Below are 118,167 nucleotides of genomic sequence, written 5' to 3' on the forward strand. Positions count from 1 at the left end.
ATTGCCAGGACTGTGGTAGTGGGCATCCCCACAATTTAGACTGTTAATGAAGGTCTCCATTATTGCAGAAGAATTCCTTCGGGGGAGGACAGTAAGGGATTCTAAAGGGCATATTTTCTTTAGCTCATTGGTTCTTCACTGCCAAAGTCACAGACTCCATTGCTCAGATCCCATCAGTCTAGCTCCAAAAACCTGTTTGGTTTCTTTCTAGCAACCTACATTACCTAAAGGCCTTAGTTTTCTCATCTCTGAAATGGAGCTGACAGTAATAGCTTCCATTCATTGACTACTAACTATGTACTCTGAAATTTATGTAAATTATTTCTTACCTCGAGAAGTGTAGTTTTTATGTTTCATGGATGAGAAAACTGAGGCTTAGAGAGTTCAAGTACTCAAGGTAGAAGCAGTAGCTTAGACTATTCATGTTCCCCAACCGGATTATACATCCTGGCCTTTGACATGAAATTTTGCAGGACCTCTCACTGTCCGTAGAGTTTATTCCCTGCTCCATTGATGGGGTGCTTGTTCATGTGACCTTCTTAGACCCATAGAATGTTAGATGAAGGATGTGACAGGAGCAGAGTATTTATTTATTTATTTATTGAGACAGTTTTGCTCTTGTTGCTCAGGTTTGAGTGCAGTGGTGCGATCTTGGCTCGTTGCAGCCTCTGCCTCCCAGGGTCAAGCGATTCTCCTACCCAGTAGCTGAGATTACAGGTGCATGATACCACACCCAGTTAATTTTTTGTATTTTTAGTAGAGATGGGGTTTCACCAATGTTGGTTTCACCCTTTCACCAAAGGTGGTCTTGAACTCCTGGCCTCAAGTGATCTGCCCACCTTGGTCTCCCAAAGTGCTGGGATTACAGGCATGAGCCAGCGCGCCCAGCCAAGCAGAGGCTTTAAATGTGCTGTATGGTTTGGCCAAGACTTCGGTGCCCCAGTGGCCATCATGAGAAGAACATGCCCCATGTAGTTGCTGCCCTTTTAAGTCTGGACACCAGAATGAAACAAGTGGAACAGCAGAGCCAAGCTTGTGGCCTGGAGCCAAGCGCAGCCGACAGGCAGCCTGATGCAGAACTCACCAGCTGAAGACAGCCCATACCAGCAGAGCTGCAATTGATCTGTGAGCATTTGTAAGCCCATGAATTTGAGGGTGGCTTGTTACAAAGCATTACTGTAACCCAGTTATTAAAATTAGCTGGGCATGGTGGCGCACACCTGTAATCACAATGGGTTCACCTTACCCACCACCTAGACAAAGCTGATTTATCAAGACAGAGGAATTAAATTGAGAAAGAGTAATTCATGCACAGCCAGCTGTGCAGGAGACCGAAGTTTTGTTATTACTCAAATCAGTCTCTCAAGCTCAAATCAGTCTCTCCAAGCATCCAGGGATCAAAGTTTTAAAAAATAATTTGGAACGAGTGCAGTGACTCACACCTGTAATCCCAGCACTTCAGGAGGCCGAGGTGGGCAGATCCCCAGCTCAGAAGACTGAGACCATCTTGACCAACATGGTGAAACCTGGTCTCTACTAAAATTACAAAAATTAGCTGGGTATGGTGGCATGTGCCTGTAGTCCCAGTTACTTGTGAGGCTAAAAGCAGGAGAATCGCTTGAACCTGGGAGGTGGAGGTTGCAGTGAGCCGAGACTGCACCACTGTACTCCAGCCTGGTGACAGAGGGAGACCCCATCTCAAAAATAATAATGATAATAATAATTGGCTTGCCAGGCACGGTGGCTCACACCTGTAATCCTAGCCCTTTGGGAAGCCGAGGCGGATGGATCACCTGAGATCAGGAGTTCGAGACCAGCCTGGCCAACATAGTGAAACCCCAACACTGCTAAAAATACAAAAAACTGGCCGGGCGCGGTGGCTCACATGGGAGGCCAAGGCGGGCGGATCACAAAGTCGGGAGTTTGAGACCAGCCTGGACAACATAGTGAAACCCTATCTCTATTTAAAAAAAAAAAAAAAAAAAAAAAAAAAAAAAAAATCAGCTGCATGTGGTGGCATATGCCTGTTCCCAGCTCCGTGGGAGGCTGAGACAGGAGAATCGCTTGAACCCAGGAGGCAGAGGTTGCAGTGGGTGACAGAGCAAGACTTCATCTCAAAAAAATAAAATAAAAAATAAATAAGAAAAATAAAAATAACTTGGCAGGCAGGGGCTTGGGAGGTAGGGAGTGCTGATTGTCTTGGGTTAGAGATGGAATCATAGGGGACTGAAGTAAGGTTTTCTTGCTATCTTCTGTTCCTGGGTGGGATAGCACTAGTTGGACCAGATTACCTGTCTGGGGGGTGTCAGCTGATCCACTGAGTACAGAATGTCTCAAGCACTGGTCTTAGGTTTTACAACAGTGTTGTTGTCGCCAGCAGGAATTTGGGGAGGCTCAGACCCTTGGAGACAAAGGCTGCATGACCCCTAAACTGTAATTTCTAATCTTGTAGTGAATTTGTTAAGTCCTGCAAAGGCAGACTGGTCCCCAGGCAAGAAGATGGTCTTTTCGGGAAAGGGCTATTATCAATTTTGTTTCAGAATCAAACCATGAACTAAATTCCTTCCCAAAGTTTGGCCTATGCCCAAGAATGAACAAGGACAGCTTAAAGGTTAAAAGCAAGATGGAGTCAGTTAGGTCTCATTTCTTTCACTGTCATAATTTCCTGTTATAATTTTGCAAAGGCCGTTTTATTATTACAGCAATCTCTGACTCATACAATGGCAGAGCTAGGATATGAAGCATCAGATGTGTTAGGAGCCAAAGGCTTTGCTATTTTCTCTATGGCCTAGGTTGTTGGTAACTACAGGTGAGAAAATATAGTAAAAATGTCAGACACTAAATTAAAAAATCTAGAACAAATGCTAGTTATTAAAATTATTCATTGTTGCTTTCTTTATTATTATGTTAATGATACTAAGTCATTTCAGGGTTGTTGGGGGATATTTAGGAGCTATAGCACCCAGGCTTCTGAGAGAGACATCCTTACACAAAACTATGATATTATGTAGCCCCCATTGGTGCTTACATTTTCCAACCCATGACTTCATTAAGACAACTGAAGACTAGTGCAGCAGAAAGTATTATCCTCACTTCGTAGTTGAGTAACCAGCTCAGAAAAATGAAGTGATTGGCCCAAGATCACACCTGAGGAGCTGATTGGCAGGACTGGAACACAGTCGGCCTGGCTCCAGGTCAAGTGCTTCTAATAACTCCAGGTGAGAGTCCACTTTGTCCCCATGCATTCACCCACAGCACTCCCCAGCAGCTCAGGGGGGTTGTGATCAGGAAATGCAGGCAGAAGGCAGGAAGGGGTGAGAGGAGTGGAGGGTGGGAAATTAGCTACAGCAGCTTCTTAGGGCAGGGCCCCAATAACTTTTTTTTTTGAGATGAGGTCTCACTCTATCACCCAGGCTACACTGCAGTGGGGCCATCTTGGCTCACGGCAACCTCCACCTCCTGGGTTCAAGCAATTCTCCTGCCTCAGCCTCCCAACTAGCTGGGATTACAGGTGCACACCACCACAATTGGCTACTTACTGTATTTTCAGTAGACAGGGTTGCGCCATATTGGCCAGGCTGGTCTCAAACTCCTGACCTCAACTGATCCACCCACCTTGGCCTCCCAAAATACTGGGATTACAGGTGTGAGCCACCGCGCCTGGCCTGCTACTAGGTCACCATCTAAACAGATGGTACCAACTTACCTCCCTTTCCCCTAAGGTATGAGAACACCTGTCTTCTGTCCTGTGTGTTCAACTTTAAAACTCCCCAGAGACTATATTCAAGGTTTCTGGGACAGTTTCTAAAGGTGATTAAACTGTAAAGGGTTTCTCCTAACAGAACCTACCTTCTTGACAGCTATCAAAAATGTTTTAATTTTAGAGATTTTGAGAGGCTAAGGTGGGTGGATCACCTGAGGTCAGGAGTTTGAGACCAGCCTGGCCAACATGGTGAAACCCCGTCTCTACAAAAAATACAAAAGTTAGCCAGGCGTGGTGGCATGCACCTGTAATCCCAGCTACTCGGGAGGCTGAGGCACGAGAATCACTTGAACAAGGAAGTGGAGGTTGCAGTGAGCTGAGATTGTGCCACTGTGCTCCAGCCTAAGTGACAGAGCAAGACTCTGTCTCAAAAAATTAAATAAATAAATATTAAAAATAAATACATACATACATACATAAAAGACCTCTGCAGTTTATTCCTCTGGGAATTAGGTGCAGCTCCTCATGTCCAGTAAACCCATGTGAATGTGTGCAACCAGGCCTGGCCTACATTTGTGTGTTGATGTAGAGAAAAAGGAGGCAGAGCTGCAACAAAGTACACCCAGAGGTCTGCTCCCCCCTCACTCACCAGGAAACCAGCTGCCACCTCAGCTCTGAGTGGGAGTTTCTTTTCATGTTGTTTCCAAAAATAAAAGCTACAGTCAGCTTGGGAAGAACTTTTCATCAAGCAGAACAGAGAAATCAAGTAGAAAAGATTCAAAGAGTTGGTGAGATTATCCAGTCCACCCCCATCATTTATTACAGGAGGAAACTGAAACCCAGAGACATTGAGTAACTAGTTCAAGGTCACACAGAAGAGTGGAAAAACCAGCAGCAGAACTCAGCTCAAACCCAACTCGAAGCCAGGTGCTCTAACTTCAAGCTGAGTGTCTTAGTCCTCTTCTTTTATAACAGAAGACCACAGACTGAGTAACTTATGAAGAACGTGACTTATTGCTTACAGTTCTGGAGGCTGGAAAGTGCAACATCAAGGGACTGGCATCTGGCAAGGGCCTTCTGGCTACATCATCCTATGGTGGAAGGCAAAAGGGCTAAAGGTTCTGCGCGATAGGGGGACAAACTCACCCTTCATAAGGATGCTCTTCTCAAGGTAACAAACCCACTCCCAAAATAATGGCATTAATCCTGATTAATCCTCATAATGTGATTACCTCTTAATGGTCCCACCTCTCAATGCTGTTGCACTGGGGATTAAGTCTCCAGGACATGAACTTTGGAAAATACATCTAAACCACAGCATTGAGTGTTCTTTATGTTATAGCAGGGAGTATCTATGATTTCCACTCACAGTCCTTTTAGACTGCCTTTCTTCCTATCTCAGTTGCTTTTTAAAATGACAGAAAAGTGAGGCTTCTCGAAAAATGGATATCTGCATAAAAATCATGGTAACATATCTATGTGCCTTTGTGTGTGCTGTCCCCACTGCCTTGGATTCCCTTCTCTGCCTAACTGCTCGAACCCCTCCTTATCCATCAAAACCCCAAAGATTGCTGCCTTCTATGAAAACATTCCCTGGCTCTCCAGGGCCACTGGTTGTTCCCTGCTCTATGTTCTTGGCCCTGACCTTGCCCCAGCACTCAGAACACTTTATGGTGGAACTGGGTCTTCTCCACAAGAGTGAAAACTCTTCAAAGGCAGAGAGGTACCAAATTCAGCAGCACACAGCTTAAGCTACGAAAGGGTGGACTTTGAACCACAGTCTCCATGAGGGAGGGAATTTATCGTTCCACCCCAGCTCCCAGCTCACAGTGTGAGCCCAAGGAGGATTAGTTATTACCAAAGGAATCTGAACAGGGATGTTCTACAACGGGAAGAGATGCTAATCCTGGAGCCATGGAGCTTTCGAAAGACACTTCCTGGGCGTGCCAAGCAGGTCAGGCTGACAAACGACTGGGCACTAAAAGGCACAAGAAGCTCTCACATGTGTGTAGGCCTCCAGGGCTACAAAGCACTGGCAAAGGGGACCTCATCTGAGTCAACTCTGAAAGTGCTCTTCAGTGCTGCTTCCGTGAGGCCTACTTCACCTTCTGCCAAGGGACCACTGCTCCCAAGTCTGGCTGACCCTGACCTCCGGACTGAAAGACACGAAGGGGCACAGAGGGAAGGAGTAAGTCGAGCTAAAAATACATGACTGAACAGGCATTTATATTACACAAGACTTAGGTGGGGAAAATAGGAGCAACGCCAACCGTAAAGTAACCTGTATACGACAAGTTAAATTGAGAAAGAATTACCTACTTTCACAAAGTGGGCTGAGGTTAACTGGGCTCTGCACTTAAGAGCATTAGAAAAGAACACACAAGACACCAAAGTGTGGGATTTCATTATCTCCAGTTTACTTTAATTGCTTGTTTACACACATGATCTGTGTATACATAACAGCAGCAAGAGCCATTGTCTAAATACAATCTGGTGCCCAGACTATGACAGATGCACGTGGAAAATGAGGCGTCGGTGAACTGATCTCAACATAGGCAAAATAAGCATGGCAGTATTCTATGATCACAGATGCTCCCAGAGCCTCTTGTTAAGCAGCTGGGGATGACAGACACTTTTCAACACAATACAGAACGATTTGAACAAAAGACCCAGACTCCAAATGGCACCCAGAATATATTCATTTCTCTGCCTTCTCTAAAGGAGGTGAAAGTTCTAAAGGCTTACTCAAGAGGAAGGAGGCAGGAAGACTATCGCCTGCCAAGCAGATGCTGAGCACCGTACAGGCACCATTTCCCTTCATCATCTCCACTTTACAGGTGATGAAAACGCGGTTCACCATGATCACACAGCCAATAGGAGTGTTGCCAAGATATGAACCCACATCTCACGTTTGCTTGAGCCCAGATCCTTTCTCTTATGTTAATCATGCTGTCTCACATAGGAATAGAGAGCATGCTCCCAAGGAAGAGGGAAGGGTGCGCAGCATGGACAAGTGGCGGAAGCCTCATCAATACAGAAGGCTCTGCAACTGATACTTTCCACAGAGTTAATTTAGTGCTAAGCCTGAATCAGACCCACATGAGATAAATATCTGGAGATTTAAGTGTCACAAATGGACTTTTGGAGTCACCTTTGCCTATTTCCTTTTGTACTGAACATGACACTTAGAAGACCTTTTTGGGTTTTTTGTTGTTGTTGTTTTTGAGATGGGGGTCTCACTCTGTCACTCAGGCTGGAGAGTAGTGGCATGATCTTGATCATCTCGGCTCACTGCAACCTCTGTGCTCCCGGGTTCAAAAGATTTTCCTGCCTCAGCTTCCCAAGTAGCTGGGATTACAGATGTGCACCACCACACCCAGCTAATTTCTGTATCCGTAGTAGAGATGGGGTTTCACCATGTTTGCCAGGCTGGCCAGGCCTCAAGTGATCCTCCCACCTTGGCCTCCCAAAGTGCTGGGATTACAGGTGTGAGCCACCGTGCCTGGCCTAGGAGCGCTTTCAATCCCTTCAACAAGCCCCTGCCATCTACTCCCTGGCCACTCCCACCACTGGCCTCCAAAGCACCATGGTGCCACCTCCCAAAGCTCATCGCCTGTGTTTCTGCCCCTTTTGAGAGCAACGTATCATGACACATTGTGATCAATAAAGTTAACCTGCAACTTGATGGGATATGAAATATTTAAAATATATCTTCATATAAAAAAATTTTACATCGAAGATTCACCCTCAACCACCTAAGCTTCAGTGGAGCCAGTCAGGTGTAGTGTTTCTCAGTTATTGCTACTATCAGGCTTGACTGGAGAGAGGGCAGCAAGGCAGCTTGAAGCCCCCAACAGCAAGGGGCTTGGTTTGAAAGGCTTAAGGAGATAGTCTGGGAGAGAACAGGGGACATCTTATCACAGGGCATGGAACTGTGCTTTTGTGGATGGAGGCAACAGGATTTCGAACCCTTTCCAGCACTGTCACAGCAAAGGCCACAGAATGACAAAGCTGGAAACTGAAAAGTGCTGCAAAGGGGAAAGAAAAAGAACTGATTTCAAGGCCAGTTTAACAGGCCCAGGCATGAATGGGTTTGGTTGGTGACACAAATTAACAGGAGGGAGGGGCTACGGTCATGCCACCTTTTAATAAGGGTGATTTTGCAAACAGGTTGGCTTTTTGCCATCTGAGGGAGGCATTTTACTTCACGTCTGCATTATCATAATCTTGTCTAAAAGGTACAGATGCCCTGGGCCACAGCAGAGTGATGAACACACTCAGCACGTGATCCTATAGCAAACTGTTCAGTCTGTGCCCCTGATACGTGGTCAGGGGAGTTTCAGTGCAAGCATGCATTCTGCAAAGTCACCCCGACTCACCTTAAAATTCAGCAGGCTGTTACTAAAATGCCTGCTTTCTGGTTTTATTATCGTATTTATTTATTTTTATTATAGAAATAGGGGTCTCACTATGTTGCTCGGGCTGGCCTCAAACTCCTGGGCTCCAGTAATCCTCCCACATTGGCCTCCCAAAGTGCTGGGATTACAGGTGTGCGCCACTACACCTGGCCCAGCTTTCACTGTTAAAGGAAACAGCCCATGAGGTGGAATTTATGACTATCAGCCCAGAGCTTGGTTTATAACAAGTAAATTAGTGTTCGAAACCAACCAGCCAACCCTCAAAACAATCTACATGTGCCAGAGAGCAGCACTGGAGTTGTGAGTTATTTTCAGGAGTTTTACCAACAAAAAACAAATGCCATAGTTCTTTTCAAAAACTGTAAAGGATTCACTCGAAATAGAACAGAAAAAAAGGTAATCTTATTGCTCCAAAAAACCAGCATATAGTAATAGAAAACACGGACAGAAAATGATCGTAGTCCTTTACATATGAATCATCCAGTACTCTGTCGGAGAGGCACTGCATGTTAAAGGGCCTGTTTCAGCGGCTAATCACAAGCCAGTTGCAATATTTAAACATTTCATGGATGAAACAAGTACTATAACCAGAGAGTGTCCTTCAGGCATCAGGGTGTTTTATAAAGAACGCTGCCTGAAACAGACACCCATGCAAAATTGACCAGTGGGAAATCTGGGTTTTTTTCCTTGTTGTTTTTGGAGACAGAGCCTTGCTCTGTTGCCCAGGCTGGAGTACAGTGGTGCAATCCTGGCTCACTGCAACCTCCGCCTCCCGGGTTCAAGCAATTCTCCTGCCTCAGCCTTCTGAGTAGCTGGGATTACAGGTGCATACCACTAGGCCCAGCTAATTTTTGTATTCTTAGTAGAGACGAGGTTTCGCCATGTTGGCCAGGCTGGTCTCCAACTCCTGACCTCAGGTGATCCGCTTGCCTCAGCCTCCCAAAGTGCTGGGATTACAGGTGTGAGCCACTGCGCCTGGCCAGAAATACTCCTAAGTAACAGCAGTGAGAGCCATTAAAATCTAAAGATGACCAGAACCTGGGAGAAGGTAGCAAAGGAGCCCCCAGGTTCCGGCCTCCCCTTTGGCCACACCACAGAGGCTTTCCTGATGCTGCGCTTTTGCTGAGCCTTAGCTCCCCACCCTAGGGACAAAAGGAGTGTTCCAGACAAAGGTCAAGCCTTGCCAGGGACAAAAAGTGCCTAACTGGGAATGGTGGTGCCTGCGACACTGGTGATGTGGCCAAGAATAGTCTGAGGACTAAATTCACTCCCCAGACTTCAGCACCACCCACCAAAACTGCCTGGTACCCTTTCCCTCTGAAGTAGGATCAATAATTTAGCCAAATAACTAAGCAAAATATATTTAAAAAAAAACAAACAAACAGATTTGTCATTGTCCTTCTGTCCCCGCTTTTGTGACTCTTACTTCTTGTAACTGTCTTGCTTCAAATTCAAACTACAGCTCTTGGGAGGAAGTCCTGGGGAAAAGGCTTTCAGATACCAACACCCATATGTCCCGTACCAGCCGAGCAAACCGAACAAGGTGCCGAACACCTTCTGGGACAAGTTGTGGAAATAAACAGCTGTGCACAGAAACATCAACACCCAGATGAAAGTCAGAATACCCAGGGCCACCACCAGGGTGGTGATGGCGGCGTGGAGGCAGTGGCTCCGGTCCGTCTTCACCTCATGCATCACTGACATCTCTTCCACAATCATGAGGGCGCAGAAGGTCAGCAGGAAGGAGTGACCTGAGATGTCAAAGCCATGCCAAAAGCCCCCTTCCTGGTGGCACTGCTGCTTGCTCTGGTGCTCCTTCCTGACCCCCTCTAGGGCCGGGGACTGGTAGCAGGTACCCGTGTAGTGTTCGATGTTGGAGAAGATGGAGGTGCAGACATACCAGATGGCCGTGCCCACAAGCAGGGTGCTCAGCCGCCGCAGGACCAGGCCAGCCTTGCCGGTCAGGTGGTAGTTGGTGAGGGCAATGAAAGGCAGGAGGAGACAGAACGTCCAGGCCCAGGCCATTTTGACAAAATACCTGACAGAGGAGGAAAGCGGAAGTGAAGAGAGGGAACATGGCGGAGAGGGCACCATGTCAGGACTCAGATCTCTAGACTGCCAAGGGAGGGAAAATGAGAAAACTGATCAAAGCTACAGATCACAGCAACTATCATGTTTTAAATACTTACCATATTCTTCACTTACTAAGTACTTTTTTTTTTTTTTTTTGAGATGGAGTCTTGCTCTGTCGACCAGGCCAGAGTGCAATGGTGTAATCTCGGCTCACTGCAACCTCTGCCTCCTGGGTTCAAGCAGTTCTCTACCTCAGCCTTCTGCATAGCTGGGATTACAGGCACAGCCACCACATTCAGCTAATTTTTGTATTTTTAGTAGACACAGGGTTTCACTATCTTGGCCAGGCTGGTCTTGAACTCCTGACCTTGTGATACACCTGCCTCAGCCTCCCAAAGTGCTGGGATTACAGGCTTCAGCCACTGCGCCTGGCCTCTAAATACTTTATTTTTAATTTCCTTTTTTTTTTTTTTTTTTTTTTTTGAGATAAGAGTCTCGCTCTGTCACCCATGCTGGAGTGCAGTGATGCAATCTTGGCTCACTGCAACCACTACCTCCTGGGTTCAAGTTCTCCTGCCAAGTAGCTGAGATTACAGATGCACATCACCACACCTGGCTAATTTTTGTATTTTTAGTAGAGACAGGATTTCACCATGTTGGCCAGGCTGGTCTCGAACTCCTGGCCTCAACTGATCTAGCTGCCTCAGTTTCCCAAAGTGCTGGGATTACAGGCGTGAGCCACCACACCCAAACCACCCCACAACCCCTGTGTAAGTACTTTAAATGTATTAACCAGTTAATTTGTAAATGACTCTATGACGTAAGTACTGTTATTATCCGCATTTAACAGAAAAGAAAACTAAGACACAGGGAAGTGCCAAACCCAAAGTAGAGGAGCCGGGATTCAAATCCAGGACCTGTGGTCTTAAGCGCCATGTTATTTACTTAGGAAAATAATAATAACTGAGCATCTACCAAATGCCAGGAGCTTTCACACACATTCACTTTCCCACAGAGCACTCACATTTGCCCTGGGAAGAAGGTACCATTGTTCCATTTTATAGACAAGAAACCTAAGGCTCAGAAAACTTGAGTACCTTGCCAGGGTCACACTCATATAACCAGCAAACACTGATTCAACCACGATTTGGACAGCCCCAAAGTCCACGCTATTTCTCCCATACCTTGTGTTTTTTGTTTTTCCTTTTCTTTCTTTTCTTTTTTGAGACAGGGTCTCACTCTGTCACCCAGGCTTACATGCAGTGGCACAATCATACCTCACTGCAGCCTCAAACTCCTGAGCTCAAGTAATCCTCCCGCCTCAGCCTCACAAATAGATGGGACTACAGGTTTGTGCCAATGTGCCTGGCTAATTGTGTGTGTGTGTGTGTGTGTGTGTGTGTGTGTGTGTGTGCATGCACACGCACACACACAGGCAGAGATGAAGCCTTGCTATGTTGCCCAAGCTGGTCTTGAACCCCAAACCTCAAGCAATTATCCTGCCTCAGCTCCCAAAGTGCTGGGACTACAGGTATGAACCACTACACCCAGCCTGGTTCTTTCCCAATAGCACAGTCTTGCAACAATGAGCTTTACTTTAAGACAAAGACCCGGGTTCAAATCTTGACTCTGACTTATTATACCTCCTACCTCTCCAGCCCTCAGTTTCTTCAGCTATGAAACAGAGCTGGGGACCAAATGATTTTTTTATTTTTGAGACAGAGTTTCACTCTTGTCACCCAGGCTGGAGTACAATGGCACGATCTCGGCTCACTACAACCTCCGCCTCCTAAATTAAAGCGATTCTCCTGCCTCAGCCTCCGAGGTAGCTGGGATTATGGGTACCTACCACCACACCTGACTAAGATTTGTATTTTTATTTATTTATTTTGAGATGGAGTCTCACCTTCTGTCACCCAGGCTGGAGTGCAGTGGCACGATCTTAGCTCACTGCAGCCCCCACCTCCCAAGTTCAAGCAATTCTCCTGCCTCAGCCCTCCGAGTGGCTGGGATTACAGGCATGCACCACCACGCCCAGCTAATTTTTGTATTTTTAGTAGAAATGGGGTTTCTCCATGTTGGCCAGTCTCAAACTCCTGACCTCAGGTGATCCGCCCACCTCGGCCTCCTAAAGTGCTTGGATTACAGGTATGAGTCACTACGCCTGGCATGGCTCTTTCCTAATGGCAGAAACAGTCCTGCAACAAAGTTTTACTTTAAGCCAAAAGACCTGGGTTCAAAGCTTGACTCTGAGTTAACTTACTATACCTCCAACCTCTCCAGACCTCAGTTTCTTCAGCTATTAAACAGACCTGGGAGGATCAAATGATTTTTAAGATCCCTTCTAGATTTAGATTCACTAGTTCCCTCTCATTAATCAGCACAGAGACTTGGAACAAAAGTCCAGGATACATCGCTACCCCCAAAACAGCAGGGGCGTGTTGTCAGCCAGGCCGCTTGGCTCCCAGCTCACCCAGGCCAGAGGAAGCAGCAGCTGCCTTGTGCACCTCCCCTGTGCTCACGAAGGCTGCCGAACTAAACGCAGGACAGGGACTTGGGGCCACTACCAGCCTCATGACCTATTCTTAGCCCAGCCTCTCAGGGTGGGTGAGGAAGGACGGTGGGCCAAGGACAGAAGGACTCTTTTCTAGGTTCCAATGGCTTCTAGGGCACCACCCCAGGGCCTGTCACTAAAATCTTCACTGGGACTGATAAGGAAGACTTCGCCAGAGCCAAGACCGTCAGGCATTTGAGGGAGCTGCCTGTGAGAGAAACCAGGGTTTTAAGCAGATAACCAAAGTTGGGCTGACTTTCAGGACACGCTGGAGACGCTTATTCTGGAAGACACTTAGGCTTACGTCAAGGGAGCAGCTTTATCTTTCAGAATTCCCCTTTATGTCTGCAATAAACTTACTGGCCGGGAGTTTTGAAAAAAGAAGGCAAGCAAGCAAAGGAGTGGATGGGTGGAGCTAAGGCGCTGTCTCAAAGCCCCGGCTGGGATTGCTTTTCTGGGCCACTGCCATGCATTCTGAGTGGTGGAGATAATCCAAGGAGATCCAGGGGAAAGGGCACAGACTAGGGGGTTCCACTGCTCTGTGAGTATCTCGGGGCGGGAGCTCTGTCTGTCACAGGCTAGGGCGAGGCTCTTCCACAGGTGGTGATGGGATTCTGCCACACGCCGCGGGGATCTGATTTGGCGCAGGGTGGGGTCTGTGCCGGGTCTGACACAGGCAGGCAGGACAGTGAGGTGGCATCTCCCAGACAGGTCAGGGGCCAGCTCCTAACTCCAAGGGAAGGCGAGGGAATGGCGACATGGGCTGATTCATCCCCACCCCACTGCACACCCTACACACAGAGACACACACGACCCCGCTCGCCACCGCCTGCCCAACGTGAGTCTGCAAACACGAACTGCTAGTGACACCCACTACCCCGGGCCCCCCAGGAGCGACACGCGTGCAGATGCTGCTGTCACGGCTGGGAGGAGGACCTCCCCTCCAATGACTCGTCCACCAAGGCAGCTAGCCTCGGCTTCGCTGTGCGAGGCGACAACGGGCCGGTTCTGGTTGGGACAGCAGAAGACCGGGGTGCACTCACATGTTGAGGACGTTGCGCTTGTTGCTGAGGTAGCTCTCGGGCAGCGGAGACAACTCCTTGAGAAGGGAGCCCGCCAGCATGGAGGCCACCAGCGCCCAGGGCAGATAGCGCCGCACGGCCGCCCGCACTAGCGTCCCCCGGAGGAACCACGCGCAGCGCTCCAACTGCTCCATGCCGGATCCTGTCGGCCACCGTCCACCTCCTTGTGCCCTCTGGGCCACCGTATTGCCCTTCGCCCGGACCAGCGCCTCCGCCTCCCTTCGAACGCATGCGCGCCGCCCACGAGTCCCACCCCTTGCGATGTGCTAGGGTTCCCGAGCCCGCGCGCTCCCCCTCGTGGCCGCTAGCTGGCTCTGCAGCGTGCCCGTCCCCGAGCGCCTGGCTCCTCTCTGCGCTCTCCTGGCCGCCCCAGCCCCGCCAGGCCACACGCTGGAGTCCTGCAGGTTCCAGTAAGCCTCTGTGTCTTGCCGTAGTCTGGGAAAAAGCGCCTGGGAAAGTACTTGCTGGAGGCTGGAGGAGGATAAATGTAGCCCTGGAGATTTGGAACAGTCGTTAACAGCATCATTAAGTCTTTCCTGGAGCAAAATCTTTGGGCAAATAGTTTTTTTTTTTTTTTTTTTTTTTTTTTGAGACGGAGTTTCGCTCTTGTTACCCAGGCTGGAGTGCAATGGCGCGATGTCGGCTCACCGCAACCTCCGCCTCCTGGGTTCAGGCAATTCTCCTGCCTCAGCCTCCTGAGTAGCTGGGATTACAGGCACGTGCCACCATGCCCAGCTAATTTTTTGTATTTTTAGTAGAGACGGGGTTTCACCATGTTGACCAGGATGGTCTCGATCTCTCGACCTCGTGATCCACCCGCCTTAGTCTCAAAAAAAAAAAAATATATATATATATATATATATATCTCCTTTATAACGTACTTGTTCGTGTGTCTCATTTCTGTCTCCCCTAGAATGTCAGCTGCAGAGGGTGGGTAACTTTATCTGTCTTGCTCATTGATGCATCCCAAGTGTCTAGAACTGTCTGGCAACCACTAAGCACTCCAAACAATGTTATTTTGTCATTGAATAAATTAAAGAATCATTATTAACACAGTGATCTAAAGGAACTCACTTTTAAATTTAAATTGCTTCTTTACAACCAGAAGAGAAACAATGGAAAATAATAAAAACTATGAAATTATTATTTTGGGGTGATGCAAAAAAAGAAGGAAATTATTGAAGAAGAAAAAAATAAAATAAATGATTACGAAGAAGAAAAAAAAATTTTTTTTAAGAAATCATCATTGTTTCAATCTTAAGGTGTTCCCAAGATTATACATCTCCGGGAAGGGGGTTTTCTGGTCTATCAAGTCTGAAAGATGCTGTGATAAAATGTCAATGGGTTAAGTAGAGGGTGCCTGGGGTCAGGGAAGAGTTCTTGGAAGGGATGATTTCTATCTAAGCCGAGATCTGAAGGACTGGCCAGGGGAACAGTGGGAAGCGGTCATTCCAGGAAAAGCAACCAGCAGGTGCCTTTTGTTGGCTGGTGTGCATGAAATAATTCACTCTGGTTTGGGAGTCAGGGGCAGCAGCTCAGGAATTCTCCCAGTGGGAGGCCCTCTTTGTCCACAGCTACTGGCCAATGAACAGGAGGATTCATCTCCAGCACCAACTCCTTCCTTCCCAGCTCTCCTCTGCAATGCTTCCCCCTCTGTTAACCTCTAGCCACCTCTCCTTTTGCCTGGAAGGGAAGACTAGCCACTCCCTGGGGTGAGGCAGCTGAGCAGAGCTGGTGTCTGCCAGAGGCCAGGCTGCCTGACTGCCCCACTGGGAGGGGCTTGTCTCCACTGGCTGTTCCCTGAAACACACACAAGCCCAGGCTACCCATCATCTGGGCCCATCAGGGGCACAGGCTCAGCAGGGCTGGCGGCTTTACTCAGCTGCAGGGTGAATGGCAGGGGGGTTCCTGGGACCCTACACATCCCTGGCAGCCTAAAGACCCTCCTGCTCCCTCTGATCACTGTCTCCTGCAGACTCCAGTACTTCCTATCTTGGGCAGGTCATGGCCTGGGAGGAGAGGAAGCTTTTGTTACCTGAAAGACCAATGGTAGGTGGTGGCTTATGCTTGTAACCCAGCACTTTGGGAGGCTGAGGTGGGAGGATCACTTGGGCCCAGGAGTTCCAGACCAGTCTGGGCAGCAGAGACCCTATCTCTATTAAAAAAGTTTTTGTTTTAATTAGCTGGGCTCGCCGGGCACAGTGGCTCACACCTGTAATCTTAACATTTTGGGAGGTCAAGGAAGGTGGATGTCTTGAAGTCAAGAGTTTGAGGCCAGCTTGGCCAACATAACAATACCCAGTCTCTGCTAAAAATACAAAAATTAACCAGGCGTGGTGGCATAAGCCTGTAATCCCAGCTACTGAGGAGGCTGAGGCACAAGAATTGCTTGAAACTTGGAGGCAGAGTTTGTAGTAAACCGAGATCATGCCACTGCATTCCGGCCTAGGTGACAGAGTGAGATTGTCTCAAAAATAAAATAAAAATCTGGGCATGGTGGTGTATTCCTATAATCCCAGCTACTTGGGAGGCTGAGGAAGGAGGATTTCTTGAGCCCCAGAGCTTGAGGCTGCAGTGAGCCATTATCATGCCACCGCACTGTAGCCCGGGCAACAGAGCAAGGTGGCTCAGGCCTGTAATCCAGCACTTTGAGAGGCCAAGGCAGGCAGATTGCTTGAGTCCAGGAGTTCGAGAACAGCCTGGGCAACATGGCAAAACCTTCTGGATACTGCTGGGAACAGAATGGACAAAGCTCCTTCCTTCACGGAGCTGACAGTTTCGTGGGAATAAGAAAAAACAAACATCAGCAAGATCTTAATATATATAAGATAATGTCAGGAGGCAATAAGGTGTTGAGAGGAGAGGGAATGGGGGCCAGGATGGCATGCAGCGAGAGCACAGGGGAGTCAGTGACTTGTTCATTCATTCCTTAGCACCTAGAATGCCCTCCATTTTTCAAACAAATGGCACATTTATTGAGCACTAGTTGTGTGTGTGTGTGGCACCTGCCCCAAGAGGTGTTTAATGATTGCAGGCGGCATGGAAGGGAGGGAGATAGACGTCTCACCAGGGACACGGTTGTGATGATGGTGGCTGTCTCCCTGGGGAATTTCACTGCCTTTCTTTCCCCAGGTCTGGGATGAGCAGCTGGCCAGGGCTGCCGAGGCCTGGGCCACCCAGTGCATCTGGGCACACGGGCCTTCACAGCTGATGAGATACGTGGGCCAGAACCTCTCCATCCATTCTGGCCGCTGAGTGACCCTCTGCCCTTCCTTCACTCAGTCATTCAACAAACACACATTGAACACTTACTCTGTACCAGGTGCTGCACTTGACACTGGGATAGCATGGTGAACAAGGCAGACAAGCTCTCCGCCTGCAGGGGGCCTGCATTCTAGTTAGGAGGGCGCAAGCAAAAGCCTAACAAAGTTGTGTGCACATTGAATTGAGGCAAGTCTTGTTTTGTTTTGAGAATAAGTGCACAGATTGTCATGAAGAGTGAGGAGGGATTGGGAGGCTTATAATGTAGTATAAGGGGGCCTGGCGTGGTGGCTCATGCCTGTAATCCCAGCACTTTGGGAGGCCTAGGCGGACGGATCACTTGAGATCAGTAGTTGAAGACCAGTTTGGCCAACATGGCGAAACCCCATCTCTACTAAAAATAGAAAAATTAGCCCAGCGTGGTGGTGCATGCCTGTAGTCCCAGCTACTGGGGAGGCTGAGGCAGGAGAATCACTTGTGGATTTCTTAAGCCTGTAAAATTGCAAAAAGACATCTGCGAGACTGCCACGTGATGGTCAGATTTTTATTTTGCCAAATAAGGATGTTAGAAAAACAACTGCCTTCCCAGCCTCGGGGAGAGTGGGAAGGAATTAAGGCCGGTCCTTTCAAGTGAGCTCAGTGGAAAGTCAGGGCCCTGTCTGTGTCTCTTTCATGTCTTTAACTGGTCACCACCAGCACCAGCCTCTGAGAGCCATGAATGGTCCCTCAGAGCCCTACAAAGCAGACATCGGGTGATTCAGTCCGGCCTCCATTTCACGTCCCCTCTCCCCTGCCCCTGAACTCTTCCTGCCAGACTCCACCCCTACCCATGGCCATCACTCAAGGGGCTCACAGATAGAAAGAAATCGGTGTTAGAGGCTGGGCACTGTGGCTCACACCTGTCATCTCAGCACTTTGGGAGGCCAAGGCAGGCGTATCATGAGGTCAAGAGATTGAAGCCATCCTGGACAACATGGTAAAACCTCGTTTCTACTTAAAATGCAAAAAATTAGCTTGGCATGGCGGCATGCACCTGTAGTCGCAGCTACTTGGGAGGCTGAGGCAGAAGAATTGCTTGAACCTGGGAGGTGGAGGTCGCAATGAGCCCAGATTGTGCCACTGCACTCCAGCCTGGTGATAGAGTGAGACTCCGTCTCAAAAAAAAAAAAAAAAAGAAAGCAGTGTTAGAGACAAAGCCGTGCTGCTGTAAATTATGAATGTGCATTTTTCCAGATTTTCTCCCTCATTGGCCCTTTTATGCATATTTTTGTATATTTGTGCCTCTGTCAAATATGTGTGATTGAAAAAGCCCTCAAAGGCAGGGCACGGTGGTTCACACCTGTAATCCCAGCACTTTGAGAGATCAAGGCGAGCGGATCATCTGAGGTCAGGAGTTCAAGACCAGCCTGGCCAACACAGTGAAACCTCATCCGTACTAAAAATACAAAAACTAGCCAGGCGTGGTGGTGCACACCTGTAGTCCCAGCTACTTGGGAGTTTGAGGCACAAGAATTGCTTTAACCCAGAAGGCAGAGGTTTTAGTGAGCCGAGATCGCACCACTGCACTCCAGCCTGGGCAACAGAGTGAGACCTCGTCTCAAAAAAAGAAAGAAAGAAAGAGAAAAAACCCTCGGTCCCCCCAGATGGCTTTTCAGACTGCAGAGGGTGTCTAAGGTTGGCACACCAGTATCTGCCTTCTCACATCTTAGACAGCCCGAGGAGCCCTTCCTTCCCTAAAAATGCAAATGCTTGGGAGGCTGAGGTGGGTGGATCACCTGAGGTCAGGAATTCAAGACCAGCCTGGCCATCATGGTGAAACCCCCATCTTTTTCTTTACATTTTTTAATTTTTACTTTTTTCTAAGATGAGGTTTCACCATGATGGCCAGGCTGGTCTTGAACTCTTGACCTCAGGCGATCCACCCACCTCAGGCTCTCAAAGTGCTAGGATTACAGGCCTGAGCCACCACGCCTGGCTGAAACCCCCATCCTTAAAAAAAAAAAAAAAAAAAAAAAAGGCCGGGCGCGGTGGCTCAAGCCTGTAATCCCAGCACTTTGGGAGGCCGAGGCGGGTGGATCACGAGGTCGAGAGATCGAGACCATCCTGGTCAACATGGGGAAACCCCGTCTCTACTAAAAATACAAAAAATTAGCTGGGCATGGTGGCACGTGCCTGTAATCCCAGCTACTCAGGAGGCTGAGGCAGGAGAATTGCCTGAACCCAGGAGGCGGAGGTTGCGGTGAGCCGAGATCGCGCCATTGCACTCCAGCCTGGGTAACAAGAGCGAAACTCCGTCTCAAAAAAATAAATAAATAAATAAAATAAATAAAAATTAAAAAAAAAAGTTCAAATTTTTTTTTAAAAGAAAAAAAATGCAAACACACTTGTCTGAGATGCCCACCTCCTGCCCGGCCCTCTGCATGAAAGTAACACATATACTTTCTATGAATTATCATGTGCCAAGTACAGGGAGGCACCTCACCTGGGTTCAGAACATCCCTGTGTGGCAAGGGCCACTGCCCTCCTGCTCAGAGATGGGAAACTGAGATGAGGGAAGGGAAGCAAAGTGACTCACCCAAGGTTACCAGCAAGTTGGCTGCCGAGCCACTTTTCCATCCTCTCCCCCGGCTTCGTCTGTGTCCCGCCTCCCCAGGTACCACTCTGTGGTGGATCTCGGGACGTCCTGGTCCGAGGAGAAGCGGCATTACTTGTTTCTGGACCCAAGGGACCATAACCCACACTGCCCCTGGCGCTGCGATGGCCCCGTCTGCTCCCACTATACCCAGGTACTCCTCCGTCAGGGCTGAGGGCCCCTGGGGTACACATGCTGGTGCTTTAGAGGAAAGGAATGTGTGGAGCAAAAATGAGAATGCGAACAGGGACCGTTCTGGGCTTCTTTTAACCAAAGAAGCATATTCCTGGAAAGTTGTGTGCACACTGAATGGGAGTGAATCTTGTTTTTTGTTTGTTCATTTGTGTTTTGAAACAGAGTCTTGCTCTGTTGCCCAGGCTGGAGTGTAGAGGTGAGATCTCGGCTCACTGTAACCTCCCAGGTTCAAGCAATTCTCCTGTCTCAGCCTCCCAAGTATCTGGAATTACAGGTGCACACCATCACGCCTGGCTAATTTTTATATTTTCAGTAGAGACAGGGTTTTGCCATATTGGCCAGGCAGGTCTTGAACTCCTGACCTCACGTGATCCACCCACCTCAGCCTCCCAAAGTGCTAGGATAATAAGGGTGAGCCACCACGCCCTGCTATGAATCTTGTTTTGTTTCGAGTATCTTAGGTATTTTCTGTTTTCTCAGGTTCCCTCTCTAGTGGTTCATGCCTATAACCCCAGCACTTTGGGAGGCTGAGGTGGGAGGATCGCTGGAGGCCAGGAGTTGAAGACTAGCCTGGGCAACTTCGTGAGACTCAAAAAAAAATGCCAGGTGTGGTGGTGGGTGGTGCATATCTGTAGTCCCAGCTACTCAGGAGGCTGAGGCAGGAGGATCACTTGAGCCTGGGAGGTCAAGGCTGCAGTGAGCCTTGATTGGGCCACTGCACTCCAGCCTAGGCAACAGAGTGAGACATTGTCTTAAAAAAATTTAAAAAAAGCTGTAGAGCATTGAGTGCCAATATCAAATGTGTTAACACTTATTATATATAAAAATACAGTGCAACATGCTGTCGCAAGTACTCGGACAGAAACTTCCAATTTTATGACTAATGTCTTCTTTCAACCCGGTCGCTCTGTGACTCACTTGAAGGTAAAGTCAAAAGCCTAAATGTGAGAACTTCTAGGAAACGTGACACAAACCAAACGTCCTTCCTGAGTTCCCGTGATCCATTATTACCTTCATTTTACTAGTGAAGCAAACTGAGGCACAGAGCGGTTGAGTCAAAGTCACACGGGTTGTGTGAAAGTCACAGGGACTTCTGAATCCATGTGAAGTCACAGCATGGTCAAAGTCACACAGCTGGTGATATTGAGATTCTGATCCAAGTCTGTTTGACTCAAAAGTTCGTGTTTTAACAATAATACAACAATGATTTTCAAAGCTTGGTCACTAGGTTAAAGAAAAAAAGATGCCAGGTACAGTGGTTCATGCCTGTAATCCCCGCACTTTGGGAGGCCGAGGCATGTGGATTGCCTGAGCTCAGGAGTTTGAGATCAGACTGGGCAGCTCGGTGAAATCCTGTCTCTACTAAAAATACAATAGAGATCCAAGATGGCTGATCACTAGCAGCTCGGGATTGTAGCTCCCACTGAAAGCGCAAAGAGGGAGAGGACGCCACACCTTCACATGAATTCTTGTTGCGCACGCACCAGGAGATTCCCAGCGGAGGAGCCCCACGGGTCGCCATCGCGACTCTTGTGACCGGAGAGGCGGTTTTGCCGGCGCCTCGGAGCGTTGGTTCTTGGTGCAGAGTCAGAAAAGCACCATCAATCTTAACGCCGCTGATTTGGTCGGCGCAGTGGGTTGCTCAGATTTCGGCGCTGAGAATCAATAAGTTGGACGTCCACTCAGAAACCCAATTACAAAGACGGTAATTATAAAGACCACATGGATAAATCTACAACGAAAGGAAGAAAACAGCCAAAAAAGGCTGAGAATACCCAAGATCAGAATGCCTCTCCCTCAGCGGGGGATCCCAGTTCCTCATCAGCAACGAAACAAGGCTTGATGGAGAACGAGTGTGTTCCAATTACAGAAGCAGGCTTCAAAATGTGGATAATAAGAAACTTCTGTGAATTAAAAGAACTTGTTCTAACACAATCCAGAGAAACTAAGAACTTTGAAAAAAGGTTTGATGAAATGTTAACAAGAATACACAATTTAGAGAGGAATATAAGTGAATCGATGGAGTTGAAAAACAATACAAGAACTACGTCAAGTATGCACAAGTTTTAACAGCCGAATTGATCAAGCAGAAGAAAGGATATCAGAGGTCGAAGACCAAATCAATGAAATAAAACAAGAAGACAAGATTAGAGAAAAAAGGATAAAAAGGAACGAGCAAAGTCTCCAAGAAATATGGGACTATGTGAAAAGACCTAATCTACGCTTGATAGGTGTACCTGAATGTGACGAAGAGAATGAATCCAAGCTGGAAAATACGCTTCAGGATATTATTCAGGAAAATTTTCCCAACCTAGTAAGGCAAGATAATATTCAACTCCAGGCAATACAGAGAACACCACAAAGATATTCCTCAAGAAGAGCAACTCCGGGCCGGGTGCGGTGGCTCAAGCCTGTAATCCCAGCACTTTGGGAGGCCGAGACGGGTGGATCACGAGGTCAAGAGATCGAGACCAGCCTGGTCAACATGGTGAAACCCCGTCTCTACTAAAAATACAAAAAATTAGCTGGGCATGGTGGTGCGTGCCTGTAATCCCAGCTACTCAGGAGGCTGAGGCAGGAGAATTGCCTGAACCCAGGAGGCGGAGGTTGCAGTGAGCCGAGATCGCGCCATTGCACTCCAGCCTGGGCAACAAGAGCGAAACTCCGTCTCAAAAAAAAAAAAGAGCAACTCCAAGGCACATAATCGTCAGATTTACCCGGGTTGAAATGAAGGAGAAAATACTAAGGGCAGCCAAAGAGAAAGATCAGGTTACCCACAAAGGGAAGCCTATCAGACTTGCAGCAGGTCTCTCAGCAGAAACCCTACAAGCCAGAAGAGAGTAGGGACCAATATTCAACATCCTTAAAGAAAAGAACTTTCAACCCAGAATTTCACATCCAGCCAAGCTAAGCTTCATCAGTGAAGGAAAAGTAAAGTTTTTTGTGAACAAGCAAGCACTCAGAGATTTCATCACCACCAGGCCTGCTTTACAAGAGCTTCTGAAAGAACCACTACACATAGAAAGGAACAAACAGTATCAGCCTTTCTAAAAAATACCAAAAAGAGCATCAATATAATGAAGAATTTACATCAACGAATGGACAAAATAGCCAGCTAATATTAAATGGCAGTATTAAACTCACATAAATCATTGTTAATTCTAAATTTAAATTGACTAAATCCCCCAATCCAAAGACAGACAGGCAATTTAGATAAAAAACTAAAACCCATCAGTATGCTGCATCCAGACCCATCTCACATTCAAGGATACACAAAGACTCAAAACAAGGGATGGAGAAAGATTTACCAACCAGAGAGCTAAAATAAATAAATAAAAAGCAGAAGTTACAATTTTTGCCTCTGATAAAATAGTTGTTAAAGCAACAAAGATCAAAAGAAGCAAAGAAGGACATTATATAATGATAAAAGGATCAATGCAACAAGAAGAGCTAAAGATCCTAAATATGTATGCACCCAATACAGGAATACCCAGACATATAAGACTAATAAAGAGACAGACTCCCACACAATAATAGTTGGAGACTTCAACATTAATATTAGACAGATCAATGAGACAGAAAATTAACAACGATATCCAGGACTTGAACTCAGATCTGGAACAAGTAAACGTAATTAACATTTATAGAACTCTCCACTTTAAATATACAAAATATACACTCTTATCAGTACCACATCATATCAACTTAGAAGTTTAAACAAAATGTTGGTTGGCTCCTTGTTTGTTATTCTCTTCCCTCATAAAAAAAAAAAAATACAAAAAATTAGCCGAGTGTGGTGGTGTATGCCTGTAGTCCCAGCTACTTGGGAGGCTGAGGCAGAAGAATTGCTTGATCTTAGAAGGCAGAGGTTGCAGTGAGGCAGGAGAATCACATGAATCTGGGAGGCGGAGGTTACAGTGAGCCGGGATATCGTCACTGCACTCCAGCCTGGGCAACAGTGAGACTCTGTCTCCAAAAATAAATAAATAAATAAATAAATAAATAATGAAACAAACCCTGTCTCAAAAAAAAAAAAAAAAAAAAAAAAAAAAAAAAAAAAAAAAAAGTTAAAAACAAAAAAGGAAAGGAAAAAAAGAGTAACCAAGGCTTGCAGATGTGACTTGCCCCACGTCCCAGGGCTGGCGAATGGCAGCGTTGAGATCTGGACATCTGCGTGAAGGTTGCTCACCTAACGCTCCTCTGTCTCCCTGGGACCTTTTCTCTTTTGGGGGCAACTGGATTGGCAAGGCCCCATACAAAATGGGAAAGCCATGCTCCGCCTGTCCCCCCAGTTACCAAGGCAGCTGCAGTAGCTTGCCTGGGCTGAAATCCAATAAGCTCCTGAGCTTCTGATTTTTCTCTGAGCTTTGGTGTGTCTCCAGCTGGAGCTGCCCCTCCACATCCTGCCTTCAAAATACTGGGTGGAGGAATAATTTTTTCTGTAAAGGATATGAGTTAGAATCATCCCTATTGAACTTTCCCTCCTAGATTCCCTTTCTTAAATGTCCAACATGCGTTAGAAGAAAATGACCTCCCTGCCTGCCTTCTTTTCTACTTGCAAAACCTTTCTTTTCTTGGGCCTCCAGAAAAGAGCCCTGCATGTTTCATTAATCCAGTTCTCAGAGAACCAAGGCTGGAAGGCACAGAACTGGTGCCTTAGGACCGGGGATGATGGCTCACACCTAAAATCCCAGCATGATGGGAGGCCGAGGTGGGAGAATCACTTGAGTCCTGGAGTTGGAGAACAGCCTGGAAAACATGGCAATACCCCATCTCTATTTAAAAACAAACAGAAATCCTGGCACCTTGGTTTTGTGACTGTCTGGCTTTGTCAAACCCAAATGACTTTGTCCATCCAATGAAAGGAATTCTTCCGAGTGTGGCGGCTCACGCCTGTAAACCCAACACTTTGGGAGCTGAGGCAGGTGGATCACATGAGGTCAACAGTTCGAGACCAGCCTGGCCAATATGGTGAAACCTCGTCTCTACTAAAAATTCAAAAATTAGCCGGGGATGGTGGCTCGCTTCTGTAGTCCCAGCTACTTGGGAGGCTGAGGCAGGAGAATCTCTTGAACCTGGGAGGCAGAAGTTACGGTGAGCAGAGATGGAGCCGCTGCACTCCAGCCTAGGCACAGAGACAAGACTATCTCTTTAAAAAGAAAGAAAGAAAGAAAGATAATCTGCTGTCATTCATCCAATAACAGCCAACCAGTTTCTGGGCAGCCTTTGAAGACTTGTGATTCCCTCCCTAAATTGGGCACACTTCAGACCCATGATTTTAAAAAAACAATGAAATTGGCTTGTGGACATCCCACCCAACTCCCACTGCATGGTCTTGAAGCCACCACGGAGTCCAGGTCCCCCCTTTTTACAGATGGGTACACTGAGGCTCAGAGCAGGGTGTAACTTACCCAGAGCTACACAGCTTGTCTTTGATGGCCAAGGTTAGAGCAGAGTCTCTGACAGCCTCTCAGAACTGGGAAGTGAAAGCCGGTGTTGGCCTGAGGGGACTCTCAGTCTCTCTCTTTGATCTACCGCTTGTTCTATCTCTGCCTGGTTTTCTGTTTCAGTCTCTGTGTCTCTCATTCTTTTTCTCCCAGACAATCTTACTCTCATTCCAATAAGCCATTTCCCCTCTCCCCACCCCATCCCACCCAGTGATCGTAGGGCACAAAAGGCCTTTTATCTCCAGAGATAGTAAAATCTCCTCCCTCAGACCTTGCCCTGGGGCCCACTCCTTGCTTGGCTGGAGAGCGCCTCCTTTGAAGACCTGGGATGGAAAACAGGCCCTTTCTCTTGGATTCCCTGCATTGTCCTGGATGGAGTGAGTTTTCTCAACCTGTGTGTGTCACACCCTCCCGTGTCAACCCCAGTAAAGTCCTTTGAGATCCAGTGCAGTGGCTCTTTCTGGTTCCTCCCTCTCTCTGCTCCCAAGAGGGTCAAAAGACGAAGAAGGGGAACTGGCTGGGGGAAGATGGGTGAAGGGAAAACCAGCTCAACTGGAAGACCAGGGAAAGGCACTAACAGCGCGTTGGGCCCTACCAAATATACCACTGCTCCATTTTACAGATGAGATCAACGAGGTGTGGGGTGAGGACCAACTTCTAAATGCTGGAAATAAGTGAAATAAGAGAACTAAGAGCTTGGGCACAGTGGCTCACGCCTGTAATCCCAGCATTTTGGGAGGCCAAGGTGGGCAGATTACTTGAGGCTAGGAGTTCGAGACCAATCTGGGCAACACGGTGAAACCCCGTCTCTACTAAAATTACAAAAATTAGCCAGGCATGGTGGTGCATGTCTGTAATCTAGCCACTCAGGAGGATGAGACATCAGAATTGCTTGAACCCTGGAGGTGGAGGTTGCAGTGAACCAAGACCGCGCCATTGCACTCCAGCCTGGGTGACAAAGCAAGTCTGTGTCTCGAAACAAAAAAAAGAGAGAGAGTTCGTATCTTCTTAGACTATATCTTTCCTACTTTATTTTTTGGAATGGGCTTTTCTTGAAGACTATATCAGAAATGGAAAACCCAAGAGACCACCTGGAATTCCCATCTTACCGTGACAATTTTTGCTTAATTGTCTCTTCCTTCATGCTTCTCCGGAGTTTCTTCCCCCTTCTGAGCTGAGAGGCAGGAGTGAAGGGGTTAAGACATTGAGCTTTTGTGTTATATAGAACAGATTCAGCCTGGTGCGGTGGCTCAGGGTTGTAATCCCAGCACTTTGGGAGGCTGAGGCAGGTCAATCACATGAGGCCAGGAGTTCCAGACCACCCTGACCAACATGGTGAAATTCCATCACTACAAAAAATACTAAATTAGCCGGGTGTGGTGGTGCGTGCCTGTAATCCCAGCTACTCAGGAGGCTGAGGCAGGAGAATTGCTGGAACCCAGGAGGCAGAGGTTGAAGTGAGCTGAGATTGTTCCATTGCACTCCAGCCTGGGCAACACGAGTGAAACTGTCTCAAAAAGAAAGAAAAAAGAACAGATTCAAATGAAGCTTCTTGAGCCTCAGTTTTTACATCTGTAAAATGGGAATACTGACTGTGACAATTCAATGACATTAAGAGCATAGAATGCTGACAAACTAAACAGTTCATAAATGCCAGTGGTTGTCGTTCTCATTATCCTGGTGCTCAGGAAGGCAATGTGGGACCCATTGAAATAGTACGGGCTTTGGGGTCAGATGATGCTGAATTCCAGTTCTGTGTCAGCTCCTTCCTAGTTACGGGACCTCATGATGCCACTTCTTGCAGGGGGTCACATGCCACTTAAAATTCTAGAACATTTTGGGAAATTGGCATAGGGTTAGCAAACTTCTCCTGCCCCATATAAAAATATTAATACTTTTTTTTTTTTTTTTTTTTTGAGACCGAGTCTGGCTCTGTCGCCCAGGCCAGAGTGCAACGGTACCATCTTGGCTCACTTCAACCTCTGCCTCCAGGGTTTAAGCAATTCTCCTGCTTCAGTCTCCTGGGTAGCTAGGGTTACATGCTCACCACCATGCCCAACTAATTTCTGTATTTTTAGTAGAGATGGGGTTTCATCAGGTTAACCAGGCTGGTCTTGAACTGCTGACCTCAAGTGATCCACCCTCCTCTGCCTCCCAAAGTGCTGAGATTACAGGCATGAGCCACTTAACCCAACCAAGAATATTAATACTTTACATTTAAAAACCTAACATTTATTATCACTTGTTTTACAAAATAAAGGACATTTTAATACAATCCATGTCCATCAATAGGGGCCGAAGGTCCCTCTGGGGTGGTTGATCAAGCTCAAAAAAGAGACTATGGGGAGAGAGGAGGAATATATCCATTAGCTATTTTAGAGGTGGGGAAAACTGTGAGCTAGGTATCGCTATAATGAGATGAAATAATTTACCAAAAAACATACAGCAATAAAATAGTGGAGCTGGAGTTACTGATTTTTCTGAGGTCAGTTTGTTTCACTACTTCTCATTTGAGCTCTCTCTAACAGGGTAAATGACCTCGCTTTCAGAATCCTCAAGCAGGTGGTGAGATCCAAAACTGAGACAAAAGAAATGGGGCTGTTAAAAAAAAAAAAAAAAAAAAGCCAGGCAGCAGGTGTCTAACATACTGGGGAGCTAACACAGGGCCTGCAGGTTTCAGGAACAGGTTGAATTTAGAAGGGGGAAGGAGACCAGAGGAGGGGCCAAACAGGATGACTCTGGCCCACTGGCCCGGAGGCAGACCTGCATTTCCCAGCCCGTCAACCACCCGTTTGTAACACTATCTTTTTTTTTTTTTTTTTTTTTTTTTTTTGAGACGGAGTTTCACTCTTGTTGCCCAGGCTGGAGTGCAATGGCGCGATCTCGGCTCACCGCAACCTCCGCCTCCTGGGTTCAGGCAATTCTCCTGCCTCAGCCTCCTGAGTAGCTGGGATTACAGGCACGTGCCACCACGCCCAGCTAATTTTTTTTGTATTTTTAGTAGAGACGGGGTTTCACCATATTGACCAGGATGGTCTCGATCTCTTGACTTCGTGATCCACCCGCCTCGGCCTCCCAAAGTGCTGGGATTACAGGCTTGAGCCACCGCACCCGGCCCAGTGTAACACTAGCTTTAAATGACTATCTGATTAAGGTCTGTCTCCTCCATTAGCCCACAAGTTTTGGGGGTACATCTCTACCTTGCTTATTTCCATATCACCAGAGTCTAGCACAAGGCCTGGCACATAGTAGGTGCTCAATAAGTATGTTAGATGAAAGGAAGATAACACCTCTATGGACTAGCGGTGAGACTCCAGGCCTGCAATTTCTCTCTGTGTTTCAGTCTCTTCATCTCAAGGTTTTAGTTAAATGTGATAACGCCTGTATGCAACTCCCAGCATCCAGTAGGCACTCAATAAACACAGTTCTCCACCCTCCTTTTCTCCTCTGCTCCTCCCTCAGCTTTCCCACTACTTCCTGCATGGTGACACACCCATAGTTTGGAGCCATAAAACCCAACCCAGGTTGGACTCTCACCTCTCCAGCTCCTTCTGCTTGGGCCCTGTCCTCAAACTGGGGGGCTGATGTCCCTGTACATCTGGCTCTCGGTTCCCCTAACCCCTCAGTGCAGAACTGGGGCCTGAGTGGACCTCAGGTCTGGCCAGGTCGCCATTGCCATGGAGACAGCAGCAGTCCCCAGCCACAGGTTCCCTAAGTGACTGGTTACTCTTTAACGTATCCACCCACCTTGGGTGATTAGAAGAATCAATAAGATAACCGGGCGGTGGCAGCTGGCCACACTCCCCGCCTTCCTGGTGGACTGGCTCCTGGTGGCTCTGCTGCTGCTGTGTGCGGGCCCCTGCTCCTCCATGCCCCCGGGTCTCCGGCTGGGTGGACTTGGCCATGGTCAGTGTGAACGCGCCCCTCGGGGCTCCAGTGGAGAGTCCTTATGGTAAGTAGGGCTGGCGGGAGAATGGGCAGGGCGGGGCTGCGGTCAGGTTTGGGAGGCCATGGAACACCTCCCCGTGTGTTTCTGACGGGCCCAAAGCCTCCTCCAAGAGCTCCCCTAGAAGGGCGGGAAGCCCCATGGAGGCATGTGACTTGCTTCCCTAAGCTCTAAAGCTCTGGCATGGCCTGCCTGGAGGAGAAGTGCCGGGAGGGGTCGTAGGAGCCCTGAGGCAGGGGCTTGGCTCATTTTGCCTGTCCGGAGGTCTTCCCGGGAACCCACCGCAGGGGGGGCTTTCCAAAATTCCGCAGAGGGTGGGGCTTGGAAGCACCATCCTGCTTCGCTGTGGGCAAATGGAGGTCTGCAGAGAAAGCCTTGCTGGGCCTAGGTCACGTCGCTGGAGCATTGTCAAGCGGGGCATGGGATCCAGCCTAGGTCCCTCCGCACCTCCGTGGGCTCTGGATAGCGGGGAGGAGACGGAAAGCGCTGCGTAGCGTGGAGCGTTGGAAAAGGAGAATGTCTAGTGCCGATGTGTGACACTTAGATGCGGAGCTAGAAAGAGAGTGTTATTGATGGTGAAAGGCTCGGGCTCCCTGCTTGGGCTGACCCCCACACTGCAAGTAACCCAAGGTCCCTCAGCAGAGGGAAGACGGGTAAATAAGGCGTGATGCGTCTCTACAATGGAATGCTATTCCGTTGTTCAAGGAAGAAACACTTAAATGTGTGTGTGACAGGGAAGACTCTCTCAGTTACATTAAGTTAAAACGGTACGCCGAAGAACCGTATGGTTTCTGATAGCGAAAAGGATTTAGATGTATATATGTACACACGCGTTATAGACGTATTATGTACACACGTGTATGTTTATATGTATATTCCATGTATAGAAAATTCATGGAATGACATGAAGAAATTGGTGACAGGTTTGTTTCTGAAGGGGGAGATTCAAGAGAACGTTTGTTTTACCTTTTGGGGACACATTTTGGATTTTTTTTTAAATTAAAACAATTTTTTTTTAAAAAAAGACGGGGTTTCACCATGTTGGTGAGGCTGGTCTTGAACTCCCGACCTCAGGTGATCCACCCGCCTTGCTTGGATTACAGGCGTGAGCCACCACGCCTGGCCCACATTTTGGATTTTTTTTAAAAAGATGGGTGCATTTATAAACCTGTTCAAATCACACACCTGCACAGAACTTGGCCTCTGGAATCCAGAAAACCTGGGTCTAGTTGTGACTCTGTCACACGACTCAACATTCATGTACCTCTTGCTTTCTTTCTGAAGTGGAGACAGGACGATGATGTGTCTTAGGATCACGGTGAATGCCGTGGGGAGCAGGGGTGTAAAGCGCTGATACCACGCGAATTGCAAAAACGCATCGAACATTTATGTCATCAGTGGCTGAGGATGGGGGGCTAGTGAATGACAGAATTAGGACCTGATCTCCTGACTCTAGTCAGGGAGAATCTTCTTTGCTTTGACCCCCATAAAACAGGAATATGGCAGAGGCTGAAGAAACAAACAGCCTGGGAACCCATCCCACACACCTGCTCGGTGACCTTGAGCAAGACACTTACCCTCTGAACCTATTTCCTCATTTGTAAAATGAAGATAATAACAGGACCTATTCTCCCTGAGGGCAGGGGATTAAAGGAGATAGCACAGCTAAAGGATGAAGCTACCCTTAATCCACAATTTTAAGACCAGGTTTTTTTTTTTTTTTTTTTTTTTTTTGAGACGGAGTTTCGCACTTGTTACCCAGGCTGGAGTGCAATGGCGCGATCTCGGCTCACCGCAACCTCCGCCTCCTGGGTTCAGGCAATTCTCCTGCCTCAGCCTCCTGAGTAGCTGGGATTACAGGCATGTGCCACCATGCCCAGCTAATTTTTTGTATTTTTAGTAGAGACGGGGTTTCACCATGTTGACCAGGATGGTCTCGATCTCTTGACCTCGTGATCCACCCGCCTCGGCCTCCCAAAGTGCTGGGATTACAGGCTTGAGCCACCGCGCCCGGCCAAGACCAGGTTTAAAGATGCCAACGGATGACTTGGTTGAACCTGTGGCCAGAGGAAGACGTTGTCTCTCAAAGGAGCCAGACAGCTTCTGGGGAAGGATAGCCCAGGTCATAAGGCTAAGCAAGGGGTGAACCGAAGGCCCCATAGTTTCTCTTAAAGGATGATAATAATATAACCTGACAGCCCCCTGCTGCCTCCCAAGTCTCTGCATCTTGTAGGATGTCCTCATGTCTCTTCTTCTCTGCCCTGGTGTCATACTCATTATATGAGTATGACATATAAATAAAAGCATTCAGCAGTTATTCTAATGGTTGCATGGATGGATGGATGGGTAGGTGGGTGAATGGATGAATGAATGGGTGATTTGATGTTCTACTATTATCTCTCAGATAGCGCTTTGACTTCCCCAACAGCTGTCTAAGATAAATAATATTGTATCTCCAAGGACAGAAGAGAAAACTAAGGTTCAAGATTTAAAAAAATAATCATCTGACTCCAGACTTGACAGGGCGGTGAGCCACCACGCCCTGCCAGACAGCGGGGCCCTCTGCTCTAGGCCACAGATCTGTCTGGGCAGAGAATAGAACTTCAGTGGCCTTGCAGAGCATCCACAATGAGCACTTGTGTCCCGGGGCAGTGGAAACTTCGCTGCAGTACATGTGTGCCTGTGTGTATGTGTGTGAGAGTGGCCAAAAGAGCCTGATTTGATTTAAAAAAAAAAAAATACATCTGGGTTAGCATCCTAGCATCCTAGATCTACCTGTCTTTTTTTTTCCTTCTTCTTCTTCTTATTTTTGTAGAGTTGGGGTTTCACCATGTTGGCCAGGATGGTCTTGATCTCTTGACCTCATGATCCGCCCACCTCAGTCTCCCAAAGTGCTGGGATGACAGGCGTGAGCCACCGCACCCGGCCAGATCTACCTGTCTTAAAAAAAAAAAAAAAAGCTGTGTGGTCTTATGAGTCAAATCATTATCCCTTTCTGAGCCTCACCTATTTTATTGATAAAATGAGCTATTGAAGTCTGCTGGGAGAGGCTCCAGAAAAAAAAAAAAAAATCGCTTTCTGAGAAAAGAAACAAGCGCTCTGAGGAAACAAAAGCCCTCTCCTTGGCTGGACACAGTGGCTCACGCCTGTAATCCCAGCACTTTGGGAGGCTGAGGCAGGCAGATAACGACGTCAGGAGTTGGAGAGCAGCCTGGCCAACGTGGCAAAACCTCGTCTCTACTAAAAATACAAAAATTAGCTGGGCGTGGTGGCAGGTGCCTGTAATTCCAGCTACTTGGGAGGCTGAGGCATGAGAGTCGCTTGAACCTTGGAGGTGGAGGTTGCAGTAAGCCGAGATCATACCACTGCCACTCTAGCTTGGGCAACAGAGCAAGACTCTATCTCAAAAACAAAAACAAAAAACAAAACAAAACAAAAAAAAACTCTCTTCTGAGGTCCTCTAATGGGGATAACGTTAATCATCTCCTAAGACGACCATATCAGAGCTGCATTGGTGGGTCAGGGACATGGCACATAGAAGAGCCTGTTAGAGGCAGAGGAAGACATGGCTGCTGTGAGGATCAGATGGAAGAATCCAGGAGTGCTTAGAACAGTGCAGGGCCCAGAGTCAGCGGGCAAGAAGTCCTACTTGTGGTTTCATGTTTTTGAGCTTCCGCAGGACTCTAACGAGCTGCCCTTTGGTGCGGTGATGCTGGGTGCCTGACCCGCCTGGACTTCCGGCGCTTCCGTGGCACACTGCATTTGGCTTTGCAGCTCTGATCAGATAGTTGTTGGTGTGAATTGTGGTGTCTGGCTCTCCCACCAGACTGTAAACTCCATGAGCTCTGGGACCTGGTGGTTTGCTCTTCCTTGTTCTCACAATGTCTCACACGGTGACTGGCACAGGAGAAATGCTCAGTAAGCATTTGTTGACAAGTGAATTGACGGGCGTAAGAGACAGCACTACGACGATCTTCGGTGTAGCCGGACCCGCGCCCTTCCCTCCTTCCACTCTGCCCCCCTCCCTGTGTTGGCCTTGGTCCTCGTAGGTGCCCCATCACAACCCAAATTGGCTGTTCTAGCATGAGGTTTGGGGTCTGCACTTACGTGTCTGAAGCGGCAGGCAGGAGTTGAAGGGGTTTTTCTCAATGCCCTCGTTTCTTTTATCCAAAAGCAAAACTTCCCCAGAAACTTCCTGGCACACTCCCCTAGTTCAAGGAAAGTTGGGAAGTCAAGTATGTAGTGGAAAGAGCTAGGAAAGCCAAGATGGGCCTGGGCCAGTGATTCTTCTCTTGGGGTGTGGCACGCCACTGCTCCAAAGAGAACTGAGGTTCTGATATAAGTGAGTTTCTCAACTTAAGCACTACTGACATTTTGGCCTGGAAGAGTATCTGTGGCGGGGGGAGAGGGGATGTCCTGTGGATCGTAGGATGTTAAACAGCATCCCTGGCCTCTATCTACTCCCCAGATGCCAGTAACATCTCTCCCCATCAGTTGTGCCAACCAAAAATGTCTCCAGAAAGCCAAATGTACCCTGGGGCACATATAACCCCAGCGTGTTATAGCAGAACAGGGTATTCTGGGGAGTGTCTACCACAATGGAGTGGACTGTGACTCTTGTGTTTCTGTCTTGAGTGCCAGGATCTTGCTCAGTGCAAATTTGGGACTACCCTGAGCAACTGTGAGGATGAGATGCTAAGTGTGCATATCTGTGCACTAACCTGACTCCTGGCCTTATTCCTTTTCTACGCTTATTTTCCTTTCAACAAGTTTCCCTTGGTTATTTATTTTGCTTTTTTGCTAGTTTCTCATTTCTGTACGTACCTTGAATCTCCTTGAAGAAAAGATCTGTTTCTATCTAATTCTTTTTGTTATACTCCAGCCTTTGACAGGGCCTGGTCCCATGTAGACCTTGATTGAAGGTTAATTGAGTGGATGAATGAAGGGGAAGGTGGATGGATGAATGAACATATGTCTGGGTGGGTGGATAAGTGGATGGACTGATGAATGAACGTGATGTGATGGATGGATGTGATAGATGGGCGGAGGAATGCATACGTGGAACAGATGGAGAAATAGCTGGATGGATGAGACAAACAGATGAATGAGTAACTGGGGAGATGGCTGGGTTGACGGATTAAAAAAAGATGTTATGAGTAGATGGGTATGTGTGGAGGGTGATGAGTGGATGAGTAAGTAGATGAGATGGATGGAAAGATACGTAGGTGCATGTGATAAACGGATGAATAAGTAGCTGAATAGATGGGTAGGTGGTTAGGGGAAGGATGGATGGACAAATGATGTGATGGGTGGGTAGATGAAAAGATGGATGGATGGATGAGAAGGGGTGGGCTGAGGTGGCCTGGAATAGCAGCACCTTCAAGTGCTTTAGACAGGACAAGTGAGGAGACAGGGGATGTCAGCAATCTTCCATCAGGGGAATACTTATATCTGGTTTTTTTTTGTTTGTTTGTTTGTTTTTTGAGACAGAGTTTCGCTTTTGTTACCCAGGCTGGAGTGCAATGGCGCGATCTCGGCTCACCACAACCTCTGCCTCCTGGGTTCAGGCAATTCTCCTGCCTCAGCCTCCTGAGTAGCTGGGATTACAGGCACGCGCCACCATGCCCAGCTAATTTTTTGGATTTTTTTAAGCAGAGACAGGGTTTCACCATGTTGAGCAGGATGGTCTCGATCTCTTGACCTCGTGATCTACCCGCCTCGGCCTCCCAAAGTGCTGGGATTACAGGCGTGAGCCACCACGCCCAGCCCTATATCTGTTTTTAAGTGCCAGTTGAGCCTAATTTTTCCTAGCTCTGTAGGCCTAGTCCCTTTCACCAATAGCATCAGCTTGAGGACAGATCAGAGGCCATTGTCAGAGGCAGTTTGATGACGTGGCTCTCCCCCTTGAAGGTCTGTGATGATGGTGCTTCAGCTATCTGTTCCTCAGTTTCTTGACCCATCAAATGAACCATTGTTGTTATGAAGATTCCACAATCTAATGAAAGAGAAAAGGTAATAGAAGCTATAATGAACATGCTGTGTCCTTATAAAGGGTGAATAGGCCCAAAGTTGAGTAGGACCCTGTTTGTTTTTTTGAGACAGAATTTTGCTCTGTTGCCAGGCTGGAGTGCAGTGGCACGATCTTGGCTCACTGCAACCTCCGTCTCCCAGGTTCAAGCAATTCCCCTGCCTCAGCCTCCTGAGTAGCTGAGACTACAAGCATGCACCACCACGCCCAGCTAATTTTTTGTATTTTAGTAGAGACGGGGTTTCACCATGGCCAGGATGGTCTCGATCTCCTGACCTCATGATCTGCCCACCTTGGCCTCCCAAAGTACTGGGATTACAGGCGTGAGCCACCATGCCTGGCCAGGAAACTTTTTTTTTTTTTTTTTTTTTTTGAGACGGAGTTTCGCTCTTGTTACCCAGGCTGGGGTGCAATGGTGCGATCTCGGCTCACCGCAACCTCCGCCTCCTGGGTTCAGGCAATTCTCCTGCCTCAGCCTCCTGAGTAGCTGGGATTACAGGCACGCACCACCATGCCCAGCTAATTTTTTGTATTTTTAGTAGAGACGGGGTTTCACCATGTTGACCAGGATGGTCTCGATCTCTTGACCTTGTGATCCACCCGCCTCGGCCTCCCAAAGTGCTGGGATTACAGGCTTGAGCCACCGCGCCCGGCCGAGGAAACTTTTTAAAACAAATTTTGGGGCTCCACTCCAGACCCAATGAATCAGAGTCTCCTGGGGCAAGTTCCAAGAATCTGTAACTTTTTATTAGCTTCTTATGCAATTTAGGGTATGCAGTTCAGCTGCAGTATGGAAACCATTACCTTACTTTGTTCCATTTAGTAAAGGGAGGAACTAGATACCCAGAGTGCATCTTGCCTCCACCCAGAATCCTCCTGTATTAATTAATTCATTGTTCATTTGTTCATCTCTTCAACAAACTTCCAGTGGGGCTTATGGTATGCAAGACATTTTGTTAGGCACTGGGGGAACATAGGAGGATGTTTGCTTCACACAATGGCTCACTCCTTTAATCCCAGCCTTCTGGGAGGCCGAGGTGGACGGATCACCTGAGGTCAGGAGTTCGAGACCAGCCTGGCCAACATGATTAAACCCTGGCTCTATTAAAAATACAGGTACTAGCCAGGCATGTTGGTGGGCTGCTGTAATCCCAGCTACTGGGGAGAGGCTGAGGCAAGAGAATCGCTCGAACCCAGGAGGTGGAGGTTGCAGTGAGCCCAGATGCACTCCAGCCTGGGTGATAAGAGTGAGACTCTGTCTCAGAAAACAAACAAAAAGAACAACTTTGCTTCAGATCTTAGGCAGTGCCCAATTTGGTGGGTATATAGACAAGCCAGCAGCAACCAAAGAGAGTGCTATGATAAGGCCAGAGATGGCGCCGTGGGATACAGAGGGACTTAGGAGAAGGGGAAGGGGTCACAGACTTCTTGACCCTGAAGGAGTAGACTGATATATCTAAGCCGGAACCTGAAGGTTAGCAGGGGTCAGCTGGGAGAAGAGATGGTGGGGAAGAGTGTTCCCAGCTGAGGCAACAGCATATGCAAAGGCCTGGAGCATGGCCACACACTGCTCTGATTTTACTTATGTTTTACTGCAATTAATTCCGTCCTTTATTGAAAGTATTTTGAGATTTGTCTGGTTGTTTCATGATTGATTAATCTTATTCCTAAAAGCATGCTGAGGCTGGGTATAGTGGCTCACACGGTAATCCCAATACTTTGGGAGGCTGAGGTGGGCAGATCTTTTGAGGTCAGGAGTTCGAGACCAGCCTGGCCAACATAGTGAAACCCCGTCTCTACTAAAAATATGAAAATTAGCAGGACGTGGTGCCAGGTGCCTGTAATCCCAGCTACTCAGGAGGCTGAGCCAGAAGAATCACTTGAACCCAGGAGGTGGAGGCTGTGGTAAGCCGAGATTACACCACTGCACTCCAACCTGGGCAACAGAGGGAAACGTGTCTAAAAAAAAGAAAGAACAAAAAAGCATGCCGAGATGCTTAAGTGAAGGAATTGTGCCTGCCATTTTTCCTGACTCATATTCCTGGGTCAACGACAAGGAAAGAAGTTTGTTTTCATTTAAGCCCCTTTTATGTAATGGGCAAGATGCTGGCGATTTGTTACATTCTCTCCCTTTGAAGCCTTGTAATAACCCATCCAAGCAGGAACTATTATCTCCATTTTATGGAGAAATTGAGATTCAGAGTTGTTTTCTTTTTCTTTTTTTTTTTTTTCTTTTCTTTTGAGATTCAGAGTTGTTAAGTCAAGTTTCCCTGCATCGCCCAACAAATAGGTGATTAAATCTAGTCTGACACCAAATCTTCATTCCTTCAGCTATCATGTCATAATAGCATCCAAGGGGGCTGGATAGCATAGTGGTTAGCAGCTCAAGTCAGGCTGCCTGGGTTCAAACTACCATCTACTAGCTGTATGACCTCAAGTAAATGACTCAATCTTTTTTTTTTTTGAAACGGAGTCTGGCTCTGTTGCCCAGGCTGGAATGCAATGGCACAATCTTGGCTCACTGCAACCTCCACCTCCTAGGTTCAAGCAATTCTCCTGCCTGAGCCTCCTGAGTAACTGATATTATAAGCGCCCACCACCACGCCTGGCTAATCTTTTGTATTTTTGGTAGAGACAGGGTTTCACCATGTTCGCCAGGCTGGACTTAAACTCCTGACCTCAAGTGATACTCCTGCCTTGGTCTCCCAAAGTGCTGGGATTACAGGCATGAGCCACCGTGGCTGGCTGACTCAATCTTTTTTGCCTCAATTTCTCCATTGTCAAATGGGGCTGATGATAATAGCATTTGCTTCATGGGGTTGTTGTGAGAAATAAATAAAGTCAATATGTGTAAAGTGCTGAGTGTTGAGCACATAGAAAGTGCTATGCGAATTTGAACTATTCTTATTGTACCTATAGAGTGTGCACCTACTACATGCAAAGGACTGGACGCTTACTACGTGCTAGTGTCATTTTGGCTGTTGTAGAAGCAACAGAGATGAATGAGGAATAGGTAACTGCTCCCAGGATGCAACTGTCTGGCTGGAGAGTTAGGACAAGGATTTGCTGCAAGCCTTCTGGGGCCCTGGGATGCCTGAGGTCTCCCCTTGGGGGTCCTGGTTCATAGATGTGAGTCTGTGTAGCACCTTCACAGAGGAGGAGGCAGATGAGAGGCATAGAAAGGGAGGGGACAGGCCTATCCTCATCAGAGACCTGAGAGATGGCTCTAGCTCTGGGCCTGGGTGGCTATTTGTGACTTTACTCAAGTCCTTCTCCTGCTGCCTCTCTAGTTCCTCTTTTTTTTTTTTTTTTTTTTTTTTTTGAGACAGAGTCTCAGTGTTATCCAGGGTCATGATCTCTGCTCACTGCTGCAACCTCCACTTCCTGGGTTCAAGCAGTTCTTGTGCCTCAGCCTCCCAAGTACCTGGTATTACAGGCGCGTGCCACCACACCTGACAAATTTTTGTAGTTTTGGTAGAGATGAGGTTTCACCACGTTGGCCAGGCTGGACTCCTGGCCTCATGTGATCCATCTACCTCAGTCTCCCAAAGTGCTGGGATTACAGGCGTGAGCCATTGCACCTGGCCTCCATTTCCTCTTTTGAGAAATGGAGGTATGATGAGCACCTGGCTCAGTGGTTGTCACACAGTATTCCCTAGGTCCTAAGAGTCAGGAAAGATGCTGCAGTTTCACTTTGAGGATAATGGGGGAGGGGCATGTTCAAACGGCTAGGGCTTAGCCTCCTCCAGCCCTTCAACCTCTGCTTCCATCAGAGACACTTCTTTTTGACTTTTGTAGATTTCTTTTCATTTTATTTTATTTTAGAGACAAGGTCTTGCTATGTTACCAAGGCTAGCCTTAAACTCCTGGGCTCAAGCAATCCTCCCGCCTCAGCCTCCCAGTCCCTGGGATGGTTCAAAAATATTCGGAAAATCAGAAGATCACATCAGTGTGTTTCAAACTGCAATCTTAACCCAGGGATAGATCATGCAATTTGTTGGGGTTGTATTAGTTCAGGCAATCTAGCTTATGTAACAAGCAAATGCAAACTTTAGGTTAGAAGTTTACTAACTTATGTGGCATGGTTATCCAGGGGCCCCTTAAGTCACCCTAGCCCAGAGAGACACTTGCATTTCTACTCACATCCCATTGGTGAGAACTAGTCACATGGCCCTTGCCCAGTGCAAAGGGGTCTGGAAGATGTGGTCCCTAGCTGGGTGGGACTTTCTCTAAGTCTGGAAAGGGGAGCATGGATTTGTTGGTACATAGTTGATCATCTCTGCAATAGGGTCATGCTCACACACACATCAAATATGCATAACAAGTGTAAATATACAATTTACAAAATTATCTTTTTTTTTTTTTTGAGACAGAGTTTCGCTCTTGTTACCCAGGCTGGAGTGCAATGGCGCGATCTCGGCTCACCGCAACCTCCACCTCCTGGATTCAGGCAATTCTCCTGCCTCAGCCTCCTGAGTAGTTGGGATTACAGACACGCGCCACCATGCCCAGCTAATTTTTTGTATTTTAGTAGAGACGGGGTTTCACCATGTTGACCAGGATGGTCTCGATCTCCTGACCTTGTGATCCACCCACCTCAGCCTCCCAAAGTGCTGGGATTACAGGCTTGAGCCACCGCGCCAGGCCCAAAATTATCTTTTTTTTTTTTTTTTTTTTTTTTTTTGAGACGGAGTTTCACTCTTGTTACCCAGGCTGGAGTGCAATGGTGCGATCTCGGCTCACCGCAACCTCCGCCTCCTGGGTTCAGGCAATTCTCCTGCCTCAGCTTCCTGAGTAGCTGGGATTACAGGCAGGCGCCACCATGCCCAGCTAATTTTTTGTATTTTTAGTAGAGACGGGGTTTCACCATGTTAACCAGGTTGGTCTCGATGTCTCGACCTTGTGATCCACCTGCCTTGGCCTCCCAAAGTGCTGGGATTACAGGCTTGAGCCACCGCGCCCGGCCCTCAAAATTATCTTTATTGTTTTGTTTGTTTTTGTTTTGTTGTTGTTTTTGAAACAGGGTCTTGCTTTGTCACATGGGCTAGAGTGAGCCACAATCATGTCTCCCTGTAGCCTCAATCCCCTGAGCTCAAGCAATCCTTCCACCTAAGCCTCCCAAGTAGCGGGGACCACAGGTGCATGCCACCATGCCCAGCTAATTTTTTTATTTTTCTATAGAGACATGTCTTGCTATGTTGCACAGGCTGGTCTCCTACTCCTGTTCTCAAGCAATCTTCCTGCATCAGCCTCCCAAAATGCTGGGATTACAGGCGTGAGCCACCGTACCTGGGCTTTACAATTTTTAAAGATGAAATATTTCAATAAAAAACTGCATAGATAGATACAGAGATAGCAATAAAGCAAATGTGACAGAATGCAACCAGTTGGTGAATTCAGGTGAAAGGATGCATCAGTGCTCACTATACTAGTGTTTCAAAGTCTAAAGTTTGACATTTTTCAAAGTAAAATAATGGAGAAAATGAAAAATCTTAAAATTTGCTAGGCCTGGGCTGGGTGTGGTGGCTCACGACTTTAATCCCAGCATTTCGGGAGGCTGAGGTGGGCCGATCACTGAGGTTGGGAGTTCAAGACCAGCCTGACCAACATGGATAAACCCCATCTCTACTAAAAATACAAAATTAGCCGGGTATGGTGGTGCATGCCTGTAATCCCAGCTACTCTGGAGGCTGAGGCTGGAGAATTGCTTGAACCTGGGAGGCAGAGGTTGCGGTGAGCTGAGATCATACCATTGCATTCCAGCCTGGGCAATAAGAGTGAAGCTCTGTCTCAAAAAAAAAAAAAAAAAAAAAAGGCCGTGCACAGTGGCTCACACCTGTAATTTCAACACTTTGGGAGGCTGAGGCAGCAGATGATCACAAGGTCAGGAGACTGAGACCATCCTGGCTAACATGGTGAAACCCCATCTCTACTAAAAACACAAAAAATTAGGCCGGGCGCGGTGGCTCAAGCCTGTAATCCCAGCACTTTGGGAGGCCGAGGCGGGTGGATCACGAGGTCAATAGATCGAGACCATCCTGGTCAACATGGTGAAACCCCGTCTCTACTAAAAATACAAAAAAAAAATTAGCTGGGCATGGTGGTGCTTGCCTGTAATCCCAGCTACTCAGGAGGCTGAGGCAGGAGAATTGCCTGAACCCAGGAGGCGGAGGTTGCGGTGAGCCGAGATCACGCCATTGCACTCCAGCCTGGGCAACAAGAGCGAAACTCCGTCTCAAAAAAAAAAAAAAAAACACAAAAAATTTAGGCGTGGTGGCTTGCGCCTGTAGTCCCAGCTACTTGGAAGGCTGAAGCAGGAGAATCACTTGAACCCGGGAGGCAGAGGTTGCAATGAGCCAAGCAAGATCACTCACTGCACTCCAGTCTGGACAACAAAAGCAAAATTCCATCTCAAAAACAAACAAACAAACAAACAGAAAAAACAATGAGATAAAACTAGAGTAAGATTTGGCCAGGTGCAGTGACCCATGCCTGAATCCCAGAATGTTGGGGGCTGAGGTGGGTGAATCACTTGAGCTCAGGAGTTAAAAACCAGCCTGGGCAACATGGCAAAAACCGGTCTCTACAAAAAAATACAAAAATTAGCTGGGCATGGTGATACACACCTGTAGTCCCAGATACTCAGGAGGCTGAGGTGCAGTAAGCCAAGATTGCAACACCACACTCCAGCCTGGGTGATAGAGTATAATCCTAGTGCTTTGGGAGGTCAAGGCAGAAAGATCACTACCACACCTGGCCTTAAAAAATATTTTTACTGGGCCGGGCGCAGTGGCTCAGGCCTGTAATCCCAGCACTTTGGGAGGCCGAGTGGGTGAATCACCTGAGGTCAGGAGTTCAAGACCAGCCTGGCCATCATGGTGAAACCCCATCTTTAATTTAAAAAAAAATATATATATATATATATTTTACTGATTTTTTACAATCATTAATGTATCACTTTATGAATTTTACATTTTAACAAAAGAATGAAATAAAATAGAAAATATCATAGAGCATTTCATGTAGCAAGAGTAAAATATGTATGTCTTTGAAACTTTTGTTTTACTATATATGTTTATGGATTTGTGCTTGTGGTTATGCTAATAGCCAGGTATAATTTATGGAGTACTTACTAGGGCTTTACACATATTAATTCCTAATTCTCAAAATGTCCCTGTGGGTGGGTCACAGTGGTACACACCTGTAATCCCAGCACATTGGGAGTCTGAGGTGGGCATATCACTTGAGGTCAGGAGCTCAAGACCAGCCTGACCAACATGGTGGGCAGATCACTTGAGGTCAAGAGTTTGAGACCAGCCTGGCCAACATGGTGAAATCCCATCTCTACAAAAAAAAAAAAAAAAAAAAAAAAAAAGCAAAAATTAGCTGGGCATGGTGGTGTGCACCTGTAATCCCAGCTACTCAGGAGCTAAGGCAGGAGAATCTCTTGAACCTGGGAGGTGGAGATTATAGTGAGCCAAGATCATGCCACTGTACTCCAGCCTGAGCAACAGAGTGAGACTCTGTCTCAAAAAACCCAGCGTAGTTTTTTTTTTTTTTTCTTTTTCTGAGACGGAGTTTCGCTCTTGTTACCCAGGCTGGAGTGCAATGGCGTGATCTCAGCTCACCGCAACCTCCGCCTCCTGGGTTCAGGCAATTCTCCTGCCTCAGCCTCCTGAGTAGCTGGGATTACGGGCATGCGCCACCATGCCCAGCTAATTTTTTGTATTTTTAGTAGAGACGGGGTTTCACCATGTTGACCAGGATGGTCTTGATCTCTTAACCTTGTGATCCACCCGCCTCGGCCTCCCAAAGTGCTGGATTACAGGCTTGAGCCACCGCTCCTGGCCTCCAGCATACTTTTTATTAGGTGAACCCACAAAGTACAGGGACTGATCTTAGTTAGTCCACAGACAAGACAAGCACTTTTAAATCTTTGTGCATTTATTGTAAACTAGAAAAATTTAGCATATTAAAGCATTAATAGAAAACATCCCTTAAAAAAAAGTGTGTCTTCAAAAGAAAAGAAAATATCCAGTAACCAATTATAGATAAATGAAGTACAGGTAACAGGCAGATGTGATGACGATTGGATGAAGAGGGGCTGGGTGAGGTGGCTCATGCCTGTAACCCCAGCACTTTGGGAGGCTGAGGCAGGTGGATCACAAGGTCAAGAGTTCAAGACCAGCCTGACCAACATGGTGAAACACTGCCTCTCCTAAAAATACAAAAATTAGCCAGGCTTGGTGGCACATGCCTATAATCCCAGTTACTCAGGAGGTTGAGGCAGGAGAATCACTTGAACCTGGGAGGTGGAGGTTGCAGTGAGCCAAGATCACACCATTGCACTCCAACCTGGGCGACAGAGTGAGACTCTGTCTCAAAAAAAAAAAAAAAAAAAATTGGATGAAGAGGAATTCAAATGTCTAGGGGGGGTTGGGGGCCACACACTGAGCCTGGCATCAGAAGGCCCAGATCTGGGACCTGGCTAATTTGTCTTCTAGTGCTGGGTTATTTCATCCTTGTATAATACCATAGGCTAAGCACTATTCTAGGCACTTTATAAAAATTAACTCCTCAACCAGCCATTTTGGCTCGAATGTAAATCCCAAGACTTTGGAAGGCTGAGGCAAGAGGATCACTTAAGGCTAGGCGTTAAAGACAAGCCTGGGCAACAAAGTGAGACCCTGCCTCTCCCTAAATAAATAAATAAATAACTCTTTTAATCCTACAACTATCTATTGAGGTAGATACTGTCATCATACCCTTTTCTCAGGAGAGAAAACAAAGTTTCAGAGAGATTGAATAGCTTACTCAAAACCACACAGGCCATGAGAGGCCGCGCTAGAATTTAACACCGAGGACTATATTAGAAAAGGCAATACTAGCTGATCAACCCAAAACTCGAGAAGAGAGTTTATCTCCTTCATGCAGTTACCCAGGGTCCTCACTCCTTTCCCTCCATGTGGAAGATGAGCTTTTTTTTTTTTTTTTTTTTTTTTGAGATATAAGTGTGTGAGTGAGTGTGTGTGTGTGTGTGTGTGTGTGTGTGTGTGTGTTTTGAGACAGGGTCTCGCTCTGTGGCCCAGGCTAGAGGGCAGTGGTGTGATCATGGCTCACCACAACTTCTGCCTCCTGGATTCAAGCGATTCTCGTGCCTCAGTTTCCTGAGTAGCTGGGATTACAGGTTTGCGTCACCATGCCTGGTTAATTTTTGTATTTTTAGTAGAGATGGTCAGGCTGGTCTCTAATTCATGACCTCAAGTGATCCACCCATCTTGGCCTCCCAAAATGCTGAGATTACAAGCATTAGCCACCGTGCCCAGCCAGAAAGACGGATTTTATTTGAACACTGGGCTCTACTGGGATCAGCAGAATTTTCTGTATTATTCTGGGATCCACATCCTTCTCTGAAAATGGGTTTAACAATGCTAGTTCTGTTTATTCCTCGGGGTAGCTCTGCTGCTCAAGGGGATAGAGGCAAGAGTGTCCTACAAACTGCAAAGAATTTCTTGAATGTAAAATGTTAGCATGTATTGTTATGATGTTGATCAAAGCTATGTTATCGTGCTACAGTGCGGATGAATTGAAACAGGAAGTCTTTGGTTCACATACAAAGTCAGCTGTGAATAATAGCAGTAATAGTAATGTGGTTATGCAATTGAAAATATTGATTTATCTGGCCTGGCACAGTGGTTCATGCCTGTTATCCCAGTACTTTGGGAGGCTGAGACAGGTGGATCACCTGAGGTCAGGCATTCAAGACCAGCCTGACCAACATGGAGAAACCCTGAATCCATAGGTATGAGCCCAGGAGTTGGAGGCTGCAGTGAGCTATGACTGTGCCACTGCACTCCAGCATAGGTGACATAATGAGCCCCATCTCCATTAAAAAAAAGGGGGCGGGGGCCTGGCACGATGGCTCATACCTGGAATCCCAGCACTTTGCGAGGCTGAGGTGAGCTGATTATCAGATCAAGAGATCGAGACCATCCTGGCCAACATGGTGAAACCCCGTTTCTGTTAAAAATACAAAAATTAGCTGGGCGTGGTGGTGTGTGCCTGTAGTCCCAGCTACTCGGGAGGCTGAGGCAGGAGAATTGCTTGAGCCCAGGAGGCAGAGGTTGCAGTGAGCCGAGATTGTGCCACTGCACTCCAGCCTGGCACCTGGCAACAGAGTAAGACTCTGTCTAAAAAAAAAAAAAGATCAGTCACAGTGACTCATGCCTGTGATCCTGGCATTTTGGGAGGCTAAGGTGGGGGAACTGCTTGAGCCTGGAAGGTCAAGGCTGTAGTGAACACACATCACGCCACTGCACTCCAGCTTGGACGATAGTGAGATGCTGTCTCTAAAAAAGAAAACGAAAATTTAAAAGGAAAGGAATAATTAAACACTATTCCTTTTTTTTTTTTTTTTTAGACAGAATCTCGTACCGTCACCTGGGCTGGAGTGCAGTAGTGCGGTTTCGGCTTGCGGCCACCTCTGCCCCCCAGGTTCAAGCAATTCTCCTTACCTCAACCTCCCAGGTAGCTGGGATTATAAGCTCCCACCACCATGCCTGGCTAACTTTTTTGTATTTTTAGTAGAGATGTGGTTTCACTGTGTTGGCCAGGCTGGTCTCGAACTCCTGATTTTGTGATTTGCCTGCCTTGGCCTCGCAAAATGCTGGGATTACAGACATGAACCACCTCGCCTGGCCAAACATTATTTCAAACAACCTCAAATGTACCTGGAAACAGTTGGGTTGGGAAGTAATGAACGGGCAGAGTTGGAGAAATCAGGGTACAGCCACGTTTCACATCCCAGCTGAAACTCTTCCAACACCTTTGGATCGTCCTTCAAATACAACCTGAGCTCTTTTCTTTTCTTTTCTTTTCTTTTTTGAGACAGAGTCTCACTCTGTCACCCAGGCTGGAGTGCAGTGGCATGATCTTGGCTCACTGTAACCTCTGCCTCCAGAGAAGCTGGGATTATAGGTGTGTGTCACCACACCTGGCCAATTTTTGTTATTTTTAGTAGAGCCAGGGTTTCACCATGTTGCCAGGCTGGTCTTGAACTCCTGATCTCAAGTGTTCCGCCCACCTTGGCTTCCTGTGAGCCACCGCACCCAGCCAGAGCTCTTTTCTTTGACCAAAATGCCCCCACAGGCTCCGGCTCTCATCTTTCTCCCTTTTGCTTACTGCAGGCCGCCATACTGGCCTTTTGACATTTCTTCAATCACACCAAGTACATTCCTGTCACTGGTACCTGCCAGGAATTCCCTCTTCCAGGAATGCCTTCTCCCAGATCTTCACATAGCTGATTTCTTGTCATCGCTGGGGCCTTAGTTCAAATGTCCTCCACCCAGAGCAGTCTACCTTAAGCACCTAGATTGAAGCCTGCCCCACATCCATCTCTCACTAGCAATTCCATTATCCTCTACAGCACTGAAATTACACATTCCTGATCTGTTTATCACCTGTTTCCTTCACAGGAGGTCCATGACAGCAGGGAGTTAGGTTGTCTTGTCCCTGCTGTATCCCCAGCATGTAGAACAGTGCTTGGCACACAGTAGGCGCTCTGTAAATATTTGTGGAATGAGCAAATACAGATGAGGGCAGCTGAGTCAGTAGGGTAGCAGCTGGTCAGGCCAGGGGTGGAGTCTTGCCCTGGGTAAACAGGGCTCCTTCTGCCCAGACAGTCACTATTTGACAACTGTCTGCTGTGGGCCTGGCTGAGCCTGGGCTGCCGAAATGCCTGTGAATTCCCTGGGACAAGCAGTGGAGGCAGCCATACCTCCAGAAGAGTTCTGAAGCAGCAGGTCAGAAAGTTGTCCAAACAGACACGAGGAAGGGTGGGAAAGGTGAGGAGACAGGGAGACAGCAGGGCGCCCTGTCCTGGGCAGAGCCAGAGAAGTTGGAGGGAGGCCTGAGTGCTCCCCGGGCAGCTTCCCAGGTGAACTCAGCTGCCTACAGGGTTCAGCGCTGGGAGCAAGGAGACCCAGGCTGTGGTCCCAGCTCTAGTCTTGACATGCACAGGGTCTCTGCCATCTGTAGGCCTTAGCTTCCTCACTTATAAGTTAAGAGGCTATGGCAGATTAGTGGCTTTCAAACAGTTTTTTAAAAGGCAGTGAAGGGCCAGGTTCGGCGGCTCAAGCCTGTAATCTCAACACTTTGGGAGGCCAAGGTGGGCAGATTATCAGAGGTCAGGAGTTCAAAACCAGGTGACCAACATGGTGAAACCCCCTCGCTGTTAAAAATACAAAAATTCGCCGGGCAGGGTGGTGCATGCCTGTAGTCCCAGCTACTCTGGAAGCTGAGGCATAAGAATTGCTTGAGCCTAGGAGGCAGGAGTTGCAGTGAGCTGAGATCGCATCACTGCACTCCAGCCTGGGCAACAGAGCGAGACTCCATCTCAAAAAAAAAAAAAAAAAAAAAGCAGTGAAGGTTTCCTTCAAACAGAATTTTCCCCAGCAGCCACTTCATAGGAAAGACACACGGAGGCACCTGGGTGAAAGCAAGGGCAGAGGCACAAAGGCTGCCCGCCCTGGAGCCCCAGGGTGAAAACCACCCAGCTTCTCAGTTTCTGAGTTTCCTCAGCCTGGTTGGGTAGAAGGAGATATGGCAAGAAGAAGCATCTAGAATCTGGTAATCAAATGTAGACACAGATTCCAGCCCCGTTGCATGATCTGGTACAATTTACCCCACTTTTCTGAGGCTTCTTACCCCCTTTCTCTAAACCGGGCATCCTAAAGTATCCGTCGTTTGTGGGGTTTTCCTAATACGTCCTGCACAGAACCTGCCATCTAGTAAACTCTCAATAAGAACAGCAAAAACTCCATGTTTGTTTTTATATCACAGCAGAAAAGACCTGGAATAGAAACCTAGAGACAGTTCTCGATCTTCTTTGAGATGGGAATGTATTTAACCACTCAGAACCTCAGTTTCCTCCTCTTTTAAACATGGTCAAGGATCTAAAGGAGACCAGAGGTGAAGATCCATTCCACCTAGGTGTTTTTGTGTTTTTGTTTTTGAGATGGAGTCTCCGTCGGTCACCCAGGCTGGTTTGCAGTGGTGCAATCTCTTTTTTGAGATTAAATAAAAAAAAAAAACAACTAGGGGTCAGGCACGGTGGCTCATGCCTGTAATCCCAGCACTTTGGGAGGCTGAGGCAGGCAGATCATGAGATCAGGAGTTCAAGACCAGCTTTGCCAACATGGTGAACTCCCATGTCTACTAAAAATGCAAAAATTAGCTAGGCATGGCGGCACCCGCCTGTAGTCCCAGCCACTCAGGAGGCTGAGGCAGAAGAATCTCTTGAACCCAGGAGGTGGAGGCTACAGTGAGCCAAGGTCATGCCACCGTACTACAGCCTGGATGACAGAGCAAAACCCTGTCAAAAAAAAAAAAAAAAGAAAATCCCAACTTTCACCTCCTTTAAAAAAAAGTAAAAGCTCTAGCAACACTGATACCCCATGAAGCCCCAAACTCCAGGAGCTACTTTAGATACGCAGCTTCCTCTGATTTGCCATAGTCTTCACTATGCCTTAGTGTCCCCACACTGAAACTTCTCAGTGAACATACATCAATATGTTTGCTGCATAGCTTTTCTTACGGGAACATGTGAACTTTGCTCACACCCTATCTGTTCCACTTATTTCAGTTATTTCTCTGGATATTAAGGGCGATTGAATTTGGGATCCCTGATCACTGAGACCAAAGTGAAGTTCATTTATTTGCACGAGCTATCTTTCAGTTTCATAGATTTATCATGTTTTTAAGCAACTACAAGAAAAGTGTAAATGACGTCTGTGGCTCACGTTCTACTTCGATTGGCCGGCACTGGCCGAGTCCCTTGGATTCTACAGCAGCATAGAAGCTTGCTGCTAACTCATTCTGCCTCCATCTTCCATTCTTGCATAGACCAAAAGCAGTCAAATCTCTTGGGTTGGTGTCTTCTCCCCACCCCACAATTACCTTTGGTGTCTCCACCTGTCTGTCCAGAGGATCCAGACTCCAGAACTCCAGGCATGTCTTCTAGAATTCTCCATGTGGGAAATCTCACTCCCAGCCCCCAGCTGGCAGCCATTGTGTTTTCTTTATCAGACATTCACATAAAACAATAGTCAATTTGAAACTTAAGTACACATCCGATTCTTCTGTCTCCAGACTCAAATCCAGTGATCTGTGGGATGAAGTTGGTGGGGAGAGGCTTTTTTTCTCTTCTCCAGGGCGAGTCATATACTTTTTCTGGAGATAAGCTGGACTGAGTTTGGGGGAAGAACACAGGTCCGTCTCCAGTAAAGGTTCTAGCTTTGTTTTGGGAGGAGATGATGTCGTGGCTCCTCTGGGGAGATGAGATGAGAAAATCTGGAAGACCTAGGGGGCCGGGAGGAAAAGGAATCTTGGCAGTGACAAAGACGTCTTCAAATGAGGGGCTCATACGGTAGTGGCTGAGAAGTTGTGCTGCAGTCAGGAGGGCTTTGGTTAGAGCTACAACCACAGTATGACCTTGGACAGGTGACTCTACCTCTCTGACCCTCAGTCTCCCCGTCTGTAAAATGAGGATAGGAAGGGGCCAGTCTCAGTGGCTCACACCTGTAATCTCAGCACTTTGGGAGACCGAGGCAGGCCAATCACCTGAAGTCGAGCCTGACCAACATGGAGAAACTCCATCTCTACTAAAAATATAAAATTAGCTGGGCATGGTGGTGCCTGCCTGTAATCCCAGCTACTCAGGAGGCTGAGGCAGGAGAATTGCTTGACCTCAGGAGGTGGAGACTGCGGTGAGCCAAGATCGGGCCATTGCACTCCAGCCTTGGTAACAAGAGTGAAATTCCGTATTAAAAAAAAAAAAAAAAAAAAAAAAAAAAAGATTTGACTTGCACCTCAGTGAGAAGTTAAATGAGATGTCGTAGCACTGCGCTTTGCACATAAAGTTTCTGTAAATGTCAGCTATCATTATAAAGAGCCCAAAGTGGCATTTGGAGTAAATTTGATTTGTTTTTAAGAGATAGAGTTTTGCAGTGTCACCAGGCTGGAGTGCAGAGGCATAGTCAAAACTCACTCCAGCCCCAAATTCCTGGGCTCAAGCCATCCTCGCCTAAGCCTCACAAGTAGCTGGGGCCGCAGACACGCACCACCATGCCTGGCTAACTTTTACTTTTTAATTTTTTAAAGTTTTAAAATTTTCTGTAGAGATGAGGGTCTCACTGTGTTGCCCAGGCTGGTCTCAAACTCCTAGCCTGAAATGATCCTCCCAACTTGGCCTCCCAAAGCACTGGGATTGTAAGTGTTAGCCACCACACCCAGCCCAATTTAATTCTTGTTTTATCATTCTTCTCTGCATTTTGTAATTTCTCTACCATGAACCTGCTTTAGTTAAGAAAGAACCAGTTAAGTGGGGGAGGAGAAATAAAACTAAATTCTTAAATAAGCCCCTAATTGTGGGGTCTGACATGAGGTTTTACAGCTGGGGAACGGTAAGAGATCCTGTAGTTCAAACGATACATACCCATTTTTTAATTAAACTTTAAAAAATTTTTATTTTGTTTTATTTATTTAGAAACAGTCTCACTCTGTCTCCCAGGCTGCAATGCAATGGTACGATCTTGGCTCACTGCAACCTCCGCCTCCTGGATTCAAGCAATTCTCCTGCCTCAGTCTCCCGAGTAGCTGAGATTATAGGCATGCACCACAATGCCCAGCTAATTTTGTATTTTTAGTAGAGACGGGATTTCACCATGTTGGTCAGGCTGGTCTTGAACGCCCGACCTCAGGTGATCCGCCTGCCTCAGGCTCCCAAAGTGCTGGGATTACAGGAATGAGCCATCATGCCTGGTCTCCAGCTTTATTCTTTTTTTTTTTTTTTTTTTTTTTTTTTTTTTTTGAGACGGAGTTTCGCTCTTGTTACCCAGGCTGGAGTGCAATGGCGCGATCTCGGCTCACCGCAACCTCCGCCTCCCGGGTTCAGGCAATTCTCCTGCCTCAGCCTCCTGAGTAGCTGGGATTACAGGCACGCGCCACCATGCCCAGCTAATTTTTTTGTATTTTTAGTAGAGACGGGGTTTCATCATATTGACCAGGATGGTCTCGATCTCTTGACCTCGTGATCCACCCGCCTCGGCCTCCCAAAGTGCTGGGATTACAGGCTTGAGCCACCGCGCCCGGCCTCCAGCTTTATTCTTTTTGCTTAGGATTGCTTTGGCTATTTGGATTCTTTTTTTGGTTCCATATACAGTTTAGAATAGTTCTTCTTCTGTGAAAAATGATGTTGGTAGTTTGATGAGAATAGCATTGAATCTGTAGATTGCTTTGGGCAGCATGAATATTTTAATGATATTGATTCTTCTAATCCACGAGCATGGAATGTTTTTGCATTGTTGGTATCATCTCTGATTTATTTCAGCAGCACACCATTTAATAGCTTAACAACCTGAGGCCCCAAGAGGAAAGGTGATTGGGCCAGTCACACAGTAAATTAGTGACGGAGCCAAGACTAGAATGGTGGACTGTGGGAGTTGGAAGGGAACTTTGAGGTTGTTAGGGCAGCCTTTGCTGAGGCAACTCCCCTCAGACAAGAAGGAGTCTATTGTTAGATGTTTGAAAAGTGCTGAAGTAAAGAAAGTTGCACAAATTTTATTTTCCGAGAACTTCTCAGAGTTTTTCGTCTTGTTGTTTGGTTGGTTTTTTGAGACGGAGTTTCACTCTTGTTGCCCAGGCTGGAGTGCAATGGTGCGATCTTGGCTCACCACAACCTCCACCTCTGGGGTTCAAGCGATTCTCCAGCCTTAGCCTCCTGAGTAGCTGGGATTACAGTTGTGCAGCACCACTCCCGGCTAATTTTGTATTTTTAGTAGAGACAGGGTTTCTCCATGTTGGCCACAGTGGTCTCGAACTCCCAACGTCAGGTGATCTGCCTGCCTCGGCCTCCCAAATTGCTGGGATTACAGGTGTGAACCACCTCATCCGGCCCTCAGAGTTCTTGACACATGACAATGCCTTGGCTATTCCAAGAAATGCCTGCAGCATATAGGGCCCTGAGTTAGTTTCAAGAGCCCCTTGAAGGACATTAACACTTATTCAAGCCCTCCCTACTCTCAGATAGAGAAATGCTGTACCTTAGATAGACTCCTAGCTGCTTTTAAAAAATAGGTTGTTAGGTTTTTATCCACAGTTGCTTGTTATTGTGCAAATTGTTGTCATTGTGCAACTTGTGTGATTTAAAAAAAATTTTTTTTTTTTTTTTTTTTTTGAGGCAGCGTCTTCCTCTGTCACCCAGACTGGAGTGCAATGACGTAATCTTCAGCTCACTGCAACCTCTGCCTTTCAGGTTCAAGCAGTTCTCCTGCCTCAGCCTCTCGAGTAGCTGGGATTACAGGTGCCCGCCACCATGCCCAGCTAATTTTTGTATTTTTAGTAGAGATAAGGTTTTACCATATTGGCCAGGCTGGTCTCAAACTCCTGACCTCATGATCCACCCACCTCAGTTTCCCAAAGTGCTGGGATTGCAGGCATGAGCCACTGTGCCAGGCTGATTTTTAAAATTATACTACCAAATTGTCTGTAGCTTGTATGTAGGAAGATGATTGACTTCATAAATCTCATTTCTCCTTTGTTTAAAGAAATATTACAAACATGCAGAAAAGTATAGAGAATAACGTTATGAACATTGATGTATCCACCACTCAGTTTTGTCAGATCTTACTACATGACCTGTTTTCTTTGGATTTGGTTTGTTTGTTTATTTTAACAACAAATTAACCATTACACTTAGAGTTGAAGCCCCTTGTCTTCCTGATCCGACCACCCTGCCACCCTTCTCAGGGGTGATCATGGTCACCATTTGGTATTTATCATTACCAGACACATTTTCACAATTCTACCATACATGGCTATATAAGCAAAGTAACATACTTTGCTTATTTGAAAAATTTATTTTAATGATATACTGTATATATCCTGCAGCAAATTCCTTTTATTACTCCTCATAATAGGTTTCTGGATCTTTTCATGATGATACAATTTGCACCAGATCACTCATTTAAAATGCTGCCTCCGAATTCAAGTGACTCTCCTGCCTCAGCCTCTCAAGTAGCTGGGATTATAGGCGCCTGCCACCATGCCCAGCTAATTTTTGTATTATTGTTAGTAGAGATGGGGTTCTGCCTTGTCGGCCAGGCTGGGTGTGGTGGCTCATGCCTGTAATCCCAGCACTTTGGGAGGCCAACGCAAGTGAATCACGTAAGCCCGGGAGTTCAAGACCAGCCTGGGCAACATGATGAAACACTGTCTATATCAAAAAATAAAATAAAAAATAAAGAAAATGCTGTGTATCCATGAAGTGCTATGTAGCCATAAAAAAAAGAATAAAATCTTGTCCTCTGCAGCAACATGGATGTAGCTGGAAACCATTATCTGAGCAAACTAATGCAGAAACAGAAAACCAAATAACATATGTTCTCGCCTATAGTGGGAGCTAAGCATTGGGTGAACACGGAAATAAAGATGGTGACAGGAGAGAGGGGGGCAAAGTTTGAAAAACTTTCTATTGGATACTGTGCTCATTAACTGGGTGATGAATTCTTTCATACTGAAAACCTCAGCATGATGCAATATACCTTTGTAACAGACCTGTACATGCACCTCTTTTTTTTTTTTTTTTTTTTTTTTTTTTTTTTGAGACGGAGTTTCGCTCTTGTTACCCAGGCTGGAGTGCAATGGCGCGATGTCGGCTCACCGCAACCTCCGCCTCCTGGGTTCAGGCAATTCTCCTGCCTCAGCCTCCTGAGTAGCTGGGATTACAGGCACGTGCCACCATGCCCAGCTAATTTTTTTTTTTTTTTTTTTTTTTTTGTATTTTTAGTAGAGACGGGGTTTCACCATGTTGACCAGGATGGTCTCGATCTCTCGACCTCGTGATCCACCCGCCTCGGCCTCCCAAAGTGCTGGGATTACAGGCTTGAGCCACCGCGCCCGGCAATGCATCTCTTGATTTTAAAATAAAAGTTGAAATAACAGGCCAGGCAATGTTTGAAAACACATTCGGCCAGGCACAGTGGCTCACACCTGTAATCCTAGCACTTTGGGAGGCTGAGGCAGATGGATCAGTTGAGGTCAGGAGTTTGAGACCAGCCTGGCCAACATGGTGAAACGCTGTCTCTACTGAAAATACAAAATTTAGCCAGGCTTGGTGGCAGGCACCTGTAATCCCAGCTACTTAGGAGGTTGAGGCATGAGAATCGCTTGAATCCGGGAGGCAGGTAAAAAACAAAGTTGAAATAATGAAAAATAAAATAAAATAGTGTCTATGTATACCTCGAGTATATTTATTCTGTTGTGTTTGTTTGTTTGAAGACAGAGTCTCACTCTGTTACTCTGGCTAGAGTCCAGTGGCACAATCTTGGCTCACTTTAACCTCTGCCTCCCGAATTCAAGCGATTCTACTGCCTCAGCCTCTCAAGTAACTAGGATAACAACTGCCTGCCACCATGCCCAGCTAATTTTCATATTATTAGTAGTAGAGATGGAATTTCACCATGTTGGCCAGGCTGGTCTTGAACTCCTTACCTCAAGAGATTAGCCCACCTCAGCCTCCCAAAGTGCTGGGATTGCAGGTTTGAGCCACTGGGCCTGGCCTATTCTATTTTTTTTGACAATGGATTTGTTTCCAGTTTGTCACTATCTCAAACGATGCTCCAAAGAACATTCTTATACCCGTGGATGAGAGTTTCTCTAGGTAACATGTAGAGATGGAATTTCTGTATCCTAGACAGTGGGTATTGTCAGTTTTAAGAGATGTTACTAAATTGCTCATTCTTGACCACCAACTTCCACTTCAAACAATAGTTACGGAGTTCTGGTTGCTCTACAACCTCACCAGCACTTGCCTTTGTTTTTTTTTTTGTTTGTTTGTTTGTTTGTTTGTTTTTTATAAGGGAATCTGCTGGAAACTATTAGTTAATGTTTTAAATAAACCATCCCTTACTTAACACTAGAATATCAAGCCTTTTTTTTTTTTTTAAAGAAGAGAGAATGGGGAGGAAAGGTGGGGCAGAAGGAAAGGAGATTAGATTTTTTTTTTTAATAATAAGAAAAAGAATAAATAAGAAGAAAGAGAAAGAGGAAGAGAGAGAGAGGATGGGGGTATTGCTTTATTGCCCGGGCTAGAATGCAGTCTAAATATGGGTATGCCTATAATTGTCCTTAATAATGGAGACATAAAAGAAAATGAGGGAAGAGAATAACAAACAAGGAGCCAACCAACATTTTGTTTAAACTTCTAAGTTGATATGATGTGGTGCTGATAAGAGTGTATATTTTGTGTATTTAAAGTGGAGAGTTCTATAAATGTTAATTACGTTTACTTGTTCCAGATCTGAGTTCAAGTCCTGGATATCGTTGTTAATTTTCTGTCTCATTGATCTGTCTAATATTAATGTTGAAGTCTCCCACTATTATTGTGTGGGAGTCTAAGTCTCTTTATTAGTCTTGTATGTCTGGGTATTCCTGTATTGGGTGTGTATATATTTAGGATCTTCAGCTCTTCTTGTTGTTGTATTGATCCTTTTATCATTATATAATATCCTTCTTTGCTTCTTTTGATCTTTGTTGCTTTAACGACTATTTTATCAGAGGCAAAAATTGTAACTTCTGCTTTTTATTTATATATTTTAGTTCTCTGGTTGGTAAATCTTTCTCCATCCCTTGTTTTGAGTCTTTGTGTATCCTTGAATATGAGATGGGTCTGAATGCAGCATACTGATGGGTTTTAGTTTTTTATCTAAATTGCCTGTCTGTCTTTGGATTGGGGGATTTAGTAAATTTAAATTTAGAATTAATAATGATATATGTGAGTTTAATACTGCCATTTAATATTAGCTGGCTATTTTGCCCATTAGTTGACGTAAATTCTTCATTATATTGATGCTCTTTTTGGTATTTTTTAGAAAGGCTGATACTGTTTGTTCCTTTCTATGTGTAGTGGTTCTTTCAGAAGCTCTTGTAAAGCAGGCCTGGTGGTGATGAAATCTCTGAGTGCTTGCTTGTTCACAAAAAACTTTATTTTTCCTTCATTTATGAAGCTTAGTTTGGCTGGATGTGAAATTCTGGGTTGAAAGTTCTTTTCTTTAAGGATGTTGAATATTGGTCCCCACTCTCTTCTGGCTTGCAGGGTTTCTGCTGAGAGATCTGCTGTAAGTCTGATAGGCTTCCCTTTGTGGGTAACCTGACCTTTCTCTCTGGCTGTGCTTAGTATTTTCTCCTTCATTTCAACCCGGGTAAATCTGACGATTATGTGCCTTGGAGTTGCTCTTCTTGAGGAATATCTTTGTGGTGTTCTCTGTATTGCCTGGAGTTGAATATTATCTTGCCTTACTAGGTTGGGAAAATTTTCCTGAATAATGTCCTGAAGCATATTTTCCAGCTTGGATTCATTCTCTTCGTCACATTCAGGTACACCTATCAAGCGTAGATTAGGTCTTTTCACATAGTCCCATATTTCTTGGAGACTTTGCTCGTCCCTTTTTATCCTTTTTTCTCTAATCTTGTCTTCTTGTTTTATTTCATTGAGTTGGTCTTCGACCTCTGATATCCTTTCTTCTGCTTGATCAATTCGGCTGTTAAAACTCGTGCATACTTCACGTAGTTCTCGTATTGTGTTTTTCAGTTCCATCAATTCACTTATATTCCTCTCTAAATTGTGTATTCTTGTTAACATTTCGTCAAGCCTTTTTTCAAAGTGCTTAGTTTCTTTAGATTGTGTTTGAACAAGTTCTTTTTTTTTTTTTTCCCGAGACGGAGTTTTTGCTCTTGTTACCCAGGCTGGAGTGCAATGGCGCGATCTCGGCTCACCGCAACCTCCGCCTCCTGGGTTCAGGCAATTCTCCTGCCTCAGCCTCCTGAGTAGCTGGGATTACAGGCACGCGCCACCATGCCCAGCTGATTTTTTTGTATTTTTAGTAGAGACGGGGTTTCACCATGTTGACCAGGCTGGTCTCGATCTCTTGACCTCGTGATCCACCCGCCTCGGCCTCCCAAAGTGCTTGGATTACAGGCTTGAGCCACCGCGCCCGGCACAAGTTCTTTTAATTCACAGAAGTTTCTTATTATCCACATTTTGAAGCCTGCTTCTGTAATTGGAACACACTCGTTCTCCATCAAGCCTTGTTTTGTTGCTGATGAGGAACCATGATCCCCTGCTGAGGGAGAGGCGTTCTGATCTTGGGTATGCTCAGCCTTTTTTGGCTGTTTTCTTCCCTTCGTTGTAGATTTATCCATCTGTGGTCTTTGTATTTACCGTCTTTGTAATTGGGTTTCCGAGTGGACGTCCAACTTATTGATTCTCAGCGCCGAAATCTGAGCAACCCACTGCGCGGACTAAATCAGCGGCGTTAAGATTGATGGTGCTTTTCTGACTCTGCACCAAGAACCGACGCTCTGAGGTGCCGGCACAACCGCCTCGCTGGTCACAAGAGTCGCGCTGGCGACCCGTGGGGCTCCTCCGCTGGGAATCTCCTGGTGCGTGAGCAACAAGAATTCATGTGAAGGTGTGGCGTCCTCTCGTTCTTTGTGCTTTCACTGGGAGCTACAATCCCAAGCCGCTAGTGATCAGCCATCTTGGATCTCTCCCCACCAGCACTTGCCTTTATAAGATACTGAATGTAAAATTAGACTTCACTTTTTTTTTTTTTTTTTTTTTCAGGCGGAGTTTCGCTCTTGTTACCCAGGCTGGAGTGCAATGGCGCAATCTCAGCTCACTGCAACCTCCGCCTCCCAGGTTCAGGCAATTCTCCTGCCTCAGCCTCCTGAGTAGCTGGGATCACAGGCACATGTCACCATGCCCAGCTAATTTTTTGTATTTTTAGTAGAGACGGGGTTTCACCTTGTTGACCAGGATGGTCTCGATCGATCTCTTGACCTCGTGATCCACCAGCCTTGGCCTCCCAAAGTGCTAGGATTACAGGCGTGAGCCACCGCGCCCGGCCAGACTTCACTTTCAAAGTTGCATTTCCTCTATTACTAGAGAAGGAGAGGCTCTTTTTGTCGTTTGGGTTTCCTCATTGTGAGTGTGCTTGTTCATATCTTTGACCATTATTTATCTTTCCTTATCAAAATTTGTAGGCATTTTTTAGCACTCTTAGAAACATTTTTCATGCATGTATTTTTTTCTCTTTATTTTTTTTGAGATGGAGTCTCACTGTCACCTAGGCCAGAGTGCAGTGGTGTGATCTCGGCTCACTGCAACCTCTGCCTCCTGGGTTCAAGTGATTCTCCTGCCTTAGCATCCTGAATACCTGAGATTATAGGCATGCACCACCGCACCCAGCTGATTTTTGTATTTTTAGTAGAGATAGGGTTTCACCATGTTGTCCAGGCTGGTCTTGAACTCCTGATCTCAGATGATCCACCTGCCTCAGCTTCCCAAAGTGCTGGCATTACAGGCGTAAGCCACCACACTGGCCACATGCGGTTTTTGTTTGTTTGTGTGTGTGTTGTTTTTGTTTTTGTTTTTTGAGACGGAGCCTCACACTGTTGCCAGGTGTGGTGGCACATACCTGTAGTCTCATCTTCTTGGGCATGGTAGCATACACCTATAATCCCAGCTACTTGGGAGGCAGAGGCAGGAGAATTGCTTGAACTCGGGAGGCGAGATTGCACCACTGCACATTCCCTTTTCTGGGAACAAATATTGGCCACTTGGAAGGGTGGGCCACCGTGGTCTAAGTCTCTAAGTGAGAAAAATTCAATGAGTCATGACTCAGCCTATCTTTCTAGACCCACCTTTTAGGCTCCCTTACTTAAAGTCTATCTTTAAGGCTGTTCTCAACTGTTCTATTTCTCTCCTTTCTGGCACATGACGGGATTACATTTTCCTGCTTCCTTTGAAATTAGATGTGACCATGTAACTTGTTTTGGCCAGTGAGATGTGAGCAGAGACAACCTGGGCCACACCTGGGCAGAAGCTTTAAAGGGCCGTGCTGCCCTTGTTCGGGAAGCAAGTGTAGATATGAATCAGTCCACAATGTGGAGCGCCCCCTGCCGACCCCTGCTGGGCATGTACTGTCGGTGAGCAGTTAGCTTTTGCTGTTTGAGCCACTGGGACTTGGGGTGGCAGCTTAACTTCACTTCACTTGACTCAACACCGTCTTTCCAAAGCTTCACTAAGTTGTTTATGACCATTATGATTTTTTCATATCTGTAACATTTTTCTTACATCAACCCACTTCTTTTTAACTCATTTCTTTTTACTTCATTTTAGAAAAAAATATTACTGCCAAATGAAACACCAGTATCATAAGTAGAAAGCAATGAGAAAATAAACAGAATGAAAGAAACCCTTTTATAAAATCCTGACAATACCATTTGCCTTTCAAAGCCTCTAGACCTTTGACCTCTGTTTATTCGGGGGGTGGGGGGGTGGGGAATAGGACCCAGGCGCAGTGGCTCATGCCTGTAATCCCAGCACTTCGGGAGGCTGAGGTGGGCAGATCACTTGAGGTCAGGAGTTCAAGGCAAGCCTAGCCAACGTGCTGATATCCTGTCTCTACTTAAAATACAAAAATTAGCCCGGCGTAGTGGCCCACGCCTGTAATCCCAGCTACTTGGGAGGCTGAGGCAGGAGAATCATTTGAACCTAGGAGGCAGAGGTTGCCATGAGCTGAGATTGCGCCATTGCACTCCAGCCTGGGCAACGAGAGCGAAACTCCATCTCAATAAGTAAGTAAGTAAATGAATAAATAAATAAAATAAACATGGCCTTTTTTTGAGACAGGGTCTCACTTTGTTGCCCAGGCTGGAGTGCAGTGATGCAATCTTGGCTCACTGTAACCTCTGCTTTCTGGGTTCAGGCAATCCTCCTGCCTCAGCCTCCCAAGTAGCTGGGACCAGAGGTGCATGCCACCACACCTGGCTAATTTTTTGTATTTTTGGTAGAGACTAGGGCTTCGGCATGTTGCCTAGGCTGATCTTGAACTCCCGAGCTCAATTGATCAGCCTGCCTCAGCTTGCCGAAGTGCTGGAATTACAGGGGTGAGCCACTGCACCTGGCCGAGAGGATATGATTTTAAAAAATTATTTACACAGCAATAATAATTATCTAGGAATTCATCTAACAAAAAACTTGTTATGTAGTAAAATCATCAAGCTTCGTTAAAACATAAAAGAAGATATTTAAATGAAGACCTATATCAGCTGGGCACAGTGGCTCATGCCTGGCTGAGGTGGGTTGATCATCTGAGGTCAGGAGTTGGAGGCCAGCCTGGCCAACATAATGAAATCTTGTCTGTCTCTACTAAAAATACAAAACTTAGTATGTGTGATGGAAGCTCATTAAACATTTGGGCCAGGTGCCTGGTTGCTCATGCCTTTAATCCCAGTACTTTCTGAGGCTGAAGTGGGAGGATTTGCTTGAGACCAGGGGTTCAAGACAGGCCTGGACAACATAGCAAGACCCTCGTCTCTTATTTATTTATTTGTTTGTTTGTTTAAGAGATGGAGTCTCACTCTGTCGTCCAGGCTGTTGCCCAGGCTGGAGTGCGGTGGCGCAATCTTCTCTTACTACTACCTCCGCCTCCTCAGTTCAAGCAATTCTCCTGCCTCAGCCTCCCAAGTAGCTGAAATTGCAGACATGTGCCACCACACCCATGTATTTTTAGTAGAGACGGGGTTTCACCCCGTTGTTGGCCAGACTAGTCTTGAACTCATGGTCTCCAGTGATCTGCCCACCTCAGCCTCCCGAAGTGCTGGGATTATAGGCATGAGCCAACATGCCCTGCCTCTATTTATTTAAAAAAAAAAAAAAAAGACATCTGATGACTAGGCCCACTGTTGGTCCTGGCACCTGGAGGTAGGACCCCAGGCATCTGATTTTTGTTTTGTTATTGTTTTTGTTTTTGAGACAGGGTCTCACTTTAGGGTGCAGGCTGGAGTGCAGTGGCACTATCTTGGCTCACTGCAACCTCCAGCTCCCAGGTTCAAACAATTCTCCTGCCTCAGCCTGCCAAGTTAGCTGGGATTACAGGCACACGCCACCACACCTGGATAATTTTTTTTTTCTATTTTACTAGAGACGGGGTTTCACCATGTTGGCCAGGCTGGTCTTGAACTCCTGAACTCAGGTGATCTGCCTGCCTCCCAAAGTGCTGGGATTACAGGCATGAGCCACCTCGCGTAGCTGACATATGAATTATTAATGATCCCAGATGATTCTTATGGACACCAATATTTGAGAAGCACTGAATGACTGAGAGATAAAGGTAGAGGTCCAGCACAGTGGTTCTCAGTACAGAGAACTTCAACCCCTGACGGACATTTATCAATGTCTGGAGACAGTTTTGGTTGCCACACCTTGGGGGTAGGGGGACTTGCTGCTGGCATCTAGTGGACAGAGGCCAGACATGCTGCCAGGGATGATGTATGGGGCAGTTCCCACGACAAAGAATTCTCTAGCTCAAATCTCATTAGTGCCGAGGTCAAGAAACCCTGGTTAACAATTAAGAGTTTGAACCCCGGCCGGGCGCGGTGGCTCAAGCCTGTAATCCCAGCACTTTGGGAGGCCGAGGCGGGTGGATCACAAGGTCGAGAGATCGAGACCAACCTGGTCAACATGGTGAAACCCCATCTCTACTAAAAATACAAAAAATTAGCTGGGCATGGTGGCGCGTGCCTATAATCCCAGCTACTCAGGAGGCTGAGGCAGGAGAATTGCCTGAACCCAGGAGGCGGAGGTTGCGGTGAGCCGAGATCGTGCCATTGCACTCCAGCCTGGGTAACAAGAGCGAAACTCCGTCTCAAAAAAAAAAAAAAAAAAAAAAAAAAAGAGTTTGAACCCCTCTAAATGTTGGAGCATATATGATTTTTAAATCTTCAATTTTTATTTTATTTTATTTATTTATTTTTTTTTTAATTTTTATTTTTTTTTTTGAGATGGAGTTTCGCTCTTGTTACCCAGGCTGGAGTGCAATGGCGCGATCTCGGCTCACCGCAACCTCCGCCTCCTGGGTTCAGGCAATTCTCCTGCCTCAGCCTCCTGAGTAGCTGGGATTACAGGCACGCGCCACCATGCCCAGCTACTTTTTTTTGTATTTTTAGTAGAGACGGGGTTTCACCATGTTGACCAGGATGGTCTCGATCTCTTGACCTTGTGATCCACCCGACTCTGCCTCCCAAAGTGCTGGGATTACAGGCTTGAGCCACCGCGCCCGGCCTATTTATTTATTTTTTTAAAGACGGGGTTTCCCCATGTTGGTCAGGCTGGTCTTGAACTCCCGACCTCAGTTGATCTGCCCGCCTTGGCCTCCAAAGTGCTTGGATTACAGGCGTGAGCCAGCATGCCCAGCCTAATTTTTATTTTAGTTTCCAAAATTTCTACTATAAGCATAGAATCCTTTTCATTAAATACCTGCTATGCACCGAGTACTTGAAGTTGACATCACTCAGTTCCTCCGAAAGATCTTTCCATTCATTCATTCAGCAAATATCCATTAAACATTTATTAAAATGTATTCCAAGCCAGCACAGTGGCTCACGATTGTAATCCTAGCACTTTGGAAGGCTGAGGTGGGTGGATAACCTGAGGTCAGGAGTTCGAGACCAGCCTGGCCAACATGGTGAAACGCTGTTTCTATTAAAAATACAAAAATTAGCTGGGCATGATGGCAGGCACCTGTAATCCCAGCTACTTGGGAGGCTATGGCAGGAGAATTGCTTGAATCTGGGAGGCAGAAGTTACAGTTAGCCAAGATCACACCATTGCACTACAGCCTGGGTAACAAGAGCAAAACTCCATTTAAAAAAAAAAAAATGGGGGCCGGGCGCGGTGGCTCAAGCCTGTAATCCCAGCACTTTGGGAGGCCGAGGCGGGTGGATCACACAGTCAAGAGATCGAGACCATCCTGGTCAACATGGGGAAACCCCGTCTCTACTAAAAATACAAAAAATTAGCTGGGCATGGTGGCACGTGCCTGTAGTCCCAGCTACTCAGGAGGCTGAGGCAGGAGAATCGCCTGAACCCAGGAGGCGGAGGTTGCGGTGAGCCGAGATCGCGTCATTGCACTCCAGCCTGGGTAACAAGAGCGAAACTCCGTCTCAAAAAAAAAAAAAAAAAAAAAAAAAAAAAAAAAAAAAAAAAAAAATGTATTCCAGGCAGAGGGCAAAGTAGGTGTAAAGGCCTCCAAGACTGGAAAGAAAAACTTTAAAGATGGCTAGTACGGTTGCTGCTGATAGGGGTGGGGGCACGTGGAATGGATGAGGCTGGAGTTGGAGGGGTATAAAAACAAGGCCGTGAATGGCCTCACGGTGTAAAGCAGTTGTATGAGTTTTCTTGTAAATGCATAGGAAGTCGTAAAAATTTAAGCAGAAGAGGATCTGAACCAATGTACATTTGTACAAGACCACCCCTGGCCCCTGGGTGAAGAGTGGGGGGTAGGGGAGCCACAGTGGAAAAAGAAGTGAAGGGGTGAGGCAGAGGTGAGGGGTAGGGGGAGATCCTCTCCCCGACCCTGGCAGGTTTTTTTGGTTTTGTTTGGTTTTGTTTTGTTTAAAAAAGGAAGACGTGAAAAGACGTTTGCAGACCTTCAGAGATAATGCATAAGGTAGGCTGGGTGGAGATGGAAAGACGGTTAAAAAGCCAGGTACTGTTTGGAGTTGGCAAGAACTGAACTTTCTGAAGAACTGGAAGGGAAGGACACCACAAGATTGGGACTTGCCGGAGGTTGGCTTGAGTAACTGAGGGAAGGTGGGTGAGGGAATATGACGTATAGATATTACTGTTATTCTCTTTTGAGCCTGAGGAAGGGGAAGTGAATCGCCCTACTTCACAGAGATAGTATATGGGCTCCAGGTGTGTCTAACACAAAGGCCATACTTTTTCCACACTCCCATATCCACACATTAATTTTTTTGATTGAGACAGTCTCACTCTATCGTCCAAACTGGAGTGCAGTGGTGTGATCGCGGCCTCTGACTCCTGGGCTTCAGCGATCCCCCCACCTTGGCCTCCCAAAGTGCTGAAATGATAGGCATGCACCACCTCGCCCCGCCTACCTTCATTTTTATAATGGGGATGACATTTAATGATAGTAGTATCATTATAAACGCCCCTGCATGCTGACATCTGCTTCCACATGGAAGCGGCACAAAGCCTGGGACCCTTCTCAGAGGCCCCTGTACATTGGAACAAGGTGCTGGGAACAGAAGTTTAGTAGGTGGTGGAAGGGCAGCAGCTGCCAGCCTAGGAAGTGGTTTTAAAATCTTGCGTTATGAGTGCTGCAACGGCCATGTGCTGGTGTGTGATGGGAGATGTTCGTCTAGGTAACTGAACCCAGCGAGCTGCGATTGGTGATGGAACCGAGCAGGCTTCCTCTGGATTTGGAGAGACTTAGTGCGTCTGGGCCAGTGATTGGTAGGATGCGGTGTGGCCTCCGCTGTGACTGGTGAAGTCCCTAAGGCTAAACTTCTGAACAACAGTTCCCGCATTGGCCACAAGGAGGAGCCCGGGGAGCGCAAACTCAGCACTGCGGACAGTCTCGGCCGCCTCCTCCCGGACGCCCGCCGGCCCAGCGGGGTGCTGGCCCTGCCCGGCCCCCTGGGGCAACCGCGGGGGACGAGGTGGGCGGGAAAGGGTGTCAGGGCTCCCAGCTGTGGCCCGGGTGGCCACGCTTCTCTGCACAGTTCCTTTGGCCTCTTCCCCTGGCTCCCAGCCCCACAGAAGACATTGGCTGAACCGAGGGGTGGGGCTGCGGGTTCGCGAAGGTTTGCGAAGGCCCAGATCCAAGTTGCAAAACTGTGGAGTCTATCAAGTGAGATTTAGCAGCCGCCCCTCCCCCTCAGGGGCGCCCCCTGCCTTCCTCAGAGTCCTTGTCTCAAATTTAGCAGGCTCCACCATACCCTTTAACATCCTCAAAGAACTCTTGCAAAGCGGCCTTTCACTGGAGCTAAAAATGACCCGTGCAGGTAAAGGCCCCTAGCTCAGGGGCTCGCCCCTGCCCATCCCCGGGTGCTATCACATTGTGCTGTGCGTCTTCACTGCACTTAACACTGTTTGTAATTTACTTCACTTTTCATGTATTTACTTGCTTCTGTCTGCAACCCGCCTCTCCATCAAAATGCAAGCTCTGAGGGAAGGTGCGGGGTTGTCCGCCGCAACACAGAACACACAGTTTCATCTGAGTGTGAGATGAACAGCACATTTTAAGAGCCTAAGTGGGTCCTATGCATTATTTGGGACACACTCATACTAACAAAGTATTCCTCGTGTATCTTTTTTTTTTTTTTTTTTTTTTTTTTTTTTTTTGAGACGGAGTTTCGCTCTTGTTACCCAGGCTGGAGTGCAATGGCGCGATCTCGGCTCACCGCAACCTCCGCCTCCTGGGTTCAGGCAATTCTCCTGCCTCAGCCTCCTGAGTAGCTGGGATTACAGGCACGCCCCACCATGCCCAGCTAATTTTTTGTATTTTTAGTAGAGACGGGGTTTCACCATGTTGACCAGGATGGTCTCGATTTCTTGACCTCGTGATCCACCCGCCTCGGCCTCCCAAAGTGCTGGGATTACAGGCGTGAGCCACCGCGCCCGGCCTCCTCGTGTATCTTAAATGCACATTTAACTGAGTATTCTGTATTTTTATTTGCTCATCTGCAACCCTCTGGGGAGGGGGTATTTTGTCCACCGTCTTCATCGCTGCATCTCCAGCACCCACCATGCACGTGGAAGGTGCTGAATAAACATTGAATGTTTTGATGGATGATTTCCTTCCTTCATTCACTCAGTTATCCATCCAGCCTATGTATATCAAGTGGGTCCTGGGAATACAATGGTAGACCGGACATAGTCCAATGGAGGAGGCAGACAACCGGTCTAACCACCATCTGACTAAACCATGATGATGTAAAGCTTTGGGGGCGGTGGGGGGCGGGACAGAGGAGGAGCCTGGAGTTCTGTCTCCTGAAGGAAGATGACTGAAATGGGACTTGGAGGGTGAGTTGGCAAAGAAAGACGGGCGACAGCTCTGCTTGAGATCATGGGGTTCTGGAAGCTGCAGGTGGCTGGGGAGGGTGAATGTGCAGTGTGGGTGGGACGGTCAGGAAGAGGTGAGGAGGAGACTTGCATTCACTGGGTGTTACCACCCACCAGCCAGGCACAAGAGGGATGCCATGTTGCTGTTATTGTGCCCATCATACAGATGAGGAACCTGAGACTCAGAGAAGTGAAATGCCTTGTCTACGTTTGCAGTCTTAGAGGGAAAAGCTGAGCTTCAAACTCAGGTCTGGCAGACTCCAAAGCCTGCACTCTTCTAGAAAAGCTTCTGTGTGAAGGATTACAACCTCAATAGGGACATGGAGAAACTGAGGCTCAGAAAGGTGGTGGGGCTTTCCCTGTGGATACACATCTGTCCAGTTGAGCAGAATCCTGAAGCAGTGCAAGAGTTATGGTTTTCTTTCAAGCCCTCTAGAGAGACAACAGGAAGGCCAGAGCGGGACCCAGGAGTCCAGACCACTGCGTCTCCCACTCCTGTTCAGGTTGGCTCTCTAGGAGCCCCTTGTAGAGCCCTGGGGCTAATTCCTTGCATGGGTCCTGGACAGGTCCGCAGTTTCCATGGAGACCGCCTCCCACCATTCCTGAAATCTCATTGTGACCAGTATTAAGGGATTAACTCTGCCCAGCAGCCCTCGCAGGGTCTCGGGTGCTGGAGCGGGGGTTGGGGGGGCGGGCAGCCGGAGCTCCCTCAAGGATGAAGAGGTTGTGCACTGTGCGGGACCCCATAGCAGCAGGAGGAGGATGTCGGACTGGGGCCAGGGCCTCCCCCGGGACCCACCAGGTATGGTCCTGACTCCACATCTGCCTGGAAGGATGGGATGGTAGGAGAGAGACACAGGATCAAGGGGGAGGATTCCAGACCAGGAGCAGTGTGAGGATTTGTAAGCTCATCCCCTAACCCAGGATCGGCCAGGACCCTGATGAGTGAATGACATTCTGATCCAAGAAGGAGGATCCAGATGCCCTCAACAAGGTGAGCGGAGCCCCGTGGAGTCAGGGGTACTCCAAGGCCGCCTAAAGACCAGATCTCTAATCTCTCCCATTTTGCAGCTGGGAAAACTGAGGCGCGGAGAGGGCAAATGACTTGACCAAAGTCAGTGAGTCAGTGAACCGAAGCAGGCCAAGGATCTAGAGGGAACCCTGAAGTTCCCTGAACAGAAAAGCAGTTAAAATCTCATTGCCACTTCCGCCTTCAAATCCTCCTCCCTGAGCTCCAGGCGTGGGGTCCCCGCCGTCTCCTGCACTCAGGGCCTGTCTCCTCGGCCGTGCTTCCCTCCCTGCCTGTCATCCTCCTCCTGACTTCCCTTGCCACCTGCATGACCTGAGGCTGGCAGAGAGTTCCTGGCCCGTTCTCTAGTGCTGACAGGCACAGCCACCAGGTCCCCACTGTTGCATCCAGGGGACACCCTCTCTTAGGTCCCTATCTGTATGGCTTGGGACATTCTTTGTTCCACACTTTATCCTCTCTTTGGGGTTTCTGGATCCAGACACAGTGAGAACCCTGACAGCTCCCTCCCCACCTCTTGTCCTGAGAAGGCCGGGCCTGCATGCCCAAAGCTCTCTGGGCTGGGTTTTGTGGAAGGCCACATCAGTGCATGGGCATAAAACCAGCTCTGGAGCCAGGTAGAGGCAGTTCTAACACCACTGCTTTGGCTCGCTGGGATAATGATGTCAGTTTCCTCACCTGTGATGGGAGACAATAACCCTTCCTTCCTCAAAGATTGCTCTCAGCTGCTATGGAAAAATCTCCAAGCTGTGATACTAAATGAAACAAACAAGATACAGAACTGTGTAAGAGGCAGAGGCCACTCATGTGTGATCTTACGTGCTGCTTGGTCTGTATAAAGAAATATTGGCCGACACATCTGTAAAGGATACGGTCCCCCATAGTGAGGAAGTTCGGGAGAACAGGTGAACAGGAGACAGGGCTGAAAGCAACACTTCTCAATTTATACCTTTTGTGTTTTGATTCTGAACCATGTGAATGTAGTACCAATTCAAAACTATGGAAAGATGTCAACAAATGGAAAGATTCAAAAAATGGAAAGATGTCAACAAATTAAGATATTAAATAATAATAGTAACACACATCTCAATAATATGACAGGTGTGCGGCCAAGAGTTAGACCCAGCTGCTAGAAACTGACTCAGAGGAACAGAGAAGGCCTGTCTTCAAGTCACTGAATCCTTGGCCTAGAAACGCCTTTTATTTTGTCAACGTCACATAGCCGATAACAATAATCATAGTCTTGGTAGCAAGAATCGGGAGCTTCCTACCTGGGGAACATGGTGCCAAGCACTGTCTGAACATTATCTCATTTAATTGGCATTTGGATTTTGTGGGGAAGCTGTCATCATTCCCACTTAACAGATGAGAAAACTGAGCCTCGCTGCAGTTTTGAGTGATAAGTTATAGTAAGTGGTAGAACGTGGATGCCATTGAAGACTTTCCAGCTTCAAATTTCAAACCCTCCTACAGTGGGTCTCGATATTGGCTGCACAAAAATACAGATGCCTGGTGCCTGCCCACCCCTATCCTAAGATTTGATCATTGGTCTGTGATAGGACTGGGCATCTGTCTTTAATTTAAAATATCTTTTTTAAAAATAGACACAGGGGTTGGGTGTGGTGGCTCATGTCTATAATCCTAGCACTTTGGGAGGCTGAGGTGGGCAGATCACCTGAGGTCGGGAGTTCAAGACCAGCCTGACCAGCATGGAGAAACTCCATCTCTACTAGAAATACAAAATTAGCTGGGTGTGGTGGTGCCTGCCTGTAATCCCAGCTCAGCTACTCGGGAGGCTAAGGCAAGGGAATTGCTCGAACCTGGGAGACGGAGGTTGTGGTGAGTCAAGATTGCTTCATTGCACTCCAGCCTGTGCAATAAAAGCAAAACTCCGTCTCAAAAAAAATAGACATGGGGTCTCACTATGTTGCCCAGGCTGGCCTCAAACTCCTGGGCTCAAAGCAATCCTCCCATCTCAGCCTCCCAAAGTGCTAGGATTACAGTTGTGAGCCACCATGTTCAGTCAACATCTGTATATTTTAAAGGTTTCAGATGATTCTGTTTCACCTTCAGGATTGAGTCTGCTTTATATTCGACAGAACTTCTCCCGTGGGAAACCAAGGCTGGGGAGGGAAATGACCTTGCCCAAGGACACACAGTGGCTGGAACCAGAGCTGGGGCAGGGCACCCAGCAGCTCACATGAAGCCCTTGTGCAAATAAGAAAAAGGCATCCCACTCTGGGCAGGCAGAGCTCCATGGGTACTTGGCTTGGCAAGTGGAACAAGGGCTGGATTTCCACCCCCACTTACCCTCTTGACTGGAGAACCTTTGTGCAGTGAGCAACCTGCACAACTGTACAGGGCAGTGACTCTGGCCCGAGCCTCAGGACTTCAAAACACCTCACCTTAATGACCTGGAAAATCGCTGGGGCCTCTCAGAACAAGAGTATGGGGAGACCGAGGGTGGCTTCTGAGATGTGGGTTCCTCCCTCACTCCCCAAACCAGAGTCTGGGTCAGGGAGGGCTACTACCATCAACCATCCGGCCCCGCGAGGTCTGGGAAGGCCACATCTCATTTCCAAGGTCACCCCTGCAGATAAATTCAGGAACATAAACACGAGGACAACACCACCCTCGGCCCAGATGTCACAAGCCACCTGGCAGGAGGCAGCCTACAGGGACGCCCCACCCACACAGGCCCAAGTCCTCCTGGCTTCCTTCCTGATCATTCTCCAGACCATACTCTCTGCCCCCACTCCAGGGCCTTGCAGTCAGCGTCTCCCACAGTGCCCTTCTCTCTGCCCTTCTCCTGGCCACCTCTCACTGGCACTTACCATGTGGCAACCGTGGAAGGGCAGGGTAGCCCTGGAGCTAGGAGCACAGACTCTAGAGCCAGACTGTCCAGGTTCCAATGCTACTTCTTGTTTCTCATCAGCTGTGTGAGCATGGGTGTATAACTCAACCTCTCTGTGCCTCTGGTGTGTGAAGTGATGGTAAAAACGTTGCCTCCCTCCCAGAGTGGCTGGGAGGATCAAGGAAGGAACAGGCGCAAAGCCCCTGAAACAGCTGCATAGTCACTGGCCATGATGATCAATGTGTGCATTTTGCCCCATTTGCATTCTCATGACAACCCTAGAGTTTAAGTAGTATCATTCCCAATTTACAGGTGAAGAAACTGAGGCTCGGAGAGGTTGAAAGAGTCAGGGCAGGGCTCTGCATCTTTCTCCAGGGCCTGATGCCTCCAGAGACAGGACGTGGCTGAGATGGATTATAATGGTAGTCTCTGGTTTGCAGCACATGGCGGCTGCTCACATCCTCACAGGGCCCAGGGGACACAGAGCCAGGTGGATTCCCCTGACGTGGGCCTTCCAGCGGCTCTCAGGCACCTCTCTGCTTCCAGCCAGCCCGGGGAGGAAGGGAGAACGGCATGGCAAGGCATTTGCAGAGCCATCTTGTTCACCAGTGTCCTTCAAGGCATCGCTCAGGTCCATAGAGAGCCCACCATGCTTGCTGCAGCCCAGAAAACCCAGGTGACCTTCTGTCCTTGGACAAGTGACTTCCCCATCTGGTCCCCATCTCCCCATCTGTGCAACGAGGGGATGAAGGTTTTCCAACCCTCAGATCAGATCTTAAGGAAGATTGCATATAAAAGGGAGTCGCGGGTTGAAGCTGGGTCTGTGGATACATACTATATAGCTCCTGGGAGCCTTGGAACGCGGCTTGACAAGCCCAGCCCACATCCCAAAGATTCTCCCGGCTCGGACACTGCAGAGTTCTAGAACCCCAAGCTCAAAGCTGCCGCTTCCCATCCCTGTTTGGAAAGCTCTCCCCCAGCTGCCTTTATCTCTCTTTGGTAACAGAGCAAATTTGCTCAGGACCCAGCACAGGGGGAACAAGCAGACTGTTGACTCTTGAGCAAAACCTCCTCTTTGGAGGGCAGCCGAGGTGGCGGTGGGATATGCATTGGGAGGCCAGCGGCCTCTTGCATAACCCTGGAGGCCTCTGCCCACCCAGGCCTTTTCAGGGTTAGGGGTGAGCAAAACCGCAAACTCATGCCCAGTTAATTTTTTAAGGCAAAATCAACAGGCTCAGCAATGATTAGCAGCTGGGTAAGTTGGTCTTAATCAGGCTTGAGGAGAGGGAGGGAGGAAGGAGGCTAGTCGAGGCCCAGGGATGGGGCCCAGTTATCAGTTAACCACATGAATGTTGCTTCCTTCCAAACCCACTGGCCTTCAGCCCCGAGCTCCCTCATCTTCCTCTTGGAAATACTCCTGTGGCAACCCAGTGGCCACCCGTCATCGGGTGAACAAACACAATACCACTCACGGTCGGTAGGAGGTGCTACCAGGGCTCATGAGGGTTTCGATGAAGCAGAAAGGGCTCATTGTTAAGATGACGCTCACCCCACCACCACTGCGTGGCTTTCAGCAAGTCCCTTTCACCCTCTGAGGCTCCCTGAGCGGCCCCAGGTCTGGGCCCCCAGTCTATGGTTCAGTCTGTGGCCAGCTACCGTTCCCCTGATGGCCTCAGTGTTTCTGCCCACAAAATGGGTGGGTTAGCCAAGACATCCCTTCCGGTCTTGAAGTTTTGTGGGTGCCTGATTTGATTAAGCCACAGTGGTCTGCGCCCAAAGTGCAGAGGGTGGTATGAGCAGCATTTTAGGAGCTCAGGGAAGAGAAAGGGCAGGGACCTACCTGGTATCTGCTCTTGGTATCGGCAAGCGCCAGATCCCAGCTCCAGGAAGACGGCTGTCCTCTCAGATGGGAGACAGGGGTCCTGTGGGGTGGCTGTGGCTGTGACAGGGGCCCTAGGTGGCCCAGATCCCCTGTTCCTGGAAGCTGGAAGCCGCTAAAGGAAGCAGCAAGGCCGGGCCAGCCTCGGGCCAGGTGGCTGCCTGGACTGGAGTTTGGTCAGTGGTTGGGGACCTATATTGTGAGATAGTTAGGACTTTGTCCACAAACTGGAATTTGAAATTTCAAAGGGGCGAAACTGAAGGGCCCTACCCCACAGTAGAGATGGCTCTTGGCTTCTTTCCTCCACGACTTTTGTTCTTTGTCTTGATAAGTCCCAGTTTTCCCTACACTGCTCCCGGAGCAGCAGGTGGGGAAGACAAGACGGGAGATAGTGGCGTGGTGAGCACCCAGGGGAAGCGAAGGTGCCGGGCAGCCCTGGGCGGGTGGAGGATGCCCCTGCACCTGCCTTGCCTGTGCCCAGGGACAAGGTGTTTTACTTCTCAGGTTCCCGGGTTCCCCTGCAAGACCAAGGCAGTGAAGCCACCAGCCCCAGTGCCCTAGAATTCTGAAGTCCTTTCTGGGATTTCAGGAGTCATGATCCAAGTAGGGCATAGAGGGGCAAAGCCCTCAAGCTCTGGAGGCAGGACTCGGGTTCAAATGACAGCCCCTCCCTTATGAGCTGTGTGGCTCTGGGCAAGTCACTTCACCTCTCTGAGCCTCAATTTTGTCATTTTTAAAATAGGGATGACAGGCCGGGTGTGGTGGCTCACGTCTGTAATCCCAGCACTTTGAGAGGCCAAGGTGGGCAGATGACCTGAGGTCAGGAGTTCGAGACCAGCCTGACCAACATGGAGAAACCCTGTCTCTACTAAAAATACAAAATTAGCCAGGCATGGTGGCGTATGCTTGTAATCCTAGTTACTCGGGAGGCTGAGGCAGGAGAATCACTTGAACCTGGGAGGCCGAATTTACACTGAGCTGAGAACGTGTCATTGCACTCCAGCCTGGGCTCAAGAGCAAAACTCCATCTCAAAAAAACAATGAAAAAATGGGGATGACAATAGCCCCTATCTCAGTGGGCAGATAATATGAGAAGAGTAGAAGGTTTTTGGCACCAAGGCTAGCACAAGATTTCTCTGTAAATATTAGACCTTATTAGAAGGTAAAAGAGAAACTATGTGGTTCATAGCTGCAGCACCCTTACCGCTGTCCACAGCAGAGGCACGAGCTCTCTGCTCCTGCCTCCCCGACTGCAGGCTGCCCAGGGCAATCCCTCCTTCCCATCTCAGTTGGATCTCTCGGTGAGCTCCGAGGTCCTTTGCTATCTCCCAGGATCTGCTGCCTCTTGAGCTGGGGCCTGACAGAGCAGGTGAGCAGAGGTAAAGAACGGCTGCTAAGTCGATGGCGCTGAGGCCAGAGCTTGTTCTTGGCTGGGCGAGCGGTACCTGGAGCTGTCCTAAGCAGGGGTCCTGATTCCGACTGATTATGTGGCCAGTGTGTCATGGAGTCAATGATCAATGACAGTAACTGCTACTGTTGTACTGTGCACCTACACTCAGTTGTTTAATGCTTGAACCATCCCTACGAAGAAGGTATCAACCCAGTTTTTCTGATGCTGAAACTAAAGCTGAGAAAGGTAGAAGTTGAGGTCACAGAGTTTGATACATGGACACTGCTTGGATTTTAACCCAGGTCTATCTGACTTCAACGTCTGTGGTTTTTTCCCCTAAAGAGAGGTCAGGAGGAAGAGCGGGCTAAGAACCTTATTCACTCCATCATTTAATCTTTACAACGAACTACAAGTTAGACCCATTTTACAGAAAGAGTAACTGAGGCTTTGAAATAATAACTTGCTTTGTACAGACCGCTGGCCCTGAGCTTGGAATATAAACTGTCACTGATATACAGGACCAGAAACCAAGACCCACAGGCTCACATCCATTCAGTTCACAGAAAGAGGCTTATTTTTTTTATAAGCATAGAAATAAAAACCAAACCAATACTGTGACATTTGCTCTGTGACTTGCTGTATTTATTATGTGATCATATGAAAGCATCTGAGCATTGTCAGGATCATGTTCTTCCTCATTGGAGGGTGTTATGAAGCTGCTTTCTTTTTCTCCATTAGTTAAAAAATTCCCTTGGAGGAAGGGAATGAAACTTTTTATAATTGATATGTAATAATTATATATATATGTGTGGAGTTCATGTGTTTTGAGACATGCATATAATGTGTCATGATCAACCAAAGCATTTAGGATATCCATCACCTCAAACATCTGTTCTTCTTTGCGTTGGGGACATTTCAAATCTTCTCTTCTAGCTATTTTGAAATAAACAATCAATTATTGTTAACTCTGATTATCCTACCGTGCTATAAGCACTAGATCTTATTCCTTCTATCTCACTATATTTTTGTATCCATGAACCAACATCTCTTCATCCCCTGAATGAAACATTCTTTAAAAAAAAAAAAAAAAGTCTTGCTCTATCACCCAGGCTGGAGTGCAGTGGTACAATCTCAGCTCACTACAGCCTCCACCTCCTGGGTTCAAGCAATTCTCCTGCCTCGGCCTCCCAAGTAGCTAGGACTACAGGCACATGCCACCACGCCTGGCTAATTTTTGTATTTTTAGTAGAAATGGAGTCTCTACGTTGGCCGGGCTGGTCTTGAACTCCTGACCTCAAGTGATCTGTCCACCTTGGCCTCCCAAACTACTGGGATTACAGGCGTGAGCTACCTCGCCCAGGCTGAAACTTTCAAGATCTCAAGATACCATACATTTAAAGCACCCCAATCTCTTCCTTTTCCACATCCCATTCTTTCTCCTCATCTAACATGAAGAACATTGTATTAATCTGATTTTTAAGGATTTTTTTTGTCTGTTATGTGTTAAGGATTGTTTGATATCCCAATGAAAACATTCTGCATTGCAGACAAAAGTCTGCCTGTTTCAGGAGCATGAGATCATTTCATTCCTAGCCATTGTCACAAAATACGTGGAGTCATATTTAAAATATAAAGTGGTGACATGCATATGTTTAACATGGAAATACAAAGCAAAAAGATGGATGTGCAATGTCATGTGTATTAAGTTCTCTGTACTTATGTAAATGTAACTAACTTGTCTGTCTGTTACTGAACTGTGGGTGCAAGGACACATCTCCGGCTACTTTGCATCTGTAATCCACAAAGGTTCTGGGCAGCTGCCACTTCAGTCTTCTCTGTATTATCATAGCTTGGTTTAAATAAACTATGCAGTAACAACAAACAACAAGAACAAAAGAAATAATAGCTTGCCTGAGGTCACAGAGCCAGCAGACCTTATAGGTGGTGCATCGTTTATATGAGGAATGTGTATCTAGAACATATTGTTTGGCGTTGACTAAGGGTGGAAATGACTCATGTATGTAAGAGGTTATGCGATTTCCGTAATGAGCGGATAGATTTGCTTACGGGGTAGGTTATAACGTGGTGAGATGTGAATCCAGAATGTGCCTCCTAGGCAGTCATGCCGGTTGCACATTTGGTAAGTCAGGTATGTCGTGGTTCGTGTATCTAGTAGCTCATCATTTGCAGGCTGTCTACCTAGTAGTTCTTGTGTATAACGGGTCAAGACTGACACAGTGTTAGTTCTAGACTTATTTGATTGATTCTAAGATATCATCTATAGAAAAATGCATTGTTATTTTTGTTATCAATGAAATTCTGACATGCCGTTGATCACATACCCCCACCTTTTGTTGTTGTTGTTGAGACAAAGTTTCGCTCTTGTTGCCCAGGCTGGAGTGCCGTGGCTCTATCTCGGCTCGCCGCAACCTCCGCCTCCCAGGTTCAAGTGATTCTCTTGCCTCAGCCTCCTGAGTCACTGGGATTACAGGTGTGCATCACCATGCCTAATTTTGTATTTTTAGTAGAGATGGGGTTTCTCCATGTTGGTCAGGCTGGTTTCGAACTCCCGACCTCAGATGATCTGCCTGCCTCGGCCTCCCAAACTGCTGAGATTATAGGCATGAGCCACCACGCCCAGCCTCACGTTCCTCTTTAAGCAATGTGGAAGTGTGCCTCAGAGTGGATGAGGCCATGTATTACTGGGTTGTGTGGGCAGTAGCTGTGCCTGTGGGCTGCCATAGGTGCCAGGCAGGTGGCAGGGACCTGGGCTTGGCTTCTGGAGGCTCCTCCCGGAGCTGCCCTCTGCTTCTCTTCTGTGTTCATCCTTTAGTCGGACCTTCCCTTTCTGCCCACCTCTGCACTTCCACCAAGGCCGGCGGAGCCAGATCAGATATTCCCGAGGTAGGCGTGGGAGAAACCCACCAGTATTTTATCTCTTTCAGCCCCTTATCAAATCTCAAAGTGTGGGTTGTTGGGGGCTGCCTCTTGCTCCCTCCCTCAAAGTCTTCTCCTGGCCAATAGAAAACTCAGCCAGGGTCATCTTTCCATTTTACAGAGGGAGAAATTGAGGCCCTGAGAAGAGATAGATGTAAATAAATCTATTGGTATAGCGACTGAGCTAGTTCCTAAACCCAGGTCTCCTGGCACCAGATCTAGCCTCTCTTCTCCTCCAGAACAGTTGCTCCCTCCCCACTTTCCCAGCAGGAAATAGCACCCGCCCCCCTACTTCATCTCAGCTTCAGAGGTCAAATCAAGTGAGGAGAATAAAGCCACGCAGGGCAGAGAAAGGGCTTCCAGCAGTGGGAAGAATGGAGAGGATGCCTCCTCATACCCATCAAACACACATGCCCTGACTCCCACTTGGTGTTTTTTATGCCATCTCATTTCTTTCTCAAACCACCCTTTGAGGTTGATGGTACATTTTACAGAGAAGGAAACTGAGGCTCAGAGAGGAGAATCATTTACCCAAGGTCCCACTTAGCAGGTGGTAGGTGCCTGAATGTAAATCCAGGTCTCTGTCTGCTCTGGGAGGGGGTGAGAGTGAGGGAAACAGGAGAACATGAAGGGAAAATCTGAGATGGAGTCTGTCTGGGCCAGAAACCCCGGGAGCTGTGGGAGATGGTGGGGGGCAGGGTGGGGTCTTAGGGAGCAGGATCGGGGAATTGGAGGTGAGTCTGGCCCTCCCAGCCTTCCAGTCCATTCTGCTCCCAGGGGAACCAGGAAACTGCAAGGGAACTGAAGGGAGCTCCCAGAACAAGGATCCAGAAGATTGGCATCTGAGGCCTGGGATTTAGGTTTCTAAATCTTGGGCCATGGGGCAGCCTTATCTCTACAAGAGCATTGAGGGTAGAAGTCAATGATTTGGGAAGTTATTGAATGAGGGGATCTCAGAGGGAGGCTGTCAGTGCCTGATAGTATCAGTTAGAATGCCCGACTTAGGATGACAATGGCTTGGAGGGGCGGCTGAGTCAAGGGTCAAATGAGTGCCCGTGCGTTACGTTACGATGCCTGCCTTGTACAATTGATAACTGAATATCGGTGAGTTAGGGCCCCAGCAGTTGTAATTAGCACTCCGGGTGTCAGCCAGAAACCAACAAACAGCCAAATCCCTGCAGCCCCGCCCAGCCTATCCACCGGCGGGCGACCGATTAACCATTAACCCCCACCCCTCCCTGGCAGAGCCTCCACCCCTCCGCAGAGGCTAGGCCTAGACTCCCAGCAGATCTTCCCAGAGGACGGTTTGAAAGGAAGGCAGAGAGGGCACTGGGAGGAGGCAGTGGGAGGGCGGAGGGCGGGGGCTAGGGCTCAGCCTTTGGGGTGGGCGCCAGGGCAGGGCAGGTGGCCGTGGTGTGGAGGCAGGGGAGAATGCGCCTCTCCAAAACCCTCGTCGACATGGACATGGCCGACTACAGTGCTGCACTGGACCCAGCCTACACCACCCTGGAATTTGAGAATGTGCAGGTGTTGACGATGGGCAATGGTAGGTGGGGGCAGGTGTGCCCAGGTGTGCCAGTGGGGGCATGTGTGCCTGGGTAGAGGAGCGAATCTTTGGTACTCAACTTTGGGGTGGGAGGAGATTGATAGAAAATGGTAGGTTGGTCCTGCAGTCTAGCACAGGTATTGCCGGGTGAAGCCCATGTGCCCAGGTATAGCGATCACAGGCATTCCGGGTGAAGGGCCAATTTCCAGCAGAAGTCAACCCCGGCCGTTCCTCCCAGGCCCTTCCGGTCCCCACTGTCTCGCAGCGGCTCTGCTTGGCGCTTGGCGCAGTGACGTGATGGTGAGCTCCCTTTCGGTGCCCATCTCCAGCGATTCAGCCTGGCACAGTCCCTTCTTGAACCCCTCGGGCCTAGGTTCAGAGAGATGGCAAGGGGTGTTGTGTCCCGGGAGGATGGTGGTTGGAGACATATATCTGCATTTCTCGGTGTCTTTGGGACTTCCCTAGGGCAACTGGCACTCAGGGAAAATGGAGTTCTCAGGGCAGTTTTGCTAACTACAAAGCCAGCTCAGCAGTGTGTGTGTTGTGTGTGCGTTCGTGTGTGATCATGAGTTTCCGTGTAAGTTGTATGGGTGGGGTGATGCCTTCAGGAACACATTTGCCTATGTGTGTTCATTTGTCTCTGTGTGTGAGTTCTGTGCCGATTTCCCTTTGTATTTATTGAACGGGTCCCTAGGAGGTGCCCATGTTGATCTTCTTGTGTATGTAAGTGACTGGGTGTACGTGTGTCTGGATGTTTGTCCATGCGTGCTGTGTGTGTGGGTCATACAGCGCATGCGTTTGTGCGTGTGGGCCTGTTGGAGTGCTGTTCTTCCTGCACGCTTATCCCGTGTGGGCGTTTTGTCGTGTGCCCGTATCTGTGCCTGCTGTGTGCATCTGCAGCCCCCTGTACCTCGGGTGAGGTCAGCGGTCTCTGGTGTGCATGAACGCCAGACCCAAGTGCAGGATTCTGCTGTTGCCGTTCACCAAGTGAGCTTCACATCAGCAGCATGTCTGTTTATCTCTGAGCAGGTTTTGTTGCCGGCATTTCTCTCCAGATTTATGTGTCCACTCTGACATCACTGGAGCATACCTGGAGGGGTGGGCCGTTCTCCTCCACAGGGAGGTAGGGGAAAGGAGGGGGTCTGGAAACCCCTCCTGGAGGGAAGGGCCCCATCGGGTCCCAGGCCAGCCTCAGAGGAGAGGGGACAGGCAGCTAGCTGAGGTCAGCCTGCCACCCTGCTTCCTTCTGTGTCCTGGAGCCACACAGCCAGTATCAGGCTGCAGCTCCAGCTCCAGCTGAGGCCTGGCAGCTTGTGGTCAGCTCAGCTAGAGCGAGGAGGCAGCCGCTGGGCACTGCCTGTGGTCAGCTCAGCAAGTGTTCGACTGCCCCCGCTGTCCAGTCAGTGTGACCTTGGGCATGTCACCTCCCCTCTCCTGGCTTCTGTCTCTTCTACAAAACGGGCTTCATTCCCCCAGGCCTGGTGGCTGGCCGGCTTTTAGGCCTGTCTGAGGACCACGCGAGGAACTCAAGGCAAAAACGCCCTGGAGATGTTAAACAAGCTGCTGCCGCACGAGGCAGAGTGTCCAGAGTGTTGTGTGTCCCCAGGAGGATCACTGCCCTGTCCTGGCAGCTCCCCGCCCCCATCACTTTTTCAAAGCCTAGGAACTGTGTGCTCCTGAGGCAGAGGCCAAGCCACTGAACTGGGTGTCCCACAGATAAGACCACCTCCAGCTCTGGAGCCAGAAAGATCTGGACTAAAATCGGGCATGGATCCTTCCAACCTGTGTGAATGTGGCAAAGCAGTTTCCTCTCTGAGTCTCAGTTTCCTCATCTATAAGATGGGAATACGTAATAGCGTCTGTCTCCCAGGGCTGGCCAGAGGATAAAGATAAGGTGCCTGGGTGCTGAGCCCTGGTAAAGGGTCCTGGCCCCAACATGGGTCATCTCAAGGGCTCTGAGCATCTGTAAGCAGGGTCCCCAGTATTCCTTGCTGGAGTTTGAAGTGTTCTAGATTGGGGTTATATGACGTTGTCCTCCAAAGTGTTTTGGGTACATCCTGGGCTGGTGGTTCAAAGACTCAAAGGATATTTCTCCCCTGCCTACTCCCTACCCCAATGCAGCAGCAGCCCTGGGGGCTCCTTGTTCATTAGAGGCCCCAGCAGACACCTCAACACATGTGGCTCTGGCTGGAGTAGCCCAGCAAACCTGGACCATAAGCTCATGCCTCTGCTTCACCGCAAGCAGTGTGATGACACCAGGAAGCCACTTGTCCTCTCTAAGTCTGTGTCCTCACCTGTGGAATGGAGGTGCTTGGCTGACCTCAGAGGGGAGATGACAGAGCTGACAGCCCCCAGCCTATCCTGCCCCTGAGGTGGGCGCTCCTCCAGCCTCCTGCTGAACAGCCAGGAGCTGTGGGGTCAGCTCTCCCTGGGGGTCGGGGGAGGAGAGGCTGAGGGAGAAAGGGCACCCATGCGGCTTAACAATTATCGCCATCTCCAGGAATAATTCACCAAGTGGAGGGGGGCCGCACCTCTTGGGACACCTGGGAATCTGCGATGGCAGAAATGAGACACGGCGGTGTCTGCTTGTGCGCGGAGCCTGGAAGTCCTCTGCTCCGAGAGCTTTCTTCTGCAGAAAAGTTTTTATTTCACAAACACGTGGCAAGCACTTCACATACACATGTGAGAACTCACTGAATCCCCGTAACACACCGGGGAATGTCATGGTCCCCATTGTACAAGTGAGGACACAAAGACATAGAGAAGTAAATGAACACAGCCAACGTCACATGGCTAAGAAGTGGGCAGGCTGGGATTGAACCCTGGGCAGAAGGCCTTCAGGGGCTGTGCTGTTACCTACAGCGCATGGCCCTCTCCGCGTCTTAACTGGATGACCCCGAGGAATCCAAGGTCCGATTCAGGATTTCTATGAATACACGTGTGTGTGTGTGTGTGTGTGTGCGCGCGTGTGTGTATGTGTCTGTGTGTAGGTGTGCATGTGTGTATATGGGTATGGACTATGTGTATGCATGTATATGCGTGTGTGCACACGTGTGTATATATGTTTGTTGATATGTGTATGTGTGCGTATTGTGTGTTCGTGTGTGTATGTTGTGTGTGCACATTTGTGTGTACATGTGTGTGACTGTGTGTTCATGTATGTGTGGACTGTGTGGGCGTGTGCATGTGTGTGTGGTTGTGTGTGGACTCTGGTGTGTGTGTGGTATGTGGTGTGTGTCTGCATGTGTGTGGACTGTAGTATATGTGCCTGTGTGCGTGCGTGTGTGCACCTGTGTGTGTGTGTGCGTGTGGACTGTATGGTGTGTGTGGTTGCGTGTGGACTGTGTAGTGTATGTGGACTGTGGTGTGTGTTCGTGTGTATGTAACTGTGTGTGTGTATGTAACTGTGTGGTGTGTGTCTGTGTTCATATGTGTGGACTGTGGTGCGTGTGTGTGTGTGTGGACTGTGTGATGTATGTGGACTGTGGTATGTGTTTGTGTGTGTACATGTGTATGTGACTGTGTGGTTTGTGTCTGTGTGCATGTGTGTGGACTGTGTGGTGTATGTGTGTGCTTGTGTGTGGCGTGCGTGTATGTGGACTGTGTGGTGTATGTGAACTGTGGTATGTTTGTGTGTGTGCGCATGTGTATGTGACTGTGTGATGTGTGTCTGTGTGCATGTGTGTGGACTGTGTGGTGTGTGTGTATGCTTGTGTGTGGCATGTGTGTGTGTGGATTGTGTGACACACACACTTGCATTTTCCCGGGGGCTGACCCATTGCATTTGTTATCTTCTCCAAAGGGGTCTATCTTTGGTTAAAGATTTGCTGACCAAAAGGGGGTTCAACTGCTGCTATTTTTTAAACTTTGGAAACAGACCAGTCAAACTGCTCCCTTTTATGGTTAGGGAAACTGAGGCCCAGAAGAAATTGAAGCAAGGAGAAGAAGTTGCCCAGGTTTACAGGCGAGTTAGTGGCAGCATCAGCACTGGGGCTCAGGACTCCTGGCACCCAGCCCGAGATCCTCTTTGCCACCTGCCTTATGACCCCCCTCACATTTATGTAGATGCAGTAGCTTTTGCCTGTGGGCTGAGAGGGATGGGTGCCATGTCCAGACCCTCCCAGGAGGACACATGAGTGACTGTTCTCGGCCCAAGTCTTTCCTGTTCCCCAGAGAATTTGTGGGGCCCCTGGGCATGCAGCTGAGATCCACCCAGCCTTGGTGGTCGCTGGGTGAGAACTGAGGGACGGGACCTGGTTCTGGGGAGAATGTTTCTCCCTTCCGCAGCCCCCTCCCCAGTTAGGAGAAGGCTCTCACCCTGGAAGGTGGCCAGGTTTTCATGCCTTCCTAGAGACAGCTGGGGCTCGTGGCCTCCACCACAGGGAGACGCACACCCTCAGAATCAGCTCTGTGAAGTCACCACCAGCCCCAATTTACAGATGTGAAACTGAAGCTCCAAAAGTCAGGAGGTCACTGAGCAGGGAGGCGATGGAGTGGGAACAGCCATTGGATATGGCTGAGGCTGAAGCCCTGGAGAGATCCCCGCAGGGCTCCCTTAGATGTCTGCCTTTCTGTTCTTCCCGAAGCCTCACTTCCTCTCTCCTGCCACAGACACATCCCCGTCGGAAGGCACCAACCTCAACGCGCCCAACAGCCTGGGCGTCAGTGCCCTGTGTGCCATCTGCGGGGACCGGGCCACAGGCAAACACTACGGTGCTTCGAGCTGTGACGGCTGCAAGGGCTTCTTCCGGAGGAGCGTGCGGAAGAACCACATGTACTCCTGCAGGTGAGGAGCCTCAGTTTCTCCAGCTGGGAAATGGGCACACTTGGGTTCATGTCCCCAGGGTCTTTCTTCTCCCTGAGTGGGTCCCAGAGACAGCTACCGTTCAGGGCTTTCAAGGCTCTTCGAGTTTTGTAGGCTTTGTAAATCCAAAGAGGACATCTATTCTAGGAACCACATTTACTGATCATCAAGCTACTGCCTGCCTTTTATCAAGCTCTTATCCAATGCCAGGCGCCATACTAAGTCTTCGTGTGTATTTAACCATCCCCTTGAGCCCACTGTCATTTTTCCCATTCCACGAGGCCTCTTCTGAAGCCTCGGTAGATGAACCCATCTTCCCGTCTGGTGCTTTTTCTGGTACAAATAGGAGATTGACCCCACACCATTCCACCTACCCCAAGGGCTTCCACCAACCCCAAAGTCTTCCCAAGGCCCTGGAGAGCCCTCTTTCGAAAGCATCTCCTGTTGGGGGTAATCACAACAATAAAATCATGGCAGCTGTCAACTGTGGGCACTTGTCATGTGCAGATACGGGCCCCATCGGTGCATGACTTCATTTCACCTGCCAACACCCCTGTGAGATGGTTACTCTTGCTATTCCCATTTTATAGAGGAGGAAGCTGTGGAGGGCTAGGTATCTGCCCAAGGTCAACCAGCTTGAATCTATGGCAGAGCCAGGGTTGACACTCAGGGCCCCACCCATCAGCACAGTGTGACTCGGCCTCTACTTCCTGTCCCCCTCCAGAGAGAGGCTTATGTGAACCAGGCATTAACTCTGAGCCATAACCAGGAGCCTGCTATGGGTTCCGGGCTTTTGTAGGATGTGGTGGAAATAGCAGGGCTCTGGTACTTCAGAGGTCAAGTTTCCCAACTCAGCTCTAACCTCAACCAGCAGAGTCACCCAGGACCACACGTTGCCTCTCTGAGCCTCAGTTTCCCCTTGTTTAGCAGGAGAGGACTGGAGCCTTAGGTCGTAGCACCTCTCCAGCTCGTGGTGGGTTCAAGGGAGAAGTCCGGGGGTGAAGGGATGGCGGCATTGAGGCTGGGGGTCCACTGGATAGCCAGGGCCCTGCTTCTGTCCTAAGAGGAGGAAGCTGTGTCTTCTCCGTCCAACCATCCAAAGCCCTCCCCAGATTTAGCCGGCAGTGCGTGGTGGACAAAGACAAGAGGAACCAGTGCCGCTACTGCAGGCTCAAGAAGTGCTTCCGGGCTGGCATGAAGAAGGAAGGTGAGCCTCGGCCCCCTCCCCACTGCCCCACCTGCACCCACAGCTCCCCGACAGTCATTTACAACTGGAGCCACACTTTATGACTCAGTGCCAGGCCCCAGGGTGACTGGCTAATGGCCGAGAAGAGGGAGGGCCTGGAAATCTGACCATAGGGAGCGGCTGGGCTTGGTCTTGAGAAAGATTCAGAGAGATAAGCTCCCACTCTTGGCTCTTCAGGCTCCCAGCAACCACCACCCCTGCCTGCCTGCCTGCCTGTCTGTGCCACCACAAGGTAGCCACGTTGGGTGTTTTTTTTTTAAATATGATATTTTGAACATTAGGGCAAGCATAGAGAATGACATTACAAACATCTGTGAACTCACCACCCCAACTTCACAAAGGGGACAACCAGGGGAGCCCGATTCCTGAATTTCTGTGCCAGGGACAAGCAGCCCAATTCCCTTACTATTCATCCATGGGTATCAGGCAATTTCCAAAATCTTCACATTCTACAAAATTGGAACAAGGCTGAGCGTGGTTGCTCATGACTGTAATCCCAGCACTTTGGGAGGCCGAGGTGAGCAGATCATGAGGTCAGAAGTTTGAGACCAGCCTGGCCAACATAGTGAAACCCTGTCTCTACTAAAAATTCAAAAAATTAGCCGGGAGTGGTAGTATGCACCTGTAATCCCAGCTACTCAGGAGGCTGAGGCAGGAGAATCATGTGAACCCAGGAGGCAGAGGTTGCTGTGAGCCTCTACAGTGAGAGACTCCATCTCAAAAAAAAAAAAAAAAAAACAAAGGTGGGGGGAAGTGGAAACAAGACCCCAGAGCCCTCCTGGATAAAGGAGGAAGAGAAGACCAGAGCACAACATTTATTAAGGTCTTGCCAGGCCTTCTGCTACCAGGAGGTATCAGTCACTGGGCTGGGTTCCTTTCGTTTTCATGACAACCCTATATGGGAAAATGTCATGAAAATGAAATGAACCCAGCCCATTGAACCTATTACAATTCCTCCCTTTTCATGGATGAAGGAACTGAGGCCCACAATTTTTAAACAACTTGCCTAGGGTCCCACAACTGATGCTTGGAAGGTCTGAGGTTGAACCCAGAGCTTTGTGCTGCTTGGACCACCTTTGGCTGCCTATTACTTTATGCCCTCCAGATCCCGGGGATGTTTAAAATTGCATTCAGCCCGTTACCAGTGAGCCAGATCGTGCCACTGCACTCCAGCCTGGGCAACAAAAGCAAAACTTCATCACAAAAAAAAAAAAAAAAAATTGCTTTCAGCCCAAGCAAGGGAAGCAGAAATTTTTTTTTTTGAGACGGAGTCTTGCCCTGTCACCTAGACCGGAGTGCAGTGGCACGATCTTGGCTCACTGCAACCTCCACCTCCCAGTTCAAGCAATTCTCCTGCCTCAGCCTCCCAAGTAGCTGGGATTACAGGCATGTACCGCCACGCCCAGCTAATTTTTGCAATTTTTTAGTAGAGACAGGGTTTTACCATGTTGGTCAGGCCCCCTGGTCTCGAACTCCTGACCTCGTGATCTGCCCACCTCAGCCTCCTAAAGTGCTGGGAATACAGGCGTGAGCCACTGCACCTGGCCACAAAAATCTCTTAACTGCTTTAAACTAACTTAAGGCCAGGCTCAGTGGCTCACACCTGTAATCCCAATACATTGGGAGGCTGAGGTGGGTGGATCATTTGAGGTCAGGAGTTTGAGACCAGCCTGACCAACATGGTAAAACTCTGTCTCTACTAAAAATACCAAAAAATTATCTGGGCATGGTGGTGCATGGCTGTAGTCCCAGCTACTCAAGAGGCTGAGGCAGGAGAATTGCTTGAACCCAGGAGGCAGAGGTTGCAGTGAGCTGAGATCGCGCCATTGCACTCCAGACTGGGCAACAGAACGAGACTTTATCTCTCTCAAAAAAAAAGTAACTTGAGTTTATTTTCCAATCTCTTCATTTCCTGCTCCTCTGAACACAACCTTTCTCAGCTCTGTGACCAGCCCCAGACCTTTGCTTCTAGACCACAGCCAAACCTTGGCCTAGTCCTGCTAGTTTTTTACAAACACCCCCCACTTCCCAGCACACCCCAGAAGCAGGAACCTAGGACCCAGCTTGCGCCGGGGCCCACTGAGAATGAGGGGAGGGGAGGCTTTGGTAGCCTCTCTTTCCTCTGCATCTACTCCTGGCCCCCTGTTTTCTCTCCCTTCCCTTGGAAGTAGCTTCTATGTCTCTTCCTTACAGGGCCTTAGTTTGAGTTCATGAGCTGTCTTGGAAAATCTGGGCTCGCTGATCCCGATGCGGGAGCGGGTGGTCCCCAAGGCCTGCACTAAACACTGCACTTCTAACACGTAGACCTCAGTGGTTCTCCAAGGGCAAGAGGGGCTTTTTCAAGCTGCAAATACTCCTTCTTCTCCCCAACCCAGTTTTCAATGGGGTTGAGCCTCTCTCATCCACTTCAGCTTCCACTTTGTGGACTGAGAAAAGTAATGAGTAAAAACATGATGCACGTGTGAACAGCTGGAGGCAAGATAACGATGGAGAACTGCAGTGTAAGGTTCTGACATTTCTGTGGTTGTGATAGTCCGCGATTCCATTATCCCCAAAGCCTAGGATTTTAGGCACTGTGATTGCTCGTAGGTGTCATCCAGAGGGCACTGGTTTGAGAGAAGGACTCTCTCACAATGGAGGTTCAGGTCTGTGACAGGCTGGTGGGAGAGGGGTTGGCAGCCGTCCTGAGTGGATGGCTACCCACCTCCGCTGTGTGTGGCCTGGTCCTGAGTGTGGTCAGTTGTTACAAATAATGTCTCTTATTAGACATCCAGAGTCATTTTCACTTGTGTAATTAGGGACATTTCTGTCCCTTCTGGGCTTCAGTTTTCACATCTATAAAATGAGGACATTGGATAGTGAACCCTTCAGCCCTGTGAGTCTCGATCCTCACTCCCCACCCACCTGCACAAGTTCACACCGCCCACTAGGGTGGGTATGTTTGTTCCCTGGTCCGATCTCGGCTCACTGCAACCACTACCTCCTGGGTTCAAGTGATTCTCCTGCCTCAGCCTCCCAAGCAGCTGGTGTTACAGGCGTGTGCTACCATGCCTGGTTAATTTTGTATTTTTAGTAGAGACAGGGTTTCACCATATTGGCCAGGCTGGTCTTGAACCCCTGACCTCAAGTGATCCTCCCACCTTGGCCTCCCAAAGTGCTGGGATTACAGGTGTGAGCCACCGCGCCCAGCCCCTGGCTCTCTCTTGAGCTGCTGCAAAACCAGCAAACCTCTTACCAGGCTCCTGGAAGGGGGATGAGAGCGTCAGACCGTTCAGCCTTAGCTCAGCCTTGAAAATAGCTGCTTGCTTCCTGGCCCAGGGAAACTGACATGCTGGCCAGAGGATAAGAGAGCTGGCTGATGGCAAGTGAGTGTGGGTTAGTCAGTGTTGTTTACATGCCTGAGTTACCTGGAAGATCATGACACACACAGTCACTTGGTTGTTTTGACAATGGGCCAGAGTGGCAAAGCGCTCAGTTGCCACTGTGTTCAAGCCGTGGGAAGTGAGGGTATTCCTAGCTCTACCTAAGTATTCTAGGCCCCACCGCTCCATCTCAGCCTGCCGGGGAGCTCCCGAAGTCAAAAGAAAGTCCTGGCGGAAATCTCACTGACCAGGAGAATTGGGACAAGTTTTCATTTCTTTTTCTTGATGACCTTAGTGGAATCTGGGGACTAAAACCCAAAAATAGTCCCTGAGAACCAGAAAGTGTAAGCTGGGAAGGTACGATTTTGAGACCAGCTGAGTCTGTAAGAGGTCATCAAATCTGCCTGCTGCCCAACTTTACGGAAAAGGACACTGAGGTGAGGTGATGGGTCAGGGATGGAGTCAGGTCTAGAACTCAGGCTCCCCAGAGCTGAGCACACACCAAGCTCCCTGGAGTGAAACTTGCAGTGATCAGTGTAGGAGGTACATTTCTTTCTTTCTTTTTTTTTTTTTTTTTTTTTTTCCTCCCACAAGTAGAATCTCTTAAGGAGGTACATTTCTTGATCTGGATTGCTGAAACTTTCTCTCAACCACAGAGAAGGGCTCCAGGTCTCATGGGCCTGTAAGTCTCTGCCAGAGGATAGTGCACCACGGCTGGAAGGGGCTCCTTGGAGGGACAAAGACTCCAGGGACAACCCTGGGGGGTCAATGGGCCAAGAATTCTTTCCTGTAACCCAAAGCCAGGGGGACAGACACCTGCTTGGGCCTCAGCTGTCAGGCCCAGGACAAATACCTGGCTCCTGGCATCAAAAACCCAGCCCAGAGAGCGGACCCAGGGTTGCAGGAGGTGAGCCTCGGTGATGGGCCAGAGGCCGTCTGATGGGACCTTCCTCGGAAGCCCCGGCCCTGCTCCTCACCAGTTTTCAATGGGATTGAGCCTGTCTCATCCAACTTCAACTACCCAAGAGTTCCCTGGGAAGACACACTCATCTCCTCTCTGCCTCTGCCCAGGTCGGTTAATATTCAATAGAAGTTACATTAGGTCCCCGACCCTGCTAATACTGAGCAAACATTTGGAAAACATCATTCCGTGACTGAGCTCGCGCCGGGCACTGATAACGCCCGCCTAACCTTGAGGAGCCCTATCCGCAGCTGCTGACAGCAGCCCTTTCATTCCGCCCGCCGGCCACTCGGCGCCCTGGTGGGTGGGTGCGGGCGCTGGCAGGAGGCTGCTGTGGGAGGGGTGTGGGGGGGCGGGGCAGATGGCCGGGGCAGGGGAGCCGTGCTCTGAGCTGGCCCCATGCACGTGGTGGGTCTGAGAGGAGGTGGCTTGCCTCTGGACTTCTGTTCTATCCCACTGACTCCCAGGCTCAGTGCAGATGATTCAACTTTTCTTCTCTGATTTTAACAATGTGTCAACATCAAGAGAAAGTTGCATCTCGGGGGTGTCAATGTTCCCTGGAGAAATAGGGTGCTTATAAGAATGAGAGTTTATGATTAGCCTTGGTGCCTCACACCTGTAATCCCAGCATTTTGTGAGGCTGAGTGGATCACTTGAAGCCAAGAGTTCGAGACCAACCTGGGCAACATAATGAGACCTCTATCTGTCTCAAAAAAAAAAAAAAAAAATTATTCAGGCATGATGGCACACACCTGTAATCCCAGCTATTCGGGAGGCTGAGGCAGGGGGATCACTTGAGCCAAGGAGGTTGAGGCTGCAGTGAGCTATGATCGTGCCACTGCACTCCAGCCTGGGCAACAGAATGAGACCCTGTCTTGGAAAAAAAAAAAATTAATTAGAGCTTGTCTCCTCCAACGCCTTTTTTCTCTCACTGCACAAATATTTATTGAGCACCTACTGTGTACCAGGCTCTGTTCTGGTGACTGGGACTATAGCAGTGAACTAGAGGGATGGAGTTTTGGCCTTCTGAAGCTTTCCTTCTCAGAAAGAGACAGATAGTAAAGGAAGTAACAAATAATTCTACAATAAGTCCCTTGAAGAAAAACAAACCACGGTGGGTCAGGGCCAGGGTTGGCGGTATGCTGTGTTAGACAGGGTGGCCGGAGAGGGTGTCTGACAGGCGACATTTGCAGAGGCAGAAGTGAAATGAAGATGCAGCAGTGCTGTACGGGAAAGGGAATCCCAGGCAGTGACAACAGTGACCCAGCAATGTGCGGATGTATCCAGGCGGGAGCCGGGTTTTCCGGGACAGAGTGGCTGGGAGGAAGCCAGTAAAAGGGGCAATCAGAGAGGAGAGGAAGGGCCCTGAGGACTCGTGAGGTTGGAAGGCACTGGTTTTGAGCAGCAGGGGACGTGACTTGGATGTGTTTGAACGGATCCCTCTGTCTCTGAGAGGAACACAGACTGCAGGCGCAAGGCAGAAGCAGAGCCCAGGAGGACGTGGATCTAATCCGAGACACAATAGCTGGGAGCAGGGAGGGAGCAGCGGGTCCGTTTGTCATGATCACTGACAGCACTGGGTGTGAGGAAAAGCCAAGGAAGGCGCCCAGGCTTGAGGGACTGGAAAAACCAACCTGCTGGTCCCTGAGATAAGACAGAGTGCAGGGAGCTGGCAGGGAGAGAAATCCCTATGGGTAGGGACACTGAGGCCCAGAGAGAGGCGGCAGTTGCCACAGGCACCCAGAGTGGCAGGTTCCAGACAGGAAGCCAGACCTCATGCAGCTTCACGCTCCCTCCTTTCCAAATCAGCCAAGCCTCACTCCACAGTGAAGCCTCCTGGACTCCAAGGGCTATCCCGTCCACTGTCGGGATGGTAGAAGGATCATCTTCTATCTCAGGTCAGGACTGACCCAGATTGGGGCGGGCAGTGGAGCCTGGGGCCCCAGTGGACAGTGCCCGGAACAGAACAGTGGTGGGAGGGAGGAAACCACCTGGCCTTGCTGACGCTGGGAAGGTTAGTGTGGAGTACAGGCAGCTTCTGCAGATAGACAAAACCATCGAGGCAATTGCAGCCCCCAGAACCCCTTGTTCAGGAATCCCCAGGCCGGCTCCGTGTCACCCAGAGCAATTTGTTTTGGCTTGCTTTAATCACTTTCATTTGGAAAGAAAGGGACCCTTTTGTAGACCAGACATCTTTAATCTGGTCAGATCCCCTCCTCAATGATCCAGACCCATTTCAAGCCCATAGCTGAGTCATCACTGGCTTGCATGCCCATGATGATGGGTGGATCACTCCTGTAGCCTCTCCATTGTGTGGGGGGCAGTTTGGATGTACGGAAAGTTCTTCCACCAGCTGAGTTAGAGCCCGTCTCCCCTCATTCCACATGCTGATGTGGGTCTGTCTTCTGGACATCCCCACCTCCTGTTCCCACTCCTCATCAGTCACAGACACCCCCACCGCCTCACTCCGCCTCTGCTCTCCCTGCTCACCCCTCTCTGCCTCCTCACAGCCGTTCAAAATGAGCGGGACCGGATCAGCACTCGAAGGTCAAGCTATGAGGACAGCAGCCTGCCCTCCATCAACGCGCTCCTGCAGGCAGAGGTCCTGTCCCGACAGGTACCAGGGTGACCCTGCCGCCCACCCAGGCATCTCCCACACTACAGAGGAGCTTACCTCCTCCGCCTCCGTTCTCCCCAACCAGGCCCTGGAACGGCTGATGGGAGGGCCCTCCGATATTGCAGAAGAGACACTGAGTCCAGTGTTACATGGTCCAGTTAGCAGCAAAGGCGAACTCGAACCTGGCACCCTGGGGTACTTTCTAGTTCATTGTGCTGCCTGCCTCCCACAGGCCAAGCAGAGTCTTCTCGTTCACTGGGGGCCTGCAATCAGCTCAGCCCTGAGAGAACAGAGCAGTGGGTCAGTGCACAGAAGTGGCAAAGTGGAGCCCAGTCCATCCCTTGCTGTGTGACCTTGGGCAAGTCACAGCACCTCTCTGAGCCATGGTGGCCTCGTTGTCAGATGAGGATGACCATTTTTTGCCCTGCTTCTCCTCTAAGGCTGAGAGACTCCTTGGGGCTCTAAAGCTGATAGAGGAGGAGGCAGGGGGCAGGTAGCAAGTGAAGACCCAGAGGGAGTCCTTCTCCCTCATCCCTGCCTCCTCCCTCCCGCCGTTTTTCCCACTAGCTTCCTTCAGAGCCGAAAGGCACCCACTGTCCAGCTTCCTCCCAACACCTGACTCCAGGGAGGGGGCTCTGTTCCGAGGGCAGAGAGTGCAGGAGGGCCCAAACATCTCCAGCATTTTCTTCCCTGTGTCTCTCTAAGATCACCTCCCCCGTCTCCGGGATCAATGGCGACATTAGAGCTAAGAAGATCGCCAGCATCGCAGACGTGTGTGAGTCCATGAAGGAGCAGCTGCTGGTTCTCGTGGAGTGGGCCAAGTACATCCCAGCTTTCTGTGAGCTCCCCCTAGACGACCAGGTGAGGGTGGGCGTGGATGGTGGGCGGTAGCGGGCACTGGGCAGCCAGGATGCGGCTGGCTCACCTGGGATACAGCTGCGACTGGCTTGATTTTATTTAACAAAATGCGTAGTGCACACGTGTGTCTGAAACTGTTGAGATCACCTTACAATCACTAACTCGGTTAGCTCCTCCAACAACTCTGTGAGGTAGATACGAAGGGACTATTATTACAGCCATCTCGTAGGTGAGGAAATTGGGGCACAGAGAGGTTAAGTAACCTGCTCAAGGTCACTAGCTACTGTCCAGCACAGCTGGGATTAGAACCCCGGCAGGGAAGCTCCAAAGTCCAAGCTCCTAAACCATTGCACCATGCGGCGCTCCCAGGGGGATGTTGACAGGGACCCTGGGACAGGGATCAGGAGATTGTAGTTTAAGCTCTGGCTCTAAGACTGGTTGTCTGGGTAATCCTGGGCAGATTACTTCTTCTCTCTCAGCCTCAGTGTTCTCTTATCTGTCAAGTGGAAATGATAAGAGCCACTTCAGAGTGTGGTTGGGAGGACTGAGGACATTACTGCCTAGAAAGTGCAAAATTCAGGTAATGGAGCGAGCTGCACCTTGGCTGGACCACAGCCACTCTCCCTAAACAGAGTTTCTTCCTTGTTTCCCAACAAAGCAGTTGAACTCTGCCTCAGAGTTCCCACCGTACGTTTTTTTTTTGGAGTACTAAAACATCCCTGGGGGAAGAAAGGGTTGAAGGACGGTGGCATGTGTCTGAGGACAGGTGAATTTCAGAGATGCCACCTACAAAGCTCCTGCCCAGAGCATGCCTTGTTTCCTGTGGGAAAGAGGAGCTGGGCTGGGCCACCTCCGCAGCTTCGGAGAAAGCCTCTGGTGCGTTCGCTTACCCGTTTTGCGCCTTTGCATAAGACACTGACAATGCGTGTCGGTCCATGAAAGCTTCTGAGAAGCCTCATCCAGGCAGCTGTTTGACCTCACAGACACCAGGGCTTCCCAAACTCCCAAGGCCCCAAGATTCTCCTGGAACACCTATTAAACCTGCACATTGGGACACTGTGAAAACACTGGTTTGGCTGGTCCCCAGCCTCATGCAGAGGCTGGACCCAAGGCCCTCTTCGATGACTCCTCCCTCCATTAGCAGAATCGACGGGGCAAGGATCTTGGACAATCTGCCCCTACCCTCTCCCCTGTTTCTTGTGCTCTGGCCCCAGTCCCCTCTGCTGGAGTCTCCACATTAATGTTTAATCCCTCCTGTTCCTTCCCAGGGGCTTAGCAGGGCAACAAGATACCCCCAACCTGAGCAATTGTTAACCTCGATTTCCCACCCAAACCTCCCTGGCTGGGGCTCAGAGCATTCTCAGAGAGCAATGATGGGTGGCCAGTAGCACAGGACAATCATTAACACACACCACCCTGACCTCCCGGCCCACCCCCAGAACAGCTGCCATGTCAAGGGGTTGAACCTGGGACCAGAAGGGTTCTCAGCTTCCCATTCCTGGTGTATGAGGAGCCCAGCTTGCCCAATGCCGGTGGGGCACCCCAGGGAAAGTCGGGGCATTGTCCTCCAAAGGGCCCCCCAATTCTGTCGACATCGCCCCAGGAACTAGATTTCCAGTTTGTATGCTTCCTGGGGCTGGATACAGTTGGAGAAAGAGATTGCGGCTTAGAGAGATAAAGCCATTTGCCTGACATCACAGAGCAAGTTAGTCCCAGAGCTGGAACTCAAATCCAGGTCTTCTGCCTCACGGCGTGAAGGCCACTGGGTGACTGATGAAAGCCTTGCACAGTGCCTGGCGCGGCAGGTGCTGGGCAGTCAGCATCCTTGGCCTCCCTCCATGCCAGTCACGGAAAGTGGGTTTCACCTCCCGGGCAGTTTCCTCTTTTTCTGTTTTCCTCACAAGGTTCTATCCACGGAAGATAGAAGGGGCGAGGACAAGCGGCTGCCCAGGAGCAGCTAGAGCGAGCGAGGAAGTCAGCTTGTTTGCTCATTCATTCATTCACTTCCCCTTTCCTTCCTTCCTTCATTCGAATATTTATTGAAGGCTTATTTTGTGCCAAGTACCTTCAAGTACCTTCTCTTTTTCCCTCTAACAATTTCACCTCCTTAGAGGCCTTTTCTGACCTCCCCATCTGACGTAGCCATTCTCACCCCATTGCCGCCATCATCCTTCCTACTCCCTCCCTCCCTTCTTCCCTGGTCCCCAGCTTTCCTCCTTCTTCTCTTCCTCCCTGTCCTTCCTTCTTTCCTTTGTGTTGTGATCATCCTCTGTCCTGTGCACTGACTTGTTCTAAACTGTCTGTTCCACACCCTCCCCTATAAAATGTGAGTTCTGTGAGACTAGAGACCTTGTCTCTCATTTTTAAACATTGTGCCTCCATTGTCTTAAAAACTGTCTGGGATTTGGTAGGCATTTCGGATTTGATAACTAAAAGAATGAACAATCAAATGAATGAACAAACAAAGGCATTTTAACCTTCTGGTTTGGCGTGCTATAGAACTTTCAGACTCCCTAACCAAACCCTGAAGATAAGATCCTTGAGGCTACCAGCCTGGTGCGGTATTGTGCCAGGCCATCCTTTGGTCCTTAGGCAAGCACTAAAGCAGATGGCTCTCAGTGGGCTGGCTCTGTCCTTCCGCAAGCTTGCTGGACCCCTACCTACAACTCCAGTCTTTGAAGTCTTGCCTTATACATCAAGCTGATTCTCTGCCAGGGACCAGTGCTCATACCTTTGCCTTGAGAAGGACCAACCCTGAGACCCAACATCCACATCCATGTTCTTGTAATGCCCTCTCAGCATCCTGGAGTCCTGCAATGTCCAGTGGGCAGAGCCCTGGAGGGATCTGCCAGACCAGTGATTTCCCCAACAGAATTACGTTTCTGAGTCAACTGAGGTGCTTACTAAACACAGCTCCCTGGACCCACCCTAAACATACAGAATCGGGATCAGAATCTCAGGGCCTAAGAATCTGTATTTTCAGGCCGGGCGCAGTGGCTCACACCTATAATCCTTTACGTGGCTGAGTTGGGTGGATCACCTGAGGTCAGGAGTTCGAGATCAGCCTGGCCAATATAGTGAAACCCTGTCTCTACTAAAAATAAAAATAAAAATAAAATGGCCAGGCATGGTGGCACACACCTGTAGTCTCAGCTACTCGGGAGGCTTAGGCACAAGAATCACTTGAACCTGGGAGGCGGAGGTTGCAGCAAGCCGAGATCACGCCACTGAACTCTAGCCTGCGCAACAGAGTGAGACTCTGTCTCAAAAAATAAAAAATAAAAATAGAATCTGTATTTTTACAAAGCACTCTTCATAATTCCCCATAGCTGGCCCATGGGTGGGAATTTGGGACCCACAGTTTTGGAACTTTTTGGGATCATCGACCCTTTTGAGAATCTCAAAAAAGAGAAAAAAGCACACAGAATGTTGCTTACCCTTTCATCAGGAACACACAAGGCGGCCAGCGTGAAGCAGCTCCTTGCCCAAGGACACGGCAGTTCAAGGGCAGAGTCCCCGTGAGGTCTCTCTGCTCTGAGCACACGTTATTTCCCCTTCCAGGTTTCTGCAGAATCCCTTCCAGGTTTCTAGTTTTATGGGCAGTCATTTTATGATACCCATTTCACAGTTCAGGCAGGTAGAGGCAGAGGGGAGCTTTAAGCTGACTTGCCCAACGTCATTGAGTTAGATCCGGGCAGCCTTCCCAAGGGTGCAGATGCCAGACACGGTTCCTTTTCTCTTTCAGGTGGCCCTGCTCAGAGCCCATGCTGGTGAGCACCTGCTGCTCGGAGCCACCAAGCGATCCATGGTGTTCAAGGACGTGCTGCTCCTAGGTGAGGAGGCTGCCTGCCCTGGCCAGGGCTCCGTGGAGGACATGCCTAGCATGGCACTCACCCAGCAAGGAGATCCACATGGTGGCATGCAGGGGCAAGGGAGACTGGTCAGGAGTGGCCCTGTCCTCAGACTTGCAAATGGAGGATTCCAGGACTCAGTTCTCAACTGGATACGCCACTCAGATGCAAGGGAACATGGACGCAAGGCATCAAATTCCCAGCATTAAAGTCAGAGCACAGTCAGACTGTCCCTGGAATTACCTGTGCATCTTTTTTTTTTTTTTTTTTAAAGACAGAGTCTTGCTCTGTCACTCAGGCTGGAGTGCAGTGGTCTGATCTCGGCTCACTTCAGCCTCCGCCTGCTGGGTTCAAACAATTCTCCTGCCTCACCCTCTGGAGTAGCTGGGACTACAGGCACATACCAACACACCCAGCAAATTTTTGTATTTTTAGTAGAGACAGGGTTTCACCATGTTAGCCAGGCTGGTCTCAAACTCCTGGCCTCAAATGATCCACCTGCCTCAGTCTCCCAAAGTGCTGGGATTACAGGCGTGAGCCACTGCACCCAGCCTACCTGTGCATTCTGATGTTCTTTCTGGAGTAGGAGCAAGAGGTGGTCAGGAACGGCACAAAGCACCAGCCCATGTCACCTGTGCCTTCATGGCATATTTATTTTTTTATTATTATTTATCGCATTTTAGGTTTTGGGGTACATGTGAAGAACATGCAAGATTATTGCCTAGGTACACACATGGCAGTGTGATTTGCCGCCTTCCTCCCCTTCACCTATATCTGGCATTTCTCCCCATGCTATCTCTCCCCAACTCCCCACCCACCGCTATCCTTCCCCTATTTCCCTCCAACAGACCCCAGTGTGTGATGCTCCCTTCCCTGTGTCCATGTGTTCTCACTGGCATATTTATTATTTGAAATCCTTGTACGGCACACACTGTGTGCCAGAGACTGTGCTCACTGCTTTGCAAACACTACCTATTCTAATACAACGACGCTATGCGGGAAGCTCAATTATTCATTCTCATCTTAGAAATGAGAAAACTGAGGCACAGAAAGCCTGAATAACTTATCCAAATATACCCAGCTATCAGGGGCAGAGCCATTTAAGCAGGGCAGTACACTTCCAGAATCTGGTCCCTTCACCTTGATGCTTTGGTGCCCGCCAGGTGGCCTTTGAATGTCATCGATCTTGTGAAGCATGTTGGTAAATGCAGCTTGGGTCATGTGAAAGGGGTCCTAGAAAGCCAAGCTCCAAGCTCAGCTGGATGACTCGAGGCAGCTCACCTGAATCTGGGCTTCAGCTTCCTCACCTGTGAAATGGGAGTGATCATCCCTACAGGGTCTCCTCCCACAGGCACCAGCTATCTTCCCAACTTAAAAGCCAAAACTAGAGGAGGGGGCTCAACCCAAGGTGACTTCCCATCCTCTCTCCTTCCCAACCCTTCCAGGCAATGACTATATTGTCCCTCGGCACTGCCCGGAGCTGGCGGAGATGAGCCGGGTGTCCATGCGCATTCTTGACGAGCTGGTGCTGCCCTTCCAGGAGCTGCAGATCGATGACAATGAGTATGCCTACCTCAAAGCCATCATCTTCTTTGACCCAGGTACACTGCACACCTCCTAAGCCATCCCTGACTCTCTCTCTCCAGAGCCCTCTGTCAGACTTCTCCTATTGGGTTAGGTACACTGAGTTCACAACCTCATCTCCTGTTAACGACAGCCAGGAGAGGCCGTTTTCATTTAACACATCAAGCAAGTCAAGATTCAAAGGGCAGATATGGCCAGGCGTGGTGGCTCATGCCTATAATCCAGCACTCTGGGAAGCTGAGGTGGGTGCATCACCTGAGGTCAGGGGCTCAAGACCAGCCTGGCCTTCATCTCAGGACGAAGATAAAGCATTCCTACCCTCTCCTGTGGCTCTCGGCTCTCCTCTCCCCATTCTGTTGACTGACTTTTGCATTTGCATTTATACAGAATGTCTTTATATATATATAAAACGATAAAGAGGAAGATGAGCAGTGTGATTGAATGCTCACTAAAGAGCTGTTTTTAAACACTTTTTGTGGATTATCTTGCTTACCAACATGATACCTGTGAAGTAGGAATTATTATCTCCACTTTACAAGTAAGGAAACTGAGGCATGGTTAACTTGCCCAAGGTCACATAACCAGAAAATGGCAGAGCTTGAACTTCCGACCACCTATCGATCCCAATTTCTCTCTCTCTCTCAAGCCCACATTCTTACCCACCACATGCTATGCCACACTTCCCAGAAGGTGAGATTTCTAGTTCCGGTTCCCTCCAGAGCCTGGCCCGGCCTGTATCCTCTATAGTGCTCAGCAGGAGGCCGGACTGGCAGAATCGCTGGGCGAAATGGGCAGGATCACTGATGCTGAGTCAGAGGCAGCTGCCTCCAGCCATTTGAAGAGGCAGGGACCTAGTTCAAGGCCTGGCATGCAGGAGATGCTCAATAAATGTTTGTGGACTGAATGAAATAATGAACAAACATGATTCAGTGGAGAGAGCCCACTAAAAATGTGGGCAAATGTTCTTTCTGCAACTTCCTTTGTCCATGAAAGAGGAAATAAATGCATTACCTCCATGAAGGCTGAGATTAAATATTGGAAGACCTCTTAAGTTCCCTTATAGGCTAAGGATCTAGAATTTAGTCACTGATTTTTTTCATTCATTCTTCCACCCATCTAAATATATATATATATATATATATATATATATATATATATATATATATAAAATATATATATATTTATATGCATATATATATTTGTGTATGTGTATATATATATATGTATGTATGAGCACACACATATTGTCTGTCACTCAAGCTGGAGTGCAGTGGCACCATCTCAGCTCACTGCAACCTCCACCTCCCAGTTTCAAGCAATTCTCCCACCTCAGCCTCCGGGGTAGCTGGGATTACAGGCATGTGTCACCACGCCAGGCTAATTTTTATATTATTAGTAGAGATGGGGTTTCACCATGTTGGCCAGGTTGGTCTCAAATTCCTGGCCTCAAGTATTCCTCCTGCCTTGGCTTCCCAAAGTGCTGGGATTGCAGGCATGAGCCACTGCGTCTGGCCATATTCAATAAATATTGACTATGCATGGTACTAGGTGGTGGATTTAAAATGGCAAAGGCATGGTGGCTCACACCTGTAATCCCAGCACTTTGGGAGGCTGAGGCGGGCAGATTACTTGAGGTCAGGAGTCCAAGACCAGCATGGCCAACATGGCAAAACCCCATCTCTACTAAAATACAAAAATTAGCTAGGTGTGGTGGCGTGTGCCTGTACTCTCAGCTGCTCAGGAGGCTAAGGCAGGAGAACCACTTGAGCCCAAGTGGGGGTTGCAGTGAGCTGAGATCGCACCACTGTACTCAAGCCTGGGCGACAGAGGGACACTCAGTCTAAAATAAAATAAAATAAAATAAAATATAAAATGGCAAATAAGCCCTATGCCTGCCCACACAGAGCTCACAGTTGGACGGCACAACAATTACATCCTGTGTGGTCAGCAGTGATGGAGGAGCCACAGAGATTTGGAAACAGGAGGCACACAGGATACAGACATAGGAGGGTAGAATGGAGACTTCCTGCAGGAGGTGAAACCTAACCTGAGTCCCTAGGATGATAGGAAACAGGGACCAGGGAAGGGGAGCCTGTTCTAACACAGTAGAAGCAGCAGGTGCTTGAGGTCAGAATAAGGGGACCTCAACGGTGGCCAAAAACCCCAAGTTCCCATCGTGGCTCTGGCTGTGTGACACGGGACAAGTCCTTTCCTTGTCCCATGACTCAGTTTCCCCATGTGTAAGATGAAGAGGTTGCTAGGTGCTTGCTGGGCACATGCCTCAAGTCTCGCCCTCCATCTCCTATTTCCCATTCTTCTGGCTTAGTCTCTTAGGAAATGTGGCAGGAATCTTTTTCTGCCTGTGTCTAAGAAATCACAGGTCATGCTGGCGTACCCTGGTTGTTGAGGTCCCTGAATCCTTATGCCCACCCTGCTGAAGACTCCTTGTGTGACACAAGTCAGGGGACATCTGGATCTTGACTCCCTGCTGCCCTCCCTTGCCCACCCCCTTCCATTGTAGATGCCAAGGGACTGAGTGATCCAGGGAAGATCAAGCGGCTGCGTTCCCAGGTGCAGGTGAGCTTGGAGGACTACATCAACGACCGCCAGTACGACTCGCGCGGCCGCTTTGGCGAGCTGCTGCTGCTGCTGCCCACCCTGCAGAGCATCACCTGGCAGATGATCGAGCAGATCCAGTTCATCAAGCTCTTCGGCATGGCCAAGATTGACAACCTGCTGCAGGAGATGCTGTTGGGAGGTCCGTGCCAGGCCCAGGAGGGGCGGGGTTGCAGCGGGGACTCTCCAGGAGACGGGCCTCACACAGACCTGAGCTCACCCTTCAGCTCCTTGGCTTCCCTACTGTGTGGCTTTGGGAGAGTTGCTTAACCTGTCTGTGCCTCAGTTTTCTTGCCAGAAAAATGGCAACAAGGATAATGGTCTGTTTGTTCAGGCCCCGAGAGCCTTGCACATGCCAGTCACTGTTCCAAGTGCTGGCAATTCAGCAAAGAGCACGATCTTTGCCCTCCGGGAGGTTGTGTGTGTGTGTGTGTGTGTGTGTGTGTGTGTGTGTGAGTATGTGTGGATGCGGTGTTTCTGTGTATATGCACATATGGCCATGCATATGTGTATAAAGGTTCACATTTTATGATTTTGAAATAAACGGGTAATATGATGGAATTTAACTGAAAAGGGATCCTCTTTAGATAGGGGAGGCCAAAGGAGACCTCTCTGAAATGGTGACTCCTGTGCTAAGACCTAATGGCTGAAAGGAAATGGGAGGCTTAAAAGCCAAGAGAGGAATATTTCAAGAATAAGGAACTACTTCAAGGCCCCTAGAATGGAGACAGCTGTGTGTTTGAGAAAGAAGGGCAAGGCTGTGAAGCGGAAAAGATGTATGAGGTGAAGACAGAGATTGGGCAGAAACCAAATCATAAACATACAGCTTCATTTGGATTTTATTCTCATTGCAACTATTGTAAGGAGAGTGAAAACAGACTAATTATTTTATTCGTTTATTTATTTTTTGAGACAAAGTCTTCCTTTATCATCCAGGCTGACATGCAACGATGCCATCTCAGCTCACTGCAACCTCCACCTCCCAGGTTCAAGCAATTCTCCTGCCTCAGCCGCCCAAGTAGCTGGGATTACAGGTGCCCGCCACCACACCTGGCTCATTTAAAAAATATTTTCAGCAGAGACAGGGTTTCCCCATATTGGCCAAGATGGTCTCTAATTCCTGACCTCAAGTGATCATCATGCTGGAATTAGAGGTGTGAGCCACCATGCCTGGTCCAGACTAATGTTTTAAGCAACCACTCTGACTGTTGGGTAGAGAGTGAATTGCAGAGATTCCTGAGAGTGTCACTGTCTCCAATCATGTGATGGATGATGGAGGCTTAAACCATGGAAATGAAGCAGTGATGATAAACCTGATCGTCTATTTGGAGGAAGAACCCACCCACAGGATTTGCTGATTGACCAGATGTAAGGAGTAAGAGGAAGAGAAAGGGTCAAGGACAAAGTCTACATTTTTGCTTTGAGTAGCAGGAATGATGGTGGAGTAATTCATTGAGATGAGGAGGACAGAATAAACGAATTGAGGCTGGGTCTGGGGGTGGTAGTGAGGGGTGACCCCAGAGATCTATTGTGGACTTTCTTTTCTTTTTGAGATGAGATCTTGCTCTGTCACCCAGGCTGGAGTGCAGTGGCTCAATCATAGCTCACGGCAGCTTCAACCTTCCAGGCTCAAGAAAGCCTTCCACCCCAGCCTTTAGAATAGCTGGGACTACAGGTGTGTGCCACCATACCCAGCTAATTTTTCATTTTTATTTTTTGTAGAGATGGGGTCTCACTCTGTTGCCCAGGCTGGTCTTGAACACCTGGTCTTAAGCAATCCTTCTGACTTGGCCTCTCAAAGTGCTGGGATTACCAGCAAGTGAGCCCCCATGCCCAGCCTCATTGTGGACTTTCATCAAGCATGAGATGACTGTCACAGCTCCAAGTTATCGAGGAGGCAGTTGAATGTACGAGTCTGTTGCTCAAGCACAAGATTAAAGGCAGCTCTGTGGAGTCAGGGGGAAGATGGAGCCATGGAGGGAAGGGAAGAAGACTGGCCAGAGGGGTAGGAGAAAACCAGGACAATTCCAGAATCCAAGAGAAGAGCGTGTTTGAAGGACAGAGTGTTTAATGGTGTTAAACTCTACAGAGAGACAGAAGGAGGGAGGAAAGGAGAGGTGAAGGGAGGAGGGAAGGAGAGAGGAAAGAGGCCATTGGATTGGCAGCTGGAGGCTCTTGGCAATTGTGTTGAAAGCGGTGTCAGAGGGCTAGGAGAGTGGAAACCAGACTGGAGAGTGCTTCAAAGAGAGTGAGTGGGAAAGTGGAGATAGAGTAGATAACCCTTAGAAATGGTTTGACTACCAAGGGGAGTATAAAGGAGTTAGGATGACTGCAAGGGAGTGATTAAAATGATAGATCATGGAGTCTTGGCTGCACTCAAAGAAAAATAAAGATAGAGGCTGGGCGAGGTGGCTCACATCTGTAATCCTAGCACTTTGGGAGGCTTAGGCAGGTGGGTCACTTGAGGCTAGTTCAAGACCAGCCGAGCCAGCATAGTGAAACGCCATCTCTACTAAAAACACACACACAAAATTAACCAGGCATGGTGGCATATGCCTGGAACCCCAGCTACTCAGGAGGCGGAGGCAGGAGAATCACTTGAACCCAGGAGGAGGAGGTTGCAGTGAGCCGAGATCGCGCCACTGCACTCCAGCCTGGGCGACAGAGCGAGACTCAGTCTCAACAACAACAACAAAAAGGATGGGGTGATAGTGAAAAGTGGGTGCCAGTGGATCGACAGCCTCAGTAGGGCTGAAGAATTTTTGCAGTGATGGTACTAAGTTAAGGGAGCTCTAAGGACAGGAGAAGTCAAAGCGGGGATCTTGAATTCGAGGTTTTGGAGGCGTTTCATTGACTGCAGATGACAAGGCGAGGGCAAGGTTTCTCAACATGGGTCCGATCGATACTTGGAACTGGACAATCCTTTGTTGCCTGGGGCTATCCTGTGCACTCTTCAGCTGCATCTCTGTCCTGTACCCATAAGGTGCCAGCAGCACTTCTCCGGTGGTGACAACCAAACATGTCTGCAGATATTGTAAAAGGTCTCCTGATGAGCCCAGATCATCCCCAGTTGGGAACCATTGTCATGTGATAGCTCATTTCATTCTCACTTTGACCCTGTGAACACGGGGTTAGTATGAATCAGGTGTCATTGGAATCAGGATCAGGAGCCTGTGGTCTGTTGCCAGATAAACTTGAGTAAGATCTCTCTGGGCTCAGTTGTCCCATCTGTAGAATGGGCTAATAATAGTAACCATCCTTCAGGACTGCTGTGAGGATTAAATTATGTAAAACATGAAAAGTGCTATACAACAGTACCTGGCACATGATAATTGTTAATTATCAATCATCTTTAGTTATCACTGAAATAGATGTACTGTAGAGATCTCTCACAAGCATTGAAATTCCATCATTGTCATATTACTCACGTTTGAAGTAGTTACTGTGTTCCAATCTGCTCGGCCCTCAAAGAAAGAAGAAAAATACATCTGAAATTGTAATGCTAATAGACAGAAGAAGTGATTGTTGCTAAAAGTTGTGTTACAGATAAATTACTATGAGAAATCCAAGGAAGGAGAATGAGGAGAATCAGAAGAGGCTTCTAAAAGGAGGACATATATGAGCTGAGATTTGGGCTTATGGACATGGAGTGGGGGTGGGGTGGGAAAAACGTCTCTGATGGAAGCACCAATGTGAGCAGAAGCACAGAGACAGGAAGACACAGGGGACCCATAGATGCTGTAAGTGGGTCAGCTTGGCTGCAGCAGAGATGTGGGGGATGAGGCTGAAAGGTGAGGCAGGACCAAATGGCTGAAGGACTTGCATGCCAAGGAGCTGTGAGAGCCATTATTTACATCTATTAGGCTGCTATGTGACTAATACCCTATTCATTAGAACATTTAAGTGATCTCAGAGCTTTCTTCTACGCACCTTGTTTCTTTCAACTCACTTTTGTTCTTTCGGTTTGTTGGAGTTCTCTTAACACCCTCATGAAGGCTATGGATGGGAATGATACATCCCATTTACTAACCCAGGAATAGGTACCCAACAGGCACTGCCAATATTGGATGGGCAGGTTGATTGGCCACACCTGAGGAAGATGACGTCCCGAGGCCTGGGGCCTGCATCCCAGATGCTCCATCCTAATTGATCTTCTCTACCGGCAGGGTCCTCCAGCGATGCACCCCATGCCCACCACCCCCTGCACCCTCACCTGATGCAGGAGCACATGGGAACCAACGTCATTGTTGCCAACACGATGCCCACTCACCTCAGCAACGGACAGATGTGTGAGTGGCCCCGGCCCAGGGGGCAGGCAGGTGGGCAACTGGGGCTCTGCCCTGCAAAAGGTGAGGGTGGGGCTTAAGATAGGAGGCAGGAGAAGGTGGAGTCTAGAAGGTAGAACCAGGATGCAACCATTTTCTAGGCTCCAGGGTAGGGAATGAAGGGCAAGTTTGTCCTCTTGTTGGGGCTGTTTATTCAGCAAGGTGATTGACAGCCTTTGCTGGGTTGAGGTAATCCACTGAATGAGGTACGTAGTCCATTGGGTGAAGATGTTCTGGAGTGAGAATTCCATTAGTTGACATTGTCCATTAGGTAAAAGTGTTCACTGCAAAAAAGCTGCTCATCCATTGGGTCAGGATGTCTGCTGGGCTAGACCATCCTTTGAACCCTCCAAAATGCAAACTTGTCACTGGGCAAAACTCTTCAAAGAGTAAATTATCAATGCGATGAGGTGGTCCACTGAGATGAGATGGCATTTTTCTGATGTTCTTGGGGAAAGTTGCCCATTGAACAAAGTTGGTCAATTGGGTCAAAGTTATTCTCAAACCTACCATGAGAGTCAGGCCAATGAGTTTCTATTACTCATCTCCTAAATCTCCAAGAAATTATATTCTTTGAGCCAGTTGGCCCTGGGTCTCATCAACTGCTGCTCCTTCACCCAGGAAGGAACATCCCTGTCACCCATCCCACTGCCCTTGGGGACAGCCAGTCCTGGGCCTTGGTTTGGGAGAAGCAGTCCAAGTCTGCATATCAAATAAATGATGGAGGAGGTGGGTGGTAGGACCTTCCAGACCTCATACAACTTAGACTTTATCATCTGGGACTCATAGAAGGTCTGAGCCATAAAAGGCCTTAGGGATTATCTGGTTTAATTAATTCTCTCATTTTATAGAGGAAGAAATTAAGTTGGAGTAGGGGTGGGGACAGGGGAGGGGGAGGGGGGGCAGAACTTTCCCAGGGCTCTTCGTTTACTCCCTCAAAAGCCGGAATTTTGAGTAGCCCCTGTCTGTCTGTTTGTCTTTCCAGCCACCCCTGAGACCCCACAGCCTTCACCACCAGGTGGCTCAGGGTCTGAGCCTTACAAGCTCCTGCCAGGGGCTGTCGCCACAATAGTCAAGCCCCTCTCCGCTATCCCCCAGCCAACCATCACCAAGCAGGAAGTTATCTAGCAAGCCGCTGGGGCTTGGGGGCTCTGCTGGCTCCCCCCAGCCCCCTCCAAGAGCGCCTGGTGATCACGTGGTCACGGCAAAGGAAGATGTGATGCCAGGGCCAGTTCCAGAGCAGGAATGGGAAGGATGAAGGGCCGGAGAGCACGGCCTAAGGGCCACATGCCACTGCCACCCTCGACACCCTGCTCTGGATAACGAGACTTTGACTTGGGGAGACCCCACTGGAAAGTCCTCTACTGCCTTGGACAACTTTTCTCATGTTGAAGCCACTGCCTTCATCTTCATCCATGTACAACCCCTGACTTCACCCCAAAGGACAGCTGTCTGCAGATGACTTGAGGCCTTACTTAAACCCAGCTCCCTTCCCCCTGGCCTGGTGCTCCTCTGCTAGCCCCAGCCATGGTGTCCAGACAGAGCCCCGTGAGGCTCGGTCCAATCGCGTCACTTGGGGCATCTCGCTCCTCCTCCTTCTTCTGCCCCCACCTCAAATGGCCCCCTCTCTGTGCTGTCACTTGCTCCGCCATCCCATCTTCTCCAACACCACCTCTCCAGAAGCTGAGGAAGACTTGGAAACGATTTCCCAAGTCATTCTGGTAACATGTTGTAAGCACTGACGGGGGCCAGGCAGGGTATAGAAGGCAGTGGCAAGGAAAGACGCCTTCCTCCAACCCCAGCGCACCCTCCTTCTTCAGAGTCTCGGGTGGGTATTCGGGGTGAGGGTCTCTGCAGGCTTTTCACCTGAGAAAACAAGCCCAGGTTGGCAACTGCAGCAGGAACCTGGAGGGAGGCTGGAGTGGAGAGGAAAAGCATCAGAAAGAAGGAAACCATGCAGTAAGCCTTTGAGAAAGGGGAGAATTCTGGCTGGTAGAGCAGGAGAGATGGGACATTCCAAAGAACAGCCTGAGCCAAGGCCTCGAGGTAGGAAGAATCTAGCAAGGATCGAAGAATGATGTGGGAGAGAGACAATGAAGAGAGAGAGGGCCTGCTGGAGAGCGCAGGGTCTGGAACACCAGGCTGAGGTCCTGATCAGCTGCAAGGGGTATGCAGGGAGCTGGGCTTCTGGGAAATGAACACAGCAGTCCTGCAGAGGATGGGAGACCGGGAGCCGGGCGATCAGGTAGGGTGACTGATATAATGCGGGTGAGAGTAATGAGGCTTGGGGCTGGCAAGGATAGATGGGTAAACCTTCACATCAGAGTGACATCCAGGAGCCGTGATCTCCCAAGGCCGGTCTCAAGTTCTGCCTTACTCCCAGGCACTATCGTAAGGCATATGACGTGCACCATCTCATTTAATCCTCCCTTCCTCCCCATTAACCTAGAGATTGTCTTTGTTTTTGTTTTTTATTCTCCCCCTCCCCCAGCCCTCACCTACCCCACCCCCTCCTAGAGATTGTTACAGAAGATGAAATTGTGTTCTACACGTGATCTTAGCCAAAAGAGGTGAAGTGATTTTTTTTCTGAAACTCACGCAACTAGGAAGTGGCTGAGTCAGGACTTGAACCCACATTGCCCTGGATCAGAACAGGAGTTCTTAACTACAGTGGCTGAATAGCTTCTCAAAAGGCTCCCTTTGTTCTCACCGTAATCAAGTTGAGGGGCTTCCGGCTCTCTTCGCCAGCCTCAGAAACCACCTCTTGTTCTTCTGGGAGCCCTGCCCACTCCCAGGACTAAGATTGGCCTGAGGCTGCACCAAAATTCGCTTAGGGTGGAGCATCCTGTTTGTTGATAAATATTAAGGAGAATTCATGACTCTTGACAGCTTTTCTCTCTTCACTCCCCGAGTCTAAGGGAGCGCGGGTGGCAGGGGTCTGTTTCCTGGGAGCCAGGCTTATCTGGCCTCATGGTGTGGGGGTGGGACAGTGCGCCCAGTGGGGGCAGGGGAGGACTAAGCAGGCCTGGGTTTGAGGCCAGCTCTGGGGACTGTCACTCCAGGCGCATTCTGGAAACATTAGACCCCCAATGGTGCGACCAGCATGTCATCCATGTGGAATCTTGGTGGTTTTGGGGACATTCTGGAAAATGCCACTGACCAGTGTGAGCAAAAGGAATGTGTCCTGGGGCTGGAGGTGTGATTAGGTAGAAGGGGATCTGTTGGGCTGACTCCTGCCCCCCGATCAACACTGACCCCTCTGAGTGGGTAGAGCCAGCGCCCCGTCCCCAGAAATCCCACCATTAGTGATTGTTCTTCATGTGAAAGAGGCATGAAGTATTGGGGCGATGGGTCTGAGAGGAGTCGCCACACCCCTAGGGCAGTCCCAGCCAAGCCCCCAGTCCCAGGAGAGACTGCATGCCTCTCAGAGCTCCCAAGACTTCCTCCACCACCTCACTAAGTGCCCCCGAAATCCCCGCCAGACAGCTCAGCCTGGTCTGCGGCAAGGCAGGGAAGCTGGAACCATTTCTGGGCATTGTGGTCATTCCGCTCTGTTCCTCCTCCCGTCCCTCCAGTCTTGCTCAGGCCTCTGTCACGGGAGCAAGGCTGAGATAAGTATGTCCCATGGAGAGCAGTGGGCACAGTGGCCTTCATGGGAGCAATCTTTTGGAGCAGGGGGTCAGTTCTCTGCTGGGAATCTACCCCTTTTTGGATGAGAAACCCATTCTACTTTTATAACTTTATTATAATGTGAGAAACACAAAGTTTACTTTTTTGACTCTATATTGACATGACATTAGAAAAATCTCTCTCTCTCTTTTTTTTTCTACCTGAATTGTGGTCCTAAAACGTAAAATCTGTTTGACCAACAGAGGGTTGCCAGGGGGATACGCATGGGCACAACGCTTCCGGCACCAAGACACCCCAGTCTTCAGGCAGGTCTCAGGAGCTTCTAAAGTTCGCATGGCTCTCCTGAGAGTGGCCAGAGGAGAGGAGAAGGTCAGAAAGGAACGCTCTTCTGCTTCTTGTCATGATCAAGACAATTACTTTTTGCCAATTTTTTCTGCGATCTGCCCTGATTAAGATGAATTGTGACATTTACATCAAGCAATTATCAAAGCGGCCTGGGTCTCATGAGACCGACCCACATCTTTCTGTGGGTGTGAGTGTCACCGGGTCCTGTGCTGACCCCTGAGCCCCCATCACTGCCGCCTGATGGGGCAAAGAAACAAAAAACATTTCTTACTCTTGTGTGTTTTAACAAAAATTTATAAAACAAAATAAATGGTACATATGTTTTCTAAGTCCTTGGATGAGTATCTTTTCTTTCTTTCAGGTGTCAGAAATAAGACTGAGTCTTCTGGTTCTACTTGGAGGTTAAAAAAAAAAGTTTTAAAGGAAGAATGAGAATGGTTTTATAGTTCTTTGTGATGTGCAGAATGTTTTTGTATCCATTATAATTTTTTCAGTCTTCACATCAAGAGGTAAGCAGTTAGATGTGATGATTCCCTCTTCCCAGATGAGGAGACTGAGGCTGGTGGAAGTGATTTATCTTGAGAGGCAGAGGTAAACATCTAGCCCTGGTCTCCTGACTCCAAGTACATAGTATATGAAGGAGTGAAAGTTGATTCCCCCTCCTGAAGAGGGGAGTGATGAGGGAAAGCACAATGGAAAGATCTGGAAGAACGGCGAGAGGGCCCAAGGGTCTGTCATCCTCCACCAAGGTCCAAGACAGAGCCCTTTTCTGGGCCACCTCAATCTGCCAGGATTGGGAGATGAGCAGCTTTGGCGGCATTTCATAAAAGCAAATGATTTTGTTGTTGTTATTGTTTTGTTTTTCGAAGGACAAGGCTGTGCATAGTGGCTCACATCTGTAATCCCAGCACTTTGGGAGGCTGAGCCAGGAGGATCACTTGAGCTCAGGAGTTTGAGACCAGCCAGAGCAACATAGGAAGACCCCATCTCTACAGAAAATTTTAAAATTTGCCATGTGTGGTGGTGTGCACCTATAGTACCAGCTACTCTGAAGGCTGAGGAGGGAGGACTGCTTCCACCCATGAGTTCGAGGCTGCAGTGAGCTATGAACGCACAACTGCACTACAGCCTGGGTGAAAGAGCAAGACCCTGTCTCAAAACAGAAATAATAAGTAAAAAGAATAAAAGCAAGGGATGCGCTTGAGAATCTCCAGCCAGACCTGTAGCTACTTAGGTCCTCTCCACGACTAAACTATAACAGAAGGTGGCCCTGTGTCTCGGCCACCATAGACCACGGCGTCACATCACTCGGGATCGTACTGGAGCTGGTTTGTGAGAGCTGACTGCTAGCTTCTCTTTCCAACTTAATGTTTGCCAGTGTCATGCTGATAGCTTGAAATTGGCTATTGCTGGAGTATTTACACCGCAAGGACTAGCAAGCTATACAGAGCAGGGCTTTTGTTCCTGGAGAGCCGGTTGTTAACATTCACCAGCACACCACAGCATTTGGCAATAGCTGGACCGTGGGATGACTGCATACAGGGACATCTTCACTGGGGATGAGGGTAGAGCAGGGTGATCCTTTTAGCTCTTCCTTAAAGGAGGGGACAAAAGTTCTGGTCTGGGAGGCACACGTCTTGCTGATCACTGTAAACTTGGGCAGTTCACTCTACCGCTCCGAGCCTCATCTGCAAAGCGGGAATGATCTCTCCCTACAGGAAAGATGTCAAAATTCAATGGAATGAAATCACAGTAACTGTGAGAGCTCCCGTTACACAGGCAGTACAAGTGAACTCTTCATGTGCCGCTTTCTAGTTCAAGGTTAACCATTAAGCTCTCCAGCCTCCAGAGCACCCATTCGAGATCTGCCTGATCCCTAGGGCCCCTCCCGCCTTCCCCTGTGACTTCCCTCTCTCTACTTGTCAGCACCAGGAAATGTTTTCGATAACGTTGCAATGGAGGCCTTGTCCATGCCGCCTCCATCAGGGACATGGGGGAGTGGGGGCCAGAGGAGACTATTTCAGTCCTAAATTGTGCTTAATAAATCCATATCAAAACCATAAACCCTGGGCTGCCATAAATTCCTCTACCCTTGGCTCCTCCACCTCATCAGCCCTTTGCCCCGGTTAATCTCAAATCTCAGCACAAGCAGACAGAGCTTCAGGCTTGGTCTCTATTTTAATTGCTAAACGGCATCAGCTCAGGTGGCAAACAGTACAATTCCCATTTTAGAGATGATGAAACTGAGGTTCAGAAAGGTTTCAGAAGAAACTTGTCCAAGGTCACACAGCTAGAGACCCCAGCCGAGACCTGAGCCCATGCTTCTACCACCCAGGTAGCCTGATTAAAAAATGGGAGTTCTTGGCTGAGCATGGTGATTCACGCCTGTGATCCGAGCATTTTAGGAGGCCAAGGCAGGCGGATCACCTGAGATCAGGAGTTCAAGACTACCCCGGCCAACATGGGGAAACCCTTTCTCAACTAAAAATACAAAAATTAGCCGGGCCTGGTGGCACACGCCTGTAATCCCAGCTACTCAGGAGGCGGACGCAGAGGTGGCAGTGAGCTGAGATCACACCACTGCACTCCAGCCTGGGCAACAGGGCGAAACTCCCTCTCAAAAAAAAGAGAGAATTCTCAATTCTCAAGCTTCTTGGGAAGACAGATTTGAGGTTCCGTCTCATGTCCGGTGGCCCTACAATTAAACCTCGTTCTCTGCTGCAAAACATTGGGAAAAATACTTGGAATTTCTAAGAAGGTGCTTCTTTTTTTTTTTTTTTTTTGAGTCAAGGTCTCACTCTGTCACCCAGGCTGGAGTGCAGTGGTGCCATCATAACTTTCTGCAACCTCTGCTTCCAGAGCTCAAGCAATCCTCCCACCCCAGCCTTTTGAGTAGCTGGAGTGCAGTGTGCCAGCACACCTGGCTAATTTTTTTTTTTTTTTTTTTTAGGAGAGATGAGATTTTGCTATGTTGCTAAGAGGGCTGACCTCTTTTTAGCTCTTCTGAAAGCTTGTTTCCCCAAGCCATGCTACTACTAGAAGCTGCTTATTCCACCATCCCATCATTGCTCAGAGTGGGGACCAGAAGTAGAAGGGGCCCTGGCTGACAGGCTGCTTGAAGATCCAAAGAATGTTCCCTGCGGTGCGAATGGCCTGTCATCCCACATTGGTGAGATCGTCCTACTTCCTCATTTGTGGAACCCAGATAACCTTCGACCTGCATTTCTCAAATCCACGTATCATATGTAAATTCCAGGATGTGATCTCAGGGACCTGAACCACAGGATCCCAGGCAGCTATTTGACGATGGTGGAGCTAGATACCAAATCATGATGCCAAGGACATTCACTAGGCTCTTCCTCTTTGCCAAACATGGCTGGACATAATTTAATCCCCACAACACCCTCTGCAGTCATCATTCTTGTGGCTGTTTCACAAATGAGGAAACAAGGCTGGGCACCGTGGCTCACGCCTATAATCCCAGCACTGTGGGAGGCTGAGGCAGGTGGATCACCTGAGGTCAGGAGATTGAGACCAGCCTGGCCAACATGGTAAAATTCTGCCTCTACTTGAAAGTACAAAAAATAGCTGGGTGTGGTGGTACATGCCTGTAGTCCCAGCTACTTGGGAGGCTGAGGCAGTAGAATTGCTTGAACCCAGGAGACAGAGGTTGCAGTGAGCTAAGATCGTGCCACTGCACTCAAGCTTGGGCAACAGAGTGAGACCCTGCCACAAAAAAAAAAAAAAAAAAAAGAAAGAAAAAAAAGAAAGAAAGAAAGAAAGAAAAAGAAATGAGGATACAGGCTGAGGAGGAGACAGGAAGGGCCTTGCCCAAGGTCCGCAGCTGGTCACACTCCATAGCTGGTGTGGCCGCTGATCTGATGCCCACTGTCTGACTCCAGGGGCCAACATGAGGCCTTGAGGTAGACACTGGTGACTCCGTCACTGCGTGGTGGGCCCAGAAGTAGTGTGAGTGGTGGAAAGTTCATATCACGACAAAGATCGACGGGCAAAGCCCTGTGCCAAGCGCCCGGGATCATGGAGAAGCAATAGCCCGAGGCGTCTCCCTCCTAGAGCTTCAGTTTCCACAAGGACGGGGGAAATAAGCAGCCGACAACAAGAGTCAAAAGGGGCGAGGGCGACAGCTGGTGAGGTGGTAGGGAGGGCGAGGTGACTGCCCTGTGGGAAAGGGAGTGGTGTGTGCTTTGAAGGAGGATTCAGAGGCAATAATGAGGCAAGACAGACGTGCACTCGAGGCTGAGGAGTGAGCAGCATCCGGAGGAGGCAGCCGGAACTCTGTGGATGGGGCAGGAGGGGGCTGGCATTTTCCAATCTCGGTGCACAGGCCACCTTGACCTCTCCATGCCTGAGGACTGCGGTAACTTCCATGACTTATTTTTTATTAAATCAGTTCACAGTGATTCCCTTTAAACTTCAGGTCACTGACATCAATAGGACACCAGCATCATTTGCTGTAAATAAGAGGTGATTGCAAAATTAGTGAAAAACAATATTCTCCAGCTGCTGCCAGGTGGAATTGCCTCAGAGAAAGCTCTGCTCTTTCTTTTGTATTAAAAGGGAGAACTGGCAAATAGCACAGAGATGTTAAAGGCATATGCATACCCAATAGAGACTTTGTCCTTTAAGTTTGCAGAGAGAAGACCCATAAAGGACAGACTTTGGGGACAACATCACTTAATACTTTCCAGTATGTTTCTAAAACTTCCCCAGTTTCACTGGAAGCCCTCATCCCACTTCTGGAAGCTTGCTCACTTGGACAGCTGGTCCGCATACAGGTAGTGGGGACCTCAAATACTAGACAGAGGAGTCTGGAATTTCCTCCGGGGAGAAGGAAGCCACTAGAGGTTTCTGTTTGTTTGTTTGTTTGTTTGTTTGTCTGAGAGGGAGTCCTGCTCTGTCTCCAGGCTGGGGTGCAGTGACCGGATCTTGGCTCACTGCAACCTCCACCTCCTGGGTTCAAGCAGTTCTCCTGACTTGGCCTCCCAAGTACCTGGAATTACAGGCGCCCACCACCATGCACAGCTAATTTTTGTATTTTTAGTAGAGAAAAGGTTTCACCATGTTGGCCAGGCTGGTTTCAAACTCCTGACCTCAAGTGATCTGCCCACCTCAGCCTCCCAAAGTGGTAGGATTAAAGGTGTAAGCCACCACACTGGGCCCACTGGAGGTTTGAGAGCAGTGAAGGTTGTGGGCAGATCTGTATATATATATATATATATATATGTATGTATATATATATATTTGTTTTAGACAGGGTCTCCCTCTAAAGGGAGAGTGCAGTGGTACAGTCACAGCTCACTGCAACCTCCACCCTCTGGACTCAAGTGATCCTCTACCTCAGCCTACTTGAATAGCTGAGACCACATGCACGCACAACTTTTTTTTTTTTTTTTTTGTATTTTTAGTAGAGACGGGGTCTTGCCGTGCTGTCCAGGCTTGTCTCGAACTCCTGAGCTAAAGCAATCCGCTCGGCTTGGCCTCCCAAAGGGCGTGGGATTACAGGCGTAAGCCACTGCATCCGGCCAGATCTGTGTCTTCAAAATATCACCCTGGCTACTTTGTGTTAGACAGTGGAAGGGGAGTAACTGTCAGCCGGGAGACCAATGAAGACACACAGGTACTGGACCAGGTAGTAACATCCACACCAAGACGGTGGAGTGGAGTAGAGAAAAGAACCAATCCCGAGACCTTCATTCACACATTCATTCATTCCACAAATATTTAGTGAGTGCCTATGATGTGTTGAACATTTTTTTGAGTCTGAGAGGTGGGCAGGGGTAAGACCAGAGAGACGCCTCCAGGCCATGAGAAAGATCTTGGATTTTATTGGTATAGTGGAAAGCTCTTCGTTTTTGAATAGAGAAGTGATATGAGGCCAGGTACAGTGGCTCATGCCTGTAATCCCAGCACTTTGGGAAGCTGAGGCGGGCAGATCACAGGTTCAGAAAATCGAGACCATCCTGGCCAATACGGTGAAACCCAGTCTCTGTTAAAAATACAAAAATTAGCTGGGTGTGGTGGCACATGCCTGTAATCCCAGCTACTCAGGAGGCTGAGGCAGGAGAATTGCTTGAACCCGGGAGGCGGAGGTTGCAGTGTGCTGAGATCTCACGCCACTGCACTCCAGCCTGGTGACAGAGTGAGACTCCGTCTGAAAAAATAAGTGATATGATCTGCTTGATGTTCTGAAAAGGCCACTCTCTGCTATATAGAGAATGGACTATGCAGAACAACAGTGGAAGCACAGAAGCCCACAGGTAGCCTGTGCCGTGGTCCCGGTGAAAGATAATGGCAACGTAGACTAGGGCTGTGTAGTGGGTGGAATTTTTTTTTTTTTTTTTTTTTTAAACAAAGTCTCACTCTGTTGCCCAGGCTGGAGTGCAGTGGCGCCATCTCAGCTCACCGTAACCTCCGCCTTCTGGTTCAAGTGATTCTCCTGCTTCAGCCTCCTGAGTAGCTGGGACTACAGGTGCCTGCCACCACACCCAGCTAATTTTTGTATTTTTAGTAGAGACAGGGTTTCACTATGTTGGCCAGACTGGTCTGGATCTCCTGACCTGGTGATCCACCCACCTCGGCCTCCTAAAGTGCTGGGATTACAGGCGTGAGCCACTGCGCCCGGCTAGTGGCCGGAATTTTTAAGATGTCCCCCCAAGATGCCTGTCCTTGGTGCATACACACCTTCTTTCAGTTATTCAGTTAGGCATGAATCTAGGTGCTCCTGTGAAGAGATTTTGCAGATGTAATTAAGGTCCCAAACCAGCTGACTCTCTGATAGGGAGATATTCCTTGGTGGGCCCGGCCTAATCAGGTGAGGCCTTAAAGGGAACTGGGCTCTTTCTATGAAATTAGAAATGTGAGAAGGATTCCACATAAGGGAGAGTCTCTGTTGCTGGCTTTGAAGACAAAGGGGGCCACATGGCAAGGAATGCAAGTGGCCTCTAGAAGCTGAGAGATCCCTGGCTGACAACCAGCAAGGCAATGGCGACAGGGTGACAGTCCGACAACCATGAGGAACTGAATGGAGGCAATGGCATGAATGAGCTTGGATCCTTCCCTAAGCCCTCAGGTAGGCACCCAACCCAGCTGTTTAAGAACTGGAGCGGGGAACCCAGTCACACCACATCCGGACTGCTGTTCTATGGACCTGTGAGATCACAAACGGGCAGCAGTTTTCTTTCTTTCTCTTTTTTTTTTTGAAATGGAGTTTCACTCTTTTTTCCCAGGCTGGAGTGCAATGGCATGATCTGGGCTCACTGCAACCTTCCACCTCCCAGGTTCAAGTAATTTTCTTGCCTCAGCCTCCTGAGTAACTGGGATTACAGGCGTGCACCACCATGCCCAGCTAATTTAGTATTTTTAGTAGAGACGGGGTTTCACCATGTTGGCCAGGCTGGTCTCAAACTCCTGACCTCAGGTGATCCGCCCATCTCGGCCTCCCACAGTGTTGGGATTACAGGCATGAGGCACCACACCCAGCCAACAAATGGGCAGTGTTTTAAGCATCTACACTTGTGGCAATTTGTTATGCAGCAACAGAAAATGAATACAGGTGGTGGTGGTGAGAGGCGGTCAGAGTGGAGTGTTCTGAAAGTAGAAGAGCAGGGGCCGGACGCGGTGACTCATGACTCTAATCCCAGCACTTTGGGAGGCCGAGGCGGGTGGATCACGAGGTCAAGAGATCGAGACCATCCTGGTCAACATGGTGAAACCCTGTCTCTACTAAAAATACAAAAATTAGCTGGGCATGGTGGTGAGTGCCTGTAGTCCCAGCTACTTAGGAGGCTGAGGCAGGAGAATTGCTTGAACCCAGGAGGCGGAGGTTGTGGTGAGCCGAGATCGCGCCATTGCACTCTGCCCTGGGTAACAAAAGCGAAACTCCGTCTCAAAAAAAAAAAAAAAAAAAAAAAAAGAAAAGAAAAAAAAGAAAGTAGAAGAGCAAAGAACTTGCTAAAGTGTGTGAAGAGAAGAAGTAACTCTGGGGCAGGTGGTGCTGTCCATTGACAGTGGAAGACTAGAGAAGCTTCAAATTTGGGTGAGAAAGAGCTTGGTTTTGGATGTGCTGTTTGAGATGCCAATTAAACATCCAGGGACTCTTTGGATATGTGAGTCTAGAGCTTGGGGAAAAGTTGGGGCTGGAGCTAAAAAGTCCAAGTTGTAAGCATAGATGAGAACTTTAAAAGTCATTGGGGCTGGGCACAGTGCTTATTTCTCTAATCCCAGAGCTTTGGGAGGTGAAAAAGGGAGAATCGCTTGAGGCCAGGAGTTCAAGACCAGTGTGGGTAACATAGCAAGACCCACTGTCTCTACAAAAAATTCAAAAAGAAAAAATATAGCCAGATGTGATGGCACACACCTATGGTCCCAGCCACTCTGGAGACTGAACCAGGAGAATAGTTTGACCCCAAAAGTTCAAGGCTACAGTGAGCCATGATCAAGCCACTGCACTTCAGCCAAGATGACAGAGCGAGACCCTGTGTCTATCAAAGAAAAAAAAAAGTCAATATTTAAGATTGCTCAGCAATAAAAAGAAGCAAACTACTGAAACAAACAACATGGGGCTAGGCATGGTGGCTCATGCCTGTAATCCCAGCACTTTGGGAGACCGAGGTGGGAGGATTGCTTGGAGCAATCCTAGGGTGTCTAGGAGTTCAAGACCCTCCAGGGCAACATAGTGAGACCCCCATCTCTGCAAATATAAAACAAATTAGCCAGGCATGGTGGTGTGAGCCTGTTGCCCCAGCTACTTTGGAGACTGGGGCAGGAGGATTGCTTGAGCCCAGGAGTTCGAGGCTTCGGTAATCATAATTGCATCATTGCACTTCAGCCTGGGAGATACTGAGATCCTGTTTCAAAAAATAAAAACAAAAAAGATCAATATAGTTGGCGAATGAAAGGGATTCTAGCAAATTTGTTGTGGATCTACTAGGCGCTGTGTGTGCTGGTGTACTGGCCTTACCCGCTCACCTTGCTGAGATTGCAGGGGAGGTGAAATGGACTAGCCCTGCTATACAGCTGAAAGGAAAGTGGCTCACGCTGGGTCTGCCCACTGCGTAACAGGGTCGAAGTGAGAATATCCACACTGCTGTGTCCTGCACACTATTCTCTTTGCATAGAATGAGTGGGAGAATGAAGGAATGAGCATCACTGCAGGTGCTGAGGTTTCTCTAGCAGATTCCAGCCGAGGATCTGAGAACGTGATATTTTTAGCGAAGTTGGGGCCATAAAACTTGTTCCATTTCCCAACTTGTGCAACGCCCAGCCCCTCCCGCTCTGGCTCTGAGATTGCTCCCTGGCCTTGGGAAGGGCTCCCCAAGCTTATCTCATGGGGGGTGAGTGAAACCGTAAAAGCCTTTATGGCTTTGAGATCACGTCTGCAAGGGGCAGCGATTGTCGCTATAAACCTGAGCTGGCCCTGCAAGGGAGGGCAATACCCTGGGCCAAGAGGAGTCAGGGAGAGTTCAGCAATGCCAAGGGAACAGCCCATGCTGAGCTGAGCACTTTGGGGCCTCTGGTCAGGGACCATCCTTCATTTACCTCATTTCATCTTCACATAAAACCCTGTGAGGTTTTTTTCTTTTTGAGACAGGGTCTCACCTTGTCACCCAGGTTGGGACGCAGTGACTCAATCATGGCCCACGGCAACCTTGACTTCCTGGGCTCAAGCAATTCTCCAGCCTCAGCCTCCTAAGTAGCTGAGACTACAGGCACATGCCACCATTCTTGGACAATTTTTAAATTTTTTTGTAGACTTAGAGTCTTGCTATGTTGCCCAGGCTGGTCTCAAATTCCTGGGTTCAACTGATCCCCCACCTCAGCTTGCAAAGTCCTGGGATTGCAGGTGTGAGCCACTGCATCTAGCCTTACTGCAATGTTTTTAAAAACTCTATGACACGCCCTTTTTCACATTATAGTACCTCTGAAATCAGGACGTGCGTTTAAATCAGTGGCATCCCAAAATTGCTACGGGTTAGATCAGGTGGT

General features: G+C 48.6%; 3 protein-coding genes across 6 annotated transcripts; 2 read left to right on the forward strand and 1 right to left on the reverse strand.

The window, feature by feature from the left end:
- Positions 1-6,098: 6,098 nt before the first annotated feature.
- Positions 6,099-14,035, reverse strand: FITM2 (fat storage inducing transmembrane protein 2). Its single transcript, XM_003936401.4, has 2 exons — positions 13,792-14,035; positions 6,099-10,159 (listed from the first exon to the last, which is right to left on the reverse strand). Exons 1-2 carry the CDS (start codon positions 13,962-13,964, stop codon positions 9,544-9,546), a joined length of 789 nt encoding a protein of 262 aa, XP_003936450.1. The 5' UTR covers positions 13,965-14,035; the 3' UTR covers positions 6,099-9,543.
- A 24-nt stretch (positions 14,036-14,059) lies between these two features.
- Positions 14,060-24,271, forward strand: R3HDML (R3H domain containing like). Its single transcript, XM_074405401.1, is given in 5 exon segments — positions 14,060-14,240; positions 14,744-14,760; positions 16,963-17,111; positions 19,745-19,877; positions 24,056-24,271. Coding segments are annotated over 5 exon segments (696 nt in total).
- Positions 24,272-28,980: 4,709 nt separating this feature from the next.
- Positions 28,981-108,494, forward strand: HNF4A (hepatocyte nuclear factor 4 alpha). Of its 4 annotated transcripts, none has more exons than XM_074406567.1 (10): positions 28,981-29,317; positions 82,575-82,749; positions 83,880-83,974; positions 90,847-90,953; positions 91,659-91,814; positions 95,557-95,644; positions 97,108-97,263; positions 99,768-100,004; positions 104,029-104,151; positions 105,173-108,494. In XM_074406567.1, the coding sequence occupies exons 1-10, from the start codon at positions 29,269-29,271 to the stop codon at positions 105,313-105,315; spliced, it is 1,329 nt and encodes a 442-aa protein (XP_074262668.1). In that variant the 5' UTR covers positions 28,981-29,268; the 3' UTR covers positions 105,316-108,494. The 4 variants fall into 4 exon arrangements, with proteins under 4 accessions (XP_074262668.1, XP_074262667.1, XP_003936452.1 ...); XM_074406566.1 differs by having other exon boundaries at positions 28,983-29,317; positions 104,029-104,181; XM_003936403.4 differs by lacking the exon at positions 28,981-29,317 and adding an exon at positions 77,214-77,963.
- Positions 108,495-118,167: the final 9,673 nt, after the last annotated feature.

Source organism: Saimiri boliviensis, chromosome 9, assembly GCF_048565385.1.
Source record: "Saimiri boliviensis isolate mSaiBol1 chromosome 9, mSaiBol1.pri, whole genome shotgun sequence".
NCBI classification, from domain to species: Eukaryota; Metazoa; Chordata; class Mammalia; order Primates; family Cebidae; genus Saimiri; species Saimiri boliviensis.

Bases quoted from the DNA above. Each gene is read 5' to 3' on its own strand.
- FITM2 (XM_003936401.4), bottom strand. From the start codon at position 13,964: ATGGAGCAGTTGGAGCGCTGCGCGTGGTTCCTCCGGGGGACGCTAGTG. The intron at 10,160-13,791 runs GTGAGTGCACCC...CTCCTCTGTCAG, and splicing joins AAGCGCAACGTCCTCAACAT to GTATTTTGTCAAAATGGCCT.
- HNF4A (XM_003936402.4), top strand. From the start codon at position 77,849: ATGCGCCTCTCCAAAACCCTCGTCGACATGGACATGGCCGACTACAGT. The intron at 82,750-83,879 runs GTGAGGAGCCTC...AGCCCTCCCCAG, and splicing joins AACCACATGTACTCCTGCAG to ATTTAGCCGGCAGTGCGTGG. The intron at 104,182-105,172 runs GTGGGCAACTGG...TTGTCTTTCCAG, and splicing joins CCGGCCCAGGGGGCAGGCAG to CCACCCCTGAGACCCCACAG.